The 136,692-nt window shown below is 38.9% G+C and overlaps 3 protein-coding genes across 9 annotated transcripts; 2 read left to right on the top strand and 1 right to left on the bottom strand.

Annotated features, from left to right (window-relative positions):
- The first annotated feature begins 10,449 nt into the window (after positions 1-10,449).
- On the top strand, positions 10,450-23,317 carry CCDC28A (coiled-coil domain containing 28A). Of its 3 annotated transcripts, none has more exons than XM_063309310.1 (6): positions 10,450-10,596; positions 12,691-12,868; positions 16,369-16,532; positions 19,658-19,812; positions 21,231-21,253; positions 22,875-23,317. In XM_063309310.1, exons 2-6 carry the CDS (start codon positions 12,711-12,713, stop codon positions 22,927-22,929), a joined length of 555 nt encoding a protein of 184 aa, XP_063165380.1. In that variant the 5' UTR covers positions 10,450-10,596; positions 12,691-12,710; the 3' UTR covers positions 22,930-23,317. The 3 variants fall into 3 exon arrangements, with proteins under 3 accessions (XP_063165380.1, XP_063165396.1, XP_063165388.1); XM_063309326.1 differs by lacking the exon at positions 10,450-10,596 and adding an exon at positions 10,629-10,901; XM_063309318.1 differs by lacking the exon at positions 10,450-10,596 and adding an exon at positions 10,629-10,918.
- A 3,668-nt stretch (positions 23,318-26,985) lies between these two features.
- ECT2L (epithelial cell transforming 2 like) lies at positions 26,986-74,446 on the top strand. The gene is made up of 21 exons (XM_063294594.1): positions 26,986-27,066; positions 30,251-30,363; positions 31,318-31,480; positions 34,528-34,780; positions 35,755-35,888; positions 37,386-37,423; positions 39,695-39,923; positions 44,542-44,710; positions 46,644-46,772; positions 52,667-52,759; positions 53,496-53,681; positions 54,349-54,452; positions 55,846-55,965; positions 56,702-56,913; positions 60,065-60,212; positions 62,765-62,838; positions 63,941-64,097; positions 66,347-66,412; positions 68,425-68,510; positions 70,361-70,533; positions 74,316-74,446. The coding sequence occupies exons 1-21, from the start codon at positions 27,001-27,003 to the stop codon at positions 74,444-74,446; spliced, it is 2,844 nt and encodes a 947-aa protein (XP_063150664.1). The 5' UTR covers positions 26,986-27,000.
- A 1,721-nt stretch (positions 74,447-76,167) lies between these two features.
- REPS1 (RALBP1 associated Eps domain containing 1) lies at positions 76,168-128,160 on the bottom strand. Of its 5 annotated transcripts, none has more exons than XM_063309369.1 (20): positions 127,694-128,160; positions 121,100-121,223; positions 119,252-119,448; positions 115,491-115,644; positions 109,461-109,588; positions 107,136-107,298; positions 106,563-106,626; positions 101,391-101,545; positions 99,183-99,319; positions 93,445-93,525; positions 90,089-90,176; positions 88,640-88,741; positions 87,871-87,943; positions 86,413-86,531; positions 84,929-84,993; positions 84,367-84,549; positions 80,731-80,826; positions 79,749-79,897; positions 78,374-78,479; positions 76,168-77,471 (listed from the first exon to the last, which is right to left on the bottom strand). In XM_063309369.1, the coding sequence occupies exons 1-20, from the start codon at positions 127,844-127,846 to the stop codon at positions 77,403-77,405; spliced, it is 2,406 nt and encodes an 801-aa protein (XP_063165439.1). In that variant the 5' UTR covers positions 127,847-128,160; the 3' UTR covers positions 76,168-77,402. The 5 variants fall into 5 exon arrangements, with proteins under 5 accessions (XP_063165439.1, XP_063165447.1, XP_063165455.1 ...); XM_063309377.1 differs by having other exon boundaries at positions 87,871-87,940; positions 127,694-128,159; XM_063309385.1 differs by lacking the exon at positions 93,445-93,525.
- Positions 128,161-136,692: the final 8,532 nt, after the last annotated feature.

Below are 136,692 nucleotides of genomic sequence, written 5' to 3'. Positions count from 1 at the left end.
CTAGTGTCTCAGCAGACAGCCATTTTGCCTTCTTGGTTTTCTCTTTCTTTGGGATGTATTTTGTTGCCGCCTCCTGAACAACGCTGCCAACTTCTGTCCAGAGTTCTTCCGGGACCCTATCTACTAAGTCCAGTCCCTTAAATCTATTCTTCACCGCCACTGCATATTCCTTAGGAATATTAGTGAGCTCATATCTAGCTGATCTGTGGGTCTTCCCTAATCTCTTTAGTCTGATCCTAAATTGTGCAAGAAGAAGTTCGTGATCTGAACTACAGTCAGCTCCAGGCCTTGTTTTTACCGACTGTACAGATGTCCGCCACCTTTGGCTGCAAAGGATGTAATCAATCTGATTTCGGTGTTGTCCATCTGGTGAAGTCCATGTATAAAGCCGTCTCTTAGGTTGTTGGAAGAGAGTGTTTGTTATGCAGAGTGAATTGTCTTGGCAAAATTCTATCAGCCTGTGTCCTGCTTCGTTTTGTTCTCCCAGGCCATACTTACCTGTAATTCCAGGTGTCATTTGACTGCCCACCTTAGCATTCCAGTCTCCTGTGATGAAAATAACATCTCTTTTAGGCGTGTTGTCCAGTAGGTGCTGCAGATCCTCATAGAACTACTCTACTTCAGCTTCTTCAGCATTTGTGGTTGGGGCGTATATTTGGATCACTGTGATGTTAGATGGCTTGCCCTGAATTCGAATTGAGATCATTCTATCATTTTTTGGGTTGTATCCAAGCACTGCTTTAGCCACTTGACTATTAATTATGAAGGCTACTCCATTTCTTCTGTGGTCCTCTTGTCCGCAGTAGTAGATCTGGTGGTCATTTGATGTGAAGTGGCCCATTCCAGTCCATTTCAGTTCACTGACGCCCAGAATGTCTATCTTTAATCTTGACATCTCACCAATAACCACATCCAATTTGCCCTGGCTCATAGATCTTACATTCCAGGTTCCGATGGTGTGTTGATCCTTAGAACATCGGATTCGCTGTTCACCACCAGCACCGTCGGCCGCTAGCCGTCCTTTCGGCTTTGCGCTAGCTGCGTCATCACGTCTGGGGCTAGTTGAGCTCATCCTCTGTTCCTCCCCAGTAGCATTTTGACCATCTTCCGACCTGGGGGTCTCATCTTCCGATGGTATACCGACATATCTCTGGTTGTACTGATCCATTTAGTTTTCACGGCAAGAATACTGAGGTGGGTTGCCATTACCTTCCCCAGGGATCGCATTTAGTCTGACCTCTCTGTCATGACCTTCCCGTCTTGGGTGGCCCTTCACGGTTTAGCTCATGGCATCATTGAGGTGCTCAAGCTCCAGCACCACGACAAGGTAACGATCCTTTGCTGAAGTGGCATAGGATAAGGGTGCTTTATACAATGGAAGCAGGATCTGCAGCACCTTTGGTGTATTTATATTAGGCTGACCATACGTCCTGTTTTGAACGGGACAGTCCCATTTTTTTAACATTTCCAGACCATCCTGTCGTTTTAATATAAATGTCCATTTTGTACCGTTTTCTTAAAAACCTTACTTAAAAATTTGAAAGTTCCTGTGAACCTGTCAGAATGCAGTCTGACTTTGGGTGGAAGGAGGGGGAGCTCAGCAGAAACGGTGGGGAAAAAGCCGCAGAGCTCAACCAGGCAGGAAACGTAAAAAGAAAAAAACAGGATCAGCTGATAGGCAGTGATCAAAGGGTGAGCCAATTGGCTCCTGCCTTGAAATGGCAGGAAGAAAAGAATGTAAAAGCACAGCCAGAGGAGGAACAGCTTGTCGGGGACAACCATTCACTAGACTCCCCAGCCCAGCCTTGCCTCTCGCAGACGAAGGAATCTGAAGATTCCCAGCCTGAGAAAACCGGAGAAGTTCCTGCCTGCTGGTCCAGCCCATCACCCAGCCCTGCCCTGTTTTGCCATCCCAATGTCCCGTTTTCGTCTCAAGGAAATATGGTCAGCCTAATTTATATGGATTTTGTTTTTATATCTATTTGGGGTTTCAAGGGTTTAAATAATTATTAGCCTCCTTGAGACTCTGGGAATGGACAGCATACCAGTATAGTAAACAAAGAAAGAAAGAAAAAAATGGCAATGTCTGTTATCCTCCTGAAGTCTGGTGCTGTGTTCCTCCTCCATGTATAAATTATACCACCAAATTCTTCAGACTCCTATCCACAACTACAGGCAGCAGATTTAAAACCAAAGGGAGAGATACAGATAGCTGATTTAAAGTGACTGTAAAAGTAAACCAATTCACTGGGAAATTAATGAAAAAGTATATCCATAGCAAATTAAGTGGAAAAAATGAACACACTGTTCTCACATCCTCCTGGCATTTAGTCATCACTACTTTATTGGTAATTGTTGAGAAATACATTTTGTAGCCATATGCCTTGGTGAAGCTAGTCCTAGTTATGGGGTGTCACAACAAGGACAGCCAATCCTTGCTGCCTTTGGGAACAGGTAGCAATTTGCCTGATCTTTTCAGTGATCCCAACCCAAATTCCACAATCCCTGAAGAAAATCAGGGTGCTGTGCATCATAAAGCCTTGGATATTGTTCAGCCCTAGAGAGCAGGTTCGGTGTAGTGATTAAGGCAACAGGCTGGAAACTAGGATACTGTGAGTTGTAGTCCCCTTGTAGGCACAGAGTCAGCTGCGGGACCTTGGGCCAATCACTCTCTCTCAGCCCTAGGAAGCAGGCAATGGGAAACCACTTCTGAAATCTTGCCAAGAAAACTGCAGGGATTTGTCCAGGCAGTTGCCAGGAGTTAACACTGACTTAGAGGCATCATCATCATCATCGTCATCATCATCATCATCGGTCAGCCCAACCCCCTGATGGGAAAGTGATTCCCTGCCCCCACATTGCAGGCATTGCCTTTCCCTTCCTTGCGTTCATTCGCTGTTTTACCTGCCCTACACCAATAAAGGTTGCCAGGCCAGTTTTTCATACCCAAGGCATTCATGATCTATGTCTAACACTTCATCCACTTTTTAAAGAGGGATTGGGTTGCTCTGATGTGTTCATGCCCAAAGGGACAGAGACAGATTACCATCCAGAGGGGCACAGGGGAGGGACATCTTCATGCTCCCCTCATTTGGGGCAGACAAGAAGCTATCGCCAAACTGCTTTGGGAGGATAATGGTGTAACATCACAGGTCACCGTAGTATTAGCTTTCTGTGGAGGAAGCCTAAAATTGCATTTTTCTTTTTTGAAGCCACATCACACTGCTGACCAATATTCAGTTTTCAGTCAACTACAATTCTATAATTTTTTTTTTAACAGTACATTCCCTATCTCCGGTTCTTGCCCTCTCCATTGGCCCTGGCAGTGACCAACCACATGGCTATGCCATTTCAGGGGTCTTTGCTTTCAGTCTGCCATGTTACAGTGTCCCATCTCATGTACTTCATACACCGGCTTTATAGCATTTTTTGCTGTAGGAATGCAGGCTATCTGCATTCATGTTTTATCATACAGGTCAGTAACCTAAGAGCCTGGAACTGTATGCCCCCACTCCCTGCATCCTACTCTAGGGTGACTTCTTCAGCCTTTGGTCTATCTTGCTCAAAAACAAAGACAAGATTGGACAGAAGGCTGTGTGAGGGAATTAGTCTGAATTCCTTGAGGGGCCTTGGAACATAGCATGCTGCTCTCCAGTGGGTTGGGGGAGTGAGAGCGCTAGAACCCTTGATAAATTTGCTCCCTTCATTGAGTAACAGGAAAAGAGTCTATCACGTAGCAAACTCATTTCCAGTGTTTTTCTTCTGTTCATGTCTCAGTTCTGTCTCTGCAAATGTGGCAGTACCACAAACACAAGGACACCGATTCAAAGCAGCACTTGGCAGCACACCAAGAATACAACAGTAACCACTGCATTAGTAAAATACAGTCTAAGATGAAAGTGGGGGGAGTAGCGGCCACAAAGACTGCAGTGAAGGAAACAAACAAGAATACTTTTTTAGCTTTCCCTTATACTACTCTCAATCACTGCCCTTCTGGCTGCCCATGGTTCTCTACAGGGTTTTCCCTCCACAAGTAGGAGAAATCCCCTCAGCAGCTGTTCCTTGGCAGTGCATGAGTATCTGAGACTTATATATGTTTTTTTCCAAGTATTCATATACCCAGTGGTTTGCAATTGTCCATGCAGATCTCTATACATATATACATATATAATTATGTCAGACTATGAGTAGATGCATGGAATGGGCAACCACAGCCCCTCTCCCATCACAGGAGATGAAAAACCATGCAAGCAAAACATGGCACCAGGGGTTATCTTCCCCTTTACACACTTTGAATAAAAATGGGAAGAAGGGGTTGTGCAGATGTTGGTGTGACAGTATGAGGTGTTGCTGTGTAAATGCCCCTTCAACCATTAAGATGATTGCACCCAACCACCACTGTAGCTTGATGACTCCCTCCTCCTGTTATGCAGACATCAATGTGACATTTCCCAAGGCCCACTGTAGCAACAGCAACTTAACAAGCTCCAGTGGAGGAGGAGACCATAACAGTGTGGAGACTGGTCACCTGCCATGAGGTTGTGCACCAATCCCACCTGGAAAGGACTACAGTGGGAACCATAGTTGTTGAGGTGTGTCTGGCTACCTGGCTATAGAACATGTGCAGTTGAGTGTGGATGTCAAGCAGTCTGCACAGAGTTTACTTTACATCTCTGGCAGATCATGCATGGTTTGGTGAAACGAGATTTTTGCACTGTTTTAGTGCTTGGGATGGCTGCCCCATATCCTTCTACACTTTACAGGAAGAGGGAGCAGTATGTCAACAGAAACAGTACATACTTAATGCTCCTACAGGGGACTATTGATCACACTGGCTGTTCTGTTGAAGCCAGTTACAGTGGTCAAATGCAATGTCTGTGGAAATTCTATGGTGATCAGTGGAGGTATCTCTACACCACTAATTGCCCTCAGAGATAGCACATAACTACATCAATGGCTTAGGGAGCTGTTTTCCAGGCTTCTTGGTCAACAGGAGACATAATGCAATTACATGTGTAGAGAGGTAAAGCTGCCTACAGTATTGCGGAAGAAAATGTGCTGCATGTATCTGTGCATGTGTGTCATTTCAATCTGTTTCTGCACATTTGCAAGAGCAGGGATCATGTTGTGCCACCCCTAGACACAATGTGTGCTTCCTGTGGTGGATCACCAAGGGAAGGAATAAGGTCCTTGTGCGTAGTGCCATCTTTGCTAAGATGAAAACTGTGGAAGGTACTTTAACAGGCTTAATTTGGTCATGCATGTATGTATGTAGCTTTGCACTACTGAGGGCCCTTGAAAGGGGCAATCCACTTGGAAGATGTCGGTGTCACTATTCTCATTGCTCATGCTGTGTATTAGAGAAGTGAAACCTTTCAATAAAAAGTCAAAACTGATTTAAAAAGTCTATTTACCTCATCTTTGATACAACAAATACTGCTTCATTCCAGCAGCAATTCACAGCAGCACAGTTGTTTGGAAAAAAAAACACTACTCTCCAGTGACTCACCACCAGGAAGCAGTAGCTGTATTGAAGAATACAACTTTTAGTTTTAGTTTAAAGTTTTAATAGGTACTCCTGCAAAGTTGAATCCTTGGGAAAAGTTGAACTTTTACGTATTCAACTTAAAGCAATTTAAATAAATGTTTGCTCACAGAAACAATGTTTACAGCTGAAGAATTATCTTTGCTGTATTTACTTCAGTTCAAAGCTGCATTTGTGCCACCTTTGTGGGATGTACTGTATATAGTATTGATTATTGTAGAATTTCCCATCTTGAAATTCTGTATAGCTAATGCATTTTACCTTCAGCAAAGGATCGTTACCTTGTCGTGGTGCTGGAGCTTGAGCACCTCAATGATGCCATGAGCTAAACCGTGAAGGGCCACCGAAGACGGGAAGGTCGTGACAGAGAGGTCAGACTAAATGCGATCCCTGGGGAAGGTAATGGCAACCCACCCCAGTATTCTTGCCGTGAAAACTCAATGGATCAGTACAACCAGAGATATGTCGGTATACCATCGGAAGATGAAACTCCCAGGCCGGAAGATGGTCAAAATGCTACTGGGGAGGAACAGAGGATGAGTTCAACTAGCCCCAGACGTGATGACGCAGCTAGCTCAAAGCCAAAAGGACAGTTAGCGCCCGATGGTGCTGGTGGTGAACAGCAAATCCAATGTTCTAAGGATCAACACACCATTGGAACCTGGAATGTAAGATCTATGAGCCAGGGCAAATTGGATGTGGTTATTGGTGAGATGTCAAGATTAAAGATAGACATTTTGCGCGTCAGTGAACTGAAATGGACTGGAATGGGCCACTTCACATCAAATGACCACCAGATCTACTACTGTGGACAAGAGGACCACAGAAGAAATGGAGTAGCCTTCATAATTAATAGTCAAGTGGCTAAAGTAGTGCTTGGATACAATCCAAAAAAACGATAGAATGATCCCAATTCGAATTCAGGGCAAGCCATCTAACATCACAGTGATCCAAATATACGCCCCAACCACAGATGCTGAAGAAGCTGAAGTAGAGCAGTTCTGTGAGGATCTGCAGCACCTACTGGACAACACGCCTAAAAGAGATGTTATTTTCATCACAGGAGACTGGAATGCTAAGGTGGGCAGTCAAATGACACCTCGAATTACAGGTAAGCATGGCCTGGGTGAACAAAACGAAGCAGGACATAGGCTGATAGAATTTTGCCAAGACAACTCATTCTGCATAACAAATACTCTCTTCCAACAACCTAAGAGACGACTTTATACATGGACTTCCCCAGATGGACAACACCGAAATCAGATTGACTACATCCTTTGCAGCCAAAGGTGGCGGACATCTATACAGTCGGTAAAAACAAGACCTGGAGCTGACTGTAGTTCCGATCACGAACTTCTTATTGCACAATTTAGGATCAGACTAAAGAGATTAGGGAAGACCCGCAGATCAGCTAGATATGAGCTCACTAATATTCCTAAAGAATATGCAGCGGAGGTGAAGAATAGATTTAAGGGACTGGACTTAGTAGATAGGGTCCCAGAAGAACTATGGACAGAGGTTCGCAACATTGTTCAGGAGGCAGCAACAAAATACATCCCAAAGAAAGAGAAAACCAAGAAGGCAAAATGGCTGTTTGCTGAGACACTAGAAGTAGCCCAAGAAAGAAGGAAAGCAAAAGGCAACAGTGATAGGGGGAGATATGCCCAATTAAATGCAAACTTCCAGAGGTTAGCCAGAAGAGATCAGGAATTATTTTTAAACAAGCAATGCGCGGAAGTGGAAGAAGACAATAGAATAGGAAGGACAAGAGACCTCTTCCAGAAAATTAGAAACATCGGAGGTAAATTCCAGGCCAAAATGGGTATGATCAAAAACAAAGATGGCAAGGACCTAACAGAAGAAGAAGAGATCAAGAAAAGGTGGCAAGAATATACAGAGAACCTGTATAGGAAGGGGACAGCTTTGACGGTGTGGTCAGTGAGCTAGAGCCAGACATCCTGAAGAGTGAGGTTGAATGGGCCTTAAGAAGCATTGCTAATAACAAGGCAGCAGGAGATGACGGCATCCCAGCTGAACTGTTCAAAATCTTGCAAGATGATGCTGTCAAGGTAATGCATGCTATATGCCAGCAAATTTGGAAAACACAGGAATGGCCATCAGACTAGAAAATATCAACTTATATCCCCATACCAAAAAAGGGAAACACTAAAGAATGTTCAAACTATCGAACAGTGGCACTCATTTCACATGCCAGTAAGGTAATGCTCAAGATCCTGCAAGGTAGACTTCAGCAATTCATGGAGCGAGAATTGCCAGATGTACAAGCTGGGTTTAGAAAAGGCAGAGGAACTAGGGACCAAATTGCCAATATCCGCTGGATAATGGAAAAAGCCAGGGAGTTTCAGAAAAACATCTATTTCTGTCTTATTGACTATTCTAAAGCCTTTGACTGTGTGGACCATGACAAATTGTGGCAAGTTCTTAGCTGTATGGGGATACCAAGTCATCTTGTATGCCTCCTGAAGAATCTGTAGAACGACCAAGTAGCAACAGTAAGAACAGACCACGGAACAACGGACTGGTTTAAGATTGGGAAAGGAGTACAGCAGGGCTGTATTCTCTCACCCTACCTATTCAACTTGTACACAGAACACATCATGCAACATGCTGGGCTTGAGGAATCCAAGGCTGGAGTTAAAATCGCTGGAAGAAACATTAACAATCTCAGATATGCAGATGATACCACTTTGATGGCTGAAAGCGAAGAGGAACTGAGGAGCCTTATGATGAAGGTGAAAGAAGAAAGTGCAAAAGCTGGCTTGCAGCTAAACCTCAAAAAAACCAAGATTATGGCAACCAGCTTGATTGATAACTGGCAAATAGAGGGAGAAAATGTAGAAGCAGTGAAAGACTTTGTATTTTTGGGTGCGAAGATTACTGCAGATGCTGACTGCAGTCAGGAAATCAGAAGACGCTTAATCCTTGGGAGAAGAGCAATGACAAATCTTGATCAAATAGTTAAGAGCAGAGACATCACACTGACAACAAAGGTCCGCATAGTTAAAGCAATGGTGTTCCCCGTAGTAACATATGGCTGCGAGAGCTGGACCATAAGGGAGGCTGAGAGAAGGAAGATCGATGCTTTTGAACTGTGGTGTTGGAGGAAAATTCTGAGAGTGTCTTGGACTGCAAGAAGATCAAACCAGGAAATAAAGCCAGACTGCTCACTTGAGGGAATGATATTAAAGGCAAAACTGAAATACTTTGGCCACATAATGAGAAGACAGAACACCCCGGAGAAGATGCTGATGCTAGGGAGAGAGGAGGCCAAAAGGAAGAGGGGCCGACCAAGGGCAAGGTGGATGGATGATATTCTAGAGGTGACGGACTCGTCCCTGGGGGAGCTGGGGGTGTTGACGACCGACAGGAATTCTGGCGTGGGCTGGTCCATGAAGTCACGAAGAGTCGGAAGCGACTAAACGAATAAACAACAACAATGCATTTTACAATAGTTTCATTTGCACTCTCTCTACCTACCCTTTATCACTGGACTAAACATTTAAGGAGACTACTGCATGCAAGAAGCAGCAATGAATAAGAATGCCCAGTTTAGAATAGGATGACTGCAGCATAAAAAAAAAAAAAAAGGTTGGGAGTCTGTAACTATACTGAAATAGCTGCTTGCACCCTGATCTGCCACTATTCTAAATACCAGAACTCTGTTCAGAACTCTGTTGATTTTCCCAGAAAACTACAATTACAGTAAAAATTACACACTGGCCAATACAAATCCTTTCGCTCTGTAACAGAATAAATACAAAATAGACAATATATTTCCAAATTCAGCAATCAGTAATTCTGTCTTGACAGTATAGATGGGTCTATACTAATAGCCACATCTGTCCTTATTTGTCTGACCGACCTTTTTTAAAAAATAGTGACTGGTTTAGCAACAACAATTTATTTTTATTAAATATATATGCGGTCAGACTCCCAGCAACTCTGGGCAATTTACAATTGTTAAAAACATACAGGAAAAAAAAATCCTTGTATATGAGTACCTCATCCACTGCATCACTGCAGAAACACTTTTGATAGTTCTGCCATCAAGGTTAATCAGTCTCAAAAAAAAAAAGATGCGGGGTGGGGCAGAGGGAAGAGGAGTAAGAGGGATAATGAGAGCCAGTTTGGTCTAGTGGTCATGGTGCTGGGCTAGAAACCAGGAGTCTGTGAGTTCTAGTCCAGCCTTAGGCATGAAAGCCAGCTGGGTGACTTTGGGCCAGTCACTCTCTCTCAGCCCAACTCACCTCACAGGGTTGCTGCTGTGGGGAAAATAGGAGGAGGAAGGAGTATTCAGTATGTTCACTGCCTTGAGCTATTTATAAAGGTGGCATATATTTATACACACACACACACACACACACACACATATAATATTTTATATATAATATTATATACATTATATATATAATATATAGATAGATAGATAGATATAGATATTAAAAAAGGTAAGTAAGTAAGTTTGGGACTGCACCATGAGATCAATGCATTCGTTCCCCCAGTAGGAACAGAGGCAATCTCTACTCCTCCCTTGTGCAATCAAGTTCACTGCAATGTTGTTCCCCAACCTGGCTCCCACCTCTTATGCTACATTAACATTTCCATCGGCAGCACCTATTGTAGCTGAAGATGCTGGAGCTGTGCAGTAACGCATCCTACTAAAGGAATAAGGTCGTGACCACTCTAGTGCTTTAGGCTCCAGACGAGCCTTTGTCCCCGCGTAAAAGCAGCAAATACAAGCTGATCGGCGCCCAACAGGCGAACGCGAACCGCACGCACCTCCGGAGACATTCGACCCCGTCTCGAGCACAGAGAGAGCAAGTGAGCGGAGGGTCACGGGTCTCAGGCACAGGGAAAGGGCGCTCACGATAGGAGCATACCGAGTCACGTGACCAACCTCTTCCGGGTTCTTTCGCCTGGCGTCGTCTGCTAGAGCACGTGGGTCCTTGTTTGGATTGGGCCCGGAAGTTTCGTTCTGCCGCCCAGAACGAAAGGAGGGGCCGAATTTTGGGGGTCGCCTATTGGGGAAGGTAAGCCAGTGCCGGCAGGTCACGGGGGCCGGTCGGGCTGGGCTGACTTGGGAGACACCGGGCAATTCCGTGCCACCGCAGGCAGGTTTGCGGACCCCTTGCTCGCCGCCCCCTGATCTTAGCAGCGCTTGCACGACACCCTGGAGCACAAACTGCCTAACCGTTTTCTGCCAACCCAGAAAGCTCGGTTAACTCGGAAAATGGTCTGGGGTCACGCGTTTGCAAAACGTTAACGCTTCTTGCGTGACTGTGGGAGGCGCATAAACAAAACACGGGACTTATTTGGCTCTCGGACATCGATTCAGGTCAGAACTGATCCGAGGTATAGAGTAACAGGTAGTCATTATTAAGATGAAATACGGCCTCCTTTTAAGGGTTTGTGGACCTAACCGAACACTAAATGGGAGAAAAGTCATGAGATCAAGTCCGGCTTTTTTACAGGCATCTTTTTTGTAGAAGCTTCAGTCTTCTTCGCCTCTGTTTGTTTCAGCTGTTTCATCTGGATTAAATGAGGGATGTTATTTGTTGCATCAGAAACAGTAGCAAAGACCGCTGGAGGGCTAGAATCAAAGCCAGGCCCAAGTGGGCTGGCTGAAGCTTATCTGCCGAAGGACCATCCAAGCAAGGAATCCTCAAAAATGGTTTTGCCACTTGGAACTAGGTGGCTCTCATTTCCAGAGCAACAAGACAAGCAAGAGCTGAGGGAGAAGAGATTAAGTTTTAGGTTTAAAATTGTGGGACTATATTTTTCCCTCCTTAAAATATTACTATTTTGCAGGGATGTCCACAGGGTATGGTCAAAAAAATCAAAATGGCAGCCATGATGGTGTGGTCAAAACTCCATTTATTTATTTATGTATTCATCCAATTTATATAGTTGCCCATCTCACTCTAGGTGGTTTACAATAAAATAAATACATAAAATACACATTATTAAAAATAAACAGCGTTTGGGGGTTGTATAACTATGTGTGGCCACCAGCTTGACTTTGACCATATACTGCAGACACTCCTGCAATTTTGAATGGAATTGTACTACAGTGCTTGAGATGTTCAGGAATGCACAGAAGCTTCTTCAGCAGCCTTGTGATGAGTATGCATATATAGCAATTTGGTAGCCATGCGAAGCTTCTGTTGAAGACATAGGAGTCTCATAGAAATAGATCAGTGAGGCTGAATGAGGGGGGAACAGCTATCTACTCTCTCCTGAATACAAAGAATTTTCTTTATACTCATATCAATTTTCAAGCAAGGTTGATCATACTGGCTGGCATTTTCATTTCATTATCACTTACAGACCTTTTAGTAATCCCCACAGTTCTAATGGATATTATCATACATTTTAATACATTTTCTGTGAATAATATATTTATTATGACATACATTAGACCCACTTTTGCAGATGACATTCTGAGGACTGTTGTTAGCCATAGATTTTACAACACTTCAATACTGCTGTAGAAATGTGTACCAGATCCTATTAAATTCATCTAGAACTTATACCAGTGAGTTCAGTGGGACCTGTTCCCAGGCAGATATTGCAGAAATTATAGGTTGTTATGAAATCTGTCCACCAATTAATTCCCAAGATCTTCAGTAATTCATTTTTCTGTGGTCATAGACATTTGAAAAAGTCAAATGTGATACAACATATTTTACTCTAGTTGAAACAATAGTTGATGAACTATTTAAATATATTTTTATTTATCCAATTTATGTCCTGCTTTTCAAGGAGTTGAAGGACATAGTCAATAAAAGTCTTTTCTGTCCCAAAAGTACAGCCATTTGGAAGTCTGGAGCTTCACTTTTATTATTTTCATTTGGAAAAAAATATTCTCTAAATTGTTGGCTTTTGAATATATAGACGTAGGATTTGGTTAATAATATTTCTTTTGCTGATCAAACTAGCTTTCAAATATGCTGTATTGAGGTGATAACTTATTTGGGGGATTTATATTCTGGTTCCTGGTATATCATTAAGCTGGTTTATGAAATTTAAAATACATACAAAAATTATTTTTCCATTGAAACCATGATATGATAAACGTGTGTATAAATGGTATTTTCTACTTTCTCTTCATCCATAATAAAAAGATTAATAATAATCTGTGGAAATGGAGGAAAAGAAGAACAAAAGGAGGAGTCCCAAGTCATCCACAACTCACGTCAGTCAGGTTCTTAACAATAAGAAAAACACTGTGCCTTCTAGCAAAAGTACAGCATTTTCCAATTCTGCATCCCAGGTTCCTTTACAAAGACCAAAGTTTAAAAGGTAAGTTTTTATATGTAGTGTGCTACTGGAATCAAAGCTGGCCAAATTTGAGGACTGTACAATTTTCTGGCAGGGAGAATAAGGGATGAAGAATACCTGGCCCACAAACCATCTAGCTTGCCAGGCTAAGCCATCTCTTGAGGCCTCTCTTTTGAAGTTCTCCCCACTTCCCCCAGGATCTTATTGGTATGATGTTTTCCCAGAGCTTTTCCACCCCTTTCATTTTGGGAAGGTTATGGGTCAGACAAACTCAAGTTGAAGGATGCTGGCCCCTGAAGGTACTCCCTTCTGACATCATAATCCTGCACCCAAACTCCATTTATGAGTTTAATCATTGGAGGCAGTATTTGGTTCCAAACTACTTTTGATTATATTATGATAGATTGATTAAACACATATAAATTTCTTTAACTACAAGTATTATGTATAAATATTGAACGGGATATTTGTATTTATAAAATGGAATGTGATCTTTACTAGTCATGAAAATGGTGCATGATAGGAAATAGAACTACCTTCTCCCTTGATCACAGAGACCAGTCCAGATTCTTTGGAAGCTTAAACCCTCTTTGTTGAAAAAGCAAGGCCTAACAACTGGAGATGTTCTGAGGAGAGGGACTGCTCTTTTTGAAGCCTTTCAGTGGACTCTGTAAAGACCAGCATAAAAACAGAAGAAGAGATTACTTCTTTCTTCCTGCCAATACTTTGGTCTGGGGCAGTGGCTCACAATTTTCATCAACTCAAGAGCTTCACAGAGCTCTGCATGGCAACTCAAGTGGGTAGGGCAAGGAGCACAATTTTTGAGGTTTTTCAGGGTTTTAAGGTAAAAAATATTATATCAAACCTTTCCAGCCTCTCCCCCCACATAAAACAAAAATAAATGTACCACATGTACCCCCATCCTTAAGGAAGATGTTACTTGGTATGCCTTGTAATTGGCTCTCCAGTATTAGTAATAGTGGACATTTCTTGCCATCCCTGTAGTTCCAATAGAAGAGAATATCTGTAGCTCAGGGTTGAACTGTGGAGTCCTTGGTGCTCTCTGAGCTTGGTTGTTTGCTTGCAGATATTTCATTACCCAACTAGGTAACATCAGTGTGAGTAAGTGTGAGGTTTGCTCCCTGTTTATTTATAACAGCTTGCTCTTCCAGTTTTGGTGGGGGTGTGGTTTTCTCCTAATCAATACCTTAATCAAGGAACTACCAAGGAGAAAATCAGATGTGATGAAATATCTGGAAGCGAACAACCAAGCTCGGAGAGCACCAGGGACTCCAGATCCCTGCAATTTAAAGCAATTAAGGAGGCTTTTCCTCAGGGCTTTTCTAAGCCCTAGATGCTACAATTTTCCAGACGTTTTTCAAAAAGCATAAAAAGCAGAGTGGAACAATCCTTTCAAAGAAAAAATAAATAAAATAAACATATCAGACAACATGTGGGCATTGTTAGAGGTTCCTAGGACGGATGCCCTAGAACAGGGATTTTCAAAGCTTTTCAGGCTATGAAACCTGTTAGTTAAAATACTTTAAAAAAATCCTGGAACCCCTGATCAAGAGGCAAAGCTCTAGCTGTGTTCAAGTAAACTTTGCTCTTAGTCTCTCACAAAACCTAATCAACACAACACTGTTTTAAAAAAATGCTACTATGGCAGTCATTTCAGCAGATGGAGGAGAGAATTCCAAAAATCTTTGAGGCAACGAATAGAAGCAGCATGCCACAAACATTTTATTGTCTCTTCTGCTGTTTTTGACATTTCTGTCCCTGACTTCATGTTTCTCAGAGCTGCTTACCTCTGGTCAGAGAACTGGGTGAAGCCAAACTAACTACAGAGCACTTCAGATATGGTCTAAGAAATATCTCAGCTGCTCTGGTGACTGTTTCTTGTTTAGATTTGGCAGGGAATGTTTTGGCCAGAGAATGAAACATGGTATGTCCAGATAAGAGAGTCCGCATCCTTTGGTTATGCCCGGAAATGTCTCTGATTGTTCTAGAACAAATGCATTGCCATTTCAAGGTCTAATGAACATTGCAGAATGAAGGCAGTAATGCAAGTTCTGCTGAGTATCCAAGCCACAGAACATTTCCCATAAGTTTTAATCTTTTTTTTTTTTGACACCCAAGAAGAATGGAAAAATGTGTTGCCTTCTGGATTTGAAGTGGTTGAAAAATGTCCTGCAAATAAAAGTATTTCTGAATAAAAACATAAAAGGCAATCAGAGAAGCCATTGCCAAAGATGAGTTCCTGATTGCCAAAGATATATTAAAGGTGTACATGTGGATTCCAGTCAGGTTCAATCCTTGAATGTTCTTGTATTTCTCTTTCAGGGATAGTGATATTCAATGCAAAGCCCTCTCTTTTCCTTTGAAGGTCCTGGTGGCTTTGATAGCATATATCCAGGGATACATCCAAGGCTTTGATAGCAAATACACAGGCATGCCTGGAATTTCCTGATCAATAGATAGAATGCAATTGCAAAACAATAATCAAAATAACAGATTCTACTTAAATATTGTATAATTTAGTTTATCCAAAATTTAAGAAAGTGAAAAAGCAAGTTCTTCATGAGACACCTAATGATTCTGCTACTCTTTCAGGATCAGATAATAGGTTCTTGCTGGTCTAGACAGGTGGCACCTGTACATTATATCTCTTCCTAAATTATTTTCTCAAGAGATAAGCTCAAGCATGGAGCCAAAAGCTATTACAGGAAATCAGCCTTCTCACTGAAGGCTGAATCCTTCTTCAAACATTCCTGTATAATACAAGAAGGCCAAAGACTGAGGGACCTGGATGTTGCAACAAGGCTTGCATGCTCTGGCAAATATTGTCTGGATTTCTTCAAAAGGCTAATGCTTCGGCCATAATAGCCATCTTCCTCTTCAGCTAGGAGGCTACTTCATTAAATACTTGGTGCAAGAATAGTAGAGTACAAGTAAGAGCAGTTGGTTGGAACTCAAAGATACCAGATTGGTTTCCTTAGCTTTTCAGGACAAAGTGTGGAATTGGCATATTTTAGTTAATATGGATCATGTATTAGTGAAGGTGTACATATGCAGAATCCCTTTTTTGGAAAGTCGGATAAAAACTAAATGCTATCACCATTTGTCCAATTGAGACACCGCAGTAGGATAAGTAACACACTCCATCACTTAGTGGAGCAATTGATTTAACTGATCACTCCACTAATCCATACCAATTAGACAAGAACAGGAGGCTCCTCCCAGAGACTGAAAGCCTTTGTAAGTTATGTGAGCAGTTTTCATTAGCCCTCTTGATAAGGGAAAGCAAAATCTGGAGAAACAGGATAAATACGATAGTAGTTTCAGAAACTAATCCTACAAATCATAACCCCAGTTCTTCTTATAATGAGTTATTATTACCTATTTTTGTGGGGAGGGTGGTTAAGTACAGTTCTTCCTTCCACGCATTTGTTGAGGTGGGACATTCAAATTGGCAACAAGCTTGAAGGCACTAAGTGACAACTGTTCTGTCTTTTTTCCAGAGGTGTGAAAGAGAAAGCCAAAACACCAGGAGTGGAAAGCAAAGGAGCTCAGCCGCCTCCTATCCAGCATTCATTTCTCACAGATGTCTCAGATGTTCAAGAAATGGAGAAAGGACTTCTGAGTCTCCTGAATGACTTCCATTCTGGAAAACTGCAAGCATTTGGTATTTTCATTGTGACTGCTCCCCTTAGAGAAATACGTGTTGGAATATGCACGTGACCACTGTTGAAAGAGTAGGACATTGAAAGCGTAACTGATGGCCAGTTCTGTAACAGAAGTCATACAGATTGGGAAATGTTTCATTAACCTCTTTTTTTCAAGGTAGAACAAGTTGCTTAGATCAGGGTACTGTTGGTATTATGGTACTACTTAATGGATTTATGTAACGCCTTCCTACTGCGCTGAGTACGCAAGGTAACTAAAAAAGGAAAAAACAAGCCCATAAGATTAAAATTAACACTAAAATAGACAATAAAGTTTCTCAACAATTCTGAGCCTGGCCACCATGCTTTGTATTCCATTTTTAGTATATGTACTACTGATAACACAGCACAATAATAATTAACCTTATTCGGCATCCTGTTTGCTATTTTAATGTTGTTATTCAGAATCTGACCTGATTCCCCCATTATAATGTATTATGACCCTTTTCAGTTTCCACTTTGCTTCTCAGAGGACTTGGGTACCAGAAAAGCAGTCTGGGAAAGAGTACGTCATTACATTGCTAGAAGTGCCACAGTAAAAAAAGAGTTACAAAATATCATTGGCAATCTGAACTCCTCCTTTGGAATGCAGTCTGTGCATTGTAAAGGAGGAGAGGAGTAGAAAAAGATTTTAAAAACCCAACTTGGCATCCAGTGTAAATTGTTCATGGTCACTGTGGCTTTTCTGCCAGTTTCTGAGAAACTATCTTTCCACCTGTTAAGACTGGAAGGTAGGGTACATATCATATATATTTTTTGGCATACTCCATTCACAGGCCTACATTCACACTAGCTATGTAGGTGGGTGTAATAAATACTTAAATTACTTTTTCTCCCAATGGGACACACATGTTACTTGCTACATATCCACGTATGGGAAGAATGGAATGACACTTGCCCATCAGAGACCAGCTGTATATTTGAACCTGTACATTATTTTCTGTCTTTTTTTTTCCAGAAAGATTGGGAAACCTGAAACAAGTTGGAAGGAATAAAACAATTCCAGTGAAATGTTTTCTTTAGAATAATGAATGTGATATGGCAAGAAGCTGTTGATTTATTTCTCCCAAATGTTTTCTGTGGTGGCTCAGCAGCGTGTGAAGGCATGCTTGTAGACCCTCTTGCAATTTGTGAAACCAAATGTGTTTTCCTGGAATGATGCTGAAACTGGAGAGAGGTGTGGAAAAAGATACCCCTGCTTTAAAGAGTTGCAGAGAGGTATTCTAGAAGCATTCCTGCACTGTCCAAAGCATCTCTTTTTTTGCCTTTGTTCAAATTATTGCAGAGCCCTACTTTCTGTTAGGGGACGCGGTGGCGCTGCGGGTTAAACCGCTGAGCTGCCGATCGGAAGGTCGGCGGTTCGAAACCGCGCGGCGGGGTGAGCTCCCGTTGCTCGTCCCAGCTCCTGCTCACCTAGCAGTTCGAAAACATGCAAATGTGAGTAGATCAATAGGTACCGCTTCGGCGGGAAGGTAACGGCGTTCCGAGTCGTCATGCTGGCCACATGACCCAGAAATGTCCTATGGACAACACTGGCTCTAAGGCTTAGAAACGGAGATGAGCACTGCCCCCTAGAGTCGGACACGACTGGACTTTACGTCAAGGGAAACCTTTACCTTTACCTTTACTTTCTGTTGACTTGTAATAAGAAGGCTTTTATCTAAGGCATCTGAATATTACAATTCCTGTATGTAGAGGACAAGCAATGCGGTACAACTCTCAAAGGCAACAGGGAGATGCACTGTTCCTAGGTGGCACTGCCAGGAGGGAGGGAGGATATTCAGTGCTTGATTTGCTTGTGGAGTTGCTGTTGTGGACTTTTTGTTTAAAGGCTGGTGGCTCTGCCCTTAACTAAGCCTCAAAAGATAGAAGAAGCACCAGGAAATAAAATTACTGTGTACTAAAGAATACTTTTCCATTTAATAAGCATACCAAATTTGATATATGAGCAAAGTTATGCATATAGCATTGTATTTCTGAAAATAGCAAAGTGAACTTATATCGCTAAGGGTGATATAAGAATGAATATTGTATGTCTTCACCACCAGTGGTCTGTGCTACTGCAGTATGGTCCACATGGGACTGCCTCTGAAGACCACCTGGGGGATTCTTTTGGTCCACAGTGTGGCAGCCCAGGGGCTAGCTGTTACATGCTGACATGAACACATAGCACCTGTGCTCTGGACCCTGCAGTGGCTCCTGTTGGTTTCTGAGTGCAATTCAAAGTACTGGTTTTAACTTTTAAAGTCTTACATGGCTTAGCAGGAAGGTACTGTAAGGACTGCCTTCTCTTAATTAGTCTTGGTCCATACATCCCAGTAGAACCTGCTGGTGGCCCCTCATGTCTGCAAAGTCACGGGGTTAGAGGCTCACAGGTTTCTTGTCTTTTGGTGTGCCTGCACTGTGGAAGAGCCTTTCCTTGGAAATTATGTCAGCCCCCATGCTTTTGGTTTTCTGTAAGCTATTAAAAGTGGAGCTTTTCAGAGAACTTTTGAGATTTGAGTTGGTGTGGTCAGTTATAAACTTATCTTAGGGTCGGTTGACTATTTGTAATTTATTTTTTCTCTTTTTTATTGTGGGTGGTTTATGATAATTACATTGATGGAAGGAGTAAACTGCCAAGAGTCTTCTTGATTGTGGTGAGGTAAATCCAATAAATCATATTTGTTCATCACCTCACAAAACCACTTTTAAAAGGTTCTGTAGCTTCAAAATTGCCAGAGATGCTACATCTTTAGCTTGAGATGACTTAAAGAAACCAGAAAACCATTTGCAAGATTTATGGAAGGACAAGTTCAGTGAGAATTACTATGAAGAGGAGCTAAATTATGGGGTTATCAGATCTTCAAAGGGGAGCTTTGCTTCTATGCTGTTTCACGTGAAGTACTCTTTGGAAGCTGGTTCATGAGGTAATGTTGCCCTTCATTTCTGAAGAGTAAAGCACTGCTGTGCTGTTGCACTTTGATCATTTTCTTAAGCCTCCTGCAGAAGTTCTGACCTGTCTGTTAGCATGATGGAAAGTTGATACTTTTAATCATTATCAAATCTTTGGCTTAATGCATCTTTATACTTGTGTTTACTTCAGGAAATGAATGTTCCATTGAGCAAATGGAACATGTAAGAGGAATGCAAGAGAAGTTGGCCCGGTTGAATTTGGAGCTTTATGGAGAGTTGGAAGAGCTCCCTGAAGATAAAAGAAAATTAGCCAGTGACTCTAACCTGGATAGATTGTTGACAGATGTAAGTATAAACAGGGAACAGGCAGTTTACAATAGAGCTTTGCACAGGGTTTGTTTCAAACAGTTTTGAGCACAAAATTTTGGAGAGTAGCCCATTTCAAGAGCAAAACTTGAAGAGTCACTTGTTGAGATGGGTGGCCATAGAAATCAATATAATAAATAGATAAATATCAAATAAATAAAATGGAGGTAAGCCCCCTCTCTCCTGACCTTCCAGAAAAAGTTGAAGACCTGGCTCTGCCATCTCGCTTGGAGCAGGAAGGGGAGTACTCATTCTTGGGGATGGCTGGTGCCCTAAAGTAGTCCTCATATATAGACAAATTGAATTAGAACTTTCATTGCCATCTGGATTTTATCTTATATGTTGTATTTATATTTTATGTATTATTTATGGTTTTATTGCATTTTAAATCTTTTAGCTTTACTGTAAGCTGCCCAGAGTCCCTCTTTTGGGGGGAGATGGGTGGTGGCGAAATTTGATAGCTAGCTAGCTAGCTAAAACTGTCAGTCCCAGAATGCTCAAAACATCCTGCCTTGCACTCAGCCTGGTACTTTTGTGAAGTTTCATGCTCAGAATTGTTCAAAATGAAATATTTTGCACACTCCTACTCTATAACAGAGGTGCAAAAATTCCCCTGGATTCAGGTCTGTTTTTTATTTTTTTTTTAATATATGGCTTTATTATTTTTGTAGGGTTTAGGTAGTAACAAAATTACACTGTTTAAACTGTAACCTTTTAGTTTAAAGTGAGGATGCACTGAGAATGATACGTTTTTCTAATATTATACCACCCTCTATTGATAAAGAAAAAACACTGCAGCCTTTTCTTTTCTTAAACAGAAGAATAAAATTTTTAAAAAGGAAGTTATCATTCCTTCTTTTGTCTCCTAACCCTTCCCTAAAATCCTGTAAATTCATTAAAAGTTCATAAATTTCAGTGCTACAATCTCTGGAAGCAACGAAAGAGGTTTTGACAGGCTTCAGATACTTGTTTTGCATTCTGTCTTCATAGTATCATTACATTTACACTGTAATGGATAAAGGTTGGATCTAATGTAGATTGTAAGCTTAGTTTAATGCTATGTCACAAATGTTTAAATAGCAAAAAATTATTAAATTGGTTGTCGCCTGTTGTTCACCAAGGTAGAAGTCCTCTCATGCAGAGAAGGCAAATTCAGTTATTTTTCCCTCATTCACGAAAAGCTGTTCTGGAGGGTTTGGAAACACTGCAGAACAGTGTGGGACATTGCTGTGGGGAATATAGAGGGAATGGGAGGAAATCGACTTCCATTTCTTCTTCCAGTTGGAGTTTCCAGTGGATCTCAGTCTCTTTTATAAATAAATTATAAAAATAAATTGATAAATTATCCAAACAATTAATATATTAAGTAAAACTTTTTATATTTCTTTCTACCACAGCTGGAAGAACTGAATTCTTCTATGTATCCTTTTTTGTGAAATGTCCAGTCTTGACCAAACAGTTGTCCAAATGTAATAGCTCATTTTATACAAAGGGTAAAATTCAGTGCAGGTGATACAACAACTCCTCAGTCTAACAGTTTAATGCATTTTATCTTTTTTAGCCTGTAACCCAGAAATTTTTAATGTTTCTTCATTGATCTACAATTTTTTTTAAATAGCATGCTCTTATAACACTCACTTTCTTTCCTTTCCTCTCTCTCCATTTCTTTTCACTTCCCTGTCTTTGTACACCTCCAACTCCACCTGGTTGCTTTACCCGCTGTTCAGTTTTTCACCTGCATTGTGTCAATTTCAAGGCACTTACTCTCATTCCCTTATCAACTAGTTAATAACACGCTTACTTGCCTCAGGACAGCTTGGATAACATTCATATCCAGAGCAATATTCCCTTGGTGGCTTTGAATGGAAATTGGTTGTATCAAATGTGAAATAACTTAAGAGTTTGTTGGGTAAGAAACAGTGTGATTTACTGCATGTTTGGGCTGTGTGTTGACTCACGTGTTCCCCACAGAACCCCTCTCAATATGGAATTGAACAACAGTGGGAGGTGGTATTTTTTTGCCCAGTAATACTTTTTACCCCGTGGCTTTAATAAACTATAATTTGGGGTGGGGTCTCTCTCTGTGTCTGCTACTTGTAGATTTAAAAAAAAAGATTCTAGTCCTGCTTGCTTCATGCCATTTTTATTAATGCTAACCCTTCCTCAGCCTGGTTATTTCTAGTAAAGATAATAATAGTGGAAGGATAAGTCAGAATATTGGACCAAGCCTGTTGAGACCCAGTCCACATACTCCACTGTGAAATTGAATTAAGAAACATAATTCTGATTTTGTATGATTTTTAAAAACTTTTAAGTGAGAGTAAGAACTGGGTCTATAATGTGCATAAAGAGGGTTTAATCTTTCGCTCTAAACTAAGCTGGAAGAATGACCCTTCCCCCTTTTCCCCCTCAAACCCCCTATGACATAGCCTTGTAGCAACTCAGTGTAGTGGTTAAGATATTGAACTAAATCCAGGGAGCCTTGGGCTCAGGTCCACCTTCCGCCATGGAAACTCCCTGGGTGACTTTGGGCCACCGATGCTCTCAGCTAAAGCTACCTCTTTGGGTTGTTTTTGTGAGCATCAAAAGGTGGGAAGGCTTCCATGCCTGCCACCTTGAGCTCCAAGAGAAAAGGCAGATAGAAGTGAAATAAATAAATCAACTGGGGAATGGAAGTATTCAGAGGAGAATTTATGCTGAGATTATAGCAGAAAAAGAAGCCATTTTATTATTTTTTTTAAACATCCTTCACTCTACTTCTATCTGCAGCTGTGATTTAAACTTTAGTAAAGTAGTGCCACAATGCCAAGTTGCATGCCTTATGTGACATATAATTTGTCCATTTTTCTCATGCTCACCTGCCATTCAGAGTCCTTTTTGAGGATAAAATGAAAGACAAGGTTCTGTGTATACTGGAGCCTCTTAAAACTTCTCCAGCCATTATCTCAAAACTTGCTTCTCCTGAAGCACATGTAATCTGAGAAGGGGTTTTACCTTTAGCTCAAACCTATTAAACACTATTCCTTGACTCCTTGCTTCAGACAGAAACTTCACTTAGCAGATGTTCAAGATCTTCCAAATACCAGCACAAGCTAAACATGCCATTTTCTTGTTTGTTTTGGGGATCCAAGTTCTCGTATTTAATTTCCAGCGGACTGTTCCTTGCTTCTGTAGCAACATGTTAAAAATAATTACTATGTCCACACACTCCTCTTAGCAGATGTGAGTTGTTGCAGCCTTGTCAGGCTTGAAGCTTAGGGTGCCATGTCTCGCTACTATGCTTTGTATTGTTGCCTTATCCTCTGTGAAATGTGGGAAAACTTGAAAGTGCATTTTTATAATAGAAAAAATTCAGTATTGATTAAGTTGATAATGAAGTATGGTGTGCCTGCTGCCTTTTTCACAGTGTAGACAATCAGCACATGATCAGTGATGCCGTTAAATGAATGTTTAATTTATTTTAGCAATAAAATAATTCTAAAGACTACTGTTTTCTATAGAATTTATGCTACCATTGAGCGTGTTTTACTTATTTATTTATTGTATTTATAAGGCTGCCCAATTCATAATTTATTACTCTGGGCAGCATACATCAGTAAAAACCCTACAAATATAAAACCAGGATAATAAACTACACCAGTACACACATAGCTAAGACTGAAAATAACAAACACTCCCTCTTATAACCAAGTAGGCTCAATTACCTTTTTGGCCCAAGGCACAGGGGAGAAGCCAGCTCTTCACAGCTTTACAAAAGAAAAGTAGGGTCAGGAGCACTCACACCTCAGGGGTGTAGAGAAGTTCATTCCCAAGGGCAGAGGCTGCAACAGAGAAGGCATGGTCTCTAGGTCCCATTAGATGACTCTGCCTGAGGGGACTTGGAGCATGTCTACCTTGGGCAGCTGAGTTGGATGAGCAGAAATAACTGAAGATAGGCAGTCCTGCAAATAACCCAGCCCTCAGAGCAAGGGAGGAATTGCACTACATTTTCATTACAGCTCTACATTTCATACATCACCTGGGAACCCTTGTTATTAGGAATAATGAGTTTGCCATTGTAAACTGATCTCAACCATTTAATCATCTTGGTGAGAGAACATTCTCAGACATTTGTCTGCAAGCAAACAACCAAGCTCAGAGAGCAAGGATTCCATATTGTTGCATGTATATATTTATTTGAAGTAATAAAAGTGTGAAGGTATGCTGTTCAAATTTTCCACTTACAGGTAATTAGCCTTCTATATCTGTATGGTTTTATTATTTTTAGCTGATTTATGAAGAGGAAATTAAAACCAGATGCCAGATACTTACTGTGTGAAAGTGAGTAGTTTCGTATGCAGATCATTATAGTGATGATTGAGTAGCATTGTAGCTTGATTCTCACAGTAATAACATCCTTTCTCTGCTGAGCTTTAGTGATCTGGTGTCTTCCAGTTAAATGGGGACCATAGTAATTCTCACCAGAATAGGTAATGGCAAGTCTAAATTGTTTCAGAGGTGTTACTTCAGTGGTAAGTTATTTCAGTTTTCTGAAAGATTGTTTGAATTGCTTCCTACTTTGTATTGGTATCTGATGTTAAAATTAGTAATAATATGGATTTCTACACCAATACTTGATCCTCACGGAAATTGCCACTACAGATGTGAAACCTATTCATGTTATGGTGGCTTCATGAGAAGTGTTCTGCATCTTAAAGCATGATTTGGACAACCAGCAAAGGAAGCAGATGTCCAGGTAGGCCAAGGAACACATTGACCGATCCTTAGTCTAACTCAGCCTTTCTCAACGTTTTGACCCTGGAGGAACCCTTGAAATATTTTTCAGGCCTCGGGGAACCCCTGCATGTTCAGGCTCAAATATAGGCCAGAAGTTACAAAATTACTATATTTGTTTCCTGTATATATGCATTAACAGTGTTCTTAAACTAAAGAATGAAACTTACCCCTTTAATGTGAAGTTGCCCGAATTTGAAATAATTTTTTAAAATAAATCATGATCTCCCAGGGAACCCCTAGTGACCTCTTGTGGAATCCTAGGGGTCCATAGAATCCTGGTTGAGAAACCTTGGTGCCTGGTCTACCTGAAGCAGTCAAGGTGACCCTAAATATTGTTTTACTCCCATCTTTTATATTCCACATTCCTATAAAAGCTTTCCAGTATTCCAATCCTGAAAATCATAAAAATTTTCTGGAAAGATACATTTTGATACGTGGTATACCATATTTACTCACCTTTGAATTTAAGATGATCTCAACTGCTAAAAAGAGTTGCTAGAATACACACAGAAACACCCCTGGGCACAGCACAGCTTCCCCACCTTGAGCACACGCCTAATCCCCTTCTAGCAGAGACAACCAAAAGAAGAACAGGGTGGACATGGAACAAGAAAAAGGGGTAGCTGCACTGGGAATGGAAAAGAAGCAGAGAACAAAACTGGAAATAAGATGGGGGGAGCAACTGGACAGGGAAGTGAGGAAAAGTCAGAGTAGCCTTGCTTAGATATTTTGCAGAGCATTGAATTCACTAGGAGAACAGCCCTTCTCAAGCAAGGACAGATACTCTTCACGCTTCTCACTGCTTTCCCATACCTCTTTCTGCAGGAATTGCTTTTGTTGCCTGTTGTTTTCCACAGTTTCTATTACCACAGAATACAAGAACTCGTATCATCACGGTTTATTATTTGGGAAAGTCTCACTTCCACTTAACAGTCTTCCACTCATTCAAGGGGCTCTTTAAATCCAAGCTGGTATTGTTTGAAAAAGAAAAAGTGGAGGGAATTTGCAGGTGTGTGCTTCTGTGTTTTAGCCAGGAAGAAGGACATAGTAAGGTAAGGTGGCTGTTGCAATTTGTCCCATCTCTGTTAACTTTCCATTAAGTCCCTCAAAACTTGGTGGTGTCAAGAGGCCTGGGTCAGTAAGTTGCTGAGGTGGCTCCATTGTTGTTAATATCTGTTGATCTTTTATATAGTTTTTTTATTGTACACCATCCAACACCACTTTTTTATGAGATGGGCAGCCATATAAATAAGATAAATAAATTGCAGGGAAGTCCTGTCTGTCAACAGCCCCCCTTTGTCACTTCTGCATCTTGTAAGAATTGTCACTGTTTGCTTCTGTGCCAGCAACAACATATGAAAGTTTATTTTTTTACTGGGTCTCCTAAGCAGGAGCAGCTTCTCTCCTTTTCTCTAAAATCAAAGCCCCACCAGAAGAAATACTGCCATATAAGTACACAGGTTGATAGACACAGTGCTAGGGGTACCCCTAAAATCCAAGGGACTCTGCCTTTGTAAATAGATTCAAAGAATATTTTCCTCTGGTCCTGAGTCAGCCAGTGTTGGCTGAAAGCCCAATGTGGGTTGTATTGTGTACATTGGTTCCTATGGAGATGTGCAGAAGATCTTCAGCCAACAGCAGTTCTGGTTTTTCTCAGAAGGGAAAGATCCACCACTTCTTAAGGTAAAGTCGTAAATGTTCCTGTGATTACTTATTTTGTTCAAATGTGTGAATGGATGTGGGTGGGGGTGTAGTGGGTGTGCTGTGTTTCAGAAACTGCAGAAGTTGGTAATCTCTTAGACTAAAAAGAAGAAAACACGTCATAGTACTAATCCTGAGATTGATGCACAAAAGCTTAACTTTTAGTATAATTCTAGAGGTTAATAGGACTTTTCCTAACTCAGATTTCCATGCCAATCTAATTGCATTCAAATTCATTTCAGAGTGCAATTGTTTTTATTATAAAATTTTTGAAGAAAAGCTATTCAACTTAGCAAAAGGAAAGACTGAAAACTTTATGGGTCTCCTATGATACTTTTAGAACCAGAGAAATATTACATAAATAGGTAAAGGGCCCCAGAATATTCTGAAGAAACTAAAGACACAGTCCAAATATTTGGCCTGCTTTCAGGGCTTTTGTGATTAGGATGCAGATTTTAGCTGAATTTAGAACTCAACATTTACTCTTGAGCAAGGAAGTTACACCATTATTCCATTTCTAGGTAGCCACTAATAGGAATCTATTCGATATGTACAGCAGAGTTAACAGCAGAGGAAACTGACCACTGCTTGAATAATTATAGTTCATACAATATATACGCTTCATGGTGACATCTGAAAAGCTTAGGATACCCTGCAAGAGGCAAAAAGAGTCCAAATCAGAATCAGACAATGGAAATCCTGCCTACACGATTCAGTTCATGGACACCAATTGAAAACAAATCACTTAACAATCAGGTGAGTTAGTATCTACTGAAGTTACACAAGTAATACATTTAAACAGCTGAACTTCTGTTTTTCAATTTAATATTTCCAAAGCTTTCGTCACTCACTTGTCCACCAATGGCCTGTTGTTTAAATGTTTCCAGAAAAAAAAAGTGCTCTATGTGCCAGTTTGTTGTAGCAAGCATGTGCATACCATGAAATTGTGGTACCCAGTTCTGCCTGTAACTGAAGACCGTCACACTAAACCATAATAAAAACTGAATGATTGAGTTCTGCTCACCTTCTGGCTTCAACCTAAAGAATATGTCATTATTTTAGCACTTGCTAACATAGGGGTTTCCTGGAGCAAACAGCTGCTGCTGCAGACAAAGATCGTTTTAATGAACATTTGGCCTGTGGTGTTTATACTCTTAACATAAATCTGGGAATAAATACAGCTGCCTAACACAGCTCTTGTTACTTTTTTGCCTGCTAAAATCAAGATCTGTTAAATCAATCTCATATCCAAAGAGTTTTACCACAAACCATGAATGTTTTCTATTTCTATTTTTATTGAAGAGGTACTGTTTTTATTGTATTTTAATCTGTATTTAGTTTTAGTTTTATTGTAAACCGCCCAGAGTCCCTCTTTTGAGGGAGATGCGTGGTGACGAAATGTGAAGTATAAATAAATAAATAAATAGACGTAATCAATTGGTGCAACATTTTTGTTGTGATTGCAATGTGGGTATGTGCATTTGGAGAGGTAACTGTCAACCATCAATCAAGAACCCTAACTCATTTGGTGGGGGGGGAAAGCAAGATTTATGCAATTTATATCTCTGTCCTTATTCACGTACAGGTAGTCCTTGTTTAGCAACCATAGTTGGGACTGGCAACTCATTAAGCGAAGTGGTCACCAAGTGAAACCACTGCTGTGCTTATGATCTTACTTCAGTTTTCCTTTGCTTTATGGTCCTGCAAAAGTCATAAATATGAGAATTAGTCATAAAGTTACTTTTTCATCACCATCGTAACTGTGAACAGTCACTAAATGAAGACTACCTGTAATGTACATTATGTAGAAAGAAAGATAGCTACCCAACCATAATTAGTATTATCAAAGCTTACCATCTTTTTATACAAATTTTTTTTTATCTTGCATTCTTTAGGATAGGAGATAATTTCCACAGTCAGTATTAGGCAAGATTATTCAACGCACATTTTGGATGAAAAACTAGTCAAAGGTCTTAGCTGAAATAAGTTACTTGTCAGCTTGATTTATAACTGAATGTAACTTTGAAAAAAGAAGTGTGGTGTAGCCTAGTTTAAGATTAGCCAGCCTGCTTTGACATTTGCTATCAACCTCCTTGATATACTTGGCTCAAAAGCAAGTTCTATTGCGTTTGGGATTTGATAAGCCAAATCATAGTGAAGGCAGAGAATTCAGAACACTGACTTGCTTACTAAGAGGGATTCCCTTAAGTAGCCAGTTTCTATGTAGCTAGATACAAGTCAAACTGAAATAATGAAATATAGAAGAACTATGACATTGGCATGTTTTAATATGCTATTCATAGCTATACAAGAAAAGAAATATAAGAAAAACCTATACAAACACCAGCTCCGTCCATGGCCCATTTTCTTTTACGTTATATCCTCTATAAGGACATCCATGCAGACATGTTCTGTCTTCAATACCTATAGTCAGAACAGAAGTGTTTCATTTCTCTAGAGGTCTCCAAATTATGCTATCTTGCCTATGGAATTTATAGAGTTGACTGTCTATCCTTCAGGATGTTCAGGATTTTTTCCCCAATGATTTTACATTCTGCTTTTATTGTTCTTTTTATTTTATAATGTAAGCCACCCAGAATCAGGCAGGTTCAAAATTTAAATCAATCAATCAATCAATCATATTGACATCAGTTTTAGCAATTTTATTAATTTTCTGGTTTGCACATTTTGGATCTTTGATATAATAAAGAACTACTACTACCTGGCTTAATTTTTTTTCCAAGATTCTATTACAAAATAAACCAAAATGGGATGCTGGTGGCATGCTGCAAAGCTAAATGTTGTTTCCCAGCATTATACTTATTAATAATATCTTTATTATTTTTTAATCATATCTTAGGATCCTAGTTAGGTCTCCTGGACTCTCTTAGAAAATAAAAAGGGTGGAGGGCTCCAGCCTGGTGCTTGGCTGGAAAAGGGTTCCTGTTTTTCATGAGAAAAAAGCAGCATATTAGAAAGTATATGTTTTGTGGCTGATGCCCATTTTGTGAGGTTGGCTGTTATTTGTTTTCAAAATTCCAATGTGTTCCCCAGACAATAAAGGTTGTTTGCCCCTAGTCCAGCCTTTTTTAGGGAACAATCCAGCCAGCCAGAACTTCAACTGATGTTAAGGATTTTGTTCAAGAGCATAACTTTGCAGCAGGTCTGTGGCCCTCCAGATATAGCTAAAGTCATTAGCAGCGGCCAATACAGCCAATGTTGAGGGCTGCTGAGAATTGAAGTTAATGTTGAGGACTGCTGAAAATTGAAGTTTGTTTGTTTGTTTGTTTATCAAATTTCTATTACCGCCCATCTCTCCCAAAAGGGGGACTCTGGGCGGTTTACAATAAAATCAAAAATTAAAAGCATATAAATTACAATATAACAACCAATAAATAAAGATGAAGTAGATATAAAATCCAAGAGCTGAAGATCTTATTCATTGGGGAGAGATCTATGGTACTAGCCACCCCCAAGAAGAACTGGTGCCCGTCCCACCCCAGGCGAGGCAGCAGAACCAGGTTTTCAAGTTCTTCTGGAAGGCCTGGAGCGAAGGGGCCTGCCTCACCTCCGGGGGCAGAATGTTCCAGAGGGCCGGTGCCACTGCAGAGAAGGCCCACCTGGACCCTGCCAGGTGGAATTCCCTTACCAGCAGGGTTCGCAGCATGCCCTCTCTGCATGACTGGGTGGGACGGGTCGATGTTAAGGGGATGAGACAGTCCCTCAGGTAACCTGGTCCCATGCCATGTAGGGCTTTAAAGGTTAAAGTTAACCAATGTCTAAGTACCCCAGATTCTTATCCAAGCTGCATCTTATAATAAGGTTATAAAATGACCCTGCAGTGAAAACTTCTAGCGGTACTATACATGGAATGGTCTAATCTTGTAAGTTATTGAGCTGTCTTTGTTATTTTAAAAAATAAGTTTGTGGCTTTGTTTAGCTTTATCAGGAAAGAATCAGGCTTGTAAGCCACTGGTTTGACTTGTGGACAGACAAACAGCGCAAACAATTTCTGCTCTTGATACTGAGCAAGTGCAGTAAATCACAGTTGAAGTAAGTGAGCCACTTTTTTTTAGTACTATGCTTTGTGAGAATAAAAAGTAGATTATGCAAGGGCACCTCCTATAAAATGAATTATTTACCCCACCAATGTTTGCCCTTTGTGGTATCCAATCCTATAATCAGCTGGTGTCAAGTTATAATCTGTAAAATTGCCCCAGGTTTATAAAGCCATAAGCATATTAAAAAAACAGTACCAACTCTGAGGAGAATAGTGGCATGGTTAACATGTAATACATAAGTAGATGATTACCTAAGAATGTATTTATGTTGCTGCCCAACCTTGGATCAGCAAAACAAATTTTATTCTCTTAGGCAAATATGAGATGGCACTTCCTCCATCTCATTTATGGAAGCCAGTGACACTGGCACCTTAATCTTATTTCAATACTGGCAACAGGATAAAGTCTTATCCCATAAGGGATGGTAGCAAAAGACTTAGGGGAGATGTAAGATGTGTTTTGTGCCACGCATAGCCCAGCTTTCAAAGATATGGGGGGAAGTAGGTCAGAATGGAAAAAAAAAACATCAGGTGGAGGTCTGCCTCTGGTGCCTAAGATCTTGGCCTGAGGATACCTAACGTTAGGGCTGGCTTTGCCTAATATTGAACCTGCCCACTAGCTTCCTACATTTGTAGATTATAAGTATGTGTCAATTCACAGACACTGACAAACAATAGTGATGTTGCCCTGCCTCAGAAGATGCTGCCACAAAGAGATGAAGGGAACTTGAGAAGTTGGGTAGATGGGAAAAGGAGGGAGGGAGGGGGAAATCTCAAAATCATGGCTTACCTGTGAAATGTTTAGAACCTCAAAACATTATGTGGCTTTGTATTTAACATAAGCCACGGTTCACATTTTTCAGTCCTCTTCTAGCAATATATGTAGGTATTTCCCTAGATCTGATAATTCATTTAATCTTCTTTTGTTTTCCTTCCTTGTTGCATAGGTGTGCTGAAAAATGGTTTGTAGAAAATATCCCACTGACCAATGTAGATTTCACCACTCTGCTGCCACGTTTTATTTCTTTGTATATATTCTCCTTTCTCAGTCCGAAGGATCTTTGTGCTGCAGCCCAAATCAACTGGCACTGGAAATTTTTAACTGAACAGGTAGTATCAAAATGCGCCTTGTTCTCAGATGAGCCAATGCTAATTTTTCAATGCAGAAAATGTGTATACTTTCAAAATACATCCTTATTTAGCACCTATTACTCCTGTGCAAAGTTCTGCCCGGCATGGGTGGAGGTGGGGCAGTAGTAAGCTGTGTTTGTTTTTTGACATTATGTGGCCCCCTCCTGGTATATATTTGTATACTTTGTCTATAAAGTCTCTGGCTCTGCACAGCGATAGAGGATTTATGTTAGCAAATTGAATCTTTCACAAAAAGATTTTGATGCAATGAAAAAATCCAACTGACAAAATAATGAGGTATCATCATCATCATCATCTGTTTGGTCTGCTAGAGCCTTGATCCACTCCTAGATCCACTCTGGAAAATGAGGTATCTTCTAGAGCAGCATGAGAGAAGTTGTCAGGGGAAGAAATACATAGGGAGGGGAAACTGATGAACATTCCACTCCTTTCCACCACAGGCAGTACTCTATGATATTGCTTCTGTCCTGTACATTGAGGGACATAAATAGCTGTGGTTCACAGTTAGTCTGGCTCTAAAAATCAGAAATACTACATTTCCACAAGGAACATTACCTCTTATTCATTACCTCTTATGACAACCTTATTGTCAATAGAAAGATGCAAGATGATTCTCGCCAATTCTGTGTCCTTGCTGACACCTCTAAACCTTTTATCACAAATCTCTTCCAAGGAATGATGTAACGAGCTGCAAGTGAGAGAACTTACAAAAATAATCTTATTTCTTCTGGATTTGTAATAGCCTTTGCTGATTTAAAACCGTTCCATGAATAGAAAGATCCTATATGCTAGAACTATATGAACGGAAAGATCCTACATGCTAGAGTTGTAGAACCATGGTCCTCCAAGTGAATTTCAACTCCCAGCTGTTCCAGAATATGTGACCCATGGTGACATCCTGGGAGTTGCAGTTCAACAACGTTCAAAAACGATAGGTTACCATCCCTCCTCTACACCTTTGAATAATCCCTGCCGAGTTCAACAAGAACTGAGTTGTACAGATCCACTTTGTAGTCATCGCAATTAAACACCAAGTTAAATGTTCTTATGCTCATTGGTTTAAAATGGCACAAATGTTTCCAACATTCCCAAGTAAAGTTTCCCATTTCTGTTACTTCAAGGATATATCTTCCTTAATTACAGCCATTTCTTTCCAACCTTGAATCCTTAGATGATGTTGAACTGCAGTTCCCAACAACAAGCATGTCCAATTATCAGGGATATGAGAACTATATACTGTAAGTCACCTAGAATTTGACAAGTAGGTACCTTGCAAATAAATAAATAAACACACACACACACAATCTGAAGATCCAGGCTGAGAAACTATGCTAGGCCAAAAATGATTTTCAGATATAGTTTCAGGATGTTAAATCCTATCTCATAAATTTAATATCTGATATGCACACTATTGTAACTAGTGTGATTTAAGTTCAACAAATTCCACAACAGCTCCTAGAAATATATTTGCATTTAATCTTATATTTGAATTCCACAAGTACCATCATATCCTGAAAAGAAATCCTTGGGAAATTAGATACATGGATAACTCAGGGGTGACTGGGGACAATAGGTTGGAAGTAAGACAATGAATAGGATGGGGAAAAATAATGAAATGCAGAATGCTGTAATATTTTTAGTGTGTATTCCTTGCCAAGTAGACAGTCATGCATATATAACCAATAATAGCTGCCATAAGCCTGGTAAAATGCCTATACTATGTATTGCAAATAGATAGGTAATTGCTTTATTAGGAGAAAAATCAGCTTGTGTTGTATAGTATGTGTGTAGGATGGTGATATAAAGGGGACAGATATTACAAAAAAGAGATGTTGAATTTTTTCCCTGATAGCTATTGCAAATAATTTTCCCAATCTTTTCCTATGGGGACAAAAGCTTAAAAGGAAGGAGCATTTGGGAGCAGAGTCATGCAGTAATAGAGTTAAGCACTGTTTCTCTACCCAGCTTTTAAGTCTGTGCAGGGACTATATTCACATAGCATGCTAAGTCCAAAACTGGCAAACCACATTATGGCTTAGCCATTTAGTATTTTAAATGGCTCTCCTCTGACAACAGCTCTTCCCTAAGAAGATGTCTATCAAGCGTTTAAGACACGGGGTTCATATTACAGGTTATTAAGAGAACATATAATAGTTTTAGATCAGCAGTTCTCAAAGTACTGCTTTGAGTGGGGTAGACCTTCAGGAGGTCTACAAAGTCAAATAAATAAACATTTAAAAATTTCTCAGTTTTAATTTCTAATACAGTAAATATTGATAGATATAACCCACATAAGCCAAAGCTCTTTGGGATCCTCAATCATTTTTAAGAATGTAAAGGGATCCTGAGACCAAAATGTTTGCTAACTGCTGCTTTAGATGTTACCCATATCTTTTACAGAGATCCTTCCACAATCAGATTATAACTACCTCAAGTGGGGGGCAAACAATCCTTCTGGCAAAGTTTAAAATTCATTGGCCTTGTTCAAATTTAAAGTGGGATCCTACCAATACAGTAACAGGCAATAATTATTTTTGTATTCAGGTGGCATCTATCAGATCTATTCACTAATTATCATACGTATGGAATAACTGTTAGAACTGAAGTATAGCCTTGCTTCCATGTCTCTTATTTTCTTATTTATTTCCTTATTATTTATCTTATTTATTTATTTCTAGATTTCTTCTATTTCCATGCACTTAGCTATTATGGTATGAGAGTCATCATCTCCAATTTAAATTAAGCGAGATGATGAGGATCCTGAGTTAAACTCCAAGGAATTATCTTTAAATTTCTTTTAAATAAAACAGGTTGCACGTACCTTCAAAATCAAGGAAAAGGGAGAAGCAGATATTAGTGTACATTGGTCCCTTAGATCTGCTTCTCATACAAATCTGATGTTATCTCATCAAAAATTAGCCACACTTTACTTGATTTGATAAGCTTTGATAATACAGTAACTTCTCTTTGAAAATAAAGCATTTTTTTCACTTCCTTCACTAAAGGACTGTCTGTGGATGCCAAAATGCCTTAAGTTAGGGTGGTTTCTTCCATATATTCCTGAAAAGAATGAATATGGTGCTTGGAAACGATACTATATTGCCTGTGCAACTGACTTGGACTATTTAACTCCTATAAAAACTGCATACTCCCACAGCACCACCAGTGCTCTTAAAGCAAAAAATGAAGAGCAAGAAGAAAGATGGCAAGCAAAATGTCTACGGAAATTTATTCGAGAGAGACTGGTGGTGCGCAAAAGTAAGTTTGCTTCAGTTATTAGTAAGGAAGGATATCATATTTTTGACTGTAGCAGCTGGGAATTAGCATCATTAGGTTCCCAAGAATGTTTGAGATGTGTAGGAGTGCAGAGCAAGTAAAGTCCCAAAGACTAAAGTCTAAAATAAATATATTGAAATAAATAGCTTTTTAAATAATGACATGATACAGAAAAATGGAGAAGGTTTGGCTGCTTTTAACCTCTTTTCACAAATGCAGCAAAGTGGTAAGAATATTATGGCCTTCTCCTCTCTTTGAAAACATGGATGCCTTCTTAAATTAATGTAATTATATTCCGTGGGGCTTGCAAGTAACAGACTCTAATGAATGACTCCTAGACTTCACATAAAATGATTGCAGGAGTGGAATACAGTTCATAGAATGAGTCATCCCTTCTCTTCCCCATCCCTTGTTGCTCCTACAAATTCTCCTCTCTGCCTGTGCCAGTTTCCTTTGGATGCCAGCAGTTGCCCCTTTAGTTGCAGCCTTGACACCTGGTCTGCAGTCTCTTTTTTCACCCAATCCGGGACAGGAATGTGTGGGCCGAAGTTTTTATTTGCACCCCTGTGGCATGTTCGTATCACAAATGTTGTGGTAAGAAGAACAAGGAGAGAAAATTGAACAACTCATGCCAATCTTCTTCTTTAACTGTTATGACAGTTAAATATGATGGAAGGATTGCCTTTTTTTAGAAGAGCAAGTTGCATGTTTGTACGTTGCATGTCTATAAAGAGCAAACTGTGTGTCTAATTGTGAGTGGCCCATTGATTCATGTATAGATTCTCTTCTGTTTAGGAATCTTGCACAGCTTTTTAAAATCTAGAACTGGCTATAAATGAAAAGATATATTTAAATTAATAGTATAACTTGTCAATGAAAAAGCCATATACAGAGAGCATAAATAATTACCTTTTGAAACTAACATACAATATAGTTGAATGGGATTTATGTTGCAGAGGAATTATTCAAAGCTCGTCCACCTTGGTTAAGTGGAACATGGAGCTCAGGATTTTACAAGTCTGGATTTCAACCACGTTTGTCCCAGTCTATCCATGACCAGGCTAGATTACCAGCTCAATTCTTAATGAAGGTATTATTTTTCCCCTCTACCAGATGTCTACCGCTTTCATGTCTGTGCATGCAGAGCTTTATTGAAGCCTTGTCTCTGTCCCAAAAATAATGTTCAATAACAGTGCTTAGTGCTTAAGCATGTGCTGAGGAGAGCAGTGCATCTGCAGAGGTGCGCTTTAGGGGCCTCAGTATCTGCTCAGAAACAAGCCCCAGCACCAGGGACCTCATTGCCAGTCCCTGGCCTTGTTAATCTCATCCTGGCAGTCCCTGCTTTTCCATCTTTCTCCTCTGACTGAATAATGATAATAGGAAAACAAATCTCTTCCCCTACCTCCTTTAGATGGCAATGCAGGTTGACCTAGATGAAGGGAACAGGGATCCAAGAGATGACGCGGAGTGGCAGGATCTTGTCTCGTACTTCCCAGTGCTGTGACTGACACTACCTCTGTGTTTGTACCAAGTGCCTTTTTTCCTCCTTAGAAAAAGCATTTTCTGTATTTTGACAGCCCTCACTGGATTTTAGCAGTCACTGCTAAAGTTCTCAAGATAAGGTGTGATACTTTTAATTTTAGTCTTGTTGCAGATCTGGTTATGACTATTAAATTTGATGAAATATGATTGCCTTTTTAATAGAGCAATCAGCAGCAAATCAACAGCAGCAAACTGATTTACCTGAATCCAGTCCACTAGCTTTGAGAATTCAATCTGACAGAGAGCTCTTAAAAAGTTTATCCAACCATATAGGGAGTAAATGTCAATGGTTTGTGGATTGGTATTGATCAAAAATATTACCAATTTCTTTTGTTCTGAGCAAATCAATGTGCCCCTGACCTGTACATCCCCAGAGGTAGAGTCATTAAAAAGAAAATGCAGGAAGACCCATTGCAGTTTAAATGTATATGAAAAATGAAATATCAATATGATAATGATAATGATAATGACAATATGATAGTGATAATGACAATACATTCTCTCTCCTCCTCCCGGTTGTATCCTGATAACAACCTTTGGAGGCAGCTAAAACTAAGAGATGTTAATGCCCCAAATCACAGAGCATTTCATGGCCAAGGGTCAAACTATGCAGCAATTTATTTTCTCCTCTTGTTCAAAAAATGAATTGCAGTTGCTCATTGATTTGTTCTTATTTTTCCTGACTTGTTGAAAAAAATCAAGGGGAAGCAATATACAGAGGAGAACCTTCCTAGAAGATGGCTTAGAACTGGGTTGGGAGGATAGACCTTGGCAGATTTTATTTTCTACTCTGCCTCTATGAATGGCGTCATCTTCAGTCCTCTCCTCATCCTTCAGCAGGTAGTCTATACCTCCTGTAGGAATTTAGCGCTCTGGTGTCTTTTCTCTTCTTCTGGAGTATACACCTATCATCCTTGGGGTTGTGCTTCTTCTTAGATACGCCACTTAATATCTCTCTCTAAATGCTTTCATTGAAAGAGTGCTTTTCAAATAGATTTCTCAACAGGGTAAATCAGCATCAGGCTTCAGATTAGAAGATGAGAAGCAGTTCATCTTGTCTTCTGTGAAATCCTTACCAGAAAGGTAAATGCCATTTCCAATAAATGTCTCTTCTGCATATGGAAAGAAGATGGTCAGCAAAAGCTTCTACAAGGAATTCAGAGCTAGATAGGAGCAATAGAAGGGAACCTTGGTTTATCCTGTTCACTGCCTGAACTAAGAAAAATCCCCTGTCCTGCGGCAGAAGCAGAGTTTCCTTGCATCCTGAACTCAACATGGGAGCTTGACAATAGAGCTATATATAGGCTGTGGCACAATTTCCCCAGCATCTGCTTGTCTGCTGTATTTCTTAAACGGTGTAAAATTTGAAGAGGTTTGTCTGGTCCTATTGTATAGCTTAGCTTTGCCCTCCCTAAGAGGAAGGAGGGAAAACATACTTCCTCTCTTTGTCCTCTCCCCTTCCCTCTGTTTCTTGTCTTTCCTTTCCTCTGGCAGGGTTCAATTTATGTGCTGCAAATTATATGTACAATGTCCAGTCTGAGAGAGAAAATTGCTTGCCCTGTGTTACGACTGATGAATTGCCCTATGATGATACAGCTGGTGACATAATAGGGCCTCTGTTCACGGTGCCACAGCTAATCTATTCTGAGTCAGCCAAGAAAGGTCTCTGAGGCATCTTTTGTTCATGGGTGCTACGGAGATTTGTATACAGTCTGATTTGAAACATTTGCCTTGGAGTCTTCCAGCGGTGTGGCTTGGTGACCCAGGGAAACTTTGCTGCTGCAGGCAATAGTATGGTATTCCTTTCCAAGAACTGTTTCTGAGATTCAGTAATGGAAGGATTGGTAACAGCAGATAACATAGTACACAGTGCTGTTTCTCTCTGCTACTGGAACAGAAAGATTTGTTGGCTTTGCAGCAGCTGCACCCCATGTTTGCATTTTCCTCTGATCTGTTCTGGGAGTTCTGGGAAGCTTCCTGAACAAATATGCTGGTTTCACACAATTGTGAAGGGGGGTTGGGGGAGACGACATCAGAGGAAATCCTGTTGCATGAGAGGAAATCTGCTGGTGTAATGTTGGAGGGAGACTTCAATCTGACCTTTCAAGATGACCTTTTGAAGATGAGTGCACAACTTTTTTCTCTTCTAATTAAAAAGAAAAGGAAGTCTCTGAAATATTAGGGGCGTGGATTTGGAATCTAAGCTGGCAGATTTGCTGCTAAACTGGTAGAACGTTCCATCTGGAAGCACGAGAAATTCAGGGAGGAGCCATAATATCTCCAGGAAATAATGGGATCATGCAGCAAGCATGATGACTTGCCCGTGCTGATTTCAGCAAAGATGGTTTTCAAAGGCCAAGTGTGATGTCATGTTGATCATAGTTTGGATCTTCCATGTTTGCCTTTTCTTTCTTAAGCAGCAGTCACAGGGAGATCCATATTTAGTTAGAACCTCAGGACAAGAGAAAGGGCTTTTCCTGTCTGTCCAACCCTGGTTCAGAAGCCCAGGGCTCCTGTTCTGTTTTGCAGAGAACTGCTACTGTTGTTGCTGCTGCTGCTGCTGCTGATGCATACAGAACCTAGAGAGTTGCCCCAGAATAAATGAGGTCCAGTATTGGTTTATCTGATCCAGTATTATCCATACTGACTGACAAGTGGGTCTCCAGAGGTTTTGGCATACATTTTTCTGCCTCCCCTGGCTACCACTGAGTTGTTATGTCCATAAATCCAGAGCTAACAGGGGTTTGCCATTGTTGCCATAAGCCCTGCCGTCTTCACCATGGAAGTAGCAAGAGGAAAGGGAGCACCACGGGAGCTTCAGGCTTAGCTTCTGTCCACTTTCTCTTGATGCCACTGGTTGGAGGAACAGATGTAACCTTTTCTAGATTTTTTCTAACACCTCAGTGGAGCACTGCCTCCTTCACCAATCTATATTGGTGCCAGTTTGGTCTAGTGGTTAAGGTGCTGGGCTAGAAACCAGGAGACTGAGAGTTCTAGTCCCGCCTTAGGCATGAAAGCCAGCTGGGTGACCTTGGGCCAGTCACTGTCTCTCAGCCCAACCCACCTCACAGGGTAATGGTTGTGGGGAAAATAGGAGGAGGAAGGAGTATTTGGTATGTTCGCCGCCTTGAGGTGTTCATAAAAGTAATAAAGGTGGGATAACAATTAAACAAATAAATAAATATGTCCACATTCACCTTGTTTGTTTTATTTAAAATATGTATATTCTGCCCCAACCCCAAGACTCTGGATCATAATATCCCCAACTAATATTTTTATATCACCCTCATTAGAACACATCAAAAATATACCCCTTCCTAAGTCACTCCATTGGATTGGGGTGGGGGAGGAAAGGAAGGGAGACTTCCAAGTGGGACTTCATTTATGTAACATTTTATATAATCATAAAACTCCATATGTAATACTAACTTTTTGTTTGTACAGAAGGAATGTTACTTGTAGCAGTTCTTGTCCTAACTTGCCTCACAGATTTTGTCAAACTATTTCACAAGAATACCCCAATGGGATGCATTCTCTCCATCCACACCTGGTCTTGATATCCTCCCACATTCCTGCATATGAGGTAAAACTTGTTTTATGGAATCTGTCTTTCCTGCTTTCCTCCATGGGACTGAATGAGATGTCTTCCCTTTTGTACATACAAGGAGGAGAGATGAACCAATTAGATCCAACCAATCAAACAACAGAAAATTTGCTTGGTCAAATAGGACAGAATACAAGGACCCAAACAATATGAAAACATATTTTACAACTCATTTAATATATGAGCTAAGATTGCAGAAGAGCAAAGAAAAACAGAAAAAAAGGAACTTACTTAGTTCTGCATAGCCTTTTCCATCATTTATTTGCCTTGGGCTGAAGAGTTTAAAGGCTAGTCTTACAAGCTGGATAAATATACTGAACTCAGTCTGTTGATTAACAGAGCCTCCTGGCTCATCTTTGTGGCGGGCATTCTTCTAATGCCTGAGTAAACATCTGGTATTAGAGAAAGACCATCTAGTGTCAAACTAATAAATTTGAAAGATGCAGTCTAAAATAGGAAGAAATAGCATTGTGTTGTTTAAGCTGAGCGTATACATGTAACAGTTTGTTCCATATTCTTTATGTGGCTTATTTTTAGCTTAGTGTAATATGTGAATTTGAATGAATAGTTTGTTTTAGGAGAGTAAACCACAGTTTACAACAATAGCTTTTTGTTGTCTAACTGCAGTTGTGGCTTATCATGAACAGGGATACATAGTTTACTGGGGAGGGGATTATTCTCTGAATTCCTCTGGTGTCTTATGTAAGTATCAGAGGTGCAAGGAAAACATAGCTCTAAAAAGGAGACAAAACAAACCATGTTGTTTATTCGTTTAGTCGCTTCCGACTCTTCGTGACTTCATGGACCAGCCCACGCCAGAGCTTCCTGTCGGTCGTCAACACCCCCAGCTCCCCCAGGGACGAGTCCGTCACCTCTAGAATATCATCCATCCATCTTGCCCTTGGTCGGCCCCTCTTCCTTTTGCCTTCCACTCTCCCCAGCATCAGCATCTTCTCCAGGGTGTCCTGTCTTCTCATTATGTGGCCAAAGTATTTCAGTTTTGCCTTTAATATCATTCCCTCAAGTGAGCAGTCTGGCTTGATTTCCTGGAGGATGGACTGGTTTGATCTTCTTGCAGTCCAAGGCACTCTCAGAATTTTCCTCCAACACCACAGTTCAAAAGCATCGATCTTCCTTCGCTCAGCCTTCCTTATGGTCCAGCTCTCACAGCCATATGTTACTACAGGGAACAAGTTGAATAGGTAGGGTGAGAGGATACAGCCCTGCCGTACTCCTTTCCCAATCTTAAACCAGTCCGTTGTTCCGTGGTCTGTTCTTACTGTTGCTACTTGGTCGTTATACAGATTCTTCAGGAGGCATACAAGATGACTTGGTATCCCCATACCGCTAAGAACTTGCCACAATTTGTTATGGTCCACACAGTCAAAGGCTTTAGAATAGTCAATAAAACAGAAATAGATGTTTTTCTGAAACTCCCTGGCTTTTTCCATTATCCAGCGGATATTGGCAATTTGGTCTCTAGTTCCTCTGCCTTTTCTAAACCCAGATTGTACATCTGGCAATTCTCGCTCCATGAATTGCTGAAGTCTACCTTGCAGGATCTTGAGCATTACCTTACTGGCATGTGAAATGAGTGCCACTGTTCGATAGTTTGAACATTCTTTAGTGTTTCCCTTTTTTGTTATGGGGATATAAATTGATTTTTTCCAATCTGATGGCCATTCTTGTGTTTTCCAAATTTGCTGGCATATAGCATGCATTACCTTGACAGCATCATCTTGCAAGATTTTGAACAGTTCAGCTGGGATGCCGTCGTCTCCTGCTGCCTTGTTATTAGCAATGCTTCTTAAGGCCCACTCAACCTCACTCTTCAGGATGTCTGGCTCTAGCTCACTGACCACACCGTCAAAGCTATCCCCGATATTGTTATCCTTCCTATACAGGTCTTCTGTATATTCTTGCCACCTTTTCTTGATCTCTTCTTCTTCTGTTAGGTCCTTGCCATCTTTGTTTTTGATCATACCCATTTTGGCCTGGAATTTACCTCCAATGTTTCTAATTTTCTGGAAGAGGTCTCTTGTCCTTCCTATTCTATTGTCTTCTTCCACTTCCGCGCATTGCTTGTTTAAAAATAATTCCTTATCTCTTCTGGCTAATCTCTGGAATTTTGCATTTAATTGGGCATATCTCCCCCTATCACTGTTGCCTTTTGCTTTCCTTCTTTCTTGGGCTACTTCTAGTGTCTCAGCAGACAGCCATTTTGCCTTCTTGGTTTTCTCTTTCTTTGGGATGTATTTTGTTGCCGCCTCCTGAACAATGCTGCCAACTTCTGTCCAGAGTTCTTCTGGGACCCTATCTACTAAGTCCAGTCCCTTAAATCGATTCCTCACCTCCACTGCATATTCGTTAGGAATATTAGTGAGCTCATATCTAGCTGATCTGTGGGTCTTCCGTAATCTCTTTAGTCTGATCCTAAATTGTGCAAGAAGAAGTTCGTGATCTGAACTACAGTCAGCTCCAGGCCTTGTTTTTACCGACTGTACAGATGTCCGCCACCTTTGGCTGCAAAGGATGTAATCAATCTGATTTCGGTGTTGTCCATCTGGTGAAGTCCATGTATAAAGCCGTCTCTTAGGTTGTTGGAAGAGAGTGTTTGTTATGCAGAGTGAGTTGTCTTGGCAAAATTCTATCAGCCTATGTCCTGCTTCATTTTGTTCTCCCAGGCCATACTTACCTGTAATTCGAGGTGTCATTTGACTGCCCACCTTAGCATTCCAGTCTCCTGTGATGAAAATAACATCTCTTTTAGGCGTGTTGTCCAGTAGGTGCTGCAGATCCTCATAGAACTGCTCTACTTCAGCTTCTTCAGCATTTGTGGTTGGGGCGTATATTTGGATCACTGTGATGTTAGATGGCTTGCCCTGAATTCGAATTGAGATCATTCTGTCGTTTTTTGGGTTGTATCCAAGCACTGCTTTAGCCACTTTACTATTAATTATGAAGGCTACTCCATTTCTTCTGTGATCCTCTTGTCCACAGTAGTAGATCTGGTGGTCATTTGATGTGAAGTGGCCCATTCCAGTCCATTTCAGTTCACTGACACCCAGGATGTCTATCTTTAATCTTGACATCTCACCAATAACCACATCCAATTTGCCCTGGCTCATAGATCTTACATTCCAGGTTCCAATGGTGTGTTGATCCTTAGAACATCGGATTCGCCGTTCACCACCAGCACCGTCGGCCGCTAGCCGTCCTTTCGGCTTTGAGCTAGCTGCGTCATCACGTCTGGGGCTAGTTGAGCTCATCCTCTGTTCCTCCCCAGTAGCATTTTGACCATCTTCCGACCTGGGGGTCTCATCTTCCGATGGTATACCGACATATCTCTGGTTGTACTGATCCATTTAGTTTTCACGGCAAGAATACTGGGGTGGGTTGCCATTACCTTCCCCAGGGATCGCATTTGGTCTGACCTCTCTGTCATGACCTTCCGGTCTTGGGTGGCCCTTCACGGTTTAGCTCATGGCATCATTGAGGTGCTCAAGCTCCAGCACCACGACAAGGTAACGATCCTTTGCTGAAGAAACAAACCATAGTTATTAGATTATTCTCAGGACAATAGTCTTGCTTTTTTTCTATTTTGGCAACAAGCAGTAGTTAAAAATAATTGTTAACATGACTTAGTGGTGGTACAAAATCAGCAACTAGAATGTTGGCAAGTCAGTCCTGTGTGGGAAAACACCACTTTTGAAGTCACTGCATTGGTTATCAGTAGGCTTTTGGGCCCAATTGCAAGGGTTGGTTGTTACCTATAAAACCCTACATGGCACAGCAACTTGTTATATTGGGTGATCCCTTGTTGGAATAGAATCTGCCCACCTGGTTCAATCATCATGGGAGAGCCTACTTAGAGATCCTCATCCCTTTCTGAAGTAAAAGGTGAACAAGGTGGCAGGACTTATTAGCAGTAACCCATTGTATAGAAATCTCTCCCCAGAGGTACATGCAGTTCCCACCGTCCTGGCTCTTTATAAGCAAGTGAAAACAGACTTGTTCCATCAGGCCCTTAGCCCTAACTGAATAAGGATACCATGATGGGTATTTTGATGGGGAGTTTTTATAGCAATCCTATTGTACTGGTTGTTTTAACTGAATCTGTTGGGAGTAGTGCAACCTATAAATGCTGTAAAAATAAATAAATAAACCAACCAACCAACCAACTGACCAATAAATAAATAAATAAAATAGGCCTTCTGTACAGAGTATAGGGCTCAGAATAATGGATAAATTAATTTATAGGAAGGCAGATTCTAATAGAGGAAAACGTCCTGCAAGTAAGAGTAGTTTAATAGTGGAACCAATTCCCAGCAGCATAACTGAAGTCAATTATTTTCAATTATCATTTCCACCCTGTTTTTCTATGAATAATTCATATTATAAATATAATGTTAATGTCTTCCATTTGTAGTCATAAAACAAATAAATGAATGAGTCATATCCAACAGCAGGAACTTTCAAATATGCCACAATGCAAGAATGTCTTTAGACTGGTAGAATTCATTCACTGTACATGTTTGCTTTTGATTCTACCAACCATGTTCTTATTTGTTATTGCTTGTCTTCCATTTTATTTTAGATGGTTGTGGACAGCGTTAAGCTTGGAGTGGTTCTGGTAGTATATGAGCATTGTGGGACCACATTGGAAAGCCTCATTCATTCTGTAGAAAAGGCCTTGGATGGCCAAATAGCAAAGAGTATTGGAATAATTAGTGATGGAGATTCCAGAGAGATTAACTTGCTTCAAGGTAGGGTTAAGATTAAACAATAACAATCTCAAATGGACCATATGATATTTGGTACTGTAATATTGCATGGAAGAGCTAAAGTATGTGGAAATTAGTTTCCTCTGATAGGAGGACTCTTGAGTTATTGGGAGACACACTGCAGGCTGTTTTGATTGACCTCTTTTACAGTTGATTATGGAAAACAGCCTCTTCTAGAAAGGAGACAACTATATAATATATGATTGTTAAAAGAAGTTTTTTAATTACCACCACCACCAACAAAACCTGCACAAATTAGCAAATATATCCATGTTGGCTACTTTTGTAGAAGTCAAGTGTAGTTTTAAAAACATATGTGTTTGAAAGATACCAGAGTAAATAATGGGGAAGTGATTAGGGGTTGGAGGAACAGAAAACCAAAGCAGATCTGAAACTGACCAAACTTCAAGATTTTATCCTGAAACTAGGTTTTTTTGTCTCAGCTCAATTAAGGGGCATCACCAAATTGACCTTGGCTGATCTTAGAAAGCTAAGCAGGGTTATATCTGATCAGTACATGGAAGGGAGACTCTGAGGAAAGTCCAGGGTGATAGATTTCCCTCCTACAACTTTTTTTTTGTTTCTTGCTTAAGAGGTTATAAGATTTCCTAAGTTTGCACATTTAATTATTTTTGAGTTGTAAAGGTAAAGGTAAAGGTTTCCCTTGACATTAAGTCCAGTCGTGTCCGACTCTAGGGGGCGGTGCTCATCTCCGTTTCAAAGCCAAAGGGCCGACGTTTGTCTGTAGACACTTCCATGGTCATGTGGCCAGCATGACTACACGGAACGCCGTTACCTGCCCGCCAAAGCGGTACCTATTAATCTACTCACATTTGCATGTTTCGAACTGCTAGGTTGGCAGGAGCTGGGACTAGCAATGGGAGCTCACCCCGTCACGTGGATTCGAACCGCCGACCTTCCAATAGGCAAGCTCAGCAGCTCAGCCATTTAACCCGCAGCGCCACCGCGTCCCTTATTTTTGAGTTGACCTAATAATAATATTTCCCTAAATTCCTGTTGCCTCCACTGAAATTCAGTGACCATAGAGCAAGATGTATTTGACAATCATAATTCCATAACTAGTTTTCAATCTTCAATCTTTGCATTTTTTTCTCTGAAAATTTATGTTTTATGTGACTAATGGTATAAGTGTGTAGTGGTATAAAAATATGTTAATTTCTTCCCTTCCCAGTAACTCTTCTCCCATTGCTCTTACTTAGGATAAATGCAAACAAAATTTCATATAGAAGTCTAATTTGCCTTTCCTCAGCCTTAATTTTATTAGATCTTAATACTTTTTAAAAACTCAATAATATAGAGGGATCCTGATAAAATGAAATAATATTTGGGAAAGTAGGAGAGAAAGAGACAAGGAGAAAGCACAACGAATTTTTTTTTCCACCAGCCCAAGATTTTAAAACTTACAAAACTTAGTTGGATATGCTGAGTATAACAAGAGGTCCTTGCCCTGAACAACTGGGATAGTCTTAATATATCATCATCATCTATGCAGATGGCAATTTGCAAAGGAAGAAAGGTTTTGACTGGTTCCTGCCATAGTTTGATTAGAATCTAAAAATATACACAAATAGGAGCAGGAAGAGGGAAACAGGATAATTCTTGCATAGTTCCTATACAAGGAAAAGATGATTGTGACTCTAAACTCATGGGATAGGCTCCAACTCATTAGTGTCACAGGGATGCTATGTCAATCTTACAACCTCTTAAAAAAGTAATAATAGCCAAAATCAGAGTCTGGCATGTTACTTATACATTTTCTAGAAAAAAAATTGAATTGGTCCAAACTTCCTGATGAGGTATAATAGTAGAATCTTTTTACACTCCAAGGCGGATGGGACAATGACTATTGTCCATTCACCATAAATACATCCTTTCTTTGTTTAATTTTGTTTAGGTTACAAAATCAACACCCAAAATCTTCTTAAACCTGAGGTGAGAGAGTTTTGGAAGTGCTTAAAAAGTTGCATTATCTCTCCAGAAGAAGGTGGAAGCATAGACCTCTTTGTTCCTCTGGCAGCTTCAGGTCAGTCCAACTTGCCACCCAGAAAGGTTGGCATCGTTCCCTTTGCTTACAGTAGGTCTAATCAAGCAGGAATCCCTTTGACTTGCTTGGACTTCAAAGAAGCTGCCATATGTTATGCAACAGTGAATTACGTGGCTACAAACTATGGGTGACTTTACTTCTTCCCTCTTACCCCCAAACCCTTTTCCTTTTGTGTTGTGTCTTTTAGATATTAGCCAGAAAGTGGCGGTTATAATCACTTACTCATGCTTTCAAGTCATTTCCACGGCATAAGTGTAATCAGGGGCATATGCGGGTCAGAAAAGTCAAGATGTTGGCTGTAACCATGTGATTGAAGCCCCAAACCTTGTGTGTGTGTGTGTGTGTTGTGACTGCCAACATTTTTGCCCCCTCCCCCCAGATACCCCTGAGTATAACTTCATTTAATTTATGCTTCTCCTAACAAACACTTGTGCTATCCTCAGTTGTATCAGAACTGTCCTTCAAGGGCCAAAGACCCGAAGTATTGTTTTTGTGTCACTTTCATTTCCCTTTCAGATTAAAAAAGAAAGAAATCTTTACTGATAGACAAAAGGTCTAGAAATTCAATTTCTGTTATCCCCTAGCTTTCTCTTCCATCAATTTATAGGATGTTTCTGTTCAGAATAATATTCTGAAAATATTATTTCATGGACCATTTATAGAGAGTCTCATCTCACCTGCTAACCTCCGTATTGTTATAATACAAGATGGAGTTCTGTGATACAAGCTCAGAGTCAAAAGAAATAGCACAAAAGGATAATAAAATACGAGGAGTGAAGAGGAAACAAAAGGTGCACACTCATTAGAACATTATTCCAAGTGATTTTTTCCCTAATGGGGCATAACACAAGACCTCACCATGAATATATTCCAGAAGGGGGTAGGGATGCTGCGAGATCACAGTAACTGGGCAAGGAAAGATCTCCTTTCCATTGTTCTTTCAGATAGACAATAAAGTTAAATTGGGAAAAAAAGTAACACCACATTTCTTGTGGACTACTGATTGTTGCAGATGCTGGGAAAGCCTTTAGCCCAGGAGAGGTCAAAAAAGTCACACACCAAGCATTTCTATAAAAATAATTTATTTACAGAAAACAAAAACAAAAGCAAAACATTTAAAGGACCTAGCTCCCTTTTTGGAGCAAGCCTTGCTGAGCTACATTTCCAGCAGAGAGAAAAAGAGGAAGTGAAGAACAAGTCTGGGCAGGTCCTCCCCCCAGGCTATTTTGCATGAAGCACGTGAGAGGAGACAATCAAATGCAACCCCTTCACCTGGCCAAATGATTAGGTATAAAAGTAGCTTAATCTGTTAGTAGGGAAACCTTAACACTCCCCTTTTTACACTACAGATTAAGATGCAAACCAATCTTTTCTGACAACTCTTTGTGTCTTGGTACAGGAAGAGGTTTGGTTAAAATATCAGCAATCATGTCTTTTGATTCACAATATTTTAACATTATTTCTCCTTTGCTTATCATATCTTTGATATATTGATATCTAATATCGATATGTTTTGTTCTACTTCTGCAGGCTTCAGATTTTGCCATAGCAATGCAAGCTTGATTATCCTCATAAACAGTTATAGGCTGGTTCACTTCCATGCCTATGTCTTTTAACAAATGTTTAAACCATGTAACCTCATTACAGGTTTGTGTTAGAGAATAAAACTCTGCTTCTGCAGTGGAAAGAGCAACAAGTGTTTGTTTTCTAGAATGCCAGCCTAAGCTAGATCCAGCAAATTGAATTAAAATCCCAGAAGTGGATTTTCTGTCACTGACATCTGCTCCCCAATCAGAATCGGCAAAAGCCTGCAATTTCTCAGTTCCAGAGGCATTTAGCATCAGGCAATAATTCTTTGTTCCTTGCAAATACCTCATTAACCTCTTCAATGCTGCTTTTCCAGTAGATGTAGGCTTCTCTACCTGTCTACTTAAAATGGCCACAGAATTTGAGATATCTGGGCGAGAATGATTTGCAATGTACAGTAAACTTCCAATTGCAGATCTATAGTTCTCTGCCTCAGTTAATTGAGTTTCTCCTATATCTTTCTGAAAATCTATTATCGGAGTAGAGACTGGTTTACAGTCTTGCATATTAAAATCTTCTAGGAGCTTTTGAATTTTACTACGTTGGTTTAACAGAAAGCTACCATCCTTGTTTCTGTGTACTTCCAAACCTAGGTAATTGGTCACAACTCCAAGGCTTTTTAATATGAAATGGCTTTTCATGCAGGCTTCAAAATCAAGCCTTTGTTTTTCTGTTGATGTGAACAGCAGCAAATCATCAACATAAATGCACAGATACATACAGCCTTGTTTGTCCTTCTTCATATATACACAGGGATCTGCTTTTCCTTTTTCAAAACCAAAATTCTGCAGTTTTTCATCTACTTTTTGGTTCCAGGATCTAGCAGCTTGTTTTAACCCATAGATTGACTTCTGCAGTTCACAGACTAGATTCTCCCCTTTTTCATAGCCAGGGGGTTGCTGCATGTATAATCTGTGGTCTAAATCACCATAGAGAAATGCAGTTTGAATGTCATAGTGGTTAACTGACATTCCCTTGAGTGCAGCAACTTTTAACAGTAATCTAATTGATTCACCTTTAGTAACTGGTGCAAAAGTCTTGTCAAAGTCTAAATCTTTCCTTTGAGTGAACCCTTTTGCAACCAACCTTGCTTTATATTTTTGGATTTTGCCATCAGCATCCCTTTTCAGTTTGAAAACCCACCTACAACCCAGACAGCGTTCATTGGGAGGTAGATTTACCAGTTTCCATGTTTTATTTTCTTTCAAGGATGCTAATTCCTGTTGCATGGCAGAATGCCAATTTTGTGCAATCTCAGGTGGTAAAGCATTCACTTGTTCTAAAGACTCAGGTTCTGTGAATATGTGAAAAGCCTTTACTGTTTCAGCCTGAAAACGTGATGGAGGAACGCCTTTATTACTCCTCTGAGATCTGCGAGGTAATACAGGGCTTAAATTTTGACTCCTATCACTTTCCTGAGAAGCATCTATCTCATCAGACAGATCTTCAATTTGCTTTTCTGGTTTAATGTCCTCATCAGGCAAAAGATCACCATCAGCAAGTCCTTGCTGTTCTCTTGTGGTGGTCAGTTCAACTGGAGAGCTAGAATTTAATCTCCCCCAGTTTTGTTCAGCAAAAGAAGCGCTTTTGCTAATTATTAATTTCTCTCCCATTATGAACCTGTAGCTCCTCTGGCTTTGTTCATAGCCAACAAAGATGGCTTTCTTTGTTGTGGGGCCTCCTTTCCTTCTCTGCTGTTTTGGAATGTGAACCCATGCAGTGCTACCAAACACTCTAAGATGGCTTACCTTTGGTTTCACACCATAAAACAAATGGAATGGAGTGTCCTGAATCATAGAGTTATACAACCTGTTCTGAACATAACAAGCAGTCGATAAAGCTTCTCCCCAGAACTTAAAACATAATCGTGAATCTTTTAACATGCATTCCATCGCATTTTGCAAGGTTCTGCCCTTTCTTTCAGCAACACCATTTTGCTGAGGGGTGTACGGGTTAGAAAGAATTTGTTCTATCCCTTTTTCCACTAGGAACCTTCTGAATTTGTGAGAAAGGTATTCTCCTCCTCTATCACATTGGAGTGCAGATACAGGCCTAGGGAATTTTCCATTTGCCCATGTCACAAAACTTTTAAATTTCTCAAATGCCTCATCTTTGTGTTTTAAGATGTAGATAAATGTGTATCTTGAGAAATCATCAATGATGGTCATTGCATACCTTGCTTGTCCAAGACTTGGAGCAAAAGGACCAATAATATCAGAGTGTACAATTTCCAAAGGTCTAGTTGTAACTCTGTCACTGTGCTTACTCACAGGAGCTTTTAGTGTTTTGCATTCTTTGCAAACTACACAATCTAAGTATTTATCACAGGGTTTTATCTTTAGGTCAGCACACAGCTGTGGCATTTGTGCTATATACTTGTAATTAGCATGACCAAGTCTCCTGTGCATCAGGTGTACACATTGGTCATGATATGGTGTGTTGCCAACTGCAGCCTTGCAGCTTGGCTTCCTTGCATTTTGCACAATGTACAAGGAGTCTTTTAACATACCAGTAGCACACAATTTCCCATTTTTACGTATCTCACAACCATTTTTCTTAAATGTTATGATATACCCTGTTGCAGCCAATTGTGCCACAGATAAAAGGTTTGATTGTAAATTTGGCACATACAACACACCTTTTACAGTTTCTCCTAAGCAGGATAAATACAAGTCACCTTGTCCCATAATTTTGGTGACAGACCCATCAGCCAAAGATACACTTTGTCTTTCAGTTTTAGACAGTGACACAAAAGAGCTTTTACAATTACATAAATGACAACTGGCCCCAGAATCTAACACCCATACATCAGAATTACCCTTCTCAGCAACCTGTGCAATTTGGGTTGTCTGAAGAGCCTTCTTCTGTGTTGCCCTTGTGTTCTTCTGCTCTGTCTTTCTACTCTTGGGTCTCATGGCACAGTCTCTTTGCAAATGTCCAGCTGAACCACAAGTGAAGCATCGCTGGCTTGCTAGCGCTGTGGCCTCAGGTTCCTTTCCCTTCTTTTCCCTCATTTTCTGGTCTTGCAGCTTTCCAGAAGAGATGGGGGGGGATCTTTCCTCTCTCTTCTCCCATTCAGCGAGTAAGCGCTGTGTAACATACGATGGGGTGAGGTCTGCTTCAGGCATAGCCTCCAGGGTACAAATCAGCGTGTCCCACGTTTCATTTAGTGAGGACAGGAGGATATAGGATTTTGTGAGAGGTGTAAATTCCATTCCTCTCTCCTGCAACTCAACAAACAGCTGCTGAATATAATGCAGGTGCTCAGGAAGGCTTTCTCCTTCTGCAAGGTAGGCTCTGTACAGCTTTTTCGTCAGAGTAACTTTACTCCCTGCTGTTGCCTTTACATATAAGTCTCTCAAAGCGTCCCAAAGTTGCTTTGCAGACTGCATGCCTCGCACGTGGACTAGCTGATTGTCCTCAACTCCCAAGATAATGGTGGCTCTAGCCCGCTCATCCTGTCTCAGCCATTCAGCATTGGGATTTTGGGGGGTTTGCTCACCAATTGGCAGCCAAAGATTCTCTCTGCGAAGATACATCTCCATCTTCAGGGCCCAATTCAAATAGTTGGTCTCTGATAGGCGCTCCAGAGGCATCGCTGAGGGCTGGGAGGTAGCCATGGCTTCTTCCTTCTTTTGCAAGTCACCTCAGCTAGCTTCTAAGTCCTGCAGACCGGCAGTTGCTGGAAAATCTCCAGGTGGCTCCAAAGAAAATCTTCACAGGTCTTTGCTACCTGCCTTTGAATTGTGCATGAGGTGTGGAGTTGATCTCCCTTTTCTCTCTGGGTTTTACTGCGTTGTTTACTGGGCACATAACCTGTTGCAGATGCTGGGAAAGCCTTTAGCCCAGGAGAGGTCAAAAAAGTCACACACCAAGCATTTCTATAAAAATAATTTATTTACAGAAAACAAAAACAAAAGCAAAACATTTAAAGGACCTAGCTCCCTTTTTGGAGCAAGCCTTGCTGAGCTACATTTCCAGCAGAGAGAAAAAGAGGAAGTGAAGAACAAGTCTGGGCAGGTCCTCCCCCCAGGCTATTTTGCATGAAGCACGTGAGAGGAGACAATCAAATGCAACCCCTTCACCTGGCCAAATGATTAGGTATAAAAGTAGCTTAATCTGTTAGTAGGGAAACCTTAACACTGATTGCTCAATATAGAGGACTGTTCTCCTACCTCCAGGAGAAAGAAGTACCTGGATTAATCTAGGCTTAGGCTGATGTTTATTTTAGTGTTGTGCGATTGCTACATTCTATATTCTAAAAGATCATTGTAATCATTTTTCAGAGGCAGGAAAAGAGATCCTTTCTCAACTGACTCGTCTAACTGGAGCATTCTTCAGGACTCCTACTGGAATAGCTACTGGGTCTTATCAGCACAGTAAGTGGAGAAAATTCCTACATACTTTGGGAGATCTACATCAGATATTTGACTGCTAGCCATATTTTAAATCAGCTACATCCAATCTTATTTCCCCCAAAGCTGCTGGGCCCAAGCAGAAGCCTCAGCAGAATAAATATATACCGTAGATTTTTAGGGGGTGGGATTGCTAATAGACTGCAAGTGAGCAATGGCATTTGTTGGCAAAGGACTGCTGCCAACCAGAAACTGCCGTATCATGTTTAAGGCATCAGCAATCTGCCTTGGCACAACAAACAGTTGCCATCGGTATTTTGGAATGGCATCCTCAAAGATTCCAAACAAGTAGCAGCAGGTTCTTCTAGATCTCCTTAGCAATACAAAGAGGACAATTAAAATTGATGGATCAACTATAAAATGCCATTGTAAAACAATTCAGTCTGTTTGTACTGTATCTGCATGTGAGCTCTCACATATTATCAAATTGCAAGATATCCAAGCAATAGGTTTGGAACAGGGGAAACCAGAAGAAAAAGAAACAAATTTAACCAGCTTTTTTATATGCAGCAATTCCTTTATTTCCCAAGGATTTTTAATATAGAAAACAAAATCAACAGTTTCTTATCTGATAGCATATTTATTAGCTCTCCCCAAATGTCTTAGCTATTCTGTTTTTCTCATCTGTAAAAACATTACCTTGGGACTGGAACATAAGAAATAGTGCATGGGCAGGCAAGTGACTTTTGTACTATTGCAGTCCTCAGTGAATGGCTGGGAAATCAGAAAGCAAGCTCTCCTCCTCCGTTCCTCTACCTCACTGAAGTAAAAGTGCAGATATGGCTCCGATTCACTGAGCTCCTGGAAGAAGCACTGAATGCTGTCAGGAAAAAGCTGGGTCCATATTTTTTTGATCTGCAGAAGAACATGGCTGGCAAAATTATTGGTAATTTTTCTCATTGTGGCTTTTTATGTATACCTGAAATAAGAATTCTACATTGTAGAATATTTGCCAGTGCAAAAAATGCATCCCTTCTTAGCAATGATGCTTAGTTTACTACAGAGATAGATGACCTTTTTTGGCCTGGGGCTACAGATTATAATGTGCTGTTTTGACTCCTGGCAATTGCCTGGTCATGTCCCTGCAGTTTTGTTGGCAAGATTTCTGGAAGTGGTTTGCCCTTGCCTTTTTCCTAGGGCTGAGAAAGAGTGACTGGCCCAGGGTCACCCAGCTGGCTTTGTGCCTAAGGTGGGACTAGAACTCACAGGTCTGTTTTCTAGCCTGGTATCTTAACCACTACACCAAACTGGCTCTGTATATATGTGTAAAGTCTCCTTATTTTTGAGCTTGACTCCCATTCAAATACTCATCAGGTTCAACCCTGCTTAGCTGTGTGCAGTGTTAGATTTGCTAGATGCTGCCACCTAGTTCTGAGTGTCTGTGTATGTGTATGTGTATGTGCACACACAAGTACTGGGTAAGCAGAGTATTCAAAATAATCTAATTTACAAAGGGATTTCCTGTTGCTGTCCTCCTTTTTTAAAAAAAAACCCATGTAATGACTAGATGGCAAGCCCATGGCATCTTAAAGTAACTAACATTTCATATGCAGGTCAAATTATGTTTAATGCTGTGAGTTGGTCCAACATTCAAGACAACCAAAGAATAATCCAGGCTTTGGCTAATGGATTAGTTGAACTCTCAAGAGGAAACCATGTATGATAAGTGTAATCTTTTAAAGTATATTAAATGAAATTACAATGTCATCAGTTCTGACTTCAGGAGTTATTTGGTGTCCTTTCATTGGCATCATTGTGCTATCCTTAAGACAATTTGGTGGGTGCTTCCCATTCCTGAGGAAGAGGGGTAATGCTCCCTTGTGGTGGCCCTGAAAGCCAGGAGCCCAAACCCTGGCTCTGTGCACAAACTATCACCCAGATGGCCACTCCACTGTAATCGCCTAGCACTACTGTTTCTTGTATCTTAGATATGTTCCTGATCAGCACTTGGGATGAATCTCCATGTGATTCACTTACTAGTCTGGTAGCCATCCTGCCCCTTTTCCTAAAGCCTTCTAGGGGCATGTGAGCAGAACAGGAAAAGCCTGGTAGCATCTTTGTTTACAAGCCAGGTGACTGATTATGGCATCCCTTTTAGTAGACCAGAAGCCACTATCTCAGATCTATCAAGTGTTTCTTCCAGTTCTCTTCATAAGTTGACCCTACACAGAAAGGTATAAAGGAAGACTAAGACTGTGCTTCCTGCCTTCACCTAGGACATGGTGCTGCTCCAGTACTATGGCATTTATACACTCAGTGCCATAGCTACAAAGCAACACCTATACACAGTCAGTTGTATGTGCAAAGACAGCAGAACATGTTAATCTCCTTTTTTGCACATATCTGTATTTTTAGACAACACATGAAGAGGGTTTTACTTCTCTAGATGCAAGCAGTGATACAGTAAGTGGGAAAGTGATTAGAAATGCTAGGAGTTATATTTTTTGACACAATGCAGGGAGCTTTAATTAAGCTAATGAAGAATTGTCTTTATTGGGCAACCAACCAAAAATGTGCTTTCCTGTCCCTGTGTCCTTGTAAAGGCGAATACAATGCCCCATCACAGTCTGCTTGAGAACAGTTGTTCTCAACTGTTGTTGCTCTGAGAACAAATTGTCACCAATATCCTACTTGCACAGAAGGAAGCTGCCACAAAGAAAGCATCCTTAAACTGCTGAATGCAGCTGATTTGCGATACATTTCTACAAGCACATGGGGATCCTTCACATCAATACTGCCTCTGCATGGTAGCCACTATTCTTAGCATGTGGCAATGAAGTATCAGTCATGTTGTTGATTACATGTGTTTTTACTGCCTTTCTTTGTATCTGTGTTGGGAGAATATATTCAAGATGAATTAGCCTTTGAAATGTGTAGAATCAAGTCATAAAATGCTACTCTAGTACAGTCTGGACATAATTCATTGAAATGGAAGGAAATGGTTGAAACATAATCTGCGCTTCCTCTCTTACTAGTTGACGTGGCAGTTATCTGCATGAAAGGAAACAATGGGCATGTTCTCTTAAGCATTTATCTGTATGGTTCCTCAGGAAAACCCCTTGGAATTTCTATCATCTTTCCTGATGAAATGTAATAAGAATGGAAAACTTGGCAACCAGGATTTCTTAACTGAAAGCACTTCAGAATCATGGCTTGATGGGCTACTTAAGGTACAAAAGAATCAAGTGTTTGGTTTGTACTATTCCTATAATTTCCTAGTTTCCCCTTATTCTGTTCAGAATGTTTTTCTTGCAAAGTGAAACAGCTTGATTAAAGATAAATGGTTTGTCATAAGATTTAAGGTCTTTTAATAGATCATTGCTTGAAAATTTTATTGAGATGCTATTGTTAGAATCATTTTATATCCTGGTATTGAAAGAAAGGCAATATATAATTTTATTAAAAAAATACTTGCACTCCAATTCTCTGCTTCAGAATTCACAAAATTAAATTCTCATGTATAATGTATACATTTCCAGCATGGAAACTTTAATGAACAAAGTGGCCTATTTTAGCTAGTGCTGTGCAAACCAAAGTTGTTTCAACAGCTCTTGCAAACGAACATCTAAATGTGAAATAGCATATTGAAATCTTCAGATTAGTTGTGCTAATCTTGAGGTAGCATTGTGAGATGAATGAATTGTATTATGAGAACAAGTAGCTAGCAGTACTATTCAAAAGTAAAGCCCAGTAAGGCTTAAACCCAGGTATGCATATGTAGTGCTGAATCTGAAGAGGCTTTTGAAATAATAGCAACATGTTTGAATCTCTTTATGGTTTGATATATGAAAAGGAGCCTCTAACTTGCATAACCAAACATTAAATATAAATACACCACATCAGGCTTCAGATGGTTAAAATAAGCACTTTTTTTTTTAAAGAGTTGTCTGTCTCTTTGACCTTTAGACTGATAAACCTGAAGATATGATAGAGAAGCGCCAAAGCTTTGCCAGAGAGCTTCTTCTAAGTGAGAGAAACTATGTGCACATTCTGGAAATTGTGAAAGATGTCTATGTTAAGCCATTAAAAGCAGCATTGGCATCCCATCAGGCCATCCTAAGTGACATAAGCATTCAGCTCATCTTCTCTGACGTCTTGGACATTTTACAAGTAAACAGGTATATTTCACTATTTTGAACCATTCCGATATAAAAACTTACAGAGATAAAACAAAACAATTACTAGCAACCCAGTTCTAAAAAATGCCCAAGTGTTTGGGATATAATAATTTGAAATGACTACTAGACTTCCAATAGAGTTAACTTCTTTCTAATCTAGATGATGATGATGATGATGATGATGATGATAGATAGATAGATAGATAGATAGATAGATAGATAGATAGATGAGAGAGGGAGAGGGAGAGATACCTTTGAGTCAGTGTTGACTCCCAGTGACTGCCTGGACTAGTCCCTGCAGTTTTCTTGGCAAGGTTTTTCAAAAGTGGTTTGCCTTTGCCTCCTTCCTAGGGCTGAGAGAGAATGACTGGCCCAAGGTCACCCAACTGGCTTTGTGCCTCAGGCAGGACTAAGAACTTACAGTCACCCAGTTTCTAGCCTTAACCACTACATCACACTGGCTCTCTCTCTCCCAGTAGAGCTAACATCTTTCTAATTTGGATTGTTAAGGAGTCATACATAGGAGTCATACATAGAACACATCTCCAAATGTTTGTTTTCAGTGAAAAGCAGCATAGGAAGCTGGACATTTCAGACCAGGAGAAACTGCATCAACTCCCAAATCAGAGAAAGTAGTAGGGGCACTATTTTCTGTACTAGTCAGACTGCACCCCTATTGCTGGTTCCAGTTCTGAGCACCTCCATTTCTGAACACTTTAAGAACAATTTAGACTAACTGGGATAGGTATAGAAGTTCAAGAAGGATGATTAGCGGTCTGGAAACAGATCTGTGCAAAACACATTGGTACAAGTGAAGGATCCCTCCCTGTAGTACTGAAGAAGTCATATCCTTTGGAAGGCTTGGTACAGCTACCCTGAGGGCTTTCTCAGGTCATCACCAACATACAAGCACTTCACTTTCACCAGCAGTCCCAGCACTGCAGAAAATTGTTTATTGAAGCAAACAATCTGAGAAAGCAAGCCATCAATGCAGCCACGGTGACCTTTGACGTGGTTGCCTCAATACTTTACAGAGGAATGCTTCACTTTCATAAATGTTCTTCACAAAGTGACCTTTCTAAGTGGTCTGCATAGCTTAGTAACTAGCTTTTATGTGGATATGTGGTTATGAAAGCACTTTTCAAATACCTGGAGGGGTGACACACACAAAAAGTCAAAGGCTGTTCTCTATCATCTTACAGTGTAGACAGAAAGGTGGATTCCAGTTAAATATAGAATAAACCTCCTAATGGTAAGAGCAGGTCAACACTAGAACTAATAAAGGAGATGGTGAGATTCCCTTTACTGTGGATAGCTAGCTGTTAGTGATGCTTTCATCTGGATTTCTGCACTGAGCATGGGATTGGGTTCAGTAGTCCATTAATGGTCCCTCTAATTATAGAATTCTATGGTTTGGTACTGAAATGTCTCTTCTTTTCCTACAGTGGGTGGCAAAGCAGCAAGGCATTATAATGTTTAGGAGAAAAATCTGGGAAAGGTTAAGCAGCTCTTCTCTCCTTCATTAATTGGCTGGCACGGGTTTTCCCAGATTTTAGGATGGAGTCTCTCCCATCATACTTGGAGATATCAAGGAGAGGATCTTTGATTGCATTGTACTCATTCAAGGAATGTGCATTGCCATTTGTTCTGGACGTATTAATCCTTCTTCAGGTGTACCACTGTCTGATACATTGTCTTCTGAAGCTCTCCATGAGATCTTCTTGTGCTTTTTTGTATGCACAGAACTAATGAACATTTATGCTTCATTCTGGCATACAATGGCAACTGAAGTGAATAGGATAACTCTTACAGATTTTAGTAGGAAAATGTTTCCAATCTACCCCTTACCATTCCCTGATAGAAATAATGAAACTAGTTAAGGAAAACAGCTAGGTAATAGGATAAGAAAGCATGGGAAAATTCAGAAGAGGATAAATGTGAAAAGGAGGCAAGTCACTGAGATAAAGAAGCAAGTATAAAAGAGTAGATTTAATCTTAGGTTCATGTATTGAGCTTAAAATATTTAATACTGGTGTTGTTGTAAAGTATCCTTCAATTTGGGTTTTGTGCTGCATGAGACTGCAGGATCAAACAGGGCACCAGCAATAATTATTGTGGTAAGCATCCACAGTGTGGTGGATATACAGGTTCCCATATGGGAAGACCACAAAACAAAAAGACCACATACTTTATTGGGCTGGTATCATTCCTCTGGTAGGTAACTCTCACTGTGCTGCTGTTGTAAAAAAAATTCTTTAAGTTGAGCTTATCTCCTAGTGATTTCACGGACATATATGCACATACTGTTTATTCTTGACAACAGTACCTAAGTGGTTTGCCACTGCTTTCTTCCAAGATGTTTTTCCAGTTCCCAATCTAGCCTGCAGCCCTGGGATTTCTTAGTTTCCCCTTCTGGCACTCAGGCCTGACTCTGCTTTGGCTGGCCAGGTGCTGCTGGCTGATAAAACATCAGCTATTACAGACAAGTCTAGATTGGCAAGCATTCCACTTCATGCAGGTGATTTAACAAAATTTCCCAGAGGTAACTGCCTGAATGCTTAAAGATGTTTTTTAAAAATGTGGGTCAGGTAAAGTATCAGATTTGCTAAAGGTTACAGAAAGCTGAGATACTTGTCTGTATATGGGTAGCTCTAATATATAATCACCCGAAACGGCTCTAGATGCATGGAATCACTTGGTATAAGATAGGCTGCAATAACTGGACATGGTGAATCTTCATAGTGAGATATGCATGGAATAGCAGTAATTAGAAGAGCTGACTATTTTTCAAGGGACAGGTCATATTCGACCATTCTCTGCTTCCTCAGATTTCTACCTATATGTGCTGAAATTATCCTCAGTTTTTAGGAATAGAATACGCTATGGTTGGCCAATTGAATATTAAACTTACCTGTGATAAATTAATATTTGGTCAATAATCTTCTGTAGTCTTACTGGGTTTCTCTTCTGCTAGAGTAGAGACAGACACATTAATGTATACAAGGTAAACTTTAAGTCTTGCCTCATGCAAACTGGGAGGGAGATGATTCCTTAGATGTAACAACGTAATAATGTCATCATCAGGTGTGGCAACTTGTCTGCAACCAGATAGAAAGATAGAAACACCCTTCTATGTCTGTTCCAAATACAGGTGCTTTTTAGCTGAGTTAACACGAAGGCTTAATGAATGGAGCCCTGCCCAAAACTTAGGAGACATATTCATTAAGTTGGGCCAGCAATTTCAAACATATATAAACTTCTTCAACAGCTATACAGTGATTCTGAAAACAATAGACAAGGTAAGAATGCACCAATCTCTGGCTTATTCTTCTCTGTGGGTTTAGGAGACTCTTGTTAATTCATTTAAAATGCATGATGGGCATTTCCCTTTTACAACTTTCAAATGGTGCCAGTGATAGAAGCTTTTGGTTTTGGCTAGCATGCATACAACAGGTTTAACTGGAATTCTCCTCATCTCAACGGAGCCAGAAAATAGGTGTGAAGTGGCCTGCGATCATGCCTGGAGGATTTTCAGATTCCTCCTCCTTGAGGCCAGCATGTATTACAGAAAAAGGTTATTGCAATTGAGTTATCTTTTTTTTTTTGTAGTCTGTTCATTTCTAACCTGAGAGTAGAGTTAGCTTTTTCCCTGTGATTCAATTCATCTTTCTGGACTGACATTTCTGTTAATGTTTTCTACTACAGATTAAAGTTACTATGGTAACTAATCATTTTGGCTGGGTGCAGAGGTTGAATTCAACTGTCCCCTTTTCGAATGTTAATTTTTGCACCTGGGGGGTGGAAACTTGCCTAGGACTTGTTTTAGTTTCTGTTTCCTTTCTGTGCAGGCATGTAGAGAGTCAAGCTGCTCTCACTGAGAGCCAAGCCTTTTAAATATGTTTTGCTTTCTGTAAATAAATTATTTTTTATAGAAATGCCTGGTGTGTGACTTTTCTGATCTCTCCTGGGCCAAAGGCTTTCCCAGCAATCTGCCAACAATTTCATCCTTCTTCTCATTCATTACCTATTTTGATGTCTCAGTTTAATTTTACTATGTAGCCCTCCTCCCTGTTTTTGCGTAGGTGTGATCTCATTAGCCTAGTATAAGCCAGTTGCTATTCATTGTGGCCTTCCATTTCAAGCAGTATCAAATTGATGAAGCGACAGTTTTGTTTCAGATTTATCTCTCGAATTAACACTTGGATTGTTTTAGCTATATGGGATATCAACTTAAACAATAGTATAATGTAAACAATATCTGCCATATCAGATGCTTAATCAGGATCGTAGTCTTGTCCTTATTCATGTCTGTGAATTGGATGGTCTTAACATTAACTTATTGAACAGTTCAAACTCGGTTAAATGTTGACAACAAATCTGCCAGATGAAATACATTTGTTTTTATTACATAAAAAGAAGTACGTGTTCATTCAAATCATAATCATACACAACCATAGGTTGGAGCACAAATTATAGTTTAATGTCCAGTTTCAAGTTGGCACAAATGTACATGCAAACCATGGTTTATGGCAGTGGATTTTTTTTCTTATCTGGTCTGCTACCCAGAGAGTTCCTAAACCAGTCTTCTCCAACCCAGCTTAGAAAATGTTAAACTTCAGTTCTCATCTTGTGTTGATTGGGAATGATGGGCTTTATAATCCAGCACATCTGGGTGCATATTGGTGGAGGGTGGTGTAGTTCTTGTCCAAAAATGGAGGGATGCATATCATTGTACTAAACTCTAAGGGGGAAAAAGGTGCATGAGCAGATACTTTCCTCAAAATGTGTTGGGAACTCCATTAAGGCAACTGTCTGAATACATTTTCTGCTGCTGCTCCCTTCAGCAACTCTTAACACATGTTTGATGTTACCTTCTCTTACTGATTGTCAGAACAAATTTTCCTTTAATGAAACAGTCTTGACCTGTAGCAGATAACAGAGACTTCTAATTAACAGTGATAACAACATGATATCCTTTGGAAAGAAAGCATTTTACAAACTGCCTGGCCAAGGAAGCAAAGAGTTGTGCTATGACAGAGTGCTGACAGATCGGGGCAATGTGAAATGATTTCTGCTTTAGCAAAGCTGAAGGGTGCCCACATGTTGTTCCTGGAAAATAACACTAAAGTCAGACAGAGGCAAGCTGAGTCCCACCTTCACATATACATGGAAGTTCCCCCCTGCTTCAGGTTTCCATGCTGCATCTGGAGAGATGGAGCGTGTCTCCAGAGGGACTCAAAGAAGAGTGGGCTTGATTGCCATTCTTCACAAGCTCAGGTAGATCCATGAATGCATTGCTTGAAACTTTCAACCAATAGTAACTAGACACTAAAAAACATGTTAACACTTATATTCTGTATTCTGTTCTCTACAAAACTGTTTTGAGTCAGGTATGATTGATTAGAAATTTATCTTTTCCTGGTATCCATTAGTAAATTCTTCTATTGGTATAATGATTTACTTCTCCAATTTCTTCCGAGACCTACTTGGAATAATAATAATTAAAAATAAGAGAAACAAAAGTTTGAATTCAATCTGTACTTATAATTATATTGTACACCAGATGACCTGCCTTCATCAAGGTCCTTGTTTTTTTTTTTCATTACCATATCCTTGAAGAGAGATTTAATATAGGACACTTTCCTTGATGGGTCTTGGATGGTAATCTCCAAACGTGTGATTGAATGTTGTTGCAAATTGTGGGAGCTCAGTTTAGAGACAGCTCTAGATTCTAATGCAGCTCTTTTAGAAACTGACAGCCGCAGTACTTCCCCTGTTGAAAACATGAATTGGCCTATTTCATATATAATCTGGTCATCCTGCTAATCCAAACCTCTTCCGGCTTCCACAGTGCCGAGAAGCTATTCCAGTATTCCGTGCTTTCTTGAAGAGACATGATCAGACTGTTGTTACCACCATGAGAAGGTAAGCCAGCAATTTCACACATGGAACGGATTGTCATAGCCTGGGAGCAAAACAATTGGCACATATCTTTTATTTATTAAATGTTTAAATATAACTTTTGTGAGGTTGGATTCTGACTTAAAGAAGGAGTCCTAGAAAATGAGGAAAAAGCAAAGTTAGGGTCTATCAGATAATACTTTTTGGAAAATTGGTCCAGGGGCATGAGGCCAAGCATGCATCCAGGACTGGAATAACCTATTCTGGACAGACAAAGACCCAGAACTTTCTTGGTCTGGCTGTGTCAGCCATAATCCTTTGGCTGTACTGGAACAACAATTTGCAGAGGAACTTCAGGTAGCCCTAGCAGTGGCTAGAGCACTCCCAGTCCCTCAGCCATGTTTTCTTCACAGTGCAATGTTAGTATAGCACATTTTTTTCATCTAGAAAATGCATGGTACTCCCAGGCCTTGGTGCGTTTTAGGGTGTCTGTATATCTGCTTCCATATACAGTATGTGGAAAGGAGGAATTCTCTTCTATGGTTGCATAGAGGGTAGGTGAAGAAGCAGCACTAATTTCTTTCCATTTCATATTCACATCTTCTTCTCTGGCCTGCAAGAAACTATTTTAACTCCTGACTTAGGCTCTTAGTTGAATGAACATAAGCACTAGCTCCTGCTGCTTCCTTCTCCTCCTCCTCTTCCTCCTCCGCTTCTGCAGGAAATGGTAATTGGATACTTGGTCCAATGGATTTTGGCAGTGCCCCACACCCAGGAATACTCCCAAGGAAGGGAAATGATAAGTAGCCAGCATGATAGTTTGGCCTGTTAGCTAAACAGTCTGCACATCTGTTGTTGTGGTCTTTTAAAGGTATGATGATGGCAGCACCGAACATTCGAGCAATCTTCCTTGTAAAGTAAAATATAGTAATGTACCTAGCATGCAGATCATAGCAATCTGTACAGCATCAGATTTTACAGATAAGATTCTAGAGTAGTTAAATGGCTTGTAGAACAGTGGTTGACTTAGCTCTAAATTTTAAGTCTCTTGGCAATTTGTTTTGGCCACTGTGCTTATTTGCCATTTTTCTAACCAAAGCATTAAGTATATGTGTTTGCTGTGTAGCTTACAAGAACTTCTGCTGTGCCCTTCTAAAAGGGTCGAAGAATACATCACTCTCCTCTATGCTCTTAGACTTTACACTCCTCAAGAACACACCGACCGTGAAGACTTGACTACTGCAATTATGCAAATGAGACAACACAAGGATTATATAGATCAGGTGGGTCTTCTGCGTTTGTTTCACCATGATGATTATTTTGCAGCCATTTAGATGAATGGGATTTATTGCATGCTGCATGGATTATCCTCTGGTATAATGACTGTATCCCAATTTGGATTGTGACTGGTAAAGAGGGGTTCTTCCTCCTTTAATGAGGTGGGGCTCCCACAGTATCAGTTACATTCTGGAGCTGCTGTAAGTTGCAAAAGGGAAAGCATACAGGCACAAAATAACTGTATGGTATTTCCTTTGTGGCTAATAGGAGTTCAAAGTAGCAAAGTATGCTGAGAAATTCCAGTCACAGCTGTTTCATTTCACATCTTTGCAGATTTTTCCAGATGTGCCCATATTCAAGTTTAGATGGACAGTAACCAGAGCGAGATTTTTCAAGCAATGGGACTAGCCGGCAGAATTCCTATCACAGGGACAATTACTTAATTATCCTTCAGAACATTCTCCTACCCATTAAAGAGATTGTACACCAGGCTTATCACTATGTGTCTGTTAATGGGTGATCTGTCAGAATGCCAGGCTTCTGGGAATTCTCTTGCATTGTTGGATTAGGCTTGATCTAAAATGGTTAGTTTCCCACTTGAATTTGTGGTTAAATTTGTCTATGTGTTGCAAAATTAAAGAATGTTCATCATGTCTTCTGGCTGCTAACTGGTGTTCATGTACAGTATGTGTTCTACTAATCCTCTGCTTGTTTGTCCTACGTAGTGGCTTTCATAGTCTTTTCATGTATATGTTGTAAATAATGCCTGTTCTAACTTCTTAAGTTGCTGGATCTTTGAGTTTGCTTAAGATACTTGGAGATATTTAGTTGGTTTGGGGGCCACTCTAATGTCTAGCGGTTGAAGTAATCTGCTGGTGGGAGAAGTATTCTTTTATACAGCTTTTCTTGTTGGCAGCTGGATTGTGACTTTGGTAGTGTAATTCTTGGTTTGTATGTGTTGTTTTTGGATATACATGCCATCGTTTCCTCTGCTGATGAGAAGATCTAGGAAGCATAATTGTTGATTGTTCTCTTTTTCTGTGAATTTGATTCTGTTAAAGATGTTATTGTGTTGTGTGTGTTCTCTAAGTGACCTTTTCTGATTATGGCAAATGTTTTGTACACATAACAGAATCTATATTTTGAATTGTACATGTGGGAGGGCAATTGCTTCCGGAAGTTGCATTACTGTTTTTGCTATGAATCCTGAGATAGGTGATTCCCATAAGGGTTCCTCTGATTAGTTTGTTCTGTAAATCTGTCCATCAGACTGAAAATAAGTCCAGAGGCAAAGGTCCTTAAGTTTCATGAGTCTATGTATTAAAATGTACGTATGCTTGGCTAAGTTTGGTGCTATAAAGCTTCAATGGATTCTCTTGGATCCATGGGTGTGTAGAGTGTTGTGACGTGAAATAAGGAAATGATTTCATCTTCCTCAATTGTTAAGCCTTTGATTTTCTGAAGACACTGTAATGGTGAATTAATAGTATGTTCATTCCTATTTATGTGATTTCCAAGTTTTTTTGGTGAGACCTTGACTAAGTTGTATGTTAGTAGCAATACAGTTGGATGGGTGTTACATCTGCTTTGCCTATTTTTGGGCATCTATAAAAATGTGGGAGGATAGGTCCACAACTTTTCATACACCATTATTGTTTTGTAAGCTGTCCTCTCTTACTTACATCACTGAGAGCTCTCTTGGTTTCCTTGTCCAGTTTCTGTTTTGGGTTCATATATTTGTATTCTGTAATAGATCTATGACTGCACAATGAATGCAATAAATGTGTAAATGCTCAGTTGTTCAGCTGGTACACTTCCTTCATGCAGCTGTTAATTTTTATCTGGGGAGTCTACCAAGTAAGACATAAATCATCAAAACTTGTTTGAAGGCAACCTGCTCCCACAGAAGTTTAGCTAGGTGTTCTAATTTTATGCAAATACTTTCAGACAGGTGACTGTTTATATGAATACTGAAACAATTGTATGTACATTTTCTTAGCAGACTAATTTGAGCTGATCCATTTAAGAAAAAAAATGCTTTGAGGAACTATAAAATAGAGCTGGTCCTCAAGATTTAATCCAAATATACATGACTGATTCACTGTGCTAAATCTGACTTCATTAAAAAAAAAACAGTAACTTGAAGTGTAACATTTTAAAGAATGTCTTCTCAGATTACGTACCACAGCCCTCTAAAGCTTGGTGAAAATAGATCCCTTGCACCAACTTACTTCCCATATATTAAATTTTCTAGCTGAAACTGAATGTGGGCAGAAATGATCAGCTATTAAGCACACAAAGGCTCATCCAAGGAGGTCCTGTAAGTACCCAGCTTTGTATATATGAACTGAAGTGCACAGCAAGTGCATGGTATTTATGTGTGATAAAGTCAGAAGATGTTTCCATAGGATGGGTTTCAAATGACAAAGATAAAACTAATAGATTTACTAAAAATCAAGGAAATGTGTTTTGGGAAAACAACTAAGGAAAGCAAATGCCTTTTATGAATGGGGAAGTCTGATTGGAAAAGAATTAAAAAGTGCAATATGGGAATGTGTCAATTACAAGACTATTTACAAAGCAATAAAACCATGAAAATAAATTAAAAGTTATTGCAAGTAAAACATAGTGGTTGAGGTATTAGACTTGGACTAGGCTCAAATCCCACTCAAGCAAAGAAATCATTGGGTAACTTTTGCTAGTTGCTCTTTTTCAGCCCGTTCTACCTGGGGGAAAAAATTCAGACAATTCCTACACACAATTTCTTCAGAGAAAAAAGAGGGATTTATATATTTTACCACATTTATAGACCAGAAGGGCAGGATCATACAGTGATATATTCTGATGCCATGCTGTATTACCAGCTCTTTGAATGGGCCTGGAAGCTGACTGCAATTAATAAAGAAAGCTCACAGTTGTACCTCGTTGTGTTATTCTAGTAACTAGTGTCTTTGACTAGTAATAAGGTTTCTGTAGTTCTTGAGTCATCTTCAAAGGCAGCCCCATGTTGAGTGCATCATGATAGCCCAGATGCGAGGTGGTCTGGGTGTGAGTTACTGTCACCAGGTCATTGTGGGTAAGTAGAGCTACAACTGTTGTGCCAGCCAAAACTGAGGGACAAATCCTCTGGCCACAGCCTCCACATGCTGATTTAGCAGGAGCTGTCAACACAGGAAGATCCTTCCCCCAACTCAAGGATCAGCTTATTCTGGGAGATCATGATCCTGGTAAGAGCGACTAGGCTCAATGTTCAGAAAACCCTGATGTTTATAAACACATGCCACTTCATATTGTTAGGGTTTAGGTTATGTTAGGTTTTAGTTTGAGCTTGTTTCTTCCTATTCCAGACTCTATCTCCAGACACCAGTTCAAGATCTCTATAGCATCTCCAGCTTGGCCTGGGGTGGCAGTCATCCGCATGTTAATATGGATGACTCTCCCAGATTCTGCAGGAACATACTAAATGCTGTGGTACCCTGCACTGGAACATCCAAAGGTTTGACCAAAGTTCCTGCCTTACCACTGACTGCCCACTCAAGTAGGAGTAGAATAATCATTAACTATTCCTCCCATTCCCAACCTTCACAGATGGTCCATAAAAATATGGTAGTTGATGGTTTCAAAAGCTGCCAAGAGGTGAAAGAGGAGTAATATGAGGAGTAATATGGGTATATTTATCCCCATCCAAGTTGTGACAGAGGTCATCTGCTAGAGCAACCAGTGGTGTTGTTGCAACCAATGCAGTCAAGGCTCAAACTGAAAAAGGTCCAGATAATCTATGACCTTTAGGATCCCATGAAAATGAATACCATCATTTTATACCATACAATCTCCCCCCAAAAAGATAGGATGAAAATGACCAAATCTGGATGGATCAAGAAATGACCTATTTAAGAGAAGGTGCACCACTATCTCCTTCAAGGCTGTAGCATCACAGCTTCCGTCAACAAAGCATTTGTTGAAGATCTAGTTGTGCCACTGGACATGGCGGTTGGAATATGTGAGAGAGCCCATAGATGGTTATATTGATGGATCAGATGGTTTTTTTCCCTTGGCAACCATTTACATGTTTATTGGAGTGTTGTTATTTTGTTTTTTAATTGCTGTTTGCCATCGAGAATCACAATGGTGAGATGGGTGATCACATAGATTGAAATAAATAAATAAATAAATAAAAGAGTAAACTAAGAATGTTGATCAATATGGCAAGAAGTTCTCTTGATGTTTAAACATTTTATAAATCTGTGATTTATAAAAATTGCAATCAAAGTACATAAAATAATGAAGCAATTTTTTAACAGGCTGTCTAATTTTTAATGTTCTAATTCACAGCAGTTACTGAAAGCCAATAGATATCTAATTATGGTGCAAGATGTGGCCCAGCTAAATTGTTCACAGAGAATAAATATGCCATTCAGGTAAATGCATCAGTAGAAATATTAAGGGATAATGTAAAGAAAATGAAGAATAGCTTTATACAAATGCCCCTCCGTTTGCTTGTTAAAAAGGTTTTCTTTCTAAATGAAGACCATGAAGATAATAAATGCTAAATGGTGTTGAATTATTTACTTTGTAAATAACGTGTGTCATGTTGCATACTTTCCTTTTTAGACTGCAATGAATTATTTTGTTAGAAAAATAGAATAATACAAACAAACATAAGCACAAACACACCTATATAAAGACCTACAATATATGCCTGGGTATTTTTGAGACTGCTTATCCACAGAGATTCTGACCACCAAATCTGAGGACACAAAAAATGCCTGCACAGGTAGCTGAAGGTCCCCATCCCTCAAGTGTTCCTGAAAATCGGCATTTTCTTTAGGGGCACCCCTACTCTGGAGCAGCTTGCCCCCCAAAGGTAGCTTCCACCTTCCTGTCCTTCTGGAAGTTCATAAGAATTTGGCTGATCTGGAAATCCTTGGGAATTGAGTGGGGTACAGCTTCTGGTGCTAGAAATAAAAATCCTAATTTTAACTCTAGTTTTCTATTGTATTTCTGCAATGCATTAGCTGCAGCTGTTGCTCTTGTATACTGCTTAGAGTAATCTTGACTGAAATGGTTTATAAGTTTATAAATAAAAAGATAAAAAATAAACTAAATATAAGAAGACAGTAATACAGTTGAAAATAAAATAACTACATCATTGGACAAAACATTATGGGCAACCACACTGCTAATGATTTGTCACTCCAAAAATGTCAAACAAATTAGCATTTTTAATAAGGTCTCACTGTTTGAGCTTTGAGTTTGGATAAGGAAATATTTTAATTGGATGAAGGTAGTAACTTCTGTATTTTATTGTATTGATCCAAAGGATTTTGTGTTTCTAGCACTTTCCAACATCAACTAAGCTATTAATATAAACTGGAGGACTTTAGACTCTTGCTTCTTTTAAAATAACACACAAATAGCTTTAGGATTTGGGGGCAGTTGATAAAGCTGCCTGGAAATGATACATTTGTTCAACATATTTAACAATATTATGTTTTAACATTAATGATTGACAGATTATTCATCTTGTCAACTTGAATAGTCTTCTGTGATTGAGGTAGCATTGTGTAGAAACAGTGTCATGAGAATGGGGACAGATGAGCCCTTATAACTTTTTAAAATGTACATGTATTTTAAAAGTTTTCAAAGATGATATAATCTTCTTGTGTAAAACAAGTAGATAAAAGCAGAGCAAATGTGACATTGTTTCCTGATATATTCTTCGATATTTAAGATTTAAGTCATTTATATAAACCAGGGGTGCTCAGACTTTGCAGTACCGCCACTCCCTAAACTAATAAAAGTCTGTGTGTGCCCTGGACCATGAATAAAACTAGTGATTAGGGTTCGGGTTGGGCAAGAAATAAATAGACTTGGTTTTAATAATTAAAAAAGAACCTGACAATTGGCAAAATAAAACTTTTTCATTGGAAATAGTAAAACAAGATTGTATGAGATTTGGAAACAGCTGTATATCATCTAAATAGAAAGAAAGATTGAAATATATCTACCTAAACCAAATTCTAGAAATATTATTTTCCATAGCAGTAGCTAAAGGTTCTTGGGACATGCCATAGTAAAAAATGGGCACACTTAGAGTCTTATGCTTCTCAAGTATAGTCTTTTTCTTTTAATACACTTTTAATCCACTTTCACTATAATACTTTTACAAAATGCTTACTACATCCGAATAGTCTCCTGTGATTTAGATTACTTATAAATTGATTATATTAACACAGATAATGTAACTAATCTTACTTCCATTTTTCAGGTCGTATGAACATACCAACGATCTTAGACTTTTCCTGTTCAATGATATCCTCGTTATTTCACAATGCAGCATCTCTTATAAGCCCTTTGAACGAATCCCCAAGGTTACTTATCAGTTTTTGGCCACCGTAAGGCTTCATCAGCTCCAGACTGAAGATATTCCAGATTCTAAATGTATGCTTTTCATTACCCTAAAATAGTAGAAAAGTTGAATGCGTTCTTAGATTTTTTAAAAAATATGTTTTTAGTTAAAACAGTAACATTGTTACAAAATCTCATGGACATTCTCAGTATCAAACTGTGTGATGCATTTGGTGAGTCTTGACTCCTGGCAACTGCCTGCGGTTTTCTTGGCAAGATTTTCAGATGTGTTTTGCCCTTGCCTTCTTTCTAGGGCTGGGAGAGAGGGACTGGCCCAAGGTCACCCAGCTGGCTTGGTGCCTAAGGTGGGACTAGAATTCCCAGCCTTCTGGTTTCTAACCTGGTGCCTCAACCACTGCATCAAACGGGTTCTCTCTTCTTTAGCGTGGCCTTTATAACACACAACACTGCTTTTGAAAGTAGTTCTTGAAATTAAGTTTTTTTATGTAGCAGGAGAAGCTCCTGTTTTAAAGATCTCCAGCCCAATATTCCAATGGGTATGCAATTACTGAAGTGAAATTGCTCACATAAGAAACAAGCTGGGAATTTGAGCATCTGCAGGAGAGGCAGGTAGTAGTGGTTAAAACGGTCAGGATGGTGGTTGTGGCAGTGTGATTGAAACTCCACCCCTTGTATACGTGTCTGTTGTTGATGCATGTACAAAAGGAATGGAGCTTTGGTCATGCTTTCATGATGGCCAACTTGACTTGGACAACTACTCCCCCCCCTCACCCCACCAGACACTGCTGATTGAGACTTAGGTGGTGTCTCTCTGGTCAGTGAAAAATGGAGCTAGCAGGAGATGCTTAATTCACTCTTCCTTGAAAGGCAGGGTTGAGGGATTATAGAAGCTGTGCCCTTTAGGAAAGGGAGGACTTGACAATAGTCTGAGTGGATAAAAATAGTAAAAAGTTATATTATGTTCATTGGGATACAATATAAATGAGCAGAAGTGTTCTGTAAGAATCCTTGTCAAAAGCTTTTGTGAAGAAAATAGGATGCGGTTTCCTGCTTTACTCCTCATTGACCAGAAAGACTTAAGTCCAGTTTTGCCTTCTCCATCAGCAGTGCAGCAGGGGTGATGGGAAGAGGTGTTAGCATGTAGTTGCTAAGAATTCCAGCCCCCTCACCTTTCTCCTAGGGTGGCTGTTCTTTTTCTTCCCCCTGCTGATGCAGGAGAGAGAGAAAAATCCACACTTTCCACCCTGTGAGTCTGCTGTAGGTCTTGGAGTTTGCTGCTGGGATGGCAGCTTTATTAAAATGAGTGCAGAACACTGGAATGGATGGTAAATTGTATCCAAATCCCTCAAGGCTTTATTTGAAATTCTGGAGGTCTATTTAAAATACAAACTAGCGAGTGTACCCAGACACAAAGAAACAACTGAACAATGCAAATCAAATAACTGCTCAATAATGTAATGAATACGTACATTACCCTCATTCTGGTCCCCTTAGGACATTTGCTGACTTCTGACTCAAGGACAAAAGCCTGACCCTTTTATAAATCTGCACACTGTGGGCAAAGTAATTTAACCAAAAACATTCTAGTGAAAGCAAAAATATCTGTATCAAATACATCTAAAGACAGATCCATGCCTACTACATTTTAGGAGCAGGGCCAGAATCAAGCCAAACAACTAGAAGTTAATAACCACACAGCCACCCATACTTAAACAATCAAACTAGGTCAGAATTAAGCTGAACATTTAAAATCTAACAAGGGCAAATAGTAACAAACATTCATGATTATTAAAGCCAAAGTTGTCCCAACAAGTATGCTCAATAGGGACACCTCTATTTCAGCGATTAAGCCATGACAAGTAAGACCAGTAAGGGTAAACTAATGCATGATGATGTCAGCAAAAGAAATCTGTTTACCAGTGTCTTTCACTGAGCTTAAGTTTAAAAAAAAAGGCACTAAAACTAAAGGCTCAGGGAGGGGAATTGAGCAGTAATGTCTGGAGCAGTGTTTCTCAACCTTGACAACTTTAAGATGTGTGGACTTCAACTCCCAGAATTCCACAGCCCTTGCTGGCTGGGTAATTCTGGGAATTAAAGTCCACACATCTTAAAGTTGCCAAGGTTGAAAAACACTGGTCTAGAAGCAGGGATAGTGACTAGTGATAGTGATAGATATCATAAGATATCTTATAATAGTGACACTTGCCATTCCTCTCTTAACGTAAGAAAAAACATTACACTACTGGAATTCATGGTGTATTTAATGCAAATTTCCAGACTCTTGGTTTCTGCCATTATTATTATTATTATTATTATTATTATTATTATTATTATTATTTTGGCGTAGGAAAACTTAGGACAAAATCAGGAAGGGCAAGTTTCTGTGGCTGGAGACAAAATGAAGTTTGGAAATAAAAATATCACACTTAAGAATCACATATGTTTTTCTCTTGTTGAATGTCTCATTCCCCTTGTCTTCTGACAGATGTTAGAACAATTAGGAAAGAAATGTTCAAATTATAATCATTAAGAGAAGTGGAGCTGAGACTCAAACAGTGTTGTGAGAATCTTCCATGTAAAGCCATTTGCTTTAGATAATTAAGCATACCCATCCGTAAACTTACCTTTAGAGGTCCAGTCTGGTGTCATGGTTGAGGCACCAGGCTAGAAACCAGGAGGCCGTCAGTTCTAGTCCTGCCTTAGGCACAAAGCCAGCTGGGTGACCTTGGGCCAGTCCCTCTCTCTCTGACCTGGGAAAAAAATCTTGCCAAGAACACTGCGGGACTACTCCAGGCAGTCACCAGGAGTCAAAACTTACTCGAAGGGGCACACGCACACCAACTTAAAAATCCTCACCTTTAGGTTTTTATTTCTGTAGTAGTACATCTCAGGGAAGATACATTAATTCACTTCTGAAAATATTCAGATGTCCCTAAAGTGAGAACAAGTATTTGGGAGTGCTGTTTATGGTACAAATATTTCATACGGGAGGTGGGGAACAATGGAGAGAAAAGAAATAGGCTTTCATTTTAGTCTTACATTTAATTCAGGGTGATGGGTCAGTTTGGACAAACTTCCTATGCATAGTGATGGGAGCCAGGTAAGACAAACCTGTCTTTTATCTAGCTCTACCACATGGGAATATGATATGAATGAAATGAACCTCACAGGAAGGCTGAAACTATACAGTATATTGCATGGCGCCAGGTTATATGCGGAACCGCCTCTCCATGAGGATATCTCCTTGTACCGCCAGGTCAGATAGGGTGAGTGCTCCAGGTCCTTTCCCTTAAATGTTGTCATCTAGCAGGACTTAGGAAGCTGGTCTTCTCAGTAGAGGCCCCACCCTTCTAGTTTTCCAGAAGGCCTTAAAACGCTGACTCTTCATCCAAGGCATTGAGTGAGGGATAGAGTGAGGCTGGAGCTCAGTGACTGTATCATTTATCTACTGGGGAGTGTTGTTTTGGGGTACCAGGAGTTGTATTTCTTTGGATGCTGGTTTTTATTGCTTCTTTTATGTTTTGTTGTTGTAAGCTGCTCAGTTATGACAGATAAAGTAGGTGGCCATATAACTCTCTTAGTAAATACATAAAGGTTGGAATTTTCAGGCATTCTGTGCAAGTATAACGTCCACCTATGACAAATCTAGGCTTAAATAGGCAGCCAATCTCATTCATTCCATGATATGAACACTGAACAAGCAATACTTGTGTATCACCAAATATGGGGTGAGCCAATACAGAAATTTTTGGAGTAAATATCCATTCTAATTTTTAACTGCTGCACATGCTGACTCAAGAAATATTCTTAAGGAATCCAAATTAATGAAAAAATTTTTTTGCTTGTTTTCACAGATATTAAGAATGCCTTTCTTTTACAAGGGCCCAGGCATCAATGGATTTGTTCTACAGACGAAGACAAGTTTGTATGGCTTTCTGCATTACGAAGAGCAATTCGTTGTAGTATCAGTGAGGATGTAAACTGAATAGAGGTAGTCATTTAGCGATCACAATTGGGACTGGCAACTTGGTTAAGTGAAGCGGTCACTAAGTGAAACCGCAACTGTGCTTATCATCTTACTTCAGCATTCCTTTGCTTTACAGACCTGCGAAAGTTGTTAAGTGTGAAGATTGGTCACAAAGTTACTTTTTCATCATCACTGTAACCACGAACAGTTGCTTGATGAGGCAGTCACTAAATGAAGACTACCTGTATACTTTCCATGTATGTTGCTCATGATCTAATGACATGGTGGGTGTGACCATTAATTGCAATAATTATTATAAGCAGAATTAGTGTGAAATAAGTATATACAATGATTTATTACTGTAAACCACCAGGAGCATGTGGTTGAGTCATAGATTATGAATGTGATTAATAAAACAGACATCAGAAGTTTTTTAAGGAATACCACCTTATCGCCTGTAAGATAGACCTTGCCTGTGTCATGTTCATCGTTCCAATGGTCTGGGTACATCGTAAAGTTTCACATGTCAGTTTCCTGATCCGTGTCTCTCATTTGCTGGGAGGGGAATTTCAGCCGTGCCGGGCTGTAATCTCCTTACTGTTACTGAGGAATGTATGTTTGGGTTATTGCATGTGTTCAAGGTTACTTTCCCAGGCTGATGTGTAACAGTTACCAACACCTGGGAGGGGGTGGTTGCTATGGTGGGGCGAGGGGCGGGATCGGGTTTGAAGCCGGGGTTTTTAGTTTGTATTTGGCGTGCTTTTGGTCATTCTCAGCTTTCTTTGTATTTGCACACTATTTTTTCAATAAATCAGTTTTCACTAAGAACCTGCTTGTGAGGCTGAGTATGTCAGAATAGGCAAACATTACAGCCTGACTTTGGACTTTACTTATATATTCAAAGCTACATATATACCTGAAATTTTCAATTTTGCAGTACAACTTGTTTCAAGCACTATCACTATGCTCACATTCATATTTTGCACGAGTACCAGGTAGGCATCTGCAACCCTTGTCCTGATTAGTGCTGGAGAAAATCTACAATCTAAATATTGTGTAAGAGCTGCAATCTATGCATTTGAATGTGAGAATGTCAGAACTGAGCATGTGATACCATAAGGCAGGCACACTTTATACCCAGCTTCAAAGTAAGTTTGTGAGAATAAAGTGGTTTTGTTTAAATGACAATGTTTTTCTAAGGAATGTAATTACCTTTCTGGTGCTTTCATACATATATGCATCCTTTCATGCAAAAGAAAATGTTTAGTAAAACAATAAACTACATTTACTATGATTTTATATTCTGTTTATGCCATACAACATGTAGAAATGGGCTAGTGAATCATTAAACTTAACGTGGGAACTGCATGATGCATTATAGCTTATTCTGAATATATTGTGTTTTGCATGTACAGTGAATGCTTTTTATGACTTTTTTGCTTCCTAAATGTTTAATTTTTATGTTTTTTTTAATTTTTATGTTTAATTTTCTACTAAAAAGTTTGTTTTCAAATATTATCAGTGAATGTAGGACTGTGACCTTAGACTAGTAGGAAATTCTGTAACTAGACAGAAGTCTGGCTCCCACAGAATGCTAAACATGTGTTTTTGATTTTAGCCAAGCATAATGTATGAACCCACCCTGTTCTCATTTTAAAAAAACTGACTCCATATTTAGTGAGAATACAAAATCCACATAATTCTGTGTTGCTTAGCCAAATTAAAAGGATTACCTCAAATTAAAATATTGTGCTGTTTTATTGTTGTAAAAATCACACAGTTGCTAGTTCTGATTCTGCTGAGATACTTCCATGCATTTTAACATCTATGATCCCACAGCCAGAATAAGCCATTAAATAGAATATCTGCTGTTAGTCAGCATTAATGCAAATTTACATATGAGATCAAAAGGTGTGTATTATACAATATACAACAAATCCTAATACAGTACATCAACCTGAATAGCAGGATACACTCAGGAATCTTTGTGTTAATAATGAAGCCTGTCTACAAGCCAGAAGAATAATGCTTGGAGACATGAACAGAAATAAGAACCCAACCCTTTAAGAAACACAAATTGGGGGGTGGGGGTGGGGGTGGGGCGTTGAGGAAGACTGGGAAAGAGTGGAGGTACTGACACATTTCTTGACCACAAAGAGTGTTACAGTAAAGTCTGGTGGATGTGTCAGTTTGTAAAGGATAATGTGCAAAGCATGCAGCTATATGTGGTGTTCAGGAAATGTGCATGACTGAGATCAACACCCAATCCTTTCACAGAAGAGAAACACTTGTGTGCAGACTGCAAAATGACATCATGAATGCAAACATTTCAACAATAGTCAAGCTGTGGTCACATATGCAATACATTAACAGGCAAGGACAACAGAATTTATCTGGTATGGCAAAGTTGAAAAGAATATCTGTGGGACTTGGAAGATTTGGGGTTACTCAAAAAGAATAAGCTACTGAAATTACTGATGATTTGCAAGACTTCAGACTATGACTTGGGAATCTGTGATGACCACAGCTGGCTTATTTCCATTTACACAGTAAGATAAATGTGTAAAAGGTATTTATGATAAATATATGTGCTTCTGTGATAAAGGTAGATATCAGGATGTTTTTATTCATGATCTTTGATGTGAAATATAGAAAATTCATTAAGTATTCAGTTCCAGTTTGGGATATAGGCCACTTAAGTTGTATAAACCTTGCTCCAACTTAAAAATTATGTCCTCCCAAGAAAATGGGAAGTTTGGCAGTGCCAATATATTGAACATTCAAGGAAACACTTATTCCATTCTTTGTATTAAAATTATAAAAAGTTACTTAAATACAACTGTGGACAGAGGACAAAACAATCACAAAAAAAATGTTAAGAGTGCACTGAGTGAAACATATGGGATTTTTAATTAGGCCTTTTACCCAATTTTCTGTTTCAGAGTTAATTATTTCACAGTTAACGGCAATTGGTTTATAAGTGAGAGAAGGGTCGAAGCTGTTCCAGTTGAACCTCCAGTGAAATTCTCTCTTCCAGAACATCCTAGAAAGAAGAAATTTGCCATTTAGAAAGTGTATTATTTTCTCCCCCTCTCTCTCTAGCTTGATTTTAAGTTATACACAGAAAATTGTGTGTGTTTGTGCAAGTAATGTAAAACAGAACTTATTTAGACACAGCTTTTGCTTCAGTATGCAAAATGTCTGCCTAAACCAGTATTCTTTATATTTTTCTTGAAAACAGGACATCAATCAGTAATTCTGTTCAATAATCTTGTTTAGTGAGGAACACTTACGGTTTCTTTGCAAGTATGAAAACAAATCAATAAAGGAATATTGAAACAATCTATGTTTAAACAAAGCTCTTAATTTTCTTTTACATTGAGTAGACAGAAAATCTTAACTGGATGTATGCACTGCATATGATGTCACAGTTTATCTGTAGTGAGATTTGTTATAGTCTTAAGAGTTGTTGTCTTGAATACAGCTAATGCTGAAAAGCTATATCGCTGAAAAAAATGTAGTAAAAATTAGAAGCTTATATTCTCTGTGAACTTGCAGTCAAAACCTAATGATGATTGTTTCACCAGCTGTTTCAATAAGATGTTTGAGAAAAGATCTATCAATGTCTCCTCTTCATTCATACACAGGATACTTATGTAGCTAGTCAAACTGAATGACTCTTTCCCTTTCTCCCCACTAATCTTCTGGATCTTGTAATTAGTTCACCAAGTATTTCCAACATGTTCTGAGGCCTCTGGTACTATGCTAACTTAAACTATATGAAGGAAGTAGCCGAATCTCCAAGAGAAAATACAAAGTAAAAGCATGAGCTATGGATACTGGGCTTTCCTTTACAAGTTTACTAAACAGAAGGTAGAGTACCAAAGAAAAACCTATGTTTGTAAAGTGTGAAAACACCATATAATAATGTGTCAATTTTCTTACCTTTAACTGTTGCTGCAATTCACTGTTCAGTCTGGCCAAAACAGTATTGGTCTCCTTATTGCGTCTGATTGATGCCTGAATAGCTTTCTTGTCCTTTCCCACCGATCTGAGGGGATATTTCATGAAACAACTTTCAGGAATTGTGAGATACTTTTTCCCTAGAAGCTCAAGTTGTTCTAAATGCAATCATTATTACATTCCTTAGCTCTGTAATGTGTTTAGTTGCACAGTTTTAAAGAATATGTCTTTTATAATTTTGGCATTCTGTTTTCTCAGATTACAGAGCTATTTAAAGTATTTAAAGCTTACATGCATTTACTGGCACTTTCTAAGACTTTTTTTTTCTATGAAGAGATCCCACCTTCAACAACTCAAATCACCTTTGAACTGTCCTATTTTGCAAGTTCCAATAGAAGAGAATCAGGGTTCAGAATTTGATCAGAATCAGTAGCTCAGGGTTGAACTGTGGAGTCCTTGGTGCTCTCTGTGCTTGGTTGTTTCCTTGCAGACATTTCATTACCCAACTAGGTAACATCATCAATGCGTGTGAATGTGGGGTTTGTTCCCCGTTTATATATAGTAGCTTTTTGCAAGTGTTTGAAATAACAAAGCTGCTGTCTGCACATTTTATTGGATTGGATCCTTTAGTCTTCACAACTTTATTGCTTTAAAATCACTGAGCATGTTTCAAATAGTTTAAACTATATTGTACCAGCTTATATAATGAATTCCTGTGTAAGTGTGGGTGGTGGCAATATGTATTTCCCCAGCTCCTATTTTGCTGCCCGCCGAGAACATCCCCAAAATGAGCAGCAAAATCACAGATTTTTTTGGAGGTGGGGGCAGTTTGCAAGACTGAAAACACCTATTCTGCACTTTGACCACTGCAACATATAAAAAATACCAAAGTCCTAATCTTCAGCCCTCCCCTTGGAAACACCTTAGAATCCAATTTATTTAGAGTGGCACCCAAATGGAAAAAGTTGTCCCCAAGAGTTGGGCATTTCTCTCAATCATATAATAAAGGCCCCAGTGATGAAAGAAGGGTGTGAGTGCATCCCTTAGTTTGCATGATATTCTATCTTATCTTATCTTGTCCTGTCCTATCCATATACATACATACATAATTTTTAATATAATTTTAATAAATACGCATGATGCTGAAAAGTAGTTTGCAAAATATCTTGTACTCATTTTCCAAACAGCCTCGGTGTTTGTATGCAGATTAAAGCTTGTATGAGTTGTTTCCACTACCTTTCTTAGCAATTCAAGGATTCAAGCATTACAGACCATTCATCTGCCTCTTTAATAAATGTATTTGCTATTTAAAATGATAATATCTCAGTATCAGATACTCATACACATCTTGGGTTACCTAGGAATAGATGGCTGAGAAGCAAGAACAGCAGCTATGACACCTGTTTTCTGCGCATGCTCCTCAACTTCAGGTCTCAGCTCATCTTCAGATTTTGGCCTTCTGCGGATAGGCTTTGGTGGTGGTGCTAGAGGTGTAGTGCCTTTGGCCTGAAAAAAAGAGCCATCAGGGTTCATTAATACATATTGCAGTAAGTTTCAGCTGTCTTCAGAAAAATTAGTTGGTTAAATAATTACAAATACTAATTAATTAAACTGTAAGAGCTACTTTGTAGTGGGGTTAAGGCAACAGGCTAGAAACCAGGAAACCGTGAGTGCTAGTCCCACCTTAGGCATGAAGCCAGCTGGGTGACCTTGGGCCAGTCCCTTTCTCTCAGCCCTTAAGAAGGAGGCAAGGACAAACCACTTCCGAAATCTTGCCAAGAAAACTGCAGGGACTTGTCCAGGCAGTTGCCTGGAGTCAAGACTGACTTGAAGGCACATGCACACACACACACACACACACACACAAGCTAGTGATTAAACTAATTAATGAAATTAATTATTGGTTTTAAAAAGATCTTTCTGTAGGTCTCTTTTTAAGAGGCCACAGACAATTCTACAAGTTGTAAGATAGCTGTGCATAGGAAAATGGAACCTCTTCTTAGAGGCCATCCCACTTGGTAGTTATATCCTTTGCTAGGTGCGAGGAAGTGCTGTTAGGCACTACTAAAGGATTAAATTCTGTGAGCAAACAGCCAAACAGCAGCTGATTTTCATTCAACTCTTTGAAGACATCAGCAGCAAATGACATCAGCAGCCATTTGCACCTCATGCTAATTCCTTGATTTTCCATGGTTCCTTCAGTTTGCTAAAAAAAAAAAAGCTTATCAGTTTTGTGTTCTTTATCCATAAATTGTGAAAAGAGAATGAACCTGAATGGCTTTCTGTGCAATGATTAATACATTTCATAAGATACATTCACTTGTATGTTTGTTGCATACCGTGTTTGCAGGGGTAGTAGAAACTGTTTTCTCTTCTATTTTCCCATCTCCTTTGGCAACTCTTAGAGATCCTGCAGAATCAGAGGGCTTTTCTACCTAAAGAGTGGGAGACATAATCCAGAAACTTATCATGGCTAATGATGAAAATGCTCTTCAAATTTATAGAAGGATATGTCTCCTGGTATTTAAATTCAACTAAGCTCAGATACCTCATCCAGAAATGTTTATATACTTAGTTAAAACCAAATTCATGGCAGCTAGAATACAGATGTAGAAACTGCGACTTCTGCTGAGTATATTTCAAAAGCTGCACATTGTTTTAGATCAAGCAAATCTAGCCCTTGTCATACATGCCTTGGTTACCTTGTGGAATGTCCACTGAATGCTGCTCAACAGAGCTTCCAGGGCAGATAATATGCTATACATAAACAAAGCTTCCAGGGCACAAACAAGAATACTATATATAAACAAACAAAAAAGCAGGTTCCCCCTCTTTTCAAGTAGTTCACTTAAAATAGTATTATCTTCTTAGCTTGGACAAGAAAAAAGCAATGAAAGTAGGGGGTTGGGTGGGAGGTGGATGGAAACATACTTCTGTTTCTACTACCTTGGCACGAATAATGAAACTATTCTTATATATTTAAGTATTCTTTGCACGAATAATGAAAGCAATGGACTGGGAATCAGGCGGATGAGCACCCTTCTGTGTGTAGGAAAGGCAGGGTGGGTGCACTTGCAAGTGATTTCTGAATGCCACTGGAGAATCCCATAAATAAAACCAACGATGCTTTAGTTAAGACAAAAATTGAATAGAGTGAAGCCAATTACACTGATGGAGAAGAGCATAGTTCCAAGAGAACCGATAAAGAGAAGGAATAAAATCAAGAGGTAAATAATATTAATAATGTTATTATTAATTATTATTATATTATTAATAATGTCTGGGACGCGGTGGCGCTGCGGGTTAAACCGCTGAGCTGTCGATCGGAAGGTCGGCGGTTCGAAACCGCGCGGCGGGGTGAGCTCCTGTTGTTAATCCCAGCTCCTGCTCACCTAGCAGTTCGAAAACATGCAAATGTGAGTAGATCAATAGGTACCGCTTCGGCGGGAAGGTAACGGCGTTCCGAGTCGTCATGCTGGCCACATGACCCAGAAGTGTCTATGACAACGCCGGCTCCAAGGCTTAGAAACGGAGATGAGCACCGCCCCCTAGAGTCGGATTCGACTGGACTTTACGTCAAGGGAAACCTTTACCTTTACTATTAATAATGTCTAATGAAGCATAACATAAAAAGATTAACGTAATATCTGTATGAATGTTTGCTGATTGTGTATTGTCACACATATCTACTAAAACATATTGTTCAAAATCTTTGTTTCCGTCTACCTTTTTAATGGGGGTAGTCTTGTATTCATGCTTAACTTCCTTCTTGTAAATATGGTATCCTACTATAAAAAATACACTAAAAAGTCTGTGAGAAGAAACATCTTTTGTCAACACCAAAAAGTCTGTTTGGGGAGGGTATAATCTCTCAACCAAAACTGCTAAGTGTATATGTCATTTGTAAGGCCATAATGAATCTTGTTAGCCTTGACAGTAGTAATGAATGGAAATGTTTTATTTCCTCTCTAGCAAAATGTAGTTGTCCCCTTTCTTTTGTCAAGCATTTGGCTCAAGACTCTTGTATGTCTAGTTTTACTGTAATATCAATTTTTAATGGCGTTTTAAAAAATGTTGATGGTTGAATATATGTTCTTTATAAGTAAAAGTCAACCAGGGGGCCTTAATGAGGCCTGAAAAATAGAATGTTTCCATAAATATCTGTTTTTTAAAAAATTAATATCCAAACAGCTATATGAATATATATATATATGATTTAGGATTTAATATATCTGAGAACCTGAATTTAGTATTTTTATATTTAAGCTACCAATAGCTTAAATATGAACTAGAACTGTCTTATGATTTACTGTCCATTTAAAATCTAACCAAAATTTATTTCACAGTTCTCAGTCTATTGCCAAAAACATTAGAAACCAACACTGTACGTCCCTTTTTAGAATATTATATACAAACATCTATGTGTAGGAATAATGTTATTATAAATTCTAAAATTGTAAAATCTTTACTACTAGAAGGTTCATATGGAGCCTAACCAGCTGCTGTAGATAGAACCCTGAAATCACTAGTTAATATTCTGCTATCAGAAGTGGTTACTTTGATTTAAAAAATTGTATAAACACACACATTTCAGATCTATACAAAACAGAAGATATATTTGTTTTGACCTTAAGACAAAAAAAGCCAAATTTCAAGGTCTTGATGGAATAAAACTTGGAATGCCTCAAGTATTCTACTGGAACAAATAACTTAAAATGTTTTTAGCATTCTGCCATAAAAACAAGGGGAATTTAACCTCTTTTCCATCGTTTGTTGGTTTGTCTGCTTTAATCTAGGGCCACAAAAGTAAGTGATATCTCAGACCATTGTGAATGTGGCCTGCCATCCAACCTACTGAAAGATTGTCTGAAAATATTTTTTAAAAAGAATAGCAATTTAATACATCTGAGAACCTGAATTGAGTATTTTTATATTTAAGCTACCAATAGCTTAACCACTGAGCCTAGCAAAATGTAAGCACTAGCAATTGGATTCAATTCAAAGTAATTCATAAATAACAACTGAGCCTCCCCCTGCTCTCCCTGCCCCCCCCCAAAACACACCCTACTCTCTCTGGCTTGAGAAAGTGTTCTTTCTAATACACATGAGAACATACTTTTTGCACTATGAATCTAGTCTTTCCGTAGCAGCTTTTAAAAAACATACAAGGACTGTCGGCATTACATCAACTGCCCTCAAACAAAAGCTTTGAATAGTAGTTATACATGCACTTGCATATTTCAAGATATCAACCCAACAGCTCAACACATAAAATCAAATGCACAAGTTCTGCATTTAGCAGTAACAAACTGAAACCAAAGTTAATGCATTAGCAACATCTGTAATGTGCATTTGTCTACCTGCCATACTTGCAAATGGAGAAAACACATCAATATACAGAGAGAACATTATTTCTTCGTATCTTGAACATGTGGTTTAATAACTGATGCTCACTCACTCATTCTCCACCTAACTCAATCACCCCAACTAACAGCAGCAGTCATAAAAGTGGAGTTGCTTGTGGGTTACTGCTTTTACTGTACACCAATCAGAGTTTAGAAAATAATATGCCAGTCGTAACTCTTGGACCACTTATTAGAATATGGGTGTTTGGGTCTTAGCTTGGAAAATCTCAAATAGCTGTTTTGAGGTTAGAATGTTTTGCTTATCCTTAATAATAAGCAATAGAATCTCACGTTTAACATTTACTAGCAGGAATCCAAGAGAATGAATAACGAATTCTTGACAGAGCATCTTTATGCTTTTGTTTCTATAACAAAGATTCCCACAATATCTTTTAAGAGCAATCTGCACTAAGGCACTGGAACTAACAGTTGAAATAAGCTCAGCTTTTTCATCCTACTGAAGTAGCACCAGTATCTCAGAATTTTCTTTTAAATAGTAACTTCTATTTGTACAGATACGCTTCTGTAAAACAAGTAAGGATAGATACAGATATATTGTTATATGCTAACCTGAACTACCTCTGGAAGTTTCTCAATTTCTTCAACATCATCTTCATTTACACTCGATGCAGCAAAAACCTCAAAATGGCTAAAGTCTGCAAAGTTTGGCTGTTCTGGAATTTGCTGAGGTGAAGTATTGTTATGCACTATTAGACCATCAGCATCTGCTGGTCGATGAACATGACTTCCAGCCTATAATAAAAAAGAACTTTTGAAAATTTAAAAAATGTAAAATGCTGATCAAGAACGTTTGCTACTACACACTTCACCTAGTCACCACCAACTCAGTCAAATTATGGTTCTGGTGGGACACAGTCATACTATGAGAACTCATCATTCTGAGAATACAAAATTCTTGCTTGCTTTCTCTATGGCCTAGTATAAGCTTTGCACTTGCAAAGCTTAATGGCATTACTAGCATAGGTGCATTTTATGCTGCTAAGCCTTGGTAATGAGTTCTGTAATGAAGACGATAACTGAGTTTCAGGACCTAGAGAAAATGCAATCACAACAAGAATGCCAGAAGAAAATGTTGCTAAGTTACTAAGTTTGAACAGAAATCCAAATATACCTGTGAGGGCTGAGGTCTTGGAGGCACTGCAGGGGGATAAGCAATCACTCCAGTCTGCTGTTGACCTACAAAGCAGTAAATTGAAAAGCTTCTGGCTTAATAATACACTAATCATATTAATTTCTGGAAAATGTCTGGCTGGTGTTTGGATATATGCTGCCAATTAGAGTAATACTTCAGCAGTACTTGTTGCTCTATTTCAGCCCATCATACATTTTAAGGGTGTATAGAGTTTAACAGGTTTAAAACCTTTGACCAAAAGGCAAAGTCTTCTATTTATTAATCCTATATAGTACCAAAGAGACAGAAATTCTTCAACGATCTCAATATTATATTTTAGATAGTCTATACTATTCTTAAATGTATACAAAGTTACAGTTGCAATTGCAATTATAGTACCTTGAATGCTATGCAAAATCTGTAAACAAAAAGTACCTAAGTGATTCATAACCTAATATATACCACTATCCCTGGATTACCAACATGATGCCCATAGAATGTGATGTGCCCATTGATAACTTCTGTGGCACCTGCCAGTGTCCTTTTCCACGTGGCTTTATTAATTTTCTTCCAGTAAATCGATGTTCTGTGATTGGCTATAACCCTTGAGCAGTTATTTTTGTAAGAACATAAACAGTGGACCCCTGGACCATCTAGTCTAGCAGCTTGTCCTTACAGTGGCCAAGCAACTGCATCAAGAAGCCCACAAGTCCCCCAGCAGATGGCTTCAGAGGCAGTCACACTAATAGGCAGTCACACAAGGCTAATAGCCACTGGTCCCCATGACTTCCATAAATTGGTTCAACCCTTTTTTGAAGCCAACCAAGCTGGCAGCCAGCACATCTCAGGGTAACAGCACATCTCATGGTAAAAGATGTTTACATCATGTTCTCCAAATTCAGATACCCACTGTCCATAAAAAAATGGGAACTCTGGTTTGCTAAATTATATAGGGGTATTTTCTTCTGAGATTTATATTGACATTCCTGTGTTTTTAAAAAATTCAAGACTACAGAATTTAATTATAATAATGATATGACATTAAACTCCTCTGTTAAAAACCATACTACCGAGGAAGGTATAGGGAATATTAAGAGCTGGGGAATTTACCTCTGAGGTAACATAATAAATAACATTTTAATTGTAGGTCTTGAAGAAAAGTATGCATTACTAATCATCTTAGAATTGTGAAGTCTTGAATCTGTAAGGTTTTTAAAAACTGTCTTGATTTTGTACTTCAAAAAAAATGTCATTTTTCATTGTACTAAAAACAGTCTTGTAGCATTTAAAGAACACCTTAATTGCAGTATCAGTTTCAATACATTAAACATATTTCACTAGTTTCATCAAGTCTCTTGAATACTACTTGAAGAAAAATAATTTAAATGACTTCAAAAGCAACGTGTGCATTTCTGAAAATGTATTAACTTCAAAACAACAAAAACAGAAAAACAAAAAAACACAAACATTTCAACCATGCCCACCTGGAGCAACTGGGAAGGTCCTATTCATATCTAAAGATGATGATCGTGAATGGGAGGGATGAGGCCTTGGAGGAGGTGGAGGAGGAGCAGGGTTATCTGGAGAAGTCCCTGAATGTGACCTGAAAAACAGTGGAACTACAGAAATTCTATTGCAAACTGCAACTTACAAAGGTTAAAAGATGAGAAAAGTAACATGTTAACTTGTAAACTAATATCCTGCCACCCTGGATTAAAACCAACTTGGCTGAGAATGGTCATCTTGTCCAATGCAAAGAGCCAATTTTTAAATTCACGTGTCACATCTAATACATCTGTTATAATTGTTATTACATCAAAGTTCAGCTTCATCTTTTTCATTTATACATTTATGTTTGGAAAAGGACATGTTAAGAATCAAGGCAGTGTTCCCCAACCTAGTGCCCCTTCAAGGTGTGCTGGACCATCACTTCAACCAACAGGCAACTCAGTATCTGGAAGGACCTGGAAATACCAGCTGAAGAAAAGCTGAATTAAAAACTTCAGGAGCAACAGGATCTTTCTGTCTGACCTGCTGAAACTGCTCTATCAGGTACTGTGCCTTCCTCAACAATCATGGAGAAATTTGGGACTCTGCGGTCAGGGAAGATGGGAACATGAAAGTAACAACAGATGGAGGCCTAAGCTGTTGATTGGAATGCAGTTATCCTACCAGGTAATCGAAAAGGGTGAGGAGTGCTTTGCTGAAATAGCATCCCCACTGGACTCATTCTTTCCTAACTATTTCCACTGATGCTATTCACTGTAAGAACTGTGTAACTTTATGGACTGATGCTTGAGTTCATCACCATTTCCCTACTTTTGTTTTGAACCTATTAGATTGTACTTCTCTTGTTTTATTATTTATTTTATGAAAGCAGGATACAATGTTGTTAATAAGCAAGTAAAATAAGGTGAACACGACTTATAAGGAGCACTTATCTAGTGTGGTATTATTATTTCCAGAACAATTTTTTTTTAAAAGATCAATAGCAAAAAGAGAAACAGAGCAGCAGTTTAGCTGAGGATATTATAGGTGAGATTTCTGGAGGCAGAATGACACAGTCTGCAAAGCATAACTATGTACCTCCATTATTCCACTTGGCTTCACCTGGAACTCAGTCATTTAATTGCTTAAACAGTCTACAAATGTTTTAACTTCTAAAAGCTTGAAATACTACAAGCTGTTTTATGAAGTGATAAACTAGAAAAGTAATACATAAAAATCCAATTGTTCTTCTATTACTGTCGCAGAAAAGTAGAAATAATGCCATTAACTGAAGAACAATATTACCAGGCAATATGGTACTCTTGAGTCACCATCACAGAATAAGATGAAGTGATTACCAGACTAAAGTATGCTCTGCAAACAGGCTGCAGGGTGACTAGTTCAGGCAAAAGGCATTCTGCTTTAATGTGTTTAATATTTAAGCAACTAATTACCGTTGTCTAGTTACAGTACTTCCAATATGTTCTGCATCTGAAGTAAAAGAATCTGAGCTGCTGTAACCATCTGCTGGAATAAATTAAAATAAAATCTTAGCTTTGATGAATCACATTTTCAGTCTATAGAACTTCAATATTTAAGAATTTAAAAAATAATAAATCGAGCCCAACTGATAAAACATTTACCATAAGACAAATTTCTGTACCCATCAGAGGGACTCTGATGTCCAGCCCTAACACTACCACTAAGAGAACCTTTAGAGAAGGTATATAGATAGATGGCCCATGATGGATTCCTAAGGCATAAAAGAAGTCACAGTATATGAGTAAATAACTCTAAGAGGGTGGAAAGTCACATTAAAAATGCTAGGTTTAAGTAATTCATAGTCTACCTCCTTGAAGGCTGTGTTGCATGAATGAATCCTGTTAAAAGGATTGTGGGAATCATAAAACTTGAAAGATTTTCCCCTGCCATATATGGGGTTGGATATTTATTGAACTAAATCATATCTATGTGGTAGGAGAAAACATTCTGGCTATGTAAAAACTACAAACCACTTAATCTTTATGTTGTAGCAATTTAATGCATGAACCAACTCAGATAATTCAAGAATACACTTATAAAAAATTGCTGAATTTTAGAAAACATTTCCAAAGACACTGTTGCTGAGCCAGTAGAGGACTTATTCTTGTTTATTTTTTTTTCAGCCAACTGGATTACCATGTATTTTCAATACATTATTGAAAAATAAACACTGATACTTGCCAGCTGTATTTCCTCCTGTGAATTTTACTGATGAACTCATTTTACTTTCTTCTGCAAGATCAGGAGACTTCACAAGCAAAGGACTTGTAGGATTTGTGTGATCTGGAAAGAAATTTAAGAGCATTCTGTGCAGGTTGGACAATTACTTTGGCATGGCTATTTTAGACTAAGATTGTGCAAAGTTTGATGCAAACCACTAAACAACAATGGTGTGCTTGCCTGCCTGTTTGGTATGAAACAAGAAAACACAAAAGAAACTATCCGTTATTTTGTAACCTTGCCTCATGAAGGTATCTGGAAAATTTGTACACGCTTTTATATAATTTTGATTACTCCTAATAAATGTTCTGCCAGTAATGGATTTTGCATTTGCTTGGTTCCTTTTTGATATCGTTTGAGCTGTCTTGTTTTTCTAGCTCTCATTACAGAAAATCAGGTATATTATATGCTTTTTCAAAATATAAAAATAGGTTTTCCAACACAAAATTTTCTTAGGAAAGTGTATTGGAAAGGGAACTCAATTTCAAACAAGTACCAAACTGAATCTGTTTGTCTCCCTCCCAGGTATTTAAGAGCTATGCTATGTCAGAGATGTGCTGGATTCTTGACAGCAGTCTTGACTGAGAATAACCAATTGTGCTGCCACTGGCTGAAAGATGACTGTACATTCTGTCATTTAAGCCTTGACCACCTTCTTGTAATACAAAGGCCAGAGAGTGACACAAACACAGTAACTAGCAATCTGCCTGGCACTTTCTTTTATACTGGTTATTCAGGAAGTTAAAAACTTTTTATAGTGAATCAGGAACTTTTTCATCAGTTTATCCTCCAGCAGGTAGCAAAGGCCATCATCCATCCATCCATCCATCCATCCATCCATTTTTCAAAAAGAAATAGCAGCAGAGTTGGAAATAAAATTACCCCAAAAACAAAATCAAGAGTAAATATTAAAACAAGATTGGAAGAATACATTTCTCTCTGTGTGTATATATATATATAAATCTTAAGGAGACACAGCCATTTTAAACATTTGTGTGCAATACTTCTATCTAAAGCATGATTTCTATAGAAATAGGCATTCTAGTAAGAAAAATATTAGTAAAAAATAGAGGTCAAGTTTGGCTGAATTTGTCCTTCAAAGAGTTTTACAAGAGTCTTTGTTGTGTTAATTTTTAAGGTGAAACAGTTTCCCATGCTTTTGAATTGCACTACAGTACTCCAACGCAGTATGTATTATTCATCATAAAATATTGGGTGAGTCTTCCAGTTTCTTTAAAAAAAATTAACCAAAAGCACTCACAACTGCACTCTGATAAAAAATGGAGTATTTTGAAATATATAATGGGTAGCAAAATGCTTACAATGTTTCCTTGGAGTCTTTAATTTTGTGGCTTTTAACAAATAACTAATTATTGTATTATACTTCTAGAAGTGTCAAGCATCTCTTACCATTTCCAGTTCTTTTAAGTTCCATTTCTTGCATATGGATTTTGCTTGGTGTCATTCGAATAGGAACAGGGTGAACAATAGCAGTATCCTGAAACAGAAAGGATTTGAAAGGGAACTATTTGAACCAATTGTTCTATCCTGAATAGACTGATTGCTATATACCATTTTATGTTAAAACTTGAAATTTTAGAATAAACTATGCTGAACGTTAGGAACAAATTACATGGATAAACTTTCTCAAGCACATTATCCCTATCTATTTTCCTTTCCTTCTACTGTCGTTGCTTATGAGTTCCTTGGTTTACTCGCTAGATATCCATCTTCTCAATTCTTGCTAGAGTTTATGCATTCTCTTAAGAAGCAATTTATGCTTAGCATTTGTTCTGATTATTTTATCTACATAGTGGGACTATCAAAAAAGAGGCAAATCCACAAAGCAATGATTAAATTTTCTTTAATTTAGAGTCCCCCATTGGGGGAGATGGGCGGTGATATAAATTAAACAAACAAACAAACAAACAAATAAATTTCATTTACAGGGTTATCAGAAAATGGACTAAGTTGTGCTATAGAGAGGAAGTATAGCTTGAGCTTTATGGCTTAATACCTATTATTTAAATACTGTGTACAAGAACACCACACACAATACAGGTACTATAGCTCTCTATAAATCTCATGTATAACTCACTCACTCACTCAATAACTAACATTAAAATTTTGCACATATGCCATGCACACATTTGGAATCTTGCATAGTGAGTACCAGCTCTTTTTCTGACATTGCACAAAGATATACAGCACACTTGGAAAGCATATCTACTCCCTTCAACACCAAAGCAAAGTGTATTGGTAGTTACTAGTAAACAAGTATGAAACTTCCCAAAGCGGTTTTTATACAATATTGTGTTTATACAATATTGTGCTAAAACAATAATTTGTTAAGAAGCACATGAATCTTAATGCCTAATAATTTATGCAGAGAGACAGGCATCAACAAGGTAGGCAGAAATACCCTCCCCCTTCCTCAAAGTGAAAGAACCTTATATTTTTATTGTGCCTTTTACCGATTCTGAAGTGCTAGCTACAGTAAAACCACGTAAGATGAAAGTTCACAAAGCAAAATACGGGAAGCAAAAATTTGTTGCCTGTGAACTGAAACAGCATAGCTACAATCAGTTTGGTAATTTGGGGGACTACTAACAGAATAAATATTTCCATGTTTCAGGAAATGTTTGTTACTAAGCAACAATATAACATGAAATAAAGGAGTAAAGATGTTCTAGAACAGTGGTTCTCAAACATTTTGGTCTCAGGACCCCTTCCTTAAAATTACTGAGGACTCCGAAGAGCTTTGGGTTACGTGGGTTATATCTGTCAATATTAACTGTACTAGAAATTAAAATTGAGAAATTTTAAAATATTCATTTATTTGACTTTGAGGACCCCCTGAAAGGGTCTCAGAGACCCCCATGAGTCCCCAGACCACACTTGGAGAACCATTGCTCAAGAGCACTAATTCTTGCATTGTGGAGGAGACCTTGAGGGGGAAGCACAAATCAGTTCAAAGGGTTGTTATTATTATTATTAACAGTAGATTTTTATCTTGCCCTTTTTTATGTATGCCTTTTTTATATGAGTAAGATGCAAAGTTCTGGGACAAAAAGACCAAGAATATGATAGTTTGCTTCTATAAGAACACAATAACCAAAAAAGCTGCAGACATACGGATTATACAGAAACTTCTGACCACTGAAATCTTATTCTTTCTCTCCCACGACTTATCCTGGTTTGAAGAAATTAATCACAAATAACTTGTTCTTGTTCTCTTATAATGACCATGTGGAATTATATCTCAATTCACTAATTCCTATGCACAGAGCAGTGAATAACACATATTTATCATCACTTCCTATACAAAAGCATCTCAAACTGGATTACACTGAATAAAACACACAATAAAAATATAGAGTAAAAAGGAGAGGGGAAAGAAAAAAAGAACAGAAACAAAAAATCATTCTTCCAATATTCAAATAGAGAAGGCTTGAGTGAAAATTTAAGTCTTTAGCAAGTGCCTACAACTATTTATGAGGGGGAAAAAAAGGTGAAACTGAACTCAGACAAAACAGAACTGCTATTGATTTTGTGTGCTTGACCTCAGATTTTGGGAGATATACCAGTTCTGGATGGAGCTGTACTCTTCTTTAGAACAAGCTGGCAATCTGGGGTAGTCTTGGATCCAGCACTGATACTGTACAGACACATCACACAAATAGCAAGGAGGGCCCTTGTTGTGTTAATCAGTTGTAGTGTCCCTACCTGGAGGAGAGAGACCTGGATTTGGTGATTTGTGAACTAATAACCTCAAGGCTGGACTACTGCAATGCGTGGCAGCCCTTGAGGATGATTCAAAAATCGCAGATGGCTCAGAAAGCAGCAGCACAGTTGCAGAACAAGTTGTGAATGGTGCCTCCCTGAGGTCCCTATTATACTACCGATAAAGCAACCTCTGTACTTGTTGGTTGTTGTCTGAGCCCAATTCAAGGTGCTCACAATGATATATAAATATTTATATGCTTAGGCCTAAGAAGTTTACAGAACTGACTACTCCTACATAATCTGCAGTGTATACTTTGGTCATCAATAGAGCATTTCTTGTGGGTACTCCCTCATATACATTTGACATCAACAATCAATTCTGAGAAAATAATATGAGGGGCAATATTGGTTCTTTGGGGATGAGTTATTATGTTTAGTCTTGCTTTCTTGTGTGCAAGATCACATGATGAAGTATCTGCTGCCTGACAGGGCCCATAGCAACCATGCATTTCCATGAATACTGAAGCAAGTGGGAAAAGAAAATGCTTAAACCATGTAATTATGAGATGTAACTATAAAGGGTGTATGCATGTAAGGAGCTTTTGGGTGTAACAGAAAGAGAACTGAATCCAGAAAAACCAGATAGTCCTGGATGTCCATGTTCACAGTGGCTTTTGGCAAGTCACCATATTTACTTCTTTTTATTTCCAACACATTTATCAGTAAAAAAAACCAGCTAAAATGTTTTACCATCATTTTAAAAAAATCAGAGTTAAATACAAATCTCAAGATATTGGAGCACAGGAAAATATTAGAAAAGAACAGACCTAATTTCTTTCACGTTTAAAATATTCTGCTATTCTAGTTGTAGCGATAGACAAGACCCTCTAATGAATTTTAAAGCAGATCAAATTATTAAATGTCACCATTCCCCACTTTAGAATCACGCATCAACATGCAAAATCAAAACCAAAACCATTAATGAAAATTTGGAGTTAATAAAATTAATCTCAAACAAGCAAGCTAAGTGATTGACTTACAGGATCAGCTGGTGCAATGTTAGAATCAAATTGGGTCAGAGTTTGGGAACTTGAAGAGCGTTCACTAAATGTCTCCCACTGCTGAACAGACAGAGGAGAGACAAGTCAGCACAGAGTCACCCCAGGAGAAGATTTAGCAGAGTTCAGAGGTTGCAATGGCAGTTATTTTGCTTGGGGGTAAAAAAAGGCCAAAATATACATTTCAACAGTTTTCAGTCTCTGTCTTACAAAGTCTTTTAAAGCAATGTGAAATACTGTATGGACTAAACAAATCAATTTGAAAGTGAAAGTCAGTATATTTAGAAATTTTTAAAAAAATCAAACTATAGAAAACAGAAGCTTTTAAAACATCCGATGTTGCTATTGCTACAAATGCGTAAGATTCCTTGCTTTTATGGAATCTTGTATGTATGTATGTATATATATATTTCATTTAAATAAAAACTAGGAATACATTTTCTTCATAGAAGATCAGAAATACAAAGAAATATTATTTTATATTAGAATAATATTAAAAGAATCACATGCAAATTGCCAATGCAATACCTGAAAACGTTTCTAATAAAGTACATTGTATACATAAATAAAATATTTATTTAATAATTGAAATAATGCAAAGGATTATAAGCTCAAACTTTTCAATGTAAAAAGGAAAGACTGCTTTGGCAATCATTTCAGTAGGATTCAAGACATGCCCTGTTGAAATATATAACTGCCAAGTAATTTTTTTCATGCATAAACTAAGACAAAGGCAAAACAGAAATCATCAGGCATCAAAGCAATAGAGGATTTGGTCTAAGATTCAAAAAGTCAAGACTACTTCTTGGAAAGGAAGGAAATGTTAATCTCTCTGAGTTAGTGGAATGGTGAGTTAACTATCAGACATATCAAAACATTGCAACAAATGGACTGAGTATGTTTTCCCAGCAAATCAAGAGCTGCTTATGCTGCGCAGCTGGGAGAAAGTTTGGCTGACCATAAGAGGTGGACCGAGTTAGAGAAACAGTTGCTCTTGGGTAAACAAATTATATGTAGCTGGGAGAGTGCACAAAAGGTAGTTAATATGGGTAACATTTGTACATGTTGTTCTGTCATTAGTTAAGAACTCTAAAACCTAGTACATCTTATATGAATATTCTGAAGATAATGCAAATATAAAATATTAAAAAAAAAAACATCCAGAGATGATAATGTAGAAATCTAATGTACTATTTAGGGGATTTTTAAAAAGAAATACTTATACAGTATTAGGTATAATGGGCAAATTCAAAGAGCCATAGGGCAAGACTAATGAATGAAGGAATGTTAGATTTGTGTTTCTTCAGTAGCAGCTTCCTAAACTTGATTCGGCATGTTCCAAAAGCAATCTGCGTGCTGCACAGAATGAGCGATTCAAGGAATTCTGCTGGAACTGTAAAATTCCCTTGCATGAATTAAATGTTCAGATCTTATCCAATACTGTATATTGTCTGTTGCATAATCTAAGATTTTTCTTGTAAGTAGAAAGCAGCTTAGTACCTCCCCAACTTTTCCAGGATAAAGTCAGGAACTTAGCAAGCAGCAAACAACTTTCTACTGACAAGCAGAAAACAGTGAAAAGAAATTTGATATACATTAAATGTCTTGACTGTGTTCTGTGTAATCCTAATTTCCCTTGGATTTCATGCTTCCATGACAATGCCTGTCTTTTTCTTATTGCCCTGCTCATATTATCAATCTAATTTTACTGAGCCTCTTCACCTTCATTTAATTCTCAGGTGCTGTCATACTAATTTCTAATAAGTATCACATTAATGGGCCCCAACTATGCAAGATCATTTACAAAGTCATTGATATCACTGATCCATTAAGAGTGAGTTAATGTGGTCAAACCTGGACATAATCAAAGAAGGAAGTTTTGTAGGAAAGTTTTTGACTGTTACTATTTAAATAACCGAATTATATTGATTTTAATGTTCAATTTTTAACTGTATTGATTTTTACCATTATTTTTTATATTTCACATCTAGAATGCTTACACACATAGAAAAGTGGGGTATAGATTTAATTGATCAATAAAAAAATAAATACAATTTTTGAGACAAAAAGACTGGAAAGAGTAAATTGGTGAGCAAATAATGGAGTTTGTATGGGATCACTCTAACCAACAAATAATAGGTTTGTGGTTTTTTGAGCAGATTTTTGGGGGTATATAAAAAGTCAGGACAACAGAATGTTGTGAGCTCAAAACTGGTCATTCTAAGTATTTCAAAATTGGAATAAAACACTTGTGTTTTGGAGATTTTATTCCAGTTTGACGCAAAACACACTAGCTCTTTTGAATATTCTGTCTGTATGAGGTATTATGATTGGCCTCTTTTATAGGGATCCCCCACTACACTTGCTGCCAATGTTTCCAACCTAACAAGTACACCAGCAGAGACTGGTTTCATCTCTGCTGCTATTGACCAAAAGTCTTTCTGGAGATTGCTACCTGTTTTGGGGCTGTATGAATCTAACTGCCTATGTTGGGAAACAGCACACTCTCCCCACCTCCTATTATAATAATGTGTTTCTTCTCCTCTCTGCTTAGGCCAAAGCTCTTAGTAATCTATTAGGGCTAGGGTTGGACTAACTTTTCCCCTCCCTTCCGTAAACTTAAAAAAATAGAAAAGGAACATTAGTTGCTGGATTACATAATTCAGCTTGAAAATCTTACTCTGATTCTGCCTCTCCCCCTCCTCCTATTTGCTTAGGCTGCCGAGCCATCTAATTATCCTATTGTTGTAATGAAGGTTTGTATGTTTTGAATGATGAGTATTTTCTATTCTCTGTTGTTCCAAAATGGAGGCAGACAATCTTTTCAGGACCAGTGGACACATTTGGAATTTTGAAAGAACATGGCAGGCAATCTCAAATAACGGCTGTTGAGTAAAGCAACTGGTAAGGTTGTTCTCAGATGCCCATTTCTAGCCTCCCAGGATGTTCTCTACCTACTATTAATAAATTAACCTAAAAGATAGTAAATTCAGGTGGGGCAGGGAGCCTGGTGCTCATGGATACCACATTGTCTACTGCTACTCCATAGGTCCAAACCATAATCCATAATGGAAACAGCAGAGATCCAAAAATGGTTTAATATAAGGAAAATCTTCATAGTTGTGAGAACTATTTGGCAATGAAACTGTCTAGCTTGGGACTCTGCAGAAACATCTAACACTGACCACTGCTTTAGACTAGGAGATCCTTGAAATGTAATTCTGAATTCTAACACAAATGGCCTATTGAAACACATATACAAACATTAATAGGAATTGCTACTGGCAAATAATTCTTGAAAAGACGAATATTTAGTACCATACTAATATGTTTTGCAATACAAACACTGTTCAAGCTATTGAATGCTCCAAATAATCTCTGCCTTCCTCAGTTGCAATTGAATTTCAGCTTCAAGAAGAAATTCAGCAGTGAAAATTTCACTCAAGACATAAATGAAGGGACTTCAGGGAAAGAAATGGCGAGCTGACGACCACGGTGGAATGAAGAGCTGGCAAGCAGACTGACTCTTTGTAATTCCTCTCCGGGCAAGGAGAGGACTTGAGATCACCCACAAGTGCTCCAGACAGTTGCTCCTTGTGAGGAGACTGCAAGACAGCAGTCTCTGGCAGGTTTAGAGCTCTGGAGATGAGGAAATAGCCATCTTGCTCAAACTACGGTCAACACCTTTAAAAGGACACTGTGTTCACATACATTCTTTTCTAATCACTTTTGGAAATTGCTTGTTAACTGCTTTTCAGCTATTAGGAACCTCTGGATCACAGGTTTTACAGCACTGGGTGAGTTTCCTTCAATCCTTAGTGAAATAAGTTTCAACTACAAGTTAAAGGATTAAAAAAAATTATATTGGAATGAACAGCAAAAGGGTGATTAGAACTTTGATTCTGGAAAGTTACAAATGGACTAAGGGTCAAGATGGATTTGAAATAAAATTTTGGAATTAATTATAAGAATCCTTCCTGTGGGAAAATGCTTTTGTTTTGAATTCTTTAAAAAAACATGATAGGATGGGACTTTGAAGGTTGGACACCAGAGGGAACTATAAGAAACTAAAGATTACAATTAAAGAAAAAGAACACTTAAATTCGACTTACAAATACAGAATGAACCAAAATATTTTAATATTGGACATATTGAAGGATATTTTTGAACAATGAATCCAGGAGTTAATTTTAAGAGTGTCTGCCTCTATAATAGACTGTGTTTAAATGATGTTATGGAAGTGGAACAAGTTTTACCTGACAAGATTGAGACTGATCTGAAAGTGTATTTAAAAATGACAGGCTACAAGAATGATACAGAAAAAGATGCTACACTGGACATACAAAAGAAACTGGCTGATGTCTTAATAATTAAAAGGGATATACAAATAACAAACCAAGAGAGTGACCTGTATAATTTTCTTATATTGGATTTACAAAAGAGGCTTGTTAAAGCTTTGAAGAATTTTGTGAGGAGACACGAAGAAAAAATGAAAAGGAATCAAGTTCTAGGATATTATTTGAAAGGACTAAAGATCAATATTGCTAAAAGTAAGAGGAAGGAATTTAAAGTTGGTTTATTTTATCAAGGTTAAAATAGGTATGTTGTTATCTCTGGTAACCCTTAATGGACTTTAGCTGACATCAGGCCTGAAATGATGAGGCTTTAAGGATTTGTTTATAGATAAGAGATGGGATATGGGAAGAAGAGATCATTTCTTGTATTTTAAGAAGAGGTGATGAGTTACTAAAATTGTTTATACTTGTGATAAAGGAGGAAGTCATTTCTTTATATATTTCTTTATTATATTGTTTTTTATTTCTTTTCTATTTTTCCTTTTCTGTGCTTTCTTTTTTTAGTTTGCATTAGTTTGCATTAGTTTTTATTGTTGCAATGTAATTTTTAATAACATTACTATAAGAAACAATATAAATGAAGAAATAACATTTTTTTTAAAATGAGCCTTCACCAAACAAGTGTGCGCCAGATGTATTGAACTATAATTCCTAGTCAATGGACAGACCTATTTAAATGGAACCCTGATTGCACTAGATAAGGGCAAAAAGACTTGCTTATACTTTCTGGTCTAGGTCGCAAGAGGTAGTAGAACCTAGCCAATTTTAGATGATCTCAGAAAGTTAAAACAGGATTGGAGCTGACTAGCATTTTGGTGGCAAACCACTAGAAACTTCCCAAATTTTAGACTGGAATGGGAAATCAAAAAATGGAAGTCAAAAGAAAGTAATAGCAAATCACATCCATACTGTTGCTAAGAAAACAATATTGATAGTCATCAGGAGTTCAAGTCACCTCAAGAGGGGCTTTAGCTTTTACTGTGGTCTAAGAGCCACCCCACAAAAAAAGAACTGAGATCACTCCAAAAGGAACTTCTCCAACTTTTATCTTATGCATAGGTGATATGTCTTCCACATTACAGGCATATGAAATCACCCCCAAGAAATGTACTAGCAAAGGACCTAAAGCAGGATTTAGAACAGAAGTCACTGACAGACAGAATAATTTTTCTTTAAAGACCAGGGAAAGAAAAGGAGAAAAGTGTGCTTTTGTGTACAATCCCAATATATTCTCCAGTTATTATAAAGGTTATACATGGGAACACTCAAACCAACACCAAATTTAGAATGCAACCCAACCTATATTGTGCTATATATTCATTCTTAAAGTAGGAACTTCTAGAAAATAAGGTGTATTTTGCTAACCTCGCTGCTTTGATTCAGTTCAGGCCATGTTTGATTAAGTGATGGCATTGATGGCGATTTGCTTGGCGGTGCTTCTGCTGGGGAACTTGCAAAACCTACCTCAGCAGATTGATCCCCCACTTCTGAAACAGGAACCACTATAAAAGCCAAACATAACATTGTGGCAATATCTTAAAAATGTGTTTTAATAATTTGTTTCACACAGCAATTTCATAATTATGGAAGTGTTCGTATAACATAATTTATGAACATTTATCAACTTATTGCAGAGATCCTCATTTGCACACAGAACTTTACTGAATTTACTTTATTTCTCCAGCTTATTGCAGCACATTTTGCTCCATTGTAAATATTCTAGAACTTGGGTTCCCAATGAGGTACGTGGGGAATCACAGGGTTTGTGGGCATTTCTGTCATTTGTTCGGCTCTCTGCCCACTATATTAAAAAAGTCTTTTAAATTTTTTTAAAAGAATTACAGCATACTGCAAACCAAAGTGCCACCTACCACATCAATTTTATTCCTATTAATGACTCTAGGCCCCATGGACATTCTCAGAAAACAAAATAGTAATTAGATAGTCCATTGTTTTGTTTTGAACTGTACCAGCTAGTCTGGAAAAAGGGAGAATAAAAACTAGTAGCAAGTGTCTTTGGGCTAGAAAGAATGCTTTGGTTATTCTGTATGTGTGTATATGAGTATTTTTTATTGTTTTTATATTTTTGCCTGCTAACTCCCCTTACTTGTTTTGATACATGTACTGTGTAGATTTTGCCTCTGTTGCATGTTTCTCAGCATCACCAATTTACCTGCCATAAAGTAGCTGTTTTGTTTTGTCTGCTCTGTTCTTAAATTTTTGAGCAAGTTATTTTTCTTTCAGCCTTACCAATTTGCCTTCCTGTAACATTGTGCTTTGTGGTTGGTTACCCCAAAATCTGAGATGTGCCACTAGCCTGAAAAGGCTGAACATTCCTGTTTTTAGAGAAGTAACCAGAAAAACTATACTGCACAAGGACAGCTCCTTCCATCTTCTGGATTCAACCTATTTCATATAAGTGCAACAGAAATTTAAGAATTCCAAGGCAAAATAACTTAATACTTTCCCATTTTGAAAGTTTTCCTTATAACTTAACTTTATATGTTCTACATGTTGAAAGAAAAGAATTATTTTCTTTCAACAACAAAAATGCTGCAGAAAGAAAGTCCAACAGCTTTCTTGTTTCATATATTTGATGACTAACAAGCATGAGAACCATCATAGGGAGCAGCATCTACAAAATGCTATGAGATTGCAAAGAACTTTTGCAAAGACAGGAGACAGTGCAAATTTTCTGTTCTACTAATAGTCTCTTATGGAAATCTGTTCCAGAAATTCTCACTCCTTATAGGATAGCAATTGGCCTCATATGCAGAAAAAATATTAGCTTCTTCATGGCATTAGAGTATGATTCTTAAGTGTGTTAATTCTAAAATATCACAGAAACACACAGCCATTCCCTGGCTATGAAAAGGAAGTTGCTAGCATGGGGTATCATGTATGTTTTACTAGTAACTATTTCTGTATTTTTACTAGTAACTATCATCTTTATTTCTATATTTTCAATTGTTTGACTAAAATTGTAGCACAGGATACACAGAACTATTACAGGAGAAAGATATTTCTCTCTCTATTAAGCAGACACGTAGCATTACAAGAATCTATAAAATATTTTGAAGCAAGCTGAATAATAGTTTCAAAAAAAATTTTCAAAGGATTTTTCACATTAAGACAAAGATCTAGCAAAGATCTCATGCAAAATCCATGTTTCCTTAAAACATATTAATTGTTAAACACACATATAGTTTACATGGTAGAAAATAAGAACTAGCTAGAAATACAAACTTTAGCCACCTAGAGTTGTTGGCAAATGGGCAGCCTTAGCAAGCATGGGAAGCAATACATAAAAATTAACTGAAATTTGAGTAACAAACATTTTATTTTCTGTAATAGAATGCTTGAATAAATGCAAGTAGTATCAGTTTGCATTATTGAGGAACTAATATATTTTACATATACTGTATAAGGACAGAAACTCCTGCCTCAAAAAGAAGATCAGCTTAATGTATACATACAAGAGAATGAAATAAAACAATTGCAGTGTAAAAGCAGTACACTTTGTTACAGATCCTTTAGCAACTAATCCAGAGCAAAAAAAAAAAAAAAAAGTACCTGCTGAGTCCTCCAAATCAATCAGCTTGGGCATTAAACTTTCAGGTAGTTTTTCCGGCAAGTCATAACCATTCTTCCTAGCAACCACTAAATGGAAAGCAGCACAGAACTCATCCAGTGTTAATGCACCATCTTTATCAAAATCTGACAGCTCCCTGAAATGAAATTATATGGCTTTATTGTACTTCTCTGAAAATAACTTTTCTGTATTTTCCAATAGTCTTTCAAATAGAGAAAAAGTAATTTGAATTAGTTCTAGCAAATATCGGACTCTATTAAAAGATGGCTTTTACTGGGAAAACCTTAGCCTTGCAGTCTGGCATATTGTATTCAAAACACAATCAGTTGAATCCCAAGAATCCATGAGCTCGTGGAATGCTCCTACTGGAAGAAGAGCAATAACCATTAAAAAAAAAAACTCATTTCCCCATTAAAAAAAAAACTTGAAAAATTGCTCCAAAGAGTTATATGATTTCTCCAATACTAGAACAGAGTTGATGCAAGGAGAATTATTGGGAAAGGCAAACTGGCAAAAACTGCCTTCCATCCCTCTTTGCCAAAAGGAGTTTCTGATGGATCAGAAACCCATCTATTCACATAATCTTAACTCAGAATCAAATCCATGGTGTTCAGTATTGTGGAAACCTTGAAGAGAACCCTAATTTTCTTCTGTGCAAGGAAAGCTAACAAATATTTATCTATTTGACAGAAAAAGAGAAGAGTTAAACTTGGACAACTATTTTTTTTTTAAAGAATGTGCAGGGAGTATCTTACCTGAAGCAGCATTCAAAACACCTGCCTCTTTATGCTTGCAGTGATAAGTCAGGACCAGAAATATTGGAACAAGGATAACTGTTTTGGCATTTGGCCTCTGTACACCACCACATTGAGGTTGAAAGGAAACACACCCAGATGGGAGCGAAGTCAGGGCTTTCAGCTGTAATTCAAGGGGCTTGACAAAAGTGGGGCACTAACCATTCAGGAAGTACAGCCAGTGGCATACGCACACCCCCATCGTTGGTGGCTCATAAGTAATGGAACAAATGGCTGACAAGCAGCTGCATGGCCAGGTGTGGCCTGTTTCCTGGGTACCCCATAACCAATCAAGCAGATAAAATGCCTGGAGATGGTTCTAAGTGTTACATTTGCATTTGGTAGCTGTTCACTGGAACTCTCAACATGGGGTCCAAAGAGGTGTCCATGCGAGTGAAGGAGGCCACCATTAGGCTGAGAAAACAAAATAAACCCATCAGACACATAGCAAAAACTTTGGGAGTGGTGAATACAACAGTTTGGAACATCCCGAAAAAGGAGGCATTAACTGGCAAGCTCAGCAACAGCAAAAGGCCTGGAAGACCACAGAAGACAACTAAAGTGGATGACCGCAGAATTCTGTTCATGGTGAAGAGGAACCCTTTCCCAACATCTAGCCAGGTCAAGAACGCTCTTGAGGAGGTAGGCCTGTCATTGTCAACATCTAGAGTCAAGAGACGGCTTTATGAATGTAAATACAGAGGCTTCACAACAAGATGCAAACCAGTGGTAATGCTCAAGAACAGAAAGGCCAGATTAGACTTTGCCAGCAAACACCTAAAAAAGCCTGCCCAGTTCTGGAATAAGATTCTTTGGACTGATGAAACCAAGATTAACTTGCACCAGAATGATGGGAAAAGTATGGAGAAGGAAAGGTACAGCTCATGATCCAAAGCATACCACATCATCTGTCAAACATGGTGGAGGCAGTGTTATGGCACTGGCATGTATGGCAGCCAATGGAACCGGGTCACTGGTGTTTATTGATGACCTGACTGCTGATAAAAGCAGCAGGACGAATTCTGAAGTGTATAGGGCTATACTTTCTGCTCAGATTCAGCCAAATGCTGCCAAACTGATAGGACACTGCTTTATATTACAGATGGATAATGACCCAAAACATACAGCAAAAGCTACCCTAGAGTTTCTCAAGGCAAAGAAGTGGGATGTTCTTCAATTCACCTGATCTCAACCCAACAGAGCATGCTTTTCACTTACTGAAGACAAGACTGAAAGCAGAAAGACCCACAAACAAGCAGCAGCTGAAGGCAGCTGCAGTAAAGGCCTGGCAAAGCATCTGGAGAGAGGAAACTCAGCATTTGGCCATGGGTTCCAGACTTCAGGCAGTCATTGACTGCAAAGGATTTTCATCCAGGTATTAAAGGTGATCCTTATGTTTGTAATGATGTTGGTTTGTTCCATTACTTATGAGCCACCAATGATGGGTGTGTGTGTATGCCACTGGCTGTACTTCCTGAATGGTTAGAGCCCCACTTTTGTCAAGCCCCTTGAATTACAGCTGAAAGCCCTGACTTCGTTCCCATCTGGGTGTGTTTCCTTTCAACTTCAGTGTGGTGGTGTACAGAGGCCAAATGCCAGAACAGTTATCCTTGTTCCAATTATTTCTGGTCCTGACTGCATGTAGTATGGAAAGTGCATCATACTGGGCTATTATCTTGCCCCTTAAGAAAATAGTAGGCAAACTGATGCCATCTAGACAACAACCCCTATGAGTCCCAGCTAGCATGGCTACTGGACAGTATCACTTGAAATTGTAGCCCCAAATATTTAGAGTATATCACGATTGCTTATTGCTTATTCCTGCTCTCAGGCATGCGGAAGTCTTTCCACAATCAGTGTGAGTGTGTGTGTGTGTGTGTGTGTGTTTAAAGCAATGACCCCAATATTGTTTGTCCCAATAATCTTAATGTGATTTTGTTGTTATATAGAATCAAGCTAGAGGAAAATCAGCAGCTCCTTCAAACTAGAATTTCATTAATGCTTTGACACTCTGATATGGTTAGGATTTTTTCATTCTCACCAGTAGCAGTGATGATTAACAATACATTATCTCACTTATACAGAGGTAATCCTCAATGATAAGAACAAAGAAATCATTATACATGTGAGCAGCATTTTATGAACCAAAGCCAGTGTATGCATAATTAGACCAAGTAAGTATGTGTATAATCAGAACTTTAGAGAAATTAGATCTACTAATTTACTAAAGAGCAGGTGGCAGCCATGGCCAGGACGGCCTTTGCGCAGCTTTGTGTTGTGCACCAGTTACGCCCTTTCCTGGATTGGAAGGCCCTTCAAACAGTCACTCATGCCCTTGTTATCTCCCACATAGACTACTGCAATGCGCTCTACACGGGGCTACCCTTGAAGAGTATCCAGAAGCTACAGCTGGTCCAAAACGCAGCCATGCAGGTTATTTTTGGCGCCCCTAGAAGGGCGCATATAATACCTTTACTGCGTGAGCTGCACTGGGTACCAGTCTGCTTCCGGGTCCAATTCAAGGTGTTATTACCTTTAAAGCCATACATGGCATGGGGCCAGGTTACCTGAGGGACCGCCTCTTCCCCATTACATCAGTCCGTCCCATTCGATCATGAAGGCGGCATGCTGCAGACCCCGTATACAAGAGAATGTTGTTTGGCGGGGTCCAGGAAGCGGGCCTTCTCTGCAGTAGCTCCTGCCCTATGGAACACGCTGCCCCCAGAGGTGAGGTTAACCCCACCACTCCTGACCTTCTGGAGGAACCTGAAGACTTGGCTCTGTCGTCTTGCCTGGGGCGGAAAAGGGAGTAGCTCCGCTTGGGGATGGCTGGCACCCTAGACCGCTCCTCACATACATGGTTGGTGTTAGATCTTGCCACTTGGACTTCATTTTTACTGCTATCTTTATAGTTATTTATTAATGCTGTTTATATTTTTATATATTGTATTGTTTTTACATTTATCATTTTAATTGACTACTTTTGTTGTAAACTGCCCAGAGTCCCTCTGGTGGGAGGAGATGGGCGGTGACAAATTTGATAGATAGATAGATAGATAGATAGATAGATAGATAGATAGATAGATAGATAGATAGAATTAGCTCTGAATGAGTGGTTGCAGACAGAAAGATAAAGAATTAAGAATTCTGAACCTCAGCTTACAGAGAAATAAGCAGTGTGCTGCTTTTTGTTGTTTTGTTGGTAGAGGCATGATGAAGAGATCTGAACAGGTCCATCCATTGTTTGTTTACATTGCTGTATGAACCAGCAACTCCATCATGTCTTGTTCTAAAGAGAAGATGGAGCCAGAAGCTAAGAAGAAACCATAGTTTCTGATTCTAGTTATTCTTGAAAGGAAGCATTCGGATATGTAGATATGGTCACTGGAAGGAAGACTAGCAGGAGTGATCAGAACTGTATGTAACATCTTAGCATGCTGGTCATTTTTCCTAAATCAGCTTTCTGATTTATTAGTCCACACAAACAGGCCCAATAATTTTGTTTGTTAGAAAATTATGTTTGCAAATTTCAAAATTTGGGAGAGCCAGTTTGATGTAGTGGTTAAGGCACCAGGCTAGAAACCAGGAAAACTGTGAGTTCTAGTCCTGCCTTAGGCATAAAGCCAGCTGGTGACTTCAGGCCAGTCCCTCTCTCTCAGCCCTAGGAAGAAGGTAATGGCAAACCACTTCTGAAAAACTTGCCAAGAAAACTGCAGGTATCCAGGCATTCACCAGCAGTTAAGATTGACTTGAAGGAATGCAGACAAAATATTATTTGGACAATAATTGGGCCCAGATTATGTCAGGTATATTTAGTTCACACTGAAAACAAGAAGCTGAAGTTAGGATTAATTTGTCCCACTGACTGGAGCTAATACAGGTAATCCTCGTTTAGTGACTGCCTTGTTTAGTGACCATTCACAGTTACAACGTGACGAAAAAGTAACTTCTGAGCAACTGAGTAGTCCTTGCAGTTATGACCTTTACAGGTCTATAAAGCAAAAGAAGGGTGAAGTAAGATCATAAGCACAGCCTGTTTTGCTTAGTGACTGCTTCACTTAACCAAATTGCCAATCTCAACTGTGGTCGCTAAATGAGGACTGCCTGTAATTTGGATACATGTACTAAGTTTTATGTTTGGTTCTTTGGTAATTATAAGAAGATTTAATAAGAGATCAGATCAGATGGAACCTTACTCCTTGACTTTAATGGAAATATGACTGAACTTCTAAATTTACATTTATTTTTAAGACAAGAGGTTTTAATGTAAATGATAGCATTAGTTGCTAGGCATTTCAGGTTCAAAACATTATCAAAGCTCTTAAAACAATGAGCTCAAGTAGTTATACTTCAACTTACCAGATGTGTGAAAGTTCAAGAATAGGAAGTTTTGATTTTGTGAAAAATTCTTTAGCTGCAGAACCTAAAAATATTAAATTAATAATGTTTGACTTTGGAACTAGAATTGTAAGTGTAATTGTAAATTTAGTGTAAGCTTTATCTATGACACAAATATTAGTGATGTTTTAAAGATACACTAGGCTGGGGGCTGGAGATATAAAGAATCTAAAAATGGATTTGTAGGAAATCATTACAAAAAACTAAAGAAATCCACAAAAGCACTTACACAATACTTAATATGCTCTCCTATGAATAAAGAATTCCCTCTATTAACAGAAGGAGCTCTGATCTAACAGATTAATACCAAGAGAAGGTGAACGGGAATTTTTTGGACTTCTTCCCTCACCACCTCATTCCCTGGCTCAGCTTTCTTAAAGGTGCAGGGGAAAGCAAAGAAGAAGGCATCCCTCCTTCAGCTGCTGTATGCCAGGAACCTCTTTACTGAAAACTGAACTATTTACAATTTATAAAATCAGTCTGTTAGATAATTATGCAATTATCCATTGTATCATGTGTGCTTAAAAAGCTTACCTGGAATATATCCATTTAGATCAGGCTGAATAGTTTTAAACTGATTTACATAATATTGCCTTTGTTCATCTGTTATTTTCCAAGGATCATCGTAACTACTCGATTGCCTACGAATTTCATTTGTTGTTGTAGCTGATGCTACAGTTCGTACTGTAGTCTGGTCCTGTAATAAAATATTTTTCTTCAGCACTTTCTAGCTTTATTAACAATCTACAATTTCCTATATTTATTTGCCTATAAAAAGGAAACAACAGTTATTTATTAAAGTAGTCTTCTGACTGGTGCTAGTTGGGTGGAGCTGTAAAACTTCTTTTAATGTTTAAAGGGTCCTTACGACTATGAGCTGGCCACCTGCTCGCTAGATCCATGTCCCTCCTGGCTAACTAAAGCTGCCAGGTGTGGGTGGGTGGGTGCGCAGGCTCTAGTGGTGGTGAATTTTTCTTGAGTGAGGAGGTTGTTCCTCCGCCCCTTAAGGAGGTATTGGTCCACCCCCTCCTCAAGAAACCATCACTGGATCACACCACACTGGACACCTTTCATCCAGTATCTAACCTCCCCTTTTTGGAAAAGGTGATTGAGAAGGGGGTCGTGTAGCAGCTTCAGAGGACTCTGGATGAAGCAGTTTATCTGGACCCCTTTCAGGCCTTGGTAAGGGATGGAAACAGCATTGTTTGCACTTTTGGATGATCTCTGGTGGGAGCAGGATGGAGGTTGTGCATCTATCCTTGCTCTGCTTGACCTTTTAGCAGCCTTCAGTACCATCAACCATGGTATCCTTCTGGATCGGCTCTGGAAATTGGGGGTGGGCAGCACTATATTGTGCTAGTTCTCCTCCTTCCTCTGTGGTTGATTCCAGTTGGTGGTGACTGGAGAGGAGAGATCCCACTCTCAGCCCCTACTCTGCGGGGTTCCACAGGGTTTGGTGCTCTCCCCTATAGCTGATATACCCAACTATACCTTTCTGCCCCTGGTGATTTAAGTGATGCTGATGAAGTCCTTTCCTGGTGCCTGGAGGTTGCAGGGGCCTGGATGGGGAACAAAAGGCTTCAGCTGAACCCTGGCAAGAGTGACTCTGGGTTTTGGGGCCCTCCGGCTCAGGGACTATGCCATCTTTGGTACTGGATGGGGTTGTGCTGCCCCAAATAGACCCAATGCACAACTTGGGGGTCCTCCTAGACTCACAACTCCTGCTTGAAGAGCAGATGACAGTTGTGTCTAGGAGGGCTTTTGCACAACTTCGTGTTATGTGTCAATTGTGCCTGTTCCTGGACTGGGAGGCTCTGCTCACAGTTACTTGTGCCCTGGTCACCTCCCAAATGGACTACTGTAATGTGCTCTACATGGGGCTGCCCTTAAAGAGTATCTGGAAGCTTCAGCTGGTGCAAAATGCAGCAGCACAGGTAGTTATGTGTGCCCCTAGAACAGCACATGTTACACCTCTGCTCTGTGAGCTGCATTGCTTGCCAGTTTGCTTCTGGGTCCAATCCAAGGTGCTGGTTTTGACCTTTAAAGCCCTTCATGGCATGGGGCCAGGTAATCTGAGGGACCACATCCACCCAATTACATCTGCTCATCCCATGAGGTCTGGCAGGAGAGGTATGCTGCGGGTCTCGTCTTTGAAAGAGTTTCATTTGGCAGAACCCAGGAGACTGGCCTTTTCTGCCATGGCACCCACCCTGTGAAACATTGTCCCCCCAAGGTGAGATTGGCTCCATCTTTGACATCTTTCCAGAAGTCCCTTAAAACATGGCTGTGTCAGCATGCCTGGGGATCTCAAGGAAATGGTGATTTGATGAGATGGCTGTGTTGTTTTTAACATCAATTTTCTCACCTATCTTGTTATTAATAATTCTGTTGATGTCTTTTAATAGTAGTTTTAACATTTGGATTTTATGATTGTTTTTATTGTAAACCGCCTAAAGTCACTCTATTGTGAGATGGGCGGCTATATAAATGCGACAGATAAATAAATAAATAAATAAATAAATAAATAAATAAATACATTGAAATGACAACAGCCATATAAGCAACATAATGTATAATGTTATGAAAAAGTGTGCACAGAAGAGTTTTTAAAAAATCTAAACACAAAGAAAAGCTGAAAGCTGGTTTTACAAATGGGTTTTTAAAATTAAGATTCCTTGACCAAGAATCTTCAATGATATATGTTCAGTGCCAGACTACATTCTGGGAAAGGAAGAATGAATTAGAGCTTAATCTTAAAAAAACAAGCAAGGTCACAGCACAAATCTTTAGCAACAATATGAAAATGACTGACATTAATTGGAATGAAGCAAATCAAAGAATACTAATAAAATGTCACACCTGGACAGAAGCAGGATGCATGGTTAAAATAGTACTGGTTGGTGTGTTATCTGCAAAACTGACCCAGTTTTCTTGATGCGGTGGAGGTGAATGGCCAGACCACATTGGATCACCAGGATTACAGGAGCCTGAAAATCAGAATGCATTTCAGTTTCAAAATTTACTAAACAACCTATTCAAGAAATGTCTGTCTTGAAACACTTTAAGAAGTTAGTTGAAACAGTGGCTTAGGGGCTAGAAAAACTTCTTGCAGGATCCTAATAATATAGGTTCAAAAGAGATTTGAGCTCAACTACATAATTATCCTATTAACACTGCATTCTTGATTTCCTAGTTCACATAGTGATTTCATAATAATTCACTGTAGTGACATACCAATTGTGTTAATCATTATTTCTATAAAGGGTGGCTAACCAAGGCTTGGTTTCCAAATTTGTATGGGAGACAAGTTACAGTTTGTGGTTTTCTAGCATACCTAATTTGACTGTAACAAACTGGCCATCCCAAATCTGAATGTGTAACAAGAGGAGTGAATGAGCTCAAGACATAGTCCTGGTAAACAAAACTGGAATATCACAACGAAGCTGATCCAAGATACTTTCTGTAATAAAGATCAACAACGGGTGATTCTTTCACTTTTAACTTGATAAGAGATAAGGTTATTCTTGAGCATGGAGAAAAGAGCTTTATGTTTTAATTATTACGCCTTCTAATTATTATTCTACTCCTCCTCATCTGCCAGCAGCTTTATATTAACACTTATAACACCTTTTATGACTGATTCCTATTTACCTGAGTGCGCCTGACAGTCTTAAGCAGAGCACCTTGAAATTCCAGGGTGAACACAGGGAATAAAAAAACCCAGCTGTCAAAATAACAAATGCCCACCATTTTGGAGACTCCCTCAGTTTATCCATCTGAATCCCATCTTATAAATTGCAATATATGAGGAAATACTCATAAGGATATTGCTCTTAAAAGCATGCTACAACTACAAATTTGAACTGGGTTTTGAACACATGTGCTTGGGTTCATACAACACACTAAACCCTAAATATGGGTTAATACAATTACTGTGTTCACATTACATACTATGCGCAAACACATAAAGCATGTTGTGCTTACCATGATGGTTGGCTCACACAAACATACTAACATAGTAGTTGGGTTACAACAACACACTGAACTACAAACTACTCAGCCCCATTTTGGTTTTCTTGTAAACTTCAACTCAGCTATTACAAAGTTGAAATTAGTGATGGAATAAAGATACCCACCGCTCTGAACTATGTGAAAAAGGGAAGGTATAAATATCAATGGATGAACTTTAACTACTTCACAATTACTGAACTAGAATATATCAGCCTGATTATACTCATTTGGGGCTCTATCAAAGCCAGGGACTTCACTGCTTACATCTCCCAAACCATCCACCCCACATTCATTTGTCAATATATTTGTCAGATGCAAGAGGCATCATCCTGTTTCCAAACCATAATGGGTGGTCTATACTAAATCCAAACCCAAGAGATTACATTAAGAATTATGTGATGTACAAACTAAGACAACAGGTTATAGCAAACATTTTTAACCTGTAAAAATTGATACCTACCATTTCTCTGTGGCTTTAAGGAAGGATGAGGTGGAGATGGGAGAAGAATTACAAAGAAACTGCAAATTTCAAGGTGGTGCAAAGATGTAACCTCTCTTTGTTGGTTTGGGCCACACTTTACATTCTCCTTTCTGAGCTTCAGTTGTTTAGTGAAGCAGAATGTGCCTGTTTTAAAGGCAGATCACATAACTTCAGAGCCCCCATCTCTGTTTGTCTCAGGCCCCTTACTCCAGAACAGCTTGCTGAGATCAGACTGTGTCTTTCAGGGTTGTCACTCAAGAAAGCAGTGAAAACTGTGCTTTTCCATAGAGCCTTTGGACAGGAGAACCACTACATAAAGGCAATGGTACTTTTTAGGGGCTGGCTGTTGGGCTGGTCAATATGAAGCTGTTTATATTACTGTTATCATCATGGTTTTATGCCTGCTTTTATCATAAGGGAAATGTAAGCCACCTGCAACCTTTCAGTAGGTGGCATACAAATCTCGCAAATGTGAGATGTTATATCTCCAGCCCTAACAAGAAAGTACAAACCAACTTAACAGTTGCTAACAGACTCACAGGTAAAAAGATGTGGTATGTTAAAACTGGAGCCTAGACTTCTCATTAGTCAGTGCTTCAAGATAGACTAGGTCAGGAAAAAGACACCACATGAAATACTAGAACTCTACTCCATTGATACAGAATATAATAACTTAATAAAATTAATATCATATGTCATATCATCTTGAAATCCTGTTTCTCCTTTCCTCCCTCTAATACAAGAGAGAGTCAAGATGGAGGCAATCTTGAGTTTCTTTCTCACACCTTACTGTTTTCCCAAGCTAAGTTCATGTTTTCCCAATGGTTGCTGCTTATTTCCTTCAAGGCCATCTCCATACTCTTCTACATCACCAACAAAAAAAAGTCCCATCTTATCTAACTGCAGTTATTCCAAGTGAGCAAGCTTTTCTCTAATAGAAAAAGGTTAAAAAATCAGAATCAAGTCCTTAAACTTTTCAAGCAGTTGCGTAACTATACGGTAGCTTTATGAAGTAGCTCTGTACATGCAGGTACACAACTGAAAAGTATAGCAGGAAGCTAAGCCTAAACATATGTTTATAGATGTGCAATGGTATTTGGTGGATGCCTCAAAGAAGATTGGTAGGTGGAAGACACCCAAGAGTCTCTATGCTTGAAAAGGACATTTACTTATAGTAATTGCCTGGAATTCTGACTGTGCAAAATGAAGTAAGCAAAAGTTGCAAGTAAAGATGAGGAAGGAAATGCACAGTGAAAGACAAGCACTACTATTGTCAGATCCTATTTTTTCCCCAAACAGCTTTCGAATAGTTTCCTTGACCCTTAAAAGTACCAATTTTTTGGAGGGGAGGGGAGGGGAGGGGTGGAAACAGGTGGGATTCAGAGATAAATGTGTATATCTGTCACTGTGCTTTATTAATTTAAATCCACATTCAACATAAAACGCAGGCATGAAAATTACCCACTCATTTTTGGAAAAGGGGAGATGGGTAAGACCTATTCTAAAATATTTGTACCCATTAAATATACAGTAAGTAATTTGTGGAATAAAACTGGTGCAAACTTTTGACATCTGCCTTGTTGGCTTTCAGGTGCTCTGCACTCCCTACAGAAGGCATGTTAGTTACCCACTGTTTTTTTTTCTTTTTTGGGGGTGGGGGAGGAGAGAGAGAGGAGACATATAAAAACCATGCTTGTTGGGAAATAGGGAACACAATCTGCATAAAATCTTGATGCAGAATTTGGATTATTTATTTATTTATTTATTTATTATCCCACCTTTATTATTTTTATAAATAACTCAAGGTGGGGAACATACATAATACTCTTCCCTCCTCCTGTTTTCCCCATAACAACTCCTCCTATTTTCCCTCACCTCACTGTGAGGTGAATTGGACTGAGAGAGAGTGACTGGCCCAGAGTCATTTATACAGTAATATTGATTTTAAGTGTTTCCTTGAAAGCCCAGCATGAAATATCTATGTCCCTTATCGACGGGGATACCAAACTTAGACTTGGTAGAAGTAACATTTTAGAGTTCATAGTTAACATACATAAGTTTCCTTTGAGTCAAAACCTGACTCCTGAAGACTTGAACTTTTTGAACTACATGAAAACATCCATGTAGGTTTCTTGGGAATACAGAAATTATTTGCCATTGTCTTCTTTCGGATACTTTTTGAAATACCAAAGTAGTTTAATGCAATTCTTTTGCCTTCTGGCATGCTTTCTGATGTCAGCTACTAGCTTATACATGTACAGAGACATAATTTATACACGTATAGACTTTAGTGTGAAATATTAGCACTGTTTTTGCTAACACCTAGCAAGACTTTAATAGCAATATTATTTACACTTAAACTGAAGTTGATACGGAAGTTTGACAAAGATAATTTTCCAGACTAAGACCTTGCTGAAGTATTATTCTTGTAGTCTGCTCAACTATTTAAGAATACTATGTATTTTTGGTAGAGGAAGGAAAGGATGTGAATCCTCTTTTCCTCTTTGGAATTAACACAGGAAAAACCAGGAAAGCTAGTTTGTAAGTATTTTTCCATCACTTAGTAGCTAAAATGCAGCTTTATATTACTTGAACTGAAACCTCTTGGAGAACTGGGGAGAGGGGAGAATGAGGGAGACAAACAAGTCTGCATTTACATCTGGATTTGTTGAATTGAAAGAAAAAAAAAAAAAGACCGATATGAACATTTCAGAAACTGCAATATTTACCAACCAAGCAAGGTGTTTTATTATCATCTGCTGAAAAGTAAGTTGCTCTAATCAGCCAAATAACTATACTAGATCTTATCTCCAGAGGGCACTTCATTTCTGCTCGCTCTTTTTTTAAGAGGTGACAGTGGACAAAGAGCAATAGTGGAAGAAAAGAAGCATAACTAGTGCACAACTTCCTATATTCTCAATACTTAATTTTACAAATGATCGTGGATGCTGACACTAGAAAATACTTTATATTGAAAATAATGCTAACATGGGAACTACTTCTACAAAACTAAAAAGAAAGCAGCTTATAAAACAAGGACGTAAAAACTCTGGTTGTGGATTACTTGTTCCTCCCTTGCTGCAATATTTTTCAAGTCACTGCAGATCTGTAATTTCTAATGTAACAGAAGGAAAAATTAATAAATATATGGCCATTAACATTTAATTGTATTTCATTAAATTAAATCCAATTTATTTTCTGTCCTGGATCCACGTACTTTTTGAAGTGCAGCCCTTGGCATACCATAATGAAAGACTAAGCCTGGCTTCCCTCCATTATAAAATGTATTCAGTGTGATATACTGCCTTCTGTAACCATGCAGCAGGGTTAACTAATATTCTCTTTAGTTAAAAATTAAAATGCCTTGGCAGTCAGATTGGTACAACTGTTTTAATAGCTATATGAATACGCAAAGGGAAATCTGATTTGAAAAACTGATGTACTGTATTCCTAGTACAAGCCTTGTACTCAGGCTCCTTTTGCAATCACTTCCGTCCCTCCCTTCTTGCTACTGCCGTGGCTGATTTAAGAAGGATCAAGTACTGTACAAAGGCCAGGACATCAGAGCACTAGAAAAACAGTGGTGGGCGTACTATAACCGGAAGTGCTACACCATTATTATTTTTTAACTGTTTCCTCTCTCATCCCTTCTCTACTCCACAGTGAGGGAGGCACAGATCTCGCACACCCACAATGCGATGACTGATTGATTAAAGCCACAGCTTTGAAATCAGCTGGAGGGAAGCAGATGCCTAATCCTGGTACATCCTCTAGGGTCAGTAACAGTTCATGCATAGAGGTAATCCCAAGAGTACCTGTCACCCACCCACCCCAAAACCGGTATGGTTTCCAAACAGTGGAAAGATTATGCAGGTCCAAATAAAACAAGGGACTGGCACATGATAAAGTGGCATGACTGATTATTGTCATTTATGGATTTTTAAGCAAGAGATATGGCTTCCCGGAGTATACAAAGAGCCAAGAAGAACACAGTACTTGTGTGATACTGAATTATTAAGGCACCAAAAAAGTTGAACAAGTACTAAGGAGTCAGGAATCATGTGGTCATACTGTGGAGATCCTTTGAAAATAAAGAGCCACCAGACAATAAAGAGCATTCTCTCACTATTTTCTCAGAATGAAGATCAGAACAAATTATGGGAGTTTGCATTGGTGCAGAGAAGAAGGCAAAGATTATTATCACCAGTGTTGTTGCTGCTGCCTGAAGTATATTCAAGATATAAAGTATGGCCAGAGTAATACTTGTGCATATCACATGCAAGTCCATCCCATTCTAGAGACAGGCTACTTCACATCACTGGAATCCCTAATTAGTATTAAATTGTCTCAACAGAATTTCGCAAGCCCAGGCAACACTAGAAGACATTTCTTAATACCTGATTGTGCTTCACTAAATGGAGCCCAGAAAGGCCCTGGTCCAGCAAGAGATCGCTCATTATTTCCTCCACTAGGATGGCGGCTGTGCTTCCTCCATGAATGTGGAGAAGTTGGGGGAGACTGTTGTGGTGAAACAACTGGAGATGTAGACTCCTAATAAAATAAAGGAAAACATTAACTTCTGGATTAGGCAACTGAAACGTATTTCTAAAAATCACTGTTCTTGGGTGAATTCTAGTGGCCCACAAATGGATTTCTTTTTACACCATTTCTCTCCTTCCTTGTGTCCTCTGAACCGGATTACAGGTAGTCCTCGCTTTACAACCATTTGTTTAGCGACTGTTTGAAGTTATGATAGCACTGAAAAAAGTGACTTACAACTGGTTCTTTGCACTTATGATGCTTGTAGCATCCTGCAGTCATGTGATCACCATTTGCAACCTTCCCCGCCAGCTTCTAACAAGCCAAGTCTATGGGAAGCCAGCATGAGGTCACAAGTCAGGGCCATGTGATGTCTCGCTTAACGACCACAACTGGGACTGCTGGGACTGCCGTTGCTAAGTGGGGTGATCAAGTGATGTTTCGCTTAATGACTGCCTTGCTTAGCAACAGAGTTGCCAGTCCCAATTAGGGTCATTAAGCAAAGATTACCTATACGAGGGTACATGGGAAGCTTCAGGGAAGCAATTCCTTTACTCCTCCTCTCACTTTATCTGCAGAAACTGTTTCTGTTACTGGATATATGAAGCTGGATTTCACTTAAGAACAAATTCAACTTTTTTGGTAGATGTGATTTTATTAGAATCGATTAACAAGTTTTGAAAGGGATGGGTCCTGTCTTTTTGATTACAGTACAGCATTACATGAATAAATTAATATCCCCCCAATCACTGAATAATTAAAATACTCCTCTAAACAATGATAAATGCAACTAATAAGACAACAGCAGTTATCAAAGATTTTTATGGAATCAAATTTAGTTCTCTAAATAAAACCAACAAAAAACTACAGGGAATTCTCTGAATAAAACCAACAAAAAAACTACAGGCAATTACATGCTGGGTGAAAACTCATACTGCATGAACTAATTACCACCTGGCTTTTTTTTGCCCCTTTTCAGCAAAATCTGCTCAGAAGATTGGAGAATACTCTGAAGCAGATGTTAAAGGTATGACAGGGAGGGAGTACTGCTCTGTCCTGGCTTTGTTAAGGAAAACAGTTCTGACAGTGGATTTCATGAAAAAGTCACCAAGGATAGTGGTTTGTATTCATTTATGTGGAGACATAAAACCTTCAGGAAAGGATCATTCTCATTTACTGCAGTTCAAAAGCTGTCTGGTACCACAATTTTCCAGCATTTTTTCTTTTATTGCAACTGCTCTCCTCCACACCTGTGGGGGAGGGGGTAATGACAGGAAATATCCTTTTAATAGTATCTTTCTACTCACACTATCTCTGGATCAAGCCCAGCTTGTTCAGACATGTCTGGTTCCAAAACATGCAATAACAATACATTATATAATTTTAATGGAAATACATCACATGTTGTGGTGCCAATGCCATCATACAGAAATATTTCAGTGTATAACTTTAATACAAATTATAGTCTGTGATCTCTGATAGATTTTCAGTTGAAGGCAGTCAGATGAAAAGTAATCAATAAAGGCTGCCTATATTTAGCAATCTGTTCTAAGATAAACAACTTGTGTCAAAACTAGTATTACTATGGATACATGAATTAGGGCTGTGCAAAGCCTTCCAAAGATGTATTTCTCTGTGTGGGAGCATGTAGGAAGCATCTTTTCTCAAATAATTAAAACAGATGTGTTGTTTACAAGAATTGCATGGAAGCTGCTCTGAGATCTCTGCACAAGCATACATGGACATCCATTTTGCTTCACTTCAGCAGTTGGAACCTATTATTTTATTTAATTTTTATCCCGCCTTTATTATATTAGCTGTATATATGCTTACTGACAATGATCTTCATTTTTCCTTGATTTTTAACCTGCTTTTTCTCCCTGATGTGGTTAGGGTCAAATTCCTTTGGATTAACTCAAGTAAATGATAGACTGGCAAATGGCAAATCTTTACATCCAACCTGTTCTTGAGATCTGGATCAACCTAACTTTATGCAGGTGATTGCAATTTTTTAATAATTCTAATAATTTACAAACTATGTCTTAGACCATGACAAATTTTATGCCAACTGAAAAGGCACTTCAGGTGTCCAAATCAAGATCAACAGAGAACAGAATGCAACCTCTCAGTACAAAAGAGATAGCACAAGGCTATAATTTAAATCACTCAAATTCATGGTTAGTTAGAAACATGACATTTAAAATAGCAGTTAAATGTATTGCTTAAACAACAGGAAGATTAGTACCTGAAATCCCTGACAATGGCATTCCATACCTAAGGTTATGCTAACAGAAAAAACCCTCTCTTCTCTTTGAATAAACCTTAAACTCAGGTGAAAGAACTATTTGGAGAAGCATATTTTGATCCTACAAACAGTTGCCAGAAGTCAACACTGACAGTGCATGTGTGCGCACGAGCGTGTGTGTGTAATAACAGGGAGTAATCTGAAGGAAGTACATATTCAAGTAGTTGAAACCAACCCATTTGGGATTTTAGAACTATAAGCCCTGGTACTCTAAACTGTCCAGAAGCAAATAAATATTCAGTTAAGGTCTTTAGAGCTAAGTGATGAGATTCTAGCAAGCTGTACAATTGTTACTTTCTATATTAACTTAAGTTTCTTGACTATTTTCATAGTTAGCCTCACAAAAAACATGCTGTAGTAATCAAGACAGCATTAGCTACAATCAGACCTTTTATACACCCAAAGTTCTGACCAACAAGACAATTGAAGCTACTGAAAAACACTCCTTGATATAGAAGCTTCCTATGCATCTACATAACTACCATGTTCACATGCCACTTTGGTTTAACAATATAGGAAATGCAAGTGTTTTTAATATTATACTATGTATAAAAGAGAGAAACCAGAAAAGCTGAAAAGCAATCCACAAATTAGAAAACAAAATAGTAATCCTTGATAAATCCAGCATTTTACTCTTTTTCACAAGTTGAATCTTGATATGTCCAGCAGAAACTGCTTAGATTACTAATTGTACAATTCCTGAACTTTTCATATTGTTCAAATTAAAATCGAATCTAGAAATAATAATCCACATCTCTGTTCCTGTTTTCAACTGTCTACCCGTCTCCAGATTGTCTTCCATACCATTATATTTTCATATAAAGGGGAAGGGCTGAGGCCCAAATCTTCCATATTTAAGAATATATCATTTCCCAGAGTAGCTGGGGAGGGCATACATGCAAGGAAGGGAAAGGGAACCTGTTCAGCCAGCACTATCTGTTCTGTTGGAAGAAATATGGTTTTGAATACAACCTCCTAAGTTTGATCCTAAAAATATTAAAATATTTTATTTTATAAAATAAAAAAGGAAGAGGAAAATTAAGCTCTATGCATGTGTCAAATTGAGTAAAAAAGTAAGACTAGCTTGAGAAGGAATCTAAGATCTATGAAATAGTTAATAGCTATTTAAAACATTAATACCTTTGAGATTCTATGATAAGATCAAGTAATCTTTTGCCTGGCACACAGTTTTTTAAACACACTAAGTAAATTAGAAGCAGCCAAGCTTGCACTATTGTTCTTTGTATTTTAAAATATCACAGAACCAGACATGAAAGGCATGGATACCCTAAGTCAGCCTCCAGATTTCATTACCTGTTGATCTGTAGTTGGACGCTGCTGAACTATATCATGGCTCACAGAGCCCTTTTTAGCTTGTATTCTGCCTGGTGGAGGAGGAATTGCACCTGAATAGGAAGATGAGTTATCAGCTTCTGAAGAATACAAGGATGAATGCCTTAATTCTTGCTCATTCTTTGACATCACAAATCGGGGCAGGGGGAGGTCTTTGACTGTCAAAATAAGATGACATGGATTAAGAAACTTATATTACAAAATCCTTTTGACTAGTAAATTAAAATATAATTTTAGTCAGAGCTGTTGCTCAAATTCTTTATTTAATATGTCATATAATTGCATATTGTATTACTATGAAAATAACTGTGACAGTTCAGTTAAGACAGTTAAGAACCAACCTCCCCAATTATCTTTAGTATCAGTATTTTCAAACTTAGAAACATCTGTAGTGCAATATAAATATAAAATTTAAATATTTTAATAGGGATATGTAATTTATTTTCAAAACTTCCTGAAACTTTAAATACTTCTCTTTAACATACCCGTGTTTAATACTTTTGTATTTTTTTACCCAGAAATAAACTTCAAAAGGCGTTTAACGAAGAAGTACAGATACAGGAGTGCCATAACAGTGGCCAGCTTTTATGAGGTAACAAAATGAAACTTTTCATACAGTGTATACATATACATATGTAGCTTTGGATTATTTTCCTCAATAAATAAATGAACAAGTCTAATGTTTTTGACTCATTTGCTTAACTGGGTTCTCTTGATCTAGCTTTAGGACTTGTGTAGAGAACAGATCACGTTTTAGGTCATATTTATGCAGAAATATTGAAATTCAAAGGGGTCCACAAACCTTTAAGCACCACTGTGTTTGCATCTAAACAGTAAGACATAGTATCCTAACAAGATATATCAAAGTAACTTAGCCCTGAGCTTACTGTGTCAGTATTAGAACTTTCCAAATCTGAATTTAGAGAATTTTAAAGCAATGTTGACCAACAAGCTGGTGAACCTCAGGAAGAGAATCAAAATAGTTTCAACTCAGATTCATGGAAAAGCTTGCATCTGTTAATGGAACTGTTGATGTTTATTTTAACAGCACACTTTATTGCTAGATCCCAAGTTTGAAAAGGGCAGTCCTGCTGCTATTCCTCTCTCCATCCCCCCCACCGCTCCTGAAGCACCTCTTTGAATATTTAATCCATTGCAAAGTTTTTGGTATCTAATAAATTATCACGATCTGGGCTTTCAGACTGGTGATCCCAAAAGCACCTCAGGTGCATAAACTGAGCATCCAGGGTATTAGAATGCACATAAGTTTCTCTGCCTGCATGTTTTTCTGTTCCTGCACTTACTGACAATGAATACAGAAATCCTGTTAGGCATTATTATTTCATTCTTCTGTAGGTTCGCTCACTTATACCTATTTCCTAAAGGAAAAATAATTAAATAAGCACTGACTTCTAAAACAAGTTAGAATGAAAATCAGGCTGAGTTGTTTAACTCATCTGTTAAGTTGTTTAACTTAACCTATTTATATTAAAAACAAAATTCTGCATTTTCCCTTACACTTAAAAATGCATGACAATCCTAAGACTGAAAGGTTTAACCATATAGGTTACAATTTTTTACATACATGTAAGAAGTCTAAAATGCAGCTTTCTTTTGTAGTTCAAGAGTTGGAGCTCTGTGACTTGTTCCACTTTCTTGTGATAGTAAGAACACTAAAACAAGTCACGTATGAGATGTTCTTTTATGAGTGAGTTCCTTAATCAGTTTTGAGGAACCAGCCCAGTAATATACCAGAATCAGACAACAGGCGTATTTTTAATTTGATTTTAATATTATTTCAAGGCTTACCAGAATTTAAACTTTCCATTCGTAGTGGAAACCCAGACTGAGCCACTGCAACAAGTTTCAAAGCAATGTAGAATTGGCTTCTTCCAAAGTATCCAAGTCTAGTTGCACCACAAAGTTCCATGATCTACAGACAGATCAAAATACCTAATGTGAGATTGCATCTCTCATTGCAGCTTAGTATTAATATATGTATTCTAAAACAGAAACAAATAGCTCCAAAATCCAAATTTAATGATACTGAGCCATTTCTCAATAGTTACATATTGTAATAATACAATTTTGCAATGCACAGATGCATATTATTTATTATTAGTTTCCTCACAGATAATACGCATGCTGCACTGCACAATGTAGTCATGCATTTGTAACTGTAGTGAAAAATTTGGCAATTTTAAATGCATATTCTACTAACTACTGATTGAAAGAAAATTGAATCCACAAAAATGGAAACAGAATGCACATCTGTTAGAGACTGAAGGAATATAAATATTTCCTACAAACTATGGCCCTTTGTTTTACAATTCTGTTCACCAAAAATGCTAAATATTGTAAGGTACTAATTTCCTAGTTTCTGTTCAATATTTAACTTAAGTATACTTCATGATACTTAATAGTTCATATTCCTGTTCAGTGAAATAGCTTAATTTCACTAGCTTGAATACTAATACCCAAAAATTGTTATCACAATATATTTTGCTGTTTCTACCAGGAAAAAAAAGTCATTTTTATTAACCTCTGAGAATCTCAACTTCAATGTTTAATCACAAATCTTTCTGACTGCAGCATGCTGTACAAGCACATCCACCAGAGACAATCTGTACATGTAATGATCTGACTGACAATATCAACATCAAATCCATTAGCTATGGGAATCATTACTGCTCAGCAACTCCACTGAAAATTTGGTATGATGCATTCTGGAACACGTTATACTGGATAAAAAAGTTGGGTACTCAAAACCTGAATTTTAATAGTAGTAATAAAAGTGATGTAGTTTGATTTAACTTAATTTTAAAAGATTCCAGCACACAACAAATGGTTTGCTTAGATACATATAAATAGTATGAAAACTTATCATAAATTTAATACAAAACAAAATGGTCTTCCAGTGCAAGATAAAAAGGATGGCATACAATTAAAAATGTGTCTACAAACATGTGCTACATAATTACCATTCATTATAGCAATATTTAACAACATGAAGGGACAAGAGATGTATTTTTAAAACCACATAAAAACAGTCATGTTATTTGCATTATAATGCACACAAGGCATAATCAACATTTCGGAACATTTTTTTTGGTGCTTTCAAGTCAGTTTTGACTCCTGGTGAGTGCCTGGACAAGTCCATGCAGTTTTCTTGGCAACATTTTCAGAAGTGAAAATGCCTTCTTCTTAAGAGCTTTCCAGAGTTGAAAATGATTGGCTCAAAGTCATCCAGCTGGCTTCATGCCTACAGTGGGACTAGAACTCATGGCTTCCCAATTTCTAACCTGGTGCCTTAACCATTGCATCCAGTGGCTTTCATTTCAGAACTGCTATTTCACAAGCCATCTTACGTAGCATGATCATATTCCTCAATGAAGTGCGTTCTATGGAAAGAATTACTTATTTAAAATTCGATGCTTATAAACATTATGGGCACACCAGCCATGAAACCTCCTTAGCAGCTGGCAACATCTGCCTCACCATGTTGACTTCAGAGAATACCTTGGCTACAGGCTAAATTGGGAAGTAAAAAAAAATAATAACTTCTTGCTGTGGCAAAAAAAAAAAAAAATTGCACAGGCTTGTCCATTAAGTAATCAGGCATCAAGTTCAACCTGGAGGAGTCTTTATTTTAGCTATGAAATACCACTGAGTACCTATAAGAGGTGTTTATTCTACTAGTCATGACATTATATTAAAATAAACTACAAGCAATCTATCTTCTTGTGTAAGCTCTCGCCTCTGCAACAATTTGTACTAAGGCTGCAAGTGAATGAATAGCATTGCAGGATTAGGCACATTAATGATAAATAATTTTGATAAATTGGACTAATAAATAAATAAGAAAGAAAGATTAATACATACATATAAACTCCTGCAATATTTTGGGCTGAAAGCTGAAATAACCATGATTTTCTGACTCTAAACATAAATACTGAGTATCGATCCAAAGTTTCCTCATTAGTTACAATTGATATACGCTTTAAAGACAACAGTCCCCAAGCAGGTAAGTTCTTCATATTCTTGAAGCCGTCTTCACCTTTTGTAGATGTGTAAACATACACATTAATTGTATCTTATTTTAGGGTAGGTATATTTATATTATAGATTCTTTTAAAAAAAGATTCAGTTCTGAGTAACTTAAGATAGCAATAACTGAAACATTATCCTAATAACTTCAAGAGAACCCAGTGCTACTTAAGTACAGCTCATAAAGTTCCAGTTCAATTAATAGAAGCTAAACATGATACAGCATTTTAAGTGACTACTTACTGTACCAGATGTACCTTTATAGCTGCACAATTTTCTAAAAATACCATTAAGAGAAATTCTTCAAATCTGAACCTTCTTAAGGTAAAATTTGGTTTTATATTAAACAAGTTAGGGAACAGGCATGCCAATCATGGCTTCTGGAATTCTTTCTAATGCCTTAATGATAGCTCTGTTCTAATTCATGCAAACAAGGAGGGGGCTTAGGACAGAGAAGCTGGCAACATTCTGAGCCATTTTCTTACTGCCTCTCTTATGGGGTGCACTGGGGGATTTTTTCCTGGATGTTTTCCCATAGTTCCTGGCGGGATATGGACCTTTTTTTTTTTTTTAAGACCTGAGTTTTCTTTTATCAGCTTCTCCATCCACACCAGATTTGGTTCAATTTTCAGAAACTTAGCCTGCTGACAAACAGACAGATGGGATGAAGGTCCAAGTGCCTTTACATAAAAATGGAATTTACACATTGTGATATACGCCAAAGAAATATTAAACACTTTACACACTGTTGTCCAGTAATCACTCCATAATGTTAGTCAGATGAAGTTTTAAGCGACAAAATTCTAACAGAATGTGTTGAACTTCCCGATCATGTGAAACTGCCTAAGTTTCCACTATATTTAATTCACTAAATTGAAAGGATGGACACCTAATTTGACCTGATTTCTACTTCCCTTAATTCCGGTTTTGTACAACCATTACTGATAGGCTAAAAAGAGGCATAGTCCAAGCTTCCCTTATTTATCCCACTGGGATTCTATGCTAATCATTCTTCTGCTGCATGTCTTCTTTTCAATTAGATTCCAAAAATGGAACTTAGTTTATATACTGATAGTTCACCTTATTTAGAACTGGATCCTAGCAGATAGCTGGCCATGTATCAACAGTAAAATAGTATTTTTTTCTCTCCATTTTGAGTACAAGCAAAAACAATATAAAATATTAGAGCAATCAACTAAGCAATCACTACTTGAAGAGTTATCCAGCTAAAAATGAACTGAATGAATATTACTTATGTAGGCTGCTGGAGATTTATGCAATACACATTACACTGTGGTGAGTTAAAGCTAAATGCAATATTCTGAGTCAACACAGGAGAAATTCTAATTTTCAGGAGCCTACCTATCCCACTTCTAAGTTAGTTTTTTGATTTACAAAGTATGCAATTTCCCATTTCAAACTTCTAAGAACTTTTTCACATTAAACAATTAAATACAGCAGAAATGTGTATCTGTATAAAAATCATAATAGCATCTATTTTGACCAATATACACATTTCTTACATATCATGATTTTCATATATGGGCATACATGGCAAATAGTCACTTCTATATTTATTAAAGTTCAAAGTCAGGGGCTTTTGCCTACTCAAATAGAAACAGAATAATGAACCAAATGCTCTAATGGATCTGAAAAATGTGAAGACCTCTTCTACTGATGAGACATCATGAAGAACTCAGAGTGAGCTACCTCACCATTATCAGGCAACAAATTCAGGGACATGATGCTATCTTTGATAGGGATAGACAACTAGTGCCCATTAGATGCTTTGGACACTATTCTTTTTACAGCATGGCCAATGGCAAAGGATTGTGGTAGCTGTGGTCCAAAGTATCGAGAGGGCATCAAGCTATATATGTGGACTTAAATGATCTGAGAAACACTACTTAAAATTTACTCAGAATCAAAAACAGGTGTCCCTCTCAAAAGGGAGGAACTAAAGTTTACAATGAATAGCAATAAACATAGCTGAATGTGGTTACTGCTAATCTTCATGATGTAAATGCTTTAATATTGGTAAATGTGATAAATTGGGAGGTAAAAGCAAACAAAAGATCATATACAATGCACTTAAATACTGAACAGAATTGAATCTAGAACAATCACAGTAGATGCGGATGTCATTCAAGTGTAACTGAAACTCAGTCTCCTTTTAACATTACAGCTGTGTTCATAAGCAAATACAGCAAGTTTTGCCAAAAACTTATCTTTTAGTTGTACTCCAATTACGTCAAGATTCAAGGCCATGTCCGTTTTATACAAGGTGCAGCACAGTCTTAACACAGTCTTCTCTGCTTGTTTGTTGGCAACAGTTTTGTAATACACAGTTCAGGCTTTCAATAGATTAAAACAATGTAACACAACTCATACCTACTAACTATATCTTTAATAGATAAATTTGTTTTTCCTCATGAGAGCCCTGCCATAGCATGCTAAATTAAGTTGCCTGCTTTTTATTTATTCAAGTTAGGGAAATAATCAATCTGTTACTATCCAAAAGAGTAGGAAGCAGTAATTGTCACTAACCTATTTCAGTGCCTTAAATTTTTACTAACTTCAGAAGGAGCAGGGTCACACTCTACAGTTAGTAAAAAATTAAGGCACTGATATAGGTTAATGACAACTACTGATTCTTACACTTTCGGACAGTAACAGAATTATATCTGCACACTTACAAAACCCAAACCACTGAATATTCTTGTGCAAGCTAATAAAGTGAGCTAGTGGAATAAATAAAAGTTCAGCATGTATCAGACTGGGAAAGGCAGTATTATGCCACTTGATAAACTGTTTTTAAAATATTTAATATGGTTCAACACTCCCAGAAAGAATCCTAGAAAAAAAAAGAGAACTGCTGCACTAAAATTAATTTCACAACAATATTTATTTGTCAAATTTCTCTACCGCACATCTCCCATACGACGACTCTGGGTGGCTTACAGGTAATAAAATGACAAATCACTAAAAACACTACAATATAATGTAAGCATGTGGAAGGTGAAAGGTCCCCTGTGCAAGCCGAGTCATGTCTCACCCTTTGGAGGGACGCCGCTTTTGCGACGTTTTCTTGGCAGACTATAGCAGGGTCGTTTGCCATTGCCTTCCCCAGTCATTACCTTCCCCAGCAAGCTGGGCACTCATTTTACCGACCTTGGAAGGATGGAAGGCTGGGTCAACCTGAGCCGGCTACCTGAGAATCCAGCTTCCGCTGGGATCGAACTTGGGTCATGGAGAGAGTTTTGGCTGCAATACTGCCACCTACCAAACGAGCCACACAAGGCTGTCATACATTTATATAAGTATAAATACACATAAATACAAATATAAACATACAGAAAATATAAAATTCGAGATGGTAATAAGCTCTTATCCGTGGCTCCATCATGGTGTCAACCACCCCCATGAATGGGCATCCCCCCTCCCATCCCAAGCGAGGCGACATAACCATATCTTAACCCCCGTCTGGAAGGCCAGGAGAGTGGGGGCGTTATCTTACCTCTGGGGTAACCTATTCCAAAGGGCAGGTGCCATGGCAGAGAAGGCCCTCCTCCTGGACCCTGCCAATCGGCAATTCCTCATGGACAGGGTCCATAACATGCCCTCTCTGCCTGACTGGGTGGGATGGGTCGATGTAGCAGGGGTGAGACGGTCCCTCAGGTGGTTCCATATAACTAAGTATAAGGTATACTTCACAAGTTAATAAAGCATCCTCTCCATTCCATGAAACTACCCTGCAATTCAGAGTACCAGCACAACAAAACTAAGTGAGAAAATGATTACCATACTTATAATTAGATTGAATATAGTCAAGTAGGAAAAGGCTAATGCTGCTTCTATATTGTTTTTAAGTACCACTTCCACTCAAAAGTTATAGGAAAAACCCTTGTAATTCTAAAATCTTGGAAATAACTATCTTCATATTAGTTTCCAATTAAATTTTCTTCTTTTAGTATCGTGGAAGACACCAGTAGAGGATTAAAAAAAACCAACCAACCAATTAACGCCTTACCTTGCGTTTTGTGGTAAATGCTGATCTTGCATTGGGAAACAAGAAGTGGAAAAGTGCTCTAGCCTTAGGCTGCAACCGAAAGGACACCCCCAGCTTGCACTGCCTCGCTCGGTGGTGAATTTTCAGAAATGGACCCGCTTTTCCTTAAATTCACTCCCCAAGCGTTTCTCTCACTGCAGCTGTAGCTCACAGCCTCGAGGGGAAGCAGGAATTCCCCGTTGACGCCTCCCCAGCCGAGGCCCCGGAAGGTCGAGAATAGTGTCTGGGGAGCTTTTGGGGAAGGAAAGGGGGGCAGATGGAAGGAAGAGATGGAGGCAACGGCTCACCTGCATGACTATCTCGTTGGGTAACTGCGCGGCGCGGAAAAGCTCCAGGACCCGCCCGTTGGACGCGACTTTCTTGGTGCTCTCCGTGTCGCAGTAGGAGAAGAGGTCGCAGTAATAGCGCTGCTCCGTTTCGCTCAGCGTCAAACCCTCCATCTTACACCAGCGCGGTCCGGCCCTGCCCTGCCCCGGGGATCGATCCTGCAACTGGGTGGAGTGAAGGAGGGAGCGGGGCCGCGCTCACACGCGCGAAGCCGCCGCCGCCACCGCCGCCTCCTCCTCGCGCCAGCAGCGGCGGGGCAGGAGAGGGAGGCCTTCCGCAAAAAGAGAGCGAGAGCGCGCGCGCGTGTGTCTTTCGCCGCCTCGGTTGTCGCTTGTTGATCTCGCGCAGCGAACCTGTCTTCCCACAAGAGTTGCGGAGGAAGGTTCCAATCCGGGGGAAGCCCGACGACAGGGGGAGGGGGCGTGGCCGAGCGTGCAAAGTGGAAAAAAAGAAGCGCCTAGTGCTGAGTCGGTCGAGTCTCCTAATAAAGTTTCTGTACGTTTCTCTTCCGTGCCTTTGGCCACGCCCATTTCCCCTCCCTCAAGCTCTCTGGGGAAGGCGCGCACAACCAAGGGCGGTCGGACTTAATTCCGCTCCCGGAAGAGAAGGAAAAAAACGACTGCTCGAGATCTCGCGCCCGGGACCCGGATGCGGAGTTCGGAAGGTTTAGCCCTTCGCTCTGCTTTCTCAGACGGTAGAAACGTTGGAGAAGGAAGGCAGCTACACCGTCCTCTGACGGTCTGGAGGTCTGCTGCAATGTGGTAGCTGAGTAGCTCATGTGGATGCCCAAATGTTGGAGCCTTCTTGTATGATCCGCTGAAGATAAAGAATAGAATACCTTTTATCCAGCCGGCTGGAGATGAATGGTTCTACTCTGGGGATCATGGGAATTGGGGATCATCCAACATGGATGGAAGTCACCAGATTAGGGAATATATTTATTTATTAATTTGATCTACACAGGGTTCTGGCAAATACTCAAAGCACTTAACAAAATTTAAAAACAAAGACAATATAAAAAAATCAAAAGCATATATTAAATTTAACAAAAGGCTGGCAAAAGAGATGTGGCTTTACAGATTTTTCTAAATATAAAGAACAAAAAGTGACACCCTCAAGATGTTGTTTACTATGTGGATACACCCAAGCAGTTTACTTGGCATTAGTACCAAAGTGGTTTGCTGTGGATTTCTGGGATATTTTCCAACTTCCTAGTCTAGCCTACAGTCCTGATATTGCCTGGTAGGTTCTCATTCAACTCCTAATCACACTTGATCTTGCTTAGCTTGAGTTTTTAAAAGCTTGGTTGGGTGCTGCCAGGAGAGGCAAATGCAGTCCCTTCAATATGTTCCACATCCTGGGGACAGCACAAAAGGTCGTCTTCCACATGCCAGAAAGGCTGGCCTTTGATTTCAAGGGTATCTTCAAAAGAAGTCCACCTGCTTCAGAAGTTAACAGCCAGAGAGGAAAGGAAGGAAAGCAGGCTGGAAGGAAGGAAGAGGCATTTTTCAGGCCATAGAACCTGTTCTTAAAAAAAATAATCCTGGAACCCCTGATCAAGAGAGATGGGGCATTTTGGATGTCAGAGGACAAGCCCTGCTCTTTCCATTGTAACTTAGAAAAATTGCTATAGATGCCTGAAGAACAGCATTGAGGCAGATATAGATGGCTGAGCATGTTAGAGTTTTCTTTCCCTAGGGAACCAACCCATGGATAGTGTCAGCTATCTGTTCCTGCCTCAATGCTGTTCTTCAGGGATGTCCATAACAACTTTTCTAACTGACTGTGGAGGGAAAAAAAGCCCCTCTGCACAAAGGACTAATGGGGAAAAAAACCCTCTCTACAAGGTTCTAAGCTTTATGTCCTTGTCGGGAGCTTTTTTCTCAGAACCCAATTATGTCTTCACGGAACTCTAGAATTCTAAAGAATCCAGCTTGCAAAACCCCACCTTAGATAGGAAGATCTATGGGCCACTACAAGGAGGAGAAAGGGAGGCCACTGATGACATGCATGATAGTAGGTAGCATCACGCAAATGCTGCAACTTGTGTCAGGTATTGGGATACTCTTCAGCAAAGGATCGTTACCTTGTCATGGTGCTGGAGCTTGAGCACCTCAATGATGCCATGAGCTAAACTGTGAAGGGCCACCCAAGACAGGAAGGTCATAACAGAGAGGTCAGACAAAATGCGATCCCTGGGGAAGGTAATGGCAACCCACCCCAGTATTCTTGCCGTGAAAACTCAATGGATCAGTACAACCAGAGATATGTTGGTATACCATCGGAAGATAAGACCCCCAGGTTGGAAGATGGTCAAAATGCTACTGGGGAGAAACAGAGGATGAATTCAACTAGGCCCAGACGTGATGACGCAGCTAGCTCAAAGCCGAAAGACGGCTAGCGGCCGACGGTGCTGGTGGTGAATGGCGAATCTGATGTTCTAAGGATCAACATGCCATTGGAACCTGGAATGTAAGATCTATGAGCCAGGGCAAATTGGATGTGGTGATTGGTGAGATGTCAAGATTAAAGATAGACATTTTGGGCATCAGTGAACTGAAATGGACTGGAATGGGCCACTTCACATCAAATGACCACCAGATCTACTACGTGGACAAGAGGACCACAGAAGAAATGGAGTAGCCTTCATAATTAATAGTCAAGTGGCTAAAGCAGTGCTTGGATACAATCCAAAAAACGATAGAATGATCTCAATTCGAATTCAGGGCAAGCCATCTAACATCACAGTGATCCAAATATACGCCCCAACCACAGATGCTGAAGAAGCTGAAGTAGAGCAGTTCTATGAGGATCTGCAGCACCTACTGGACAACACGCCTAAAAGAGATGTTATTTTCACGGGAGACTGGAATGCTAAGGTGGGCAGTCAAATGACACCTGGAATTACAGGTAAGCATGGCCTGGGAGAACAAAACGAAGCAGGACATAGGCTGATAGAATTTTGCCAAGACAACTCATTCTGCATAACAAACATTCTCTTCCAACAACCTAAGAGACGGCTTTATATATGGACTTCACCAGATGGACAACACCGAAATCAGATTGACTATATACTTTGCAGCCAAAGGTGGCAGACATCTATACAGTTGGTAAAAACAAGACCTGGAGCTGACTGTAGTTCAGATCACGAACTTCTTCTTGCACAATTTAGGATCAGACTAAAGAGATCAGGGAAGACCCACAGATCAGCTAGATATGAGCTCACTAATATTCCTCAGGAATATGCACTGGAGGTGAAGAATACATTTAAGGGACTGGACTTAGTAGATAGGGTCCCGGTAGAACTATGGACAGAAGTTCGCAACATTGTTCAGGAGGCGGCAACAAAATACATCCCAAAGAAAGAGAAAACCAAGAAGGCAAAATGACTGTCTGCTGAGACACTAGAAGTAGCCCAAGAAAGAAGGAAAGCAAAAGGCAACAGTGATAGGGGGAGATATGCCCAATTAAATGCAAAATTCCAGAGGTTAGCCAGAAGAGATAAGGAATTATTTTTAAACAAGCAATGTGTGGAAGTGGAAGAAGACAATAGAATAGGAAGGACAAGAGACCTCTTCCAGAAAATTAGAAACATCGGAGGTAAATTCCAGGCCAAAATGGGTATGATCAAAAACAAAGATGGCAAGGACCTAACAGAAGAAGAAGATATCAAGAAAAGGTGGCAAGAATATACAGAAGACCTGTATAGGAAGGATAACAATATCAGGGATAGCTTTCATGGTGTGGTCAGTGAGCTAGAGCCAGACATCCTGAAGAGTGAGGTTGAATGGGCCTTAAGAAGCATTGCTAATAACAAGGCAGCAGGAGACAACAGCATCCCAGCTGAACTGTTCAAAATCTTGCAAGATGATGCTGTCAAGGTAATGCATGCTATATGCCAGCAAATTTGGAAAACACAAGAATGGCCATCAGACTGGAAAAAATCAACTTATATCCCCGTACCAAAAAAGGGAAACATTAAAGAATGTTCAAACTATCGAACAGTGGCACTCATTTCACATGCCAGTAAGGTAATGCTCAAGATTCTGCAAGGTAGACTTCAGCAATTCATGGAACGAGAATTGCCAGATGTACAAGCTGGGTTTAGAAAAGGCAGAGGAACTAGGGACCAAATTACCAATATCTGCTGGATAATGGAAAAAGCCAGGGAGTTTCAGAAAAACATCTATTTCTGTTTTATTGACTATTCTAAAGCCTTTGACTATGTGGACCATAACAAATTGTGGCAAGTTCTTAGTGGTATGGGGATACCAAGTCATCTTGTATGCCTCCTGAAGAATCTGTGTAACGACCAAGTAGCAACAGTAAGAACAGACCACGGAACAACAGACTGGTTTAAGATTGGGAAAGGAGTACGGCAGGGCTGTATACTCTCACCCTACCTATTCAACTTGTATGCAGAACACATCATGTGACATGCTGGGCTTGAGGAATCCAAGGCTGGAGTTAAAATCTCTGGAAGAAACATTAACAATCTCAGATATGCAGATGATACCACTTTGATGGCTGAAAGCCAAGAGGAACTGAGGAGCCTTATGATGAAGGTGAAAGAAGAAAGTGCAAAAGCTGGCTTGCAGCTAAACCTCAAAAAAACCAAGATTATGGCAACCAGCTTGATTGATAACTGGCAGATAGAGGGAGAAAATGTAGAAGCAGTGAAAGACTGTATTTTTGGGTGCCAGGATTACTGCAGATGCTGACTGCAATCAGGAAATCAGAAGACGCTTAATCCTTGAGAGAAGAGCAATGACAAATCTCGATAAAATAGTTAAGAGCAGAGACATCACACTGACAACAAAGGTCCACATAGTTAAAGCAATGGTGTTCCCCGTAGTAACATATGGCTGCGAGAGCTGGACCATAAGGAAGGCTGAGAGAAGGAAGATCGATGCTTTTGAACTGTGGTGTTGGAGGAAAATTCTGAGAGTGCCTTGGACTGCAAGAAGATCAAACCAGTCCATCCTCCAGGAAATAAAGCCAGACTGCTCACTGGAGGGAATGATATTAAAGGCAAAACTGAAAAACTTTGGCCACATAATGAGAAGACAGGACACCCTGGAGAAGCTGCTGATGCTAGGAAGAGTGGAGGGCAAAAGGAAGAGGGGCCGACTAAGGGCAAGGTGGATGGATGATATTCTAGAGGTGATGGACTCATCCCTGGGGGAGCTGGGCGTGTTGACGACCAACAGGAAGCTCTGGCGTGGGCTGGTCCATGAAGTCACGAAGAGTCAGAAGCGACTAAACGAATAAACAACAACATTGGGTTACTAGTATGTCACAGCATATGTCTGGCTATGTCATTTTTTTTTAATGCATTCAATTGTGTCCGATTCTCAGAGACTGCCTCGACAAGTCCCTGCAGTTTCCTTAGCAAGGTTTTTCAGAAGTGGTTTGCCATTGCCTCCTTCCTAGGGCTGAGAAAGAGTGGCTAGCCCAGGGTCACTCAGCTGGCTTTGTGCCTAAGGCATGTCCCTGTACCAAGGTCTCCTGGTTTCTAGCCTGATGCCTTAACTACTACACCAAACTGGCTCTCTGATGTCATGTACATGTCTTCATTTCAGCATCATGGTTTGCTGCAGATACTGGTCAGGCCTAAACCACTGAGGGCTTTAAAGGTTGATACCAACATCTTAAATTGTGCAGTTGATATGCAGCAGCTAAGCAGTACAGATTTTAGTTAGAGCATCATATACTTACTGACTCTTTTACTTCTTTACAAGCTAGCTGCTGTACTTTGCATCAACCACAACTTAATGCTTTTCAAGGTAGCCCCATGCAGAGCACCCTGCAATATTCAAGACAGAGTGTACTTAGCATGCAGACAATTGGTTACCCAATATTTAGGTCTGCATAAATATCTTTGGTCAGATAAAAACAGAAGTGCCCAATCTATAAGAGATTATTTGATTATAAATAGCACACTAAAAGTATAAAAAATATAGAAGAAGTCTAGACTTACCACCCCTTGCTTTAATACTAAATATGCATTTCATACAGGTGAAGGTACAAAATAATTGATCAGTGGAGAGAGAATAATTTGTAAACACTGCAAGATTTAATCTTTAATACAACAAATAAGCAATCCTTGGAATGGTCAGAAACCTCTCATTGGCTCTAATATCGTCAAAGTATATAGGAAATAGTATAGTTTAAAAGGAATTACAAAAACAAAGTGAAACACTCAGAGACTTGACCAAATTTGAAAGGTTTATAACACAAAATTCAGGATACCTGTTTACGGTTATTTATAACTTGTTACTAATGTAAGATTCAGAAATTGAACAAGGCAAAGATTGTATCATTTAATGGATGCAGCAGTTGGAATACCAATGGAAGAAAGACACTAGATTTACTCTGAATATTACAGTCAGAGGAAAGTGGCACAACACGTTTTTCACTCGTACTGTATATTACATGTGTTGATTGCCAGCATAGATCATTCATGTCAAAATAAAAGCTGGAGGTGCAATAATCAGGTTGGATAATATATTTCATATGTCGTGGCAATATCAATAATAATGATAATAATAATATATTAATTTTTATATGCCACCCAACTCCAATTAATGAAATTAATTTTAAATGTTGACTTTTTCTTTCCTTCCAGGTGTTTTTCTGTTAAGCATTACTAAAGCTTATATTCCTACGAAGAACACTGTATCAGCATTGTATATGATAACAGCTCCTAGAACACTTTATGCTTCTTACTGGAAATTACACATAATTCCTTCTTTAGAAGAATGGCAGACTAAGCTATGGGAGTATGTGTCAGTTTGAAAAATAACTTTGTATTTAAAAAAAGTTTGATACTGAATTTAATTTAAATTGGGAACCATTTATGCAGTATAACTTCACGCATAGACTTGTACCACATCTGAACTTTGGATTTTTCTTAATATAAGACTTTAAAACATTAGAAGTTGCTGATCTGTGATAATACAGACAGTTTTCTCAGATTAAATAGAAATTCCTGTTAACTGTTTATTATGATTGATTATTCTTACCATCATTCTTATCGTATTGGTTGCCTTTGCTAATTACTGAGTATGGATTTAATAATAGTGTTAAAGTGCTAAATTGATATAAGTTCCTCTTTATATGTAGTACTAATCTAATTTTACTTTGAAAATTCTTGTTCAATTTTATATAGCTTGTAAATCTCTTCTATTTCTTTTTTGTTCCTTTATTTCTTTTTTCTTGTTTGTGCTATTAAATATTTACTAAAGTAAAATAATGTAAATAAAAGAAAATAGGTGTGGATGACTGATGCCAAATCTTATTAAAGTACTGATTTGAGTACATTCAGATGTTTTGTTTTTTCATCTGAGCACATCAAATATTAGTTCAGTTGTAATTGGAAGATCTCAGTAAAGTTCTTTGTGATATTAATGGGCCAATTTACTATTAATACTCTTCATTTTTTAATTTATGAAAATTCTCATGCCTTTGTATATTGCCAGATAGTATATTTAAGAGCAGATAGATAATTTAAAAAGTGGGGGATAAGGAAATACAAAGGACTTAGGTCATTGAACTGGTTCATAATATGTTTCTTGGCAAACACAGAGATATATAAAGAATCAGTGTGATATAGTGGTTAAAGTGCTGGTCTATGAGCAGAAAGACCCAGGTTCTAGCCCTCCTTTAGGAAAGGAAGCCATCTGGGTGATTCTGGGCCAGTTACTCCTTTTCAGCCCTAGGCTAGGAAGTAAAAAAAAAACCCCCACATCTATTTATCACCCAATGCTGGACCAACATGGTAGATTATTCTCTATAATCATCACTGAAAAGACCTTCAACCTGCAGCACATTGATTTGGGATGATGATGATGATGATGGTGATGATGGTGATCCATGAGAATGGGTTTAGTGTATCCTATGTACTTCTAATTAATAGTGCAACAGGATACACTGAATAATGAGTCCAACAGGAAGTGCAAAGTAATCCTATGCATACTTACTGAATAGGAAGTTTCACTGTCATAAATGAATCTTAGGGTACAGCTACCATGTCTCCCTAACTTTAGTTTGAAGTTGCCTCACTAAGTGCTTTTTAAGATGTCTTCTCTGATCTCTGGCCTCTAATTTTGGGTTTTTCTGTTCCATTGAGGATGTAGAGTTTTCCATCTTCTCCCTACACGAACCTTGCTGTATGCACGATTTGGGCCACTTGGTCAAGCAACCACCTTGATGAAGTGGCAAGAGCTGAAACGTGTCCAGCTCTTTTGGCTGCTGCGAACATGCTGCCTTCCCAGTGTTGATTTTCTTCCATAGCTGTTTTGGTTCGTGCTACTGGACTAACATGACCACAGGAGAGGAGCAGCACCAGTATGGTTACAGAAAGAGGAGACTGGGGCTTCTTTTAAACAACCTGCACATCTGTCTCAGACCCATGAGATGTAGATTGTTTTTGAGAGCTCCTGTTCTACAGTCCTGCTTTCTCTAGCCATACTGGGGCAGCTCTAACAATGCTTGTAGCTTGCCTCTCAGACCTATGGGTCAACAAATGCCCCAACTGACAATCAGGTCACCCTAGAGAGATCCGGGTTTATCTGCTATCAGTAAAGCAGCACCAAGATCTCTTGAGAAAGTGTAGACCAGGTCCTCTCTAAAGTGACCTGTCAGTTGGGGTATTTTTTTTTCCTGCAGTGATCAGACAGATAGGTCCCACCAAGATTGCTAGAGTGGTACCTATATTTAATGGTTCTGACAGATGGATAAATCCACTGCTCTAACCATCTGTCAGAGCATACCTCCTCCTGGGGGCCCAGCTCATATTTGGGGAAATGACTGAAATCCACCCATCACTGCACCTTAATGACTGGCTGGGGAATTCTGGAAGTTGAAGTCCACACATCTTAAAGGGGCCAAGGTTGAGAAACACTGCCTTAATGTATCCTGCAGTAACAGTTTACACCACTTTACTATTTGCTAACCC

The sequence above is a fragment of the Candoia aspera genome, chromosome 1, assembly GCF_035149785.1.
Source record: "Candoia aspera isolate rCanAsp1 chromosome 1, rCanAsp1.hap2, whole genome shotgun sequence".
NCBI classification, from domain to species: Eukaryota; Metazoa; Chordata; class Lepidosauria; order Squamata; family Boidae; genus Candoia; species Candoia aspera.
This window is presented reverse-complemented; position numbering and strand designations above follow the sequence as displayed.

Bases quoted from the DNA above. Each gene is read 5' to 3' on its own strand.
- CCDC28A (XM_063309310.1), top strand. From the start codon at position 12,711: ATGGAGGAAAAGAAGAACAAAAGGAGGAGTCCCAAGTCATCCACAACT. The intron at 12,869-16,368 runs GTAAGTTTTTAT...TCTTTTTTCCAG, and splicing joins CAAAGACCAAAGTTTAAAAG to AGGTGTGAAAGAGAAAGCCA. The intron at 16,533-19,657 runs GTATTTTCATTG...TGTTTACTTCAG, and splicing joins TGGAAAACTGCAAGCATTTG to GAAATGAATGTTCCATTGAG.
- ECT2L (XM_063294594.1), top strand. From the start codon at position 27,001: ATGGAAATCCTGCCTACACGATTCAGTTCATGGACACCAATTGAAAAC. The intron at 35,889-37,385 runs GTATTATTTTTC...GAAGATGAGAAG, and splicing joins CAGCTCAATTCTTAATGAAG to CAGTTCATCTTGTCTTCTGT. The intron at 66,413-68,424 runs GTAAGTACCCAG...TCTAATTCACAG, and splicing joins GGCTCATCCAAGGAGGTCCT to CAGTTACTGAAAGCCAATAG.
- REPS1 (XM_063309369.1), bottom strand. From the start codon at position 127,846: ATGGAGGGTTTGACGCTGAGCGAAACGGAGCAGCGCTATTACTGCGAC. The intron at 99,320-101,390 runs GTACTTTTTTTT...TGGCTTTTATAG, and splicing joins TGATTTGGAGGACTCAGCAG to TGGTTCCTGTTTCAGAAGTG. The intron at 86,532-87,870 runs GTAATTAGTTGC...ACTGTTTTTCAG, and splicing joins AGTACTGTAACTAGACAACG to GTCACATTCAGGGACTTCTC.